General features: G+C 39.6%; 3 protein-coding genes across 7 annotated transcripts; 1 reads left to right on the plus strand and 2 right to left on the minus strand.

Moving 5' to 3' along the window:
• Window positions 1-12,754: 12,754 nt before the first annotated feature.
• Window positions 12,755-105,224, minus strand: ttc7a (tetratricopeptide repeat domain 7A). 4 transcript variants are annotated; one of them, XM_088933533.1, is made up of 20 exons: window positions 105,049-105,224; window positions 101,758-101,921; window positions 100,916-101,084; window positions 98,757-98,887; window positions 97,988-98,106; window positions 96,956-97,034; window positions 91,646-91,815; window positions 90,579-90,642; window positions 88,372-88,509; window positions 87,250-87,333; window positions 81,719-81,823; window positions 79,183-79,300; window positions 77,073-77,130; window positions 75,385-75,457; window positions 73,577-73,737; window positions 54,606-54,722; window positions 53,710-53,810; window positions 50,479-50,613; window positions 46,753-46,955; window positions 12,755-13,585 (listed from the first exon to the last, which is right to left on the minus strand). In XM_088933533.1, exons 1-20 carry the CDS (start codon window positions 105,176-105,178, stop codon window positions 13,367-13,369), a joined length of 2,538 nt encoding a protein of 845 aa, XP_088789659.1. In that variant the 5' UTR covers window positions 105,179-105,224; the 3' UTR covers window positions 12,755-13,366. The 4 variants fall into 4 exon arrangements, with proteins under 4 accessions (XP_088789659.1, XP_088789660.1, XP_088789664.1 ...); XM_088933535.1 differs by lacking the exon at window positions 12,755-13,585 and adding an exon at window positions 18,566-19,458; XM_088933534.1 differs by lacking the exon at window positions 81,719-81,823.
• Window positions 105,225-107,361: 2,137 nt separating this feature from the next.
• On the plus strand, window positions 107,362-113,110 carry mcfd2 (multiple coagulation factor deficiency 2, ER cargo receptor complex subunit). Of its 2 annotated transcripts, none has more exons than XM_088934055.1 (4): window positions 107,362-107,407; window positions 109,886-110,143; window positions 110,707-110,866; window positions 111,076-113,110. In XM_088934055.1, the coding sequence occupies exons 2-4, from the start codon at window positions 109,977-109,979 to the stop codon at window positions 111,205-111,207; spliced, it is 459 nt and encodes a 152-aa protein (XP_088790181.1). In that variant the 5' UTR covers window positions 107,362-107,407; window positions 109,886-109,976; the 3' UTR covers window positions 111,208-113,110. The 2 variants fall into 2 exon arrangements, with proteins under 2 accessions (XP_088790181.1, XP_088790180.1); XM_088934054.1 differs by lacking the exon at window positions 107,362-107,407 and adding an exon at window positions 108,082-108,181.
• A 636-nt stretch (window positions 113,111-113,746) lies between these two features.
• Window positions 113,747-117,745, minus strand: prop1 (PROP paired-like homeobox 1). The gene is made up of 3 exons (XM_088934199.1): window positions 117,649-117,745; window positions 114,860-115,086; window positions 113,747-114,139 (listed from the first exon to the last, which is right to left on the minus strand). Exons 1-3 carry the CDS (start codon window positions 117,743-117,745, stop codon window positions 113,747-113,749), a joined length of 717 nt encoding a protein of 238 aa, XP_088790325.1.
• Between the last annotated feature and the right edge of the window lie 26,434 nt (window positions 117,746-144,179).

Here is a 144,179-nt window from a genome sequence, read left to right on the forward strand (position 1 = left end):
GGATGCCCATACTGTAGCTTTAGAAAAGACGACAAGTACTAGTAAATGTGGTATAAGTGATGACAGTGGATTTATCCAAACAATATTCTAGTCTCTGAAACCCAGTTACTTTAGATCACTTCCTTCCTAGTCTGTCCCTCTTTCTTACTGAATATCCAAATTCATTCCCCTCCCATCAGATGGCCAATTTACATCCCGCAATGACTGGTTCAGAAAATTAGAGATTTTGCAAGAAAACACGGATTCAAACAAGAGCTTTTGAAAAGGACTTTTTGGTGCAAGACTGGAGGAAAAGCACAAGGAAGCTTTTCCACAGGTGCTTGCAAAAAAAAAAGCACAGGAAAAAAATCTACACATTACATCTTCAGCAATTAGAGACTTGCAAGAATGAAAGGAATAATGTTCTACATTATCAGCCTGCCAGGATCCCGGCTGACAGCTGCCACACCATTAACGATTCCTTTAGAGATGTGCTGCTCAGAACTGTTTGCTGAAACCACAGGAGCAGAACTTTCTCTCTTGCTTAATAAAAGCACAGGGAGCCTGTCAACAAGACATGCAGTCTAATGATACTCTCCTGTTCACACACACTGCTTACTTTAACCCATCAATGCAAGGAAAGAGGACATCAGGATCACAGCCAACATAGGCTGGGAAAGCTCTACACTCCGATTTCATTAGGCCAAGAAGTGGTGTGGATGTCAAAGACATCCCATAGTTCCCAGTGCAGAGGGTAGGCTTGCTTTATTAAGCAAAAGGTGAAATTCCCCGTTAATAACCATGGGCCTAACTCTGCAACCTTTGATGAGGGCTGTACACCACCATATCTTTTTCTTACTGTAAAGGCTTCTGCAGGAGTCCCATTGCAGAACCAAATTCATCAAATACTTCCACATTGCATAGTACAGTAAGACTGTGACTGGACTAATTTGAAATTACATATTAGACAATTGAATATGATCTCTATAGCTCAGGATAATTAATCCATCCACATAAGTTTTACATTTTAGTCTTTTGATAAGTATTTGTTGGGCCCTTTTTATGGTCATACAAGTTAACGATACACATCCGTGATTAACATAGCTCTTCAAAGAGAACAGCTCCAAAGAGTTACATGATTAATGTGAAATAACCCAGTATCCAACTGAAGAGCCAACAAATTATCCCCATTTTGTATAAACTGCTAAGAGTGGACAAGAAATAATGCCTATAACCAATGTGTTCACAACCTACTCTTACAGTTATGTGTACATGGTTTGCATGGAGAGCGGTCACTCTATTCCACACATTCGATCAGTTATGTTCAGAAAGAACCCACTGGATTATTATCTCTTAAAACAGTTGTACTAATAAGAAAGCACCTTACCGGCAAACAGTCCACTCAGGAACAGCAAGTTAAAAGAATTGACAGACTGAAGGCAAGAAAACAGTTTATGCATTGCAGCACAACATAACTTGTTAGTAAAGGCTGCAGTATTGTCTATAGACAGACAGCTTCCATAACTGATTCTAGAAAGCCCCCCATCCAACAGATTTTATAGGTTTCCATGAACTCATTAATAGACCTGTGATCAATTAAGCAGGTGATGTTAAATGAATCAATTTACAGTTCATTTAGAATAGGGTGCTTCCTCTTGTAGGGTTGGTGTGTCTACAGTATAGCAGGGATCTCTAATTCTGGTCCTGGAGAATCCTGATAGAACAGGTTTTGTAGGTGAATATTAAATCACTGATTTCTAAAGATATGGAACAATTCCAGTGTGATAAATAAAACAGGTGATTTGTTAAATTAAGTAATTAAGAGATCTAAATCATTTAGGAGTAAAAGCGAAGTAGTCTTCAGCATATCATTAGAAGCTCACAGATGTTAGTAGTCTTTAAAATCAGATGACTAGTAAAGCGAAATGTATTAGGGCCCTCCAGTACCAGGACTAGAGTCTCCTGATCTATAGGTTTTCACTTTAACCCTCTTACCTACTGAAATTAAACAGCTCATTATTGGGACCCATTTAAAAATGTCTTCCAGCTTTTCACATTTTCTGTTATAAAGATATATAAAAGACCTGCAGATACACTGTGCTCTAAGACTGAAGTTGAATCACCCTGAATTAGAGCAAGAACCTGAATAAACATCAGTCCTCAGGCACCTCAGTTCACAGATTAAGAAATAACTGGCTTAATTAATCAACAATTTACAAGTGTTCCTAATATTTAAGAGCATGTGATTTATGATGACATGAAACCCCAGACTAAACTTCAATCAGGCTCAGTGATAGATAAATAACTGATCAAAAAAGCATGAAGCATGCTGATGCAATCAAATGGCTGCATGGGTAATGAAAACTATATATTGCTGAAGATGTTCAGAACACATATACATTATATGTGCAGAACACGCATACGTTATATTACTATCGTAATTATATGCCCATGTACAGTATGCATTATGTACGTAAGGGCAATAACATCACAGGTCTCCACCAGAGGGCATGCAATGTGATCCTAGGGTGTAAAACTGCCAACACACCTACCAGAACTCTGGGTGTGCAATGGCAGGGCTTACATATACTGTATTGCTTGTTGTAATGGTGTGTATTCCTGTGCCGAGTCCTTTTTTTGGTTGAGTCCTTTCTTGCACCACATCTAGCTGTTCCACAGCGTGTTGCTTTCATGGTATAATTGTTTGCATTCTCCAGCTGCCTTTATAAATGCCCTGCATACAGAAACCTAAAAGTCTGATACGTACAGTATAAACATAACAAAATAATGTTTACACATACAGTACTGTATATGTATGAAAGGTAGGATTTCTACAATTTTGCAATTGATGGAATATTATTTTTTATTATTTTAATCTTTTTTTTCTTTGCTTCTTCACTGTGGGCATTGCACCCATGAGTGGGAAAAAAATATTCACACTTTTTAAATCAGGGCTAGATAGCTATGTAATGATGGCATGACCAAAAATAAAAAGTGTCTAATCAGCATAGAGAGCATACATGTGATACACTGTTTAAGCCAAAGAGCTGCTTAGCTGTGCTTGATTAGAAAGCCTGAACGCCCTGTCCATGCCCATTCTCCTGTAAGCACAAGGTCTGTATTTAGACATAAACATTTTATACTGTTGTAGTGACACTTGACCCAACAGAGGACTGCCTTTTCCTCAGGTTAGCCAATGAGTGAATTAGTAATGACCCCTCGTTGGAGCTAAATTGGGTGTCTTCTGGAAACCTAAACCAGGAATAGAAGATGTGTAATTGTTCCACAGACCACGTAATAACCTGGGTGATATTACAGTAAACAGCAACAATCTCTCTGTGTGTTTGTTTGGTAATAGTATGGAGCACTCAGAAAACCAGAACGCAGCTGATCTTTAAACCAATAGCCATTAGAAACTAGGAAGGGTCACTGCACATGAAGGACACAGCGATGGAGAGAAGAGTTACCATAGTTACTACTGAAGAAGACACATTTCTTTAATTTTGACTAGTTATGTAACAATGTGCTTTAAATAAATAAACAAACCAAGGTATTAGATTACACTCCTAAGCTTCTCTTCCCAGACCAATTTATTCATGTTTAATTACTATCTTCCAGTTTAAGACTGGCTGTCACACATTCCATTAAATATTATCATTTTTTTTTTTGCATGTGTAATAACCTAAGTTTACAAATGTGAAAATGTACTTTAGTACTTCCAGGTCACAGAATAAAAATAAACAACATGTGTTCAGTTTCTTTGTGTGTGCTTCCCTGAAGCATGTTTATCAGAAATTCTGTGCAATTATTTACAGTGTAGTTATATGGATGAATGTTTGCCAAATCCCAGTTTAACAAACATGATTTTTTTATAATTTCACACTGATGTATGTATAGATATAAACAGGGCTCACCTAGGTCATACTTTCATTGGTTCTCATCAAAACACAGACAGAAACCCAAAGCACACTATGGAGAGACCACCAACTTCACTGGTCTACTCTGTGTACAGTATGTGTCTGCAGCACAGCTCTTTACAGCAGGACACATTCTTGTCTTCCAAAGACCTGCAGAGAGAAGAATCCACACACAGCAGGGCAGCTGAGAGATAAACCCAGTCAAAGTCCTGGTGGAAGTCTGAAACCCTACTGGAGAGGCTTTGTGAAAAATACAGTTGTTGAACCCATAGCTTTATGTTTCTCCTGGGATTCTTTCTCCACAGTAAGGCTTATACCATTTTCTTGATATGACTTCTCTTTGATACATATGGATTTCAGAACTCCCAATGTACCCATAAGTACCCGAATGTACCCACATATGGATTCCAGCATGCACTCCACAGTGCATGTGTAAACAAGAACCAATCAAAGGACTTGCTGATAAGCTATGTGTGGGAAGCACACTGTCTACTGTCAATCAGCCCTCTGACAGAGTGCTGGGGACTTTATGATAAAATAGAGCTTATTCTGTGGCTGTATTAAGCCTCGTTCGTGCTCATTTATTCAAGTTGTGCCTTTAGCCAAGGAAAACTAGCACACAAAAAATCAGTGTGCTATAAAATATAAACAGTGCACAAATATGATGTTGTACATCAGAAGAAAACCCATTATGGCAATAATTCAAGTTAATACAATAAGTATGTGAAAAGGCATGTACATCGTTGTTGGAACAGCAAAACAAAAAGATAGATGTGGTTCTAAAGATATATTACACTTCGAGCACAGACCACAGACACATAGTGAGGCTGATTTAAACAGAAGAAACGGGACAGGAAGGCATATGATGAGGTGTGCCCTCCGTGTGCATTTCCTCATTATTCCATGAATGAACAGCACCGGTGATGACTCACACAAAACGCAGACAAAAATAGATTAGCTCTGTTTGAGAGGACCTTTGTTAGGAAGTGTCTCAGAAAGCAAGGAAATCTCCCACACTGCCCCACAGCCCTGAATCTCTGAACTCTGCTGGAGATGAGATGTTTTGAAATGAGAACTGCACAATATTATCCTTCTTCTGCAGCCACCAGTTTTAAAGTGCTAGTGACCTCTATCACAATCCCCTTCGTACCCTGGAGAAGGTGTCACAAACAGGCCACACATGAGGCTCGTTTTTGGTGACCCAAAGCAGTGGGTGAAATTATGTGCATACTGTATATGCACTTTCATGCAGTATCTCTCACTGATGAAAGTAAGAGGCTGTTTTCAACAGTATTAAGTGCTGATAAGGCTTGCCATCCTTCTAGACATTACCTTGGATTGCTATGGCTTTTAATTGAAAAATGAACCTTCTAACCAAATGTAAAGGAAAAAAGCTTATTTATAGATTTTACAGCTTTTGGGAACTGACGTCAGGAATAATTATGAGTTAGGGCAGCTGAGGTGAAAGTGAACTTTCGATGTAAATTCCATTAAATTACCCAATACTGACTGAGATCTTTCATTCATGTCCGTGTGACTAAAATGTTTCCAGACAAGCACAGTTTCCTCTTAGGTTTTCTAGCAGCTTAGGATTTTTCTACCAGCTGGGTATGATAAGTACCTTGTTTTATTTTTGGACAGAGATAATATGCTTATTTAATCATCAGCCATTCAATTCATTCCATTGAACAATACAAAGGACCTTTTATAGGCAATTTGATATTTCAGGCAGCTCATATTTGACAGAAATCATGCTTAACCACCACCATTTCATTACTTTTAAACACATTAAAGACATTTTAAGGGTAATAATCACTGCACTGTTGCGGAAACAAAGATTTAACAAGCTCTATTTTGGTCTACTTACAGAGCACTGTCTACTGGAAAATCGAACAGCTGCAAACACATCTGATGGCTCAGGGCTGTTTAAGACCATTCTCTTCTAACGTGACATTTGTATTTCATGTTGCTCTTGGTAACAATGGTTGATATATCCTCCAAATACCTAAGCTCCTAAACATGAGATGTGTATTAATCAATCAAAGTGTTTATATAAAATACATAACTATTCAGAAACTCTATATTTATACATTTTCAATATATTGGAAATACGAGGATGTACAGTAGGTATTGTACCCCCCCCCCCTTTACAGATTAATGATCAAATCTAAGCACAGATACATTATTGCTCAGAAATGTCAAACCCTTTACCTCAAATTTACAATCTGAGGCACCAGCTCTAAATATAATTCAATACAAAATAATGAAACTGATTAATTAATGAAAGCCATTCCAATGACAGAGAAAAAAATAGCATGCTGACACTAAAGGTTTCACTGTTACCAAACACTGCTGTGTAACTCAATAATTTTAGGTGCATTAATTTGATCCACCCCTATTCCAAATCCAGCCTTGAATCATTCCTTCAACCACACCCTAAAATTGACCATTTATTCACACATAAATGTATCAGTACATAGATTGGGTTCCAGTGCTGAAAATAACACTATTAGATACTGTAAATACAGAGCTCAGCAGTTAGCTCTAGAAAATCCCGTAGGCCTTCCTCTCTGCAGTTTTCCAGAAGACTGTTTTTTTTCTCACACAGAATACAAGAACACTGATTTTCAAATGCCGGTGTTAGAGCGCATAAGTAATACCTTACTCTGCACTAAGCCTAACAGAAGACAGCCATGGCAGCCTGAGTTTCCTATGTCAATAACTAAGACAGATTTCATCAAACATTGCTGGCAGAATGGTACACTGTTGGAAACAGGAAAGTTCTTTTGATTGCTCTTGACTTCAGCTCCTGAAATTGTGTCATTGCTCACTTCGAAGGCGTAATGCAATCATATCCATTGTTTTTTTTCCCAATTTTGTGTTCTAAATTCATTTGCCTTCTTTTAAAAGAACATCCTAAACCTGATATTCACGAACAACAAAAACACAGTGCTTATGTAACGTCTTTGCCTTGAGATTATATAATGAAGAATTTGTCACTGAACTTTAATGAGCGTTCAGACAGCTCGGAGGTGGACTGGACTGTAATGATTAGGATTTTGACAGTAGCAATGCAATCATGTTAAAAATTAGAACAACCCCCCCCCCCAAAAGCAGTCAGGGAAAGCATAAAATCCTGTTTCACTGGATACAGAAAAGAACATAGCAAAACAAGCGTGGTTGAGCATGTCTTTTTAGAGAGCATTGGAACAGATTACCATTTTCTCAGCTGTTTTGAAAGAGCTTGGGGCTTCATGTTATAGCATTGATTTGAATCAGTCAGTTCTTATTTGTTGCTCAGTGGTGCTCAACAGTGTTTGATTTTGTAGACTCATTTTCTGCCCACTGCATTTATTAGGTGTACAGTATAAATGAGTGTATCAGATGTACTAGCAAAGACTAGGGTATCACACATGCATTTTCCACAGTGAATAAATTACTTTACACAAAACTGAGGCCCAGATTAAACCAAAAAGTGTTCCTATCCATCCATCAATCACAAATTACAAACTGAACTCTCGATGGACAATTTTTCATTTGTTGGAAAGGGAAAGCCCAAACATAGTGCCAACATCAAGTACTGGGTTTGTAATTTGTCATCAGAGGTTAGGTCAAACTTTTTATTGAATCTGGGCTCATGCAGAAAAACATGTTGGCTAAATATTAGTGAAAGGTCTGAGATGTACAGTAAGGCATTAAAAATGCAACAAATGCTATTGGTTCCAAAACTTATTTGTTGCATTTTTAATGTCTCTCTATTTATATACAGTATTAATACACTAAAAGGATAAGTTACTGAGGCTCAGAAGGTCAGTAAAGTCAATAAGAGGAACTAATATTTTCAGACTTATTGATGTCTTGGCAATAAATGTTCACTTTTGTACCAAAGCTTTCTTTTCCAATTTCACAAATTTTCTTTTGATGGGAAAAATTGTAAAATTAATCTTTGAATAACCATAGACAAATCCTAAAAAACACTGACTTTTTTTTCTATTTTTTACAGTCTGGTGCATTCTTTGTGATTCAAACTCCTTTTTTAAACACACATTTTTTTTGTTCTCAATTACTTGTAAGACAATTATACTTGCTGTCTTGTCTGCAACTTCAGCCTTCCAATATGAAACAAGTTCCATCATCACTGTAACCAGCACAATGACTCTGGTCCCACTCCACCATCTGGTCTTCATTCTAGTTACCTTTAAATGCAGGAGTCTCTTTCTAAACCTGTCATACCAACACAGAACCACAATCGTCTGTGAAAAGGTGAAAAGGGTATTCTATAATAATTTAATGCTGGAAAATATGTGCTGTATGTTACTGTTCACACTGTGCACTCCTCTGCTCATGATTCCAACCTCATTGTAGAGTGCATGCATTTTCTCTTCTGTCTTCCAGCACAAACAACATTGAAACTGTTGTTGCACTTTCTTTACAGGAATCCCAGTAACCAGTGCTAGGCCGTCTTTCCTCATCTCCCTTCCATTAATCTAAGGACTTAAATGCAGTTCACTTCTTCATGCTTGAGATGAATTTTTTCTGGTCTTCTGAATCTTTTCTGTTGCTCTTCTAATAACCAAGCCATCGAGATGGAAAGAAGCCGATCTGTCAAATCAGTGCAGTGTGAGAAGGAGGTTAGCCACAATGCAATTATATTACTGTCTCTGAGGGACGTTTCAGAAAATCGGGACATCTCCACATGGCTGGGTGGGGCTTATTATATTATTGCAGGCAAAGAGATGGGAGATGACTTGCAATAGCTCATTTAATCGATGATAGAAAGCAAAAATAAGCACAGAAGCACAGTTGTTAGAATTGTTGTTACCACAATGGAAATCCGGCTGGTGAATTCAACACATCCATCATGAAACAGCAGTGAAACGGCATTAAATGACAACAATGACACAGTATTTTATAAGGAAACCAAAAAGCCTTTTCCTCAGCATTTATCCAGAAAACTCGACCAGGTCTTAAATAATTACAATTTCATGAAAAACAGAATATGTTATTCAAGGACAATAGTACAATATTTAGAATGCAATAAATTTCTTTAAACTCATCCATTTTTTCATCTTCCAACACAGTGTAATGGGGGGAGCCAAAGAACAAACTCCACACAGATACCACCGAGCTCCAGAACAGCTAACTACTGCACCACCGTGCCACCCCTTCAGATACACATCAATACATAAATCACCATAAAATGCAGTTTAGACTTCAGGAATACACAAACCCAATAGTTTTATTTAGTATCAAGTGGATTATTTATCAGATCCAAACCAAACTTGTATCTAATCCATTTTCACTAAAGTGTTGAAAGCACACCTGCTATGCTTGTTGATGTAATTATTGTACCATTTTACTCTTTCATCCCACATTGAAAAGAAATATTGTTTATTTGACAAATGTCTTGTTTTCAACAAGGTAGTGATCTATATACGTGGCAAATCACTGCTCCACCTTGCTTCCCACTCTTTAAACCAACACCTCTAAATCAAGATGCACTGCACAATATTTTACTGCAATTTTACTTCCAAAACAATACACGTTAGAACTTATAACGTACATAAATAAAAAAGTACAAGTTTAAAACATTCACCAAAAGGGCCTTGACATGTTTCTTCATGGCTCCTTCCAGTGAAATGCTTTCAAAGTGCATTGTAAAAATAACCACACCACAAAGAGAAAATGCAATGTTACATTGATGCTAAAGATATGTGAGTCACTCCATGAAATGTAGGCTCAGTAATACATGGTTTCTATCACTCCCTTCATTTTGACCTTCCAAGCAGTGAGGTCTAGACACCCGCTGTCATCCAGGAAGCTGCAAACAGATCCTCAGAGACTAAAAGAAAATGACTACTTGAGGAAAGGACCCTAGTGTGAAGCACAGGAGCCGTAAAGATCGCTTCTGTTGACTTTTGTTCTCATTAAAACTCGGTTTCTTGGTGTATAAGGGGAAAAGCATGAGTGATGGGACACTGCAGTGGTCACAGGGGATGAAGACAGTCATGGACTGCCATACAGAAAAGCTGATAAAAACCTTTTTACAGAAAGCTGCCCAGTTTCAATAACGAGGTTCCCTATTTCACGAAAGCACAATTCACTTGTGAAATCATGTTTTACAATTAGAAGCAGACATTTATAAGTTGTCCAATGGCATGTTTCCATTATTCATTCACTAATTGTCAGTCCTCTTATTCTGGTAGGGGTTGTGGCATATATCCCTCAAGGCACATTTTCAATAGGAGTTCAAATTCTAATTTAGCTGTTCCTTTAGAAAATACAGAATTCTATCATTCCTCAAGGAATGTTAAATCTTAGGCAGTAAAAAGTTGCTGGCATCATTATTCTGTGTAAACACACTGAATGCTTTCTCTTCAAAAGCCTTTTGAAAATCTACAAAGCACACTGACAAGGTGTGGTAAATTCACTCACAACACTCCTTCCACTATTAAAATGGACTTGTACATTATTGTGTTTTCAGCTTTAAACCTTACACCATTTTTTCCAGCCCATAAAATGTCAATGTAATCTTATGCAAACATTTCTTCATGAAGTCAGATAAGTACTATTAAGTAATCATTGAAGTTCATGGAGAGAGAGTTGAGCAAGAATTAACCATAACAAAGGCTACAAATGAATTCATATTTGAAGTTATATAACATTCCAGTAGATTGTACAATTATGGTACATTATATTTCAGGTATGAACTGCATGGGGCAACAACCAACAATCTGATTTGAAATTTGACCTATTCATCCTGAAACCACATTGTTCAAAACTCTAACCTGTAAGATTTCAAGAACAACGCAGACAAGAAACAACAAACTACCAGTAAGATGACAATAGAATAAAGGATAATAAGGCATAATAAAATGTGCTCTGCTATTGTTTCTTCATGATCACGGCAGCAATCTATTATGTTCCACCATAAAAATGGGACAAATATAGCTTAGTCTTGTATATAACCAGCAGGATGCACACCGATCTCTGATATTTTAATATGTCTCAATTTTATTCTTTTGAATTAAGTCAATAATCCATACTGAAACAACTCAATGAAAATAACATTGATGCCAGTCATTTCTGGGTACTCCAATTAGCCAGCGCTTCACTACAGAACTTCCAGCCCCCCCCCCCCAAAATTTGTAATGTAAGTTTTATTTATTGTAGCTGCCAGGTGGCCGCAGTGCTTTTATTTGGACTCCTGTCACAGCTCAGGGCTTGTCAGCAGGTAGCACACAGTACACAACAGCCTGGTGGACACATTATGATTCATGACCTTTGCTCAGTATACTCTTTCTGTTCGGCTACAGAAACAGGCATAACAAGTCCCTCCTGTTGCCCTGGTAACCAAAAACACTCGTTGCTATGGACCAGGTGATCTATCAGCTGAACGTCACGCCCTGTGATCAGCTCAAAGTTTATTTGTTAGTTTGTCCTTCTCACAGTAAGGAGCATATACTAGCCTGATAATCATTTGAAGTTGTACAGGCCCACAGTTATGTATACAATGCATCAAAAAATAACTGTGATTTTACAGAAGCTATGCATTTATCCTTGGATGAGCTGTTAGAGCAGTTTAAGAGAATGGCAGAATAAGATAAGATAAGGTTAAAATAAGAGAAGGTCATTTTCCTTGTTTGAATGAATCCACATATGGATTGAAGATCGCATCCAGATGTTTCCTAAAGGATGCCAGGGAATCAACTTTAAATGTACATGTGCTTTGATGCTAAACATACTTTGTCTTAATTTCCCATTTTGCCCTAAGGCTTTTAAATCTGGTTCGCTTTGACAAATTCTTTCAGTATTGTAAACATTTGTGTAGTCCCTTGCAATTTGAGAGAAAAGAGATTTAGTTCTTTCAAAGTATCTGTCTATCACAATGCTTTTCAACCAGGAATTATTCTGGTCACTCTTCTTTGAACTCTTTATAATGCAGCAGCATTCATTTTGTGACATGGCATCAAGAATTGTACAAATTATCCAAAACACCATCTCAAGTACTAGTAAACACTAGTACATTGCTTGTCTTTAACATTACATGCTGTGTGATTTTAAGTCCAGACTACAATATTACTTTTATATTGCTAAGCTTACCATGACTTTGCATTTTATGTGCAAGCAGTTATGGATGTTCTTTTCCAAAGCCAATGCTCCTACATGAGCCACCATCGCAGGTCCCTAGAAGGCAACAAAACACTGTTGACTCAAAGATACAAACATAAGAATAGCTATATGTAAGAGGAGGCCATTTGGCAGCAAAATCTAGCAAAATGTGGTAGTAGCTTATTGATTCAAAACTCTCATCCAGACAATTCTGGAAAGAGGCCAAGGTATCTGCTTCAACATGGCTGGGTGACTTGTTCTACATACCCACCACCACTTGAGTAAAGAAGTGCCTCCTGTTCTTGGTTTTAGTCACACTTCCATGTAGTTTCCACTTGTGATCTCTGGTTTGTGTTTCACTGTTTAATCTTCGCTGCTCAGAGATACGGGGGCTCTGCCCCTAGACGGACCTTGACAACCTTCTCTAACGTTTTCAGGTACAACGGTCAGGCAGCTCACGGTTTGGGTCTTCAAGCTGAAATCAAAGTCATGAAGGGAACCAGAATATTGCAGGTTAAAAACTCCACATCAGGTAAGTGAATATGCAGATGTCAACATGTTCATTGGTTGGATTAACTTGAGTTAATCAGTTTTTCAATAACCACCACTATATCTGTGCCTTGTGTGGCATGTCTGTGCTGCGTGAACTATTTGGGTCAAAGGACCCAAAGCCCAAAAATAAAATGAACAAAAAACAAATAAACTGTAATGAAACAATAAAGGCCACGTAACTTTACACTGTAATACATGTCATAATTAGCCATTTATTGTCTTTGGAATGATATATATGTACAGTATATATTTTACAATAGCATCAAACATCACTTATACTGGTACAAGATATTGTCCGGAAAATGACAATATATTTTTTTTGTAGCAGGGTCGCAGACATTTTATTGCACAGACATAACATATGTAACTCAATTACACTGAAGACATGACATTATTTATAACATTTGCCATTAACTGGTGGTTTACTGTACATCTGCACTGCATGCTAAAGTCTGGCATAACTGTCACACTCGCATCTCCTCACTCAAATATACCCCAACCAAGTCAAGGAATTAAAAAGATGCCCAAAACATTTATAACTCATTAAATTTAGTTATTTACAAAAATCTGCATATTGTATTTATGTAAAACACATATGCATAGAGTGATACGTTTTGATGTTCAGTACATCCTGTATAGTCTTTTGCCAGCAGGAGCTGCACAGGATCCAGGCCCGTCAGACCAAACAGTTTAGTGTCTGACAATGAAGAAGACGGCAGGGGAAACGGGCTGCGGGAGCGAGGAGAGTGTGTCCCGCAGGAGGGTTCATACGGCTCTGCGGGTGTGTCGGTGGGGGTGGGCAGCCTTCACAGCTGGCGGGGGATGACAGTGAAGGGCACGATGGGGCAGCTGGCCTCCAGCTCCAGGGCAGTGAGGAAGCACTCAGGAGCCTGGCTGCTGCCTTGGGCCTGCAGTGCCTCTCCCAGGCTGCTCCACGCCTCGTGGGATGTGCTCTGAGCCTGGACCGCATCCCTCAGCAGCTTCTCCCCGAGCCCAGGGCGGCCAGTCCGCACCAACAGCCGGCCCTGGGAGAAGAAGGAGGGGGCAGATAGAGAGAGAGAAAGGGAAAGAGGAAGGCCGATTACTGCACTGTTCCTTGTGTAGTCTTTTACTTCGTTTAGTTTATTGAACAGCACAGAGCTCTTTAAACTGCTCCAGAGTTAGCTCATTTACATGTGTAGTCTCTGGGTAGGACACAACCAATAAGATACAAGACAAAGACATATAAAATGCATTTTAAGACATATAGAATGATAAACAAAAATGTATATTACAATTGGTAAAGTGCACAAGAATAATGGCATGTAAAATCAATATATTAAGTGTTGCAAGAGCTACATTAGAAGACAATGGCTTATGAAGATCAATGACATGATGTTAGTCATTAAAAGACACGTGGTTACATGGTTACAAGACCGCTTTGCTTTAAGCCATGACTTCCCTTTAGTTTGAAAGGTTCTGCTAATAATGTATTTGGGAGAAAAGAGAAAGAGTGAAAAACAGAGAGTGAGGACTCGCTGACTCAGACTCTAATTGAACATGTGTAACAAGTGCATGTCTCCGTGTCTCAGCTGGGAATGGATCCCGGTCATTGGCGAACTCGGAACACACATCGTCAGTCCCTAGGCACAGGGTAACTCTGCCTCGCCAAAAGACCAGGTCCTCTGCCACGGCACTTTTACACTTGTTAGATTTCAGTGAGGGGGGAACGTCACTTCTGTAACTTGCTCCGTGCATGACTCCTGTTAGACCTGTCATTCCTTGCAGCACGAATCCTCCATTCTACACAGACATATCCACAATGTAGGATTCGAAGCAGTGAAAGTGGAACTAATCCATTTTTCATCCATCCACTTTTTTAACTGCTTCGTCCAATTCAGGGTCATGGGGGAACTGGAGCCTATCTCGGCAAGCAAGTACACCCAGGATGGGCACACAGACACAGACATGTACACACTCTCGCCAAGACCAGTTGATTTGTGGGATAACACAAAGCATCTAGGGCTCAGACCAACTTTCCTAGAAGCAGATTAACCTACAAGTATGGTTTTGGATTGTGGGAACACTCTGAAAACCTCCACACAAATACAGGAATAATTTACAAGATCCCCTAAGATTGTACCCCAGGTCTGGAATTGAACCCAGGCCCCCAGTGCTGTGAGGAGCAGATGCTAATCATCGTAGCATCATGCCGCCTGTGGCACCAGTCCATTTCTGGAAAAATATCACAGGATTGCTGTTTTGGGTAGACCTTTTGTCCACATTTCTGTTTAAGTACAATGACTGGATTAATTGTCACATGCTTGAGGTTTTCAAATTGGAGTGAGAAAGGAAAAACTTGCTTAACAAATCATACATACAAAAAGGTACATATGATCCCTTAAACAGCGTAGTTCATGGAGAAATATACAGACATTAATCTGATGCATATTTTTTAGTTAAAGTCGTTGTATCAGATGAGCTGTGCCATTAAAGCTATTTAAGCTGCAAAGCAGCATAAATACAGTTAATACTGCTGCCAGCATGCAATCCTTTTTGACAAATTTTAATTGTGCACATACTTTTTCACAGGTCAGCACCATGACTGCTGTGTATCTGACAGACACAGACAAAGTGAGATGGTTAGAGAGGAGAAGGAAATGATCAATGAATGACAGAGTTCATATTTGTGGCTGGAGAAGGCCTCCCACACATCCACTCCCCAAGGCAATGACTTAAATTCCTGAAATACAGCTGAGAAAAAGAGTTATTGTTAAAGAACAGTGCAGGATGTCTGTAAAAGTAGTGCAGCCACAGTATTGTTTAAAAAGCTATAAATACACAGGGATGACTTTGATGCCTGTGAGGTCAAGCTGCCAGACAGAACATTCTGTGTGATACTCTGTATTCTAAAACAGAGGCACCTGCTCTACCTTGGTAATTACTTAAAAAAAACAGCCAATCTGCAACACATGAAAGGCTGGTGGATGTAGAGGTCCAGTAAGGGCTGAGCTGCTGCCCAAACACATATCTGTCCAGTACCGGAGAAAATGGGTCTGGAGCCAGGCTGGACTGTGAGCAGGTGGTGTGGGTTAAGAGCTCAGAGCCTCAGGTCTTCCCAATATTCAGAAGATGTACCCCTGCAGAATAACGGCCTGAGTTCTTAGCAGCAGTGCATTGCATTGTCTGCCACCCCCAGGCCAGCTAGCATGCTTGCTTTGTTTAAAGACTGCCAAACAGAGCTGAAAGACCCCTCCCCCCTAAACATCTCAAAAGGCAGCAGAACATAAGGCTTATGTAACTGTAACATTTCAGTGAAACCCACGTGCACAGTACTGTGTGCACGGACATTGATATATATAACATGTTTAATTAGAATTAATCCAATCAGAGTTAAAAGGTGAAAGTCTGCCAGCTGCAATATGTCAAAAAATGTATACAGTATATATTACAGCAGAACTTGTTTTTAACTCCTACTTGCACCGACATTGAAATACATGTCAACATTATAGGTAGAACAAATACATCTGATAGTTCTTTTCACCCTGAGATAAGGAGTTCTGTTTTTCCACTTCAAATAATGCTTTCCTGATCACCCTCCCAGAGATGATATCTTTTTAGTAGTGATTTATTGTTTAAAATAATGTTTAGTTGTATTTTGTCTGCTGCTTATTTAAAATAAGAGGGTGAATCAAATAACATAAAATTGTGGATATAAAAATTATAATCTGATATATTTAGTGTCTAATCTTATTTATAGAAAGATAGCTACTTGTTGAAACTTCACTAGCCCACTTTACTTGCTCTGCTTTATAATCTGATTCTGTAATATGAAGAGAACGATCAGTAAATTAAACTACATACAAAACAAGACTACATCTTAAGCCTATACAGCTCACACAGCACACAACCAGAACGCAGATGATGGTATGATACTGGACATATTCTGAAGTTGTTCTCTATTTTGTTAATGTGTGTTTACAGGGTCTTTTAAGCACCACATAAATCTCTAGCACAAGAAACAGATAAGAAGCCTCCAGTGTTAAAGGCTTGGGAATTACATAAACTAATAACTGACAAGAAACACAGAGGGAGTGGCTGTTTATCGTATTCATCATTCACCCCTGATGCTTTATTGTGTTCTTCTATTACTGTTGATTAGGTGCACTGAAATAATCGCTTATTCACTCTGTCAGTCAGCAGAGAGTTGCCCATGGGCATGCTTTGTGAACAGAAGAGCATGTGGAAATGCTTGGATTGTGTTTGTTTAATGTTTTCTTTGAAGGGGGATCTGTGTCTTGTGTAGTACAGAGAGAATAAAGCTCTTGTAAGGCATAAAAACACAGAGCAGGGCTCATTAACACACGGGGGGGCCACAGCTCACAGTGCAAGTGAGTGCTAGCACCAACACAGACTATTACTTCACAGCCTGCATAATCTGAGGCCTCTCTGACAATACACTGACTGGCCATAGCTCATTATTACACAGTTTTTAGGCCCAAATTCTCAAGCAGCCCAGGGATGAGATGCACATTTTGTGAAAGAAACAAGCAACTAGCTTCAAAGTATGAAAGCAGTTTTTTAGCAATAGTTTTTCTTTGCTACTTGCTTCTTATACAATGCTACAAATCTGAGAATATTGTTTTATTTTAAAACTATAAATTTAAAGCAAAATTATATACATGTTTTTCATATTCAACATGACATATGAATATTAATTTGGCAAAATGAAATGACATGTCTGTAGACGGGCGAAAGGTAATTAACATTCATTCCCATAACTCATAGCGATTACTTACTCTCAAAACACACTGTAACCCTAAAAGGTGTTTCTTGTAAGACAAAATCTGTCTATCCATCTATTAGAAGGAACATCCTTGCAGACTGAAGTAGGATTTGAGAGCGACGGCCGCAATGAATTATGGGTGTGAATATTAAATAGCTTTTAGCTCTTGTATCAAAGTGGGAGATGTTATGTTCTAAGTACTAATAACTAATTAATATTCATGCCCATAATTAATATCTATCTGTGTCTGTTTTTAAATCTGTGTTCTAGTAAAAGGCTCATTATTTGATAGCAAAAGCTTTCAAATTATGGTTATTAGATAGCTGCCCACATTGAATGGCCTGGTGTACTCATTGAAAATGACTTCAGTGCAGATGCACCTTTTAATAAAAGATGACAAATGCTTTCATCCTTCAAAGAACTCCTTGAAGCTGACTGACTTTTCACATTTATGTTTACTTCCTCACCTCCTTGTCAATGATGAGTTAAAAGGGAATTTGATCGTGGGGATTTTTTTTGCATGTGTTTAATAACCTTTTACTTTGAAAAGCACAGAGTTTATTCATTGTGGAAATTAAAATTATTTATTTCTGTACCATCATAATTTTTCTGTGGTATTGCCACATACAATGGGATTCCCTGTATCTTCTGAGAACACTTTGTTCTAGAACTCGAAGACGCCTTGTCTCTCTGGGACAGACATAAGCAACCTTACCTTTTCTATCTATTCCATTGTCAATTCATGATTACTTAATTTACCTTTAGCATCAGGATCTACTGCTTAATTATCATAAATATGGAGTGAAGTCTTCCAATCAATGCATTGCATAAGTCAAAGTTGCTTACGGTTGATTTTCATGCTCCGGTCTAAATTAACATGATATGGTATAAGAAGGAAACTAGCTTACAGTGTTATATGGGATCACTCCAGCTAGGGCATCTTTTATGACTTTCACTAACCCTATACACGGACTGGACTGTAAATGTCTTCATCTGTCTGGGACCACAGGCTATCTACTGTACTTTCAGTTGGAGATTTTTTCTCTTACAAAGATGTCCTAGTTTCACACATTCCAGCTTCATGTGACTGAGTACCAGCGAGCAGCCAAGAGACCCCCACAGCTATACAGAAAGAAGATGCTCAGGCATGAGGCTTTCCAATAACAATCCATTCCACCACCAGGCAGGAGCCTGCACCAAAGATTTAGATTAAACCAAATAAAATACTGCGGAAAACACGAAAGATGTATTATAATTGTACAACTAGCATACAAATGAAATTCATATCATACAAATATGATACAAAATGAATTCATTTTTGGGATTTGGTTAGTGTCATAGTTCAAAATTCAAGTTACAAATTTGCACATGCCAACATTTTGTGATTTTGTGAAATGTTGGCACTGTTTTACAAATGCCCTGGTGAAGCAATTGGATTCAACAACTCAAAGACATGTCGGGCTGAACTAAAAGCAGACACAAGCTAAAGTTTGCCTCATCCGTACTTAAATGGGTCTTCCTTTAAGTGGCAAATCACTGTGACAAATTCTCACATTCTTTTCACCCACTCTATCAATAAAAAGGATTTTAGACTTCCTTCCTTTTGTCCCTACATTTCAGTATCTGTAAATGCACTGTAAGTGGAAGCAGTGAGACAGTGTGACCCCCAGTTACTGAACTACACTGAACATACAGCATAGAAATGCAATATATTATTCAGAGATACAGCATACAGTATAACTTGATTCTGAAAATATACCTTTCTACAGCATAGATCCACCAAAGCCATCAAACTCTATTATAGTATTTTGGACATGATGCTTCTCTAGGGTAAATGGCACAGAACAAATACAGAGAGCACAAGAAAAATCTCACAGCCTACTTCTACTTCTGTCCTTTTAAGTCTTTACAGTTACCTTCCCCTAAGAGATGAAGACTGTCTGTTAGACCAGCTTATAACAAAGACGTCTGCCACAGTCTGTATATTTTCTTATTAATTGGGTGGTAATTCAGAGTTTTGAGTATTTAGAGATGTTTCTTGACTTTTCAAACGTGTTAAAAATGATGTTGTACTGTGGAAAGTCAGGAAAGCAGAGGAAGAGATTCCACGGTCTTCATTAACCCCAAGACACACTGAAAAAAATAAAGAGAACTGTGAATGTTTTCTCTATGAGTACATCAAAGCAACACACAAAGTATTTATACAAAGAAAATAAATGACATATCCTCATTAGAGATTGTATTACTGTGATATTGGACAGTGTTTGCCTTGTGCCAATGTTCTTTTTGCTCTTGAAAAATTAAACTGTTAAGGACAAAATAGTGGAAGATATCTCAAAGACTTCATTATAATGATACAAACGTAATAAAACACATTACCAAAATGTAAAAGTGAATGTAAATGACCAAACTGTACAGTTAATGTAAACTACATAGCCAAATTAAACCCAGACAATGCTGTCTGTCCTTTTCTCCTTATGATGTGCAACATTTCAAAAGGAAGAATCAGGATAAACCTAAGACAGAGCAGGAGGATGGAATCATAGACATGTGCTGCTCAGGGTTAATCACACACAAGAAAAGCTCAGTCTGTGCAGAACAGTACTACATATTGCCTGCCTCTCAGGCTTCTCTCACCTCTTAATTGTGCCAAATTCAACTAATCTGCCTCCGAGCTCAACTTTACTGCTGACAGATACATAAAACAAAAGGCACTGCTAACAATTCCTCCACCAACACATAGCAGCTACCACTATGGACTATGCTATTTGCATAGCACTTGCTCATTGCACAGGCAGACCTATCAGGCAGCATCAGGGACTTGCAATGTGATCAGTATTAAAACCGATGACAGCAAAAGAGGTCAGCAGAAATCTCCTGCCTGACAGAAGCTGTCAGCAAATACCACTGCTTCATAGGATAGCTCCAGAAACCTTCCTAGAATTCACTATACAAGCACAAATAAGACAGAAAATACAATTATGTTGTAGAACTGGGCAGTTTTCATTGAATGTTCTCAATTTCAAACACCAACAAGAAATAAATGCATATCCAATTAGAGGAACGATGAGGATGATTTTGACTGTGGATGTCTTTAAATCACAAATTCACACCTGGCATCACAAGCCTCTTTCACAATGCCAAATATAAATATCCTCTTCCCAACATATTGTGAGTTTAGCAGAAATGCAAACTGGAAGAAATAGAAAAGGAAGAAAAATCTGTCTCCTTTCTCTCCCCGGTAAAAAAAAAAAAGAAATGCAACTCTGAATGCAAATGAGCATAAAGGAAAGAAACAGCCATCCTGCCATGAGGACAGCTAGCTTGTGCTGCTGATGCTGCTGTCTTTGTCGTTTCAGAGCTAATGAGTAAAATGGTCCTGAGATTGAAAGTGTGGCTGCAGCAACTGCCTATGACAGGACCTGCAAAAGCCAAGATACTTGTTATCACAGGATCTCTCACACATCAGTGGCTCAATCTAATGCAGGTTGGATTGGAAGATGGACAAGGGAATTTTGGTTGTGGCGTGCTAATCAAAGCACATTATTCACAAACTCATATACATGTCTCATTGGCTTGTGGAGCTGGTAAGCACAAAAACAATTGGATGAGGTGTGCTGTGTGACAGAAATACTAACACTTTGATTAGCTTGACACACACCATGCTTGACTGTGTTTACAATGCTGTTTTTAAGTACTATGTTTCATCCAGCTAAACCGATTTGTGCATGGAATTGCAGGAGCCATATTATGTCACTTCCAGAAATCAATCCATTCAGCAGTCCAAAAATACATTTACATGGACAATGCTGATGAAAATAATCTCAAAATAACCCATTTCAGAATCCTTAGTCATGAGAACACAAAAACAAACTGTTATTCATATTATGTTTGATATAACTTTATGTTTTCATATACAGTATCAGAAAGTCCCTTTTAGATACTTTGAAATTAAGGATTGCTTTTCACATGAAAATAAACAACTTGAAAACATTACCATCTCCATGAACCCAGGACATATTGGCTGTATTCATGACTTTTTAAAAACAAAACAATCTCACTAAAGCATTTCTTCAGCAGGAAACATACAAAATACTTTCAATAGATTGAAAATCAGTTCTCTGAAACAAAAGCCTTTCTTTTCATCTTTCCAGTCCATTAAAAACAAAGTGTTCAGCTGTGAACTGTGAATTTGCAAGGCTCTGTTGAAGCACTGCAAATGTTCAAGAATTGAAAAAAACAAACAACTAATTACATTAATTACAGTGTGCCCGTTGAATACAGAATACATTTTTAAACATCAAAAACACTTTGAAATTCTTCAAGGCAAGATTTTTTTAGGAATGCAAACCATACGTTAGTGTTCTGAAACCAACATCTGAGTCACAAGCAGTTTTTAAGAAACAGAAGCTGGTTTTGGCATACTAGATAATCCTCACAAGTACATTAAAGTACATTTTAATTAGCATATTTGACTGTAACTACCAGATTGATTGTACCAGATTTAAGAGTTTAAAGTTTTACATTTATCCACCATATGAAAGTAGTTAGTTCATTTTCATTTTCACATTTTCAAAGGACAGGATATGCTATTGAAATTCAGCACATGTCTGAAGTATGTCAGGCTGAAAAACACCTAGTATCTACAGTATGAGTTTAATTTACCTTGGATGTACACACCGATGTACAGATTAATAAGTAAATGATACTGGGTGTAGAGTGTTGCTGTAGAGGAATTATGTATTCACAAAGACTTTTTATTTTAAGACTAAGACAAGTAAAACAAACCTTTTTTATGTTCAATTCTGAAAAAAAAACTTTTCAGACTTTTACGTTTATTAAAAGACCATAACCAAAAGGGGTTATGGTTCATATGAAAATGGTGAAAAAAAAACTAGGTGCAGCATTCAATGCCCATTTGAATATGAAAAACGTATCCGTCCGACAAAGGCAGTAGACATGGAGATCCTGCGGAATGATTATGTTGTGAAATACAAAGTGACTGGCTGACTGTTGAGCAGTTATCATCTATGTGTCTTAGATTTGTTCTAAAAATTAAAAAAGGACTAAGAACAACAGAACAAATTATTTAAAAAATCACACTGCTTTTTGCAAAAAAGGGCTAAAAAGACTGTGCAATGTTTCAGAATACTTAGTTCTAAGGAACTGGAGGACAGTGTCTAAAAAAACATCAGGACTGCATTTTTCAAGAGGTAGGAAAAATGATGAGGTCAGCATTTCACTGGCACTGTTCAAAACTGAGGATAATATTTAAATGATGAAACTACAGTATGTGTCACACACACCGACTGAAATGTGCCGCCTTCATTTGCTTTTAAGCAAATATACAGGCTGCCTTCTCTAGGTCCGTCAGGGGATGGCCTGTTAAAAGGATCCACAATCAAAGGCCAGGGAAGTACCGTGTGAAATATGCAGAGAGCTACAATAATTAGACCTTGATGAATCCCTGATGAAACCTTTTTTTCTTAGCTGTTCATGTAATAAAATGAGTGCATTAATACAACAGAAACCTTAAACTTGTATCTTCATAGAAACTGTATAAAGAAAAAAACAGAAGATACAGTATGGAGTAAATCAATGATTATAAGATTATAAAGTTAGATCAATGATTTAGACTTACAGGAACTGTGTGTAACATAAATTATTTATACGGCAGAACATGCAAATGCATGCACTACACATACATTACAGGCGACCTTGTCAAATTTGACCATCTTGTTCTAGGCCTTCTCTTATTATTTATACCAGAGATACCCAACATTAGGTTTCCTAATGTCCCTACAGGGCTGATTCCTGTTGACTGCAATCATATTTCAACTTGAAACCATGAAGCAGGGTTAGGGAATGAGTATAATAGATATTTTCATTTTTAATAAAAACTCACCAAAGAAAGTATCTGTGAAAACATAGAGTACACTGGCTGTGTAAAAGTGTAGCATCTGTGCAGAGGTAGAGAGACGCACACATGGATGTCGTGTAGATTAGCTGTAATGGGTTAGGGGTATGAATATCACTTAGCTCACATCCAGTCACTACAATGCTATAGGAGATGCTGTCACATTGAACAGCTCTAATAAAGGTGAAACAGCTGTCCTTTTCTGCTAACACTGGCAATAGATGTGCTGAATGTGAAGCCAGGTAACAATTCCGTCTGCTCTAATATTGTGATTGGACGAAAAGTGATTGAAAGTGATTGGACGAAGATCTTGTTAATACTGATATACGTAAATCATAAAGACAGCATTCTCTTCTTAGCACACATCCTTAGTAGGGTGTTCCTTCTAATATATGTTACACTGTATACTCACACACTGTATATACTGAATATGACAATAATGTTTAAGGTATACTTGGAACACGGAGACAATATTTGTAACACTTAATCTAGAGATTCAGCCTCTGTTCCTAGTGTACATCTTAACACAATGTAATAACAAGAACAACAACACAAATTATAATAATGTCATAGATGTAACTAAAAATGTATTATACAGTATATATATTATTTACTTAGAGATATTAAAGCAGTATTGAAACCAATACACCTTGCTGAGTTTAGATACAGTATGCAGGTTTATTACAGATATCGAGCAGTGGCTTTGCTTGCAATGCAGAGACAGCAGAGCTCCTCACAAGAATGGCCTGATATGTTAAGAGTGCACAAGGAAGTGGGAATATCTGCCTTATTTCACACATGAGCAGGAAAAAATGGTAACACAATAAAACAGTGTCTTATCAGATAGTGCTAGGTCACACATCAGTCTTTCCTTCCTTGTCACATTCCTTCTGAGTGATTTTCAGTGTGGTTCTCCAGCGGAACACTATTTGAGGAATTTTCATTAGTCAGATCAGTTGTGTTTTGTAACCATGGCGAACCAGCCAGGGTAATGGTTTAATGAAGTAGACATTTGTCTGCAGCAGACTGTGCTCAGTAAACAAGGTCAAGGTCTGAAACTCGGATACACAGGAAGCCCTGTTGAGTTGTGGGAAAAGTGTAATCCTGACACTCCAGGAAGGAGTTTCTACAAGAACCCTAACTTCATAACAAGCTGCTTTTCTTCTGGACTATTAAAAAAAATGTTCTTACAATAATAATACTAATTTACAGACTCTGAATGTGAATTATTTTGAACTTCTTGTCCTACAATAATTCCAGACATATCACTGTACACGTGAAATCGTATATGCATATCTTTGAACTTGAAAAGGTTTATTTCATGTAGAAAAGAGAAGAAAAGAAACACAAAGTTTCGGCTGTGGAGCACACCCGAAGATGGCTCCACAGCCGAAACATTGTGTTTCTTTTTTCCTCTTTTCAGCATGGAATAAACCTTTTTTTCTTTGCAGCCTACGCATGCGGACGCAGCTACCTTCTTGAACTATCTTTGCACTTGTTAGGTTTGTGTTACATTATCTTCATTTATATTACAAATATTGCTGTGAATATTTGTGAATACACAGGTATGTTTTTACTTGAGGGTGTATCAGGAAAGGATGCTTCACCTCCAGCTCCAGGTAAAGGTCAATGGAGAATGACACATGTCTGACTACCCAAGCAGCCATCCATTGCTGTGAAATCTTTAAATACAGACTTTTAATAAAACAATCAACAGAAATCTAATTAATTGATCAATGGTTTTAACACATCAGTCAATCCATCTATCTATTCTGGGTTGGCATTCCAGAAACACTCCATAATCCCGTGGTGAGAGCACTCATGTGCTCTTTGCTGCCAGTCGGTGTGTGAGTATTTGTTGGCAGGCGGGAGGGCAGCTCGTTAGCAGCTCTTCCAGGGAACAGCTCGTCCCAACGCGGTGTGACAGGAGCCGAGAAAACCCCCCTCAGTCAGCATGGCGTCAGGAACTGCAATACAGCACTACAGCACTGCACCACTGCCTGTGTGAGGGAACAGCAGACACAGGAGACAGTGCTGCAAACTGCACAGCTCTCTTCATTAATCCTGATGGAGACGAGAGCCAGCTCTGCAGCTTCTCCACCCCCTCCCCAACCTGCTGCTGATGTATCCGCTGGTATTGAGGTAACGTTTAAGAGAACAAAATCAGAAAGTTCACTTTCACTGCAGACCACAGTTGGCTCCAGGAGGCACCTACTTTAGTCCCTGTTAAAAAAACAGTAACACTCTGGAAAGCAGGGGACAGCAACCCGTCTGCACACGGACCCACTCCTCTGATGGCACAGATTATCACTGCCCGTGGGGGAGCCGGAGCACACGGGGGTGGTCTGCATTTCTTTTTTTTTGCTTGTTGTTGTCGGTCGAAAAAAACTTTGAAAGCAGCCAGGTTTCCTCATGTGTCATGAGAGTGGCCTGCGGAAAGGCGAAGCTGCATCGAGGATGGGCACCCCTGGAAAGAAAAAAGGACCCCCCTCTCCCAAACGCGCTCCTGGGATGCTGCCTGAAAAAACGCTGTTTTTTTTTAAAAAAAAAAACGTCTGCTGTTGCTTGTAAAGGTGCCAACCCCTGCTGAGGCGGGCACCAAAGGGCTAAAGGGAGTGGACACACACGGTCGAAAATGAATGCGGCTGGTGGAAAACTGAACAAACCATGAGCTAATCTTTGTTGCTAACCTTGTCAAAAACAGATTAGCAGACTCGTTCTGCTCTCTACGGCCCTGTCGTGGGCATTACAAACTGCACTCCCATCTCTGGAGCCTCTGACACAAGCCCAAGCCCTTTCAATGCGTGTCTGACGATGCCAACTCAAAACAAGTCACTTCTGCTACTTGTATTTGTTCCTGATTTGTCCATCAGCTTTAAGTAATGTAGAATTTCATCACGTGAACACTTCAGTAGAATGACCGAAGCAGTTTGGAATTTATAGCTGTAAATGCTGGCAGTAATGGTAATTTACTAAAAGCAGCACTTTCATTAAATAGTGAAAGTCAAAACGCTCTTTTACAACCTAAATATTGGCAAAGAATTGCTCTGCAAAGTCCTACAGAAGCATTGCCTTGCTCTGACATAGTCCCAAATATGCAATCTTTCCCCTTGAGTGCATTTGTGTTATTTGATTTTCAAAAAGTTAACTATCTCTTGCTTATTATTCTCCACTTCAATGTGTGTGTACTCATGAGAAAGAGAGAAAAGGGATTTGAAAAACAGAGCTATTGTTGCTTTATTACTTCACGGTGTGCAGGAATATTAGTATTATTCTTCGTGCTAGTGGAGCCCAGGAGGATGTGAATGATCTAGATTTGTTTTCTAACCACACCTCTGGCTGCTTTCCTTTGTTATTGGCAAATAACGCTTCATACTGAGCAGTTTTTTGAGATTTTGTTTTCCTTTTTAGATCTTTACAGCTGGGTAATGGGGATTAACAATTAGTATGCGTTGAAAAGAGAAGAGTGAAGATGTTAAACTATTAAAGCTTTGAATATTAGATCAAAGCTGTATATATGAATATTATTTTTAATAAAAAGACTCATTCAGCTCTACACGTAAAAGACTGAGAATTTGCTATTAAATACGCTTTTGGCACAACTTGACTAGGAAGTGGAAAAAAAATGAATGAAGGCAAACATCTTGCCAATCTGACCAGATAAACTGGAGCTTTATAGCTGATCTACTGAGTGACCTTCTCCCTCAGTGATCTGATAAGCTGATCAGATATAATGTGATTCCCGAATTGCTCAGCTGTGTTGTGATTACTGAAGTTAATTGCATGGCACTGAGTTATTAATGCTTGCTGGACCATTAATTTCCCTGTGTATCATTGTGAGAAAAGTCGAATGTAAAAACAAATATCTGGAATCAATTTAAAATTCAGGCTCCAAGGCTGATTCTTGGATTTATATCAATGCCTTCTTATATAGTCAGATTAAAGTAATCTCTATAAATGTGCACAAAGAAAAATAATAGAAAGACACTTAATTCAATTGAACATATCATCAGGCATTAATAGAATGAACCAAATGGACCAAAAGTAACACAAATACCTGAGCACTCAATGCGGAAATTAGTAGGACTGACAACAGGAGGATTTCGAGAGTATGGAACAAGCTGTCCATCTATCTTGTTTAAGTATATTATTCAAAAAACAGTTAGTATATTGCTTGGATCCACACACTACTAGCAATCAAAAGAGGAACATTTTTGTGACCTTCCTAATAAAGTCTTTAGAGACAGAATCACACCATAATACAAAAAATAAATGGAGGAATACTAAAGGTTTACAATTCCTGTTTTCCTGGTCAACTTTTCTTCATTAATAAATGTGATTCTGCTTCTCTCCAGAGATCCCTCTGAACACACCTGGCAAAAGTGGAGAGAGCCTGGGGTCTATAAGTATCACTTTCACCCCCCGGCTCCGTGCCCCCTTTTGTTGTAGGGTAGAAGATATTTAACCCAAGATCTCACACAAGACACCCAAGAATGGTGGGACAGAAAAGCTGAATCCAATTTTCAAAACATTCTGATACAAAAAACCACACAAATAAAAGCACGGGTGTAATTCAGTAAAACCTAAGCAGAACACAATTCAGGATGATTCTGGCAAAAGGTTTGAGCAGAGAGGGGGACTGTGAGACCTGCGTGCTACTAGGAAAATTACCTTCCTGTATGTATCAGTGCAGCTGCATTTCTTTAACTAATGCTGTTCTAACAGCTGTCCTGTATAAACATTGTTTTCTCACCCTCAGTAACACGTATGCAGATAGAAGAGGTGGTTTATACAAGCGCTAAATTAGAGTTATAAATTTTTCGGATCCAGAAGTAGCACTGTTAACCGTGCTCCGGGGCACGATGAAGCACAAAGAAGAATGGCTGCCTCTCCTGGCACTGCCAACCCCCTTAGGGCGCAGCATGAAGCTTATTACATTTCCTGCACAGAGAAATCATCTTTAAAGATTGATGACGCAACCGGAGTGTTTTTTTTTAGCTGATTAACCACCTTAGGATCTTTGAAACTGTAGCTAAAATGTTGTTTTACAATGCAATAATGCATACAAGGCTGCCAAATGCCTCGTTTTATGTTGTACTCTAATAAATATAGATGCTGGCATTGCTAGTACCAGCCACCCACTTCACACATTGTGTTAGCAAATGTTTTTTTTTTTTCACGTGGAGCGATAGAAATATTTCTGGAAATCGATAGAGGTGCTGTGCCATCAGCACACAATGCTGTCCTTAGTTTCTGCTTTTTAAGTGTACAAAATTACCCAGGGAGGAGTCCTAAAATGTTTGCAACCCGATCATTTACTAAAACTATCCTTAGTGAGAGCGCACCTTCATGAACTGACCTGGTGAAAATGAGTTAAACCCTTTCCTGATTTACAGACCACAGCCCTTTATTCTGTCACTATTACAGATCAGTGGCATTAACAATCTTCCCCACCCACACCTCAGCCATCCAGTCTGGTCTTCTAAGGCAATTCAATATATCGAATCCCTGCTTGAAAAAGGCCCTTAAAACATCTGCAATGGAGGCACCATAGAACAACAGTTGGGGCTCTTCAGTTTATGGGTTCTAATCCCCTTTACAGATGTTCCTGCATTACTCTTGAGCAAGAATGCTTTGTCTGGATTCCTCCAGTCAGGGAAGCCATGGAAATAGGGGCTTAACTTCAAATGGATCACTGTGTCCAAGTCAGGGAAAGTCTCTTATACTGTGGAAGCCACAACAGGCTCCACACCTTACAGTGTAGCAGCGTGACCTGTCCAGAGTGTTTAGAAAGGGACAGACATGGATGTCAGAACCTTTCCTCAGATTTCTACAGATCTGTCCGGGACAAATGAAGGCAAGCTGTGTGAGAAGCATGACTGACAGATAAATTAATTTGCCACACAAAGGACTCTTAATTATGTGTTGAATTACAAAGCAATTTTTAATTCTCTGGAAAGGCAGATTTTAAGTGTATTTGTACACTTATGAGTCAGTACGGTGACATAATGCTTCAATAATGAGAAGCTGCCCAAGTGTGTCTTAGAGTATTCAGCCCTCTGTCAGGAAGTGTTTTGATTCACATAAACAATGTATCTCAAAGACATACCGCATAGAAAAAAAGTTGTTATTCTCAGCTGTTACCCAGATGTCTGTCCTCAATGTTAAATTAGAGTTCAGTTGAGTATGGCATGACCTGTGTAACGATTTCTCACTTCTCCACATGGTCACCTGTGTGGTGGGGCTGCTGTCGTACATCATCCAGGTGGGGGGCTGCACTACAGTGGTGCATGAAGCGAGTCCCTTCACCCCCCTCCTACATGTGAAGCATGCATGTTGGGATCCTCTTGGATGAAATGCACTGCACAAAATTATAATTGACTAATTAAATAGAGAAACACTAACAGCAATAGGTGTATTATGTTACACAGTCAAAATGCGTATTATTGAGATGAAGAGGGAAAATGTTTTATTGAATTTAAAAAGATATATAGGCTAGATTTAGTGGTTAATAATAAACCTGCTTGCATGTACTGCATGACTAAAATGTTATAAATGAAAGTTAAAGGCAATATATTATTTTGTCTACAGGGAAAGTATATTTAGTGACAGCAATGCCATGTTCTAAATGCTGCCCATAAGCCAGAGACAATGACTTCCCAAGCTGCCATGTCATGTCACTGCTTCATACAGACTCAAGAGTAATTCAAACCTGATCACTTCAAGTCTGTTCGGACCGGTGTCAACAGCCATACAAGAAACTGAATGCCTGAGTCCACTTATTGATTCACAGAGCCCGGCAGGCTTTAAAGTGCCCATTCTCCTTTAAAGAGTGAACCTGAAAAAACAGCACTATTATTAGAAACAATAGCATACGTCAGCCCCAGATTCACTGATCTCACTCTCACAGTACTGTATCTTTCTCCCTCTTTCTCTCTCTCTTCATAACGTGGGCAGGTAAATGGAGTGTAGCCATTAGTCATCTGTGAAGTGAGAACAAGCTATAATTGAATACTGCACATCATATCTGCATGCTTGACGGGTCTTCATTAACCAACGTTTGCCAGGAATAACAAAATAAATAGGTCCCCTTGTGCCATTTTCAGCATGCCAGCTGATTGCACGGTGTTCTGGGATAGATCATTGCCCACCCCAATCCTTTTTGTCCTGCTCTGTTGCATATACCATACCCATTCTGTTTTGGAAACACAGAGCAAGCACAGAACTGGCATGTGATCTGAACAGTCAGAGCAAGAGAATTGCTTGAGGTTTATTTGCCTTGCTGCACAGCTACTGACCTCTGCTTCACCCAATACTGGAGGATTAACAGTGGAATGGCAGACAGTGGCAAGTCATGACTTCACCTGCGTGTTTTTATCATATGCATCCTTAACTTAAAGGGGAAAAAGGACAGTTAGGAAACGTGTGGGTCTGTCAAGCAAAATTACTCTGGACTTTTCATCTGTTTTACTTTGCTGTGGAGATACTAACGCTCCATGCCAAAATTTTTGCATTCATGTCATCCAGTGCTCAAAAAACCCCACACACTTCAGATGGAACTTTCATGCCCAATTTCACTTCTGCTGCCACAAAATCCTGCTTTTCTTTTCTCCTGCCTCTTGGCACACTCAGTGCACAGAGCCCACCTTTAAAGAACATCACTGTCTTCTCAGCTGAATCACGGCCCCTTCAGACAACAGTTTTAATTGCTTTTCCTTTTTTACAAAACGTTTTCCATAAAAAAGATCATCGTAGCCTCTCCCTTTTTCTTCCATAAAGGTGTTCACACGAAAGCAGTCAGTGAGCCATTTTGTGAAAGGAGGGAAAGGATGACAGTTTAATAGGCCAGCCTGTTACCACTGTTACATACATTAAACTGCATATAATGAGAGAAAGGCATACAGTACATTGCAGCCTGTAATTCTCCTTAGGCAAGAGTAATCAATGCAGGCAGAATGAGGATTGAAGTCCGGCCCAGATTTTATTAAGGGTCCCTTAGAGCTATAGTACTGCTGCCGAAAGGAGGCACAAGTGAGAGATTATAAACCCACGTACTGTATCTTTTCTAAAGGAACTAAAGCATTTCTAACAGGTAAACACCAAGACATGTATGTGGCAATGTAGTTTAGTTGGCCACAAAGCATGTAAGAGCTCAGCAGGGACTCCAGTCATCTCTAATAAATAAAAGCCAAGGGAAGGCTGGCTGGGGTTATGTAGGACATTTCTAGGACCAGTGTTTGTAATCATTGCACATGTACTTTAATAATTAATATTGATTTGTTGATTGATTACTGATGATCTTTTTGCTATTATTATATCACTTTTATATCCTGCAGTACAATATATTCAGTATATATACTTGTATATTGCTCCTGCCTAAGCTTCAAATTATATGAAAGTTATATGAAAGCTGATATACTCCCATTGCATTATACCTAATCCCGGGAGAATGTTTAGAAGATGTTACTTAAATTGACCAGGAAGATACAAATTGGACTTGATGGAGGCAGCTGTATCTAATAATACAGATCAAGGCTGGAAGAAACTGGCCTCATTAACACCTCTTGGAAGGGGGACATTACCAGTTCAAGTAAGGGACACCCGATCATCATCCCTGATTCCAGGGTTGCCATAAACTTCCTTATATGGCCATAAATTCCTCTGATGAAGACGAGGAAGACTAAAGGAGAAGTATTATGGGATGTAATCTGATGTCATCTAAAATGGTATTGTATGAGATGAGATAGTTAAATGATCATCAATTACTAAAATTAATGAATCAATTAGGGATAGAAAGCTACAGTAGACATGGGTAATAGATAGCCACCCTCACTGAAAGTGTATTTAATGTCAGCTACTTGCTCCTGTTCTTTGAGACTTCTGTGGTTTATGGCACTCCCATTGTGCACATTGGGAATAAAGGAAGAGGATTCACCTCACTACTGTCTCTAGTCTGATTTGTCTCTGGGGCAGTCCTGACTGCTTGTCTCTAATCCTAGTATATATTATCGTAAGAAGCAAAACAGTAAAGATTTGGACGGGAAAGGCTGGTCAGTAAAATTCTGTCCAGTTCAAAATTAATTGTAGATTAAAACTAACATCAAGCATCCTAGATTTGGGTTACTGTAACAGTGAGTTCAGTAATCACTAAGAACTTATTATACTTAAGACTTTTTCATTAAGGTTTTGGTAAGATTTTAAAGGATTAAGAAAAATGTTCTGAACTGTCCATTCAATTCAGATTTGGTGTGGAAAGGCATTTAGGGGGGTCTAGGGTCTAACAAGATGTTAAGATAAAGGTTAAGGTTGGTAAATGATTAAGTTTTCTGAATATTATCAGGAAAAACTGTTTGTATTCAAGATTGTATTTAAAGTAAGCATTACCCTCCTTGTAAGTACTGTAACTTTTGCCTTTTGAGATACCAGGTTACTATTATGAATGAAAGAGTGACCAGCTTCATAGTTCATATTTACCCCATCAATATTCTGTCTTTGTTATTACACTGCTAAATAAAGGATTCTTCAAGATTCCCCTGTGAACCTGTTATTGGTTATCCTTATCTAACCCGCTCCTGCAAGCTTATTGATTTTATCTTGCAGGAGTCATATACTCTTGCTTGTGCTCTGATTCATTTTCTGCCTCTTCTTGTTATTACAACCACACAGCTGCCTGTGCATTTTAAGCACAAATATAAATATGTGCATGGGCAATCACTGGGCTTTGTTTCTACCAGCTTCTACGGCTAGGAAATTCAATGTAAGTTCAAGACAACTGATGAAAAACTCAGAAACAGAGAAGACGCCTGTCAGTATAGTTTGCTCAAACTCATTGATCAGGGTGAAGGCCACATGAGCTTGGTATACAAATGGAATACAGGATGAATACATCAACCACTCTACACTAGTTCTCTTGGCAATCAGAATTGTGAAAAATAAGAAAATAAAATCTGTGCACTGATCAGATTTTAGTTTAGAAGGGTAGTAAAAAGAGAGTCCATATCACAGCTACAGTGGTTCCTCGAGCCTGAGCTCATCCTAGTTTCTGTAGCATAAAGAGGACTAGAGAGCAAGTGACCTCTACCCTAAAGTCATTAACCCAGTATCCCAGTTTTAAGATGATACCTCAAATGTAACAGTATTCTTGCTGAAAAATGCTGTACTTTGTGGGGTGAAATGAGAATTGTTACTGTAGTAATGACTATACAAGCAAAGTACCTATCTATCCAAGAACATGTGTGGACATTTAATAATTTGACTGATGAATAGGAAACAAAGTAAGATGGTGGTATGACATTGTTCTGGGCAGACTACGTTGGGAGAGTTTTGTGTGCACTGTGCCATGACAGTCAGACCCCAGAGATAATGCCTTCAGGAAGATCATTCTCTCCTCGGTTGCTCTAATCTAATTATTACGGAAATGAGATTTCCTGGGTTGCTCTTCAGTCATGCCATCCACAGAGCTTAAAAGCTGCCTCTGATTTCTGCCTGGAAATAAATATTTAAATAGCTATTCACTTCAGTCTCCCCTGTAAACATGTATTAACCATCTTAAAAACACATTGCACTTAAGATGGCAAGCTGTGCACCACTATTTCTTACACAATTGAAGGATTTGCAATATTCTCTAAATCTGGCAATATAACCAAGGTCATATATGCTGTGCATAATTTTGTGTAAATTGCCACATTGCCCATATATTTACAATAGCGATATTGTTTACTTAGAGTGGATTATTAAGTATTATTTACTTTTAGTTACGTATTATTTACATACTTTAAATGGTTAGAGAATAGCGATCTAAAACTGCATCAACATTAATGACATTTAAGAACATAAGAAAGGGTTATAAAAGTCAACTATTTGGTCCATCTAACCTGTGTGGTTGCTTGTATCTCATTGATCCTAGGATCTCATCTTTTTCTTGAAAGAATATAGGGTAGTGGCTTCAACACTGTGGGGTAGTATGTTCCATACTCCCACAACCCTTTCTGGAATAAATCTTCTCCTCTGTCAGCTGGAAACAGCTAAAAAGCAGCCTCTGAATACAGTATTGCTCCCTGAGCACTCTTACAGGACAGCTGACTACAATACAGTACATTTCAAAGAGCTCATGGCCTTCCTCGGTCTCACTGAAGATTGAAAAAAGAAAAAATAACACCCTTATGTACTCATATTTGATTCAGCATTTCAATAGATAAACATTGTATTTTAACAACACTCTCACACATTCAAAAAGCAATTAATTTAGTACTATACTCCACTACCCCACCCCCATCCCACTCTTCTCTATGAAGTGATAATGTACTGTATGTAATGTATTTTTCCTACCGATCCCTACTCAATGGAATACATTTTCCTGGTTGCTAGGCAATCCCAAAATGTGAAGACAAGTACTACAGTATTATAAATAATGTATTTGCGTTATCTAATCAGTTGAAAATTTTTTCCAGGCCTGCAGCTATCAATATAGCATGAAACTGCTCCCTAGAGATCGCATATTCCACCACAGACAGGCTGAGGTAATGGCAGACAGGAAGTCTGAAAGCTGCTTTTTACGTACTGTCATGGCAGGGCTGTGCTCTCTGCTTCAGGAGGAGCCATACTGAAGCAGTAAGCCTTTGGTCATTCATTAACGCAAAGACTCTGGAAAGAGAAAGTGCCAGCAATGTTCGAAGCTCAGGGACTCACCAGCTGCTTCAACAACTAATGACTTATAAGACACCTTGTGACAAATGTAATGCTTATATTGTAATGAAAGTATTAAAATTATGATAATACAACACACTGCCGAGGATGAAGAATAATCCTTTAATCCCATGCTTAATATTTTTAAGAGCTGTATCTGAAAACTCTATGTCTATGTCATTGTTGTCCCTTGTGAAGAAGTACAAACCTGATGACTTACAAGGAGCAAAGGTTTGGAGAAGAATGTAAAGCATGTTCTGCCCTTGGGATCTAAATGTAGGAAGTTTAAATGCAGAACATCAGCATTTAACCTTAACCCTAATGCAACAAAGTGTATTTGTTTTCTATAGGTACATTGACATACATTATGAACTGGCAATACTGACCTTACATACAGTATACTGAAAACCACATCAGTGAGTGAAGTAAAATTCTCTGTCCTCTTTGTAAATGTATATGTTACGTGTTATTTGTTAGAGAGATTAGTAAGACATACTTGAGGCATTTTAGACTAAGATTTGATTAGGGCATAATGTCAGCGTGCGTTGCCTGCAAAGGAACAAGTTAAAGTTCCGAAGACACTGACACCTCAAGAAGGCTCGACGGCTGAGATGTGTTTCTTCTTTCTACTTTTCAGTGTGGAATTAACCTTTACTTTACTTGTACTAAGCTACACATACTGTAGGCCTGCTGCACCGATGTTGGCAAGACTATTAAGGACAAACTACAGTTCAAAAACTTAAAAAAACATGATATACAGCACAACTAAACTGAGCATAGCTTTCAGGCAGTTGTAATATAGATGTAAGGTTATCCATGAAGCAGCCATTAAAGTCTTCACTTTCAAGCACAGTGACATTTTGAAGAATTATGTACAGCACTTCATGAGAAGAAACTCCACACATGGACTGCTAATTGCAGCTCACAGCAATGCAATCAGATGTACCATAAAACAATTATGTTTCAATAACTACGGCCTGTCGGCGCTGCACTTCCACAGTGTGAGGCAATAACCATATCCCTGACAAGACAGATTGTCATTGGAAGAGAAACCCAATGCCAGAGAACCCTGGAACCCACACCCTGCTGTGAAAGAGAGTGTGAGGCAGTGAATGCAACACATCCCCTGATCAGGCCCATTAAGGGTGGAGTGACAGATTCCATCTGGATTACACAAATTCCTCCCCGTTACTATTGGTGCCCAGTCACAACAGAAGAATGGCTGGAGGCCCATATTAGGCCCTATGTGCTACACTGTCTGTTTATAAAATATCCTACTGCTCCCCCTCTTGGTGCTTCTTCCTCTAAATGTTTAATGAGTGATGACGTCACCTCTGATGATCTCACTCCTGTTCCTGGATATGTTGCCCGCAGCGTGCCGTCATCATGATGCAGATTTTCATGCTGATGCAGTGTTCCACATGGTATTGCATTATAAACCAGCCGAAGCTCCAAGGTATTGTAGGCCAAATTAACTGGCAAACCATTCAGAACATCTATCCACTGAAAACTGTATTTACAAAAGTTGATTTGAGACTACTTTCTCAAAAAGAAATCAAAATGGATTTGATTAATGCAATGCTCTAAATACCTTAATTAATGCAGGAGTGGCTGTAAAAAACTAAGGAACTGCTAAGCCAAAAGGCTTCTAGTCAAGGAAGAATTCAAGGCTATCAAGCTTCCTAGGTGATTTCATCACTGGATTGGGCTCAAAGACCAAATGTACCCAGTTACCACGCTACATGTCTTGACAGATTCATTTGTTAAAATAATCCTTTTACATGTCTAAACAAAAAGACATGGCAAGACTGCTCTCAACTAGAAGCTACAACTACATTTATTTAAACTGTGCAAAATCCACCCGTCTGACAGTATATTTCTGAAAATATCCTGTGAGCCTCCGAACACTTTTCCACTTGGCTGCTTCTGCACAAAATAAAACAAAGTGACAAGGGCAGGAATGAGATGTAGGGGTGGTGGTAAGGCATTTTCCAGATGGGTGGCTCAGGACAGGCAATGATACTACCAGGTACAGTCCATGGTGAGGATTAAGAAGCATCTGCAATTAGGCAGCCAGCAAATGTGTTGTCAAATGCAATGAAGCTGAGGAGAACAGAAGCAAATGACATCTTGAGGAACTTCTCAGGTGTAAAGGTAGAAATGAGACAGTACAGACTGGGAAGTTAAACATCAATATTCCAAGATATTTCCATTTCCAATGAAGTGGAAAAAAACAAAGAGTCTGAAAATGAGTGGAAATTTAGGAAACAGTGGGTATTGCTGACTAATAAAGAAAATAATCGAATACATTCCCTCACATCTACTGTGCTAAGTATAAATTAAAATAAAAGGTTGATGTGCTATTTATAAATTAAAATAAAAGATTGAGGGTTTCGACTGAAATAGAGACACCAGGCAGGAAAAGGGTGTGCTCTACAAACGAGACTTTGAGAAATCAACTTCTTGTTCAAGTTCTTGTCTAATAAGTGAAAGATCTAAGTGTTCAGAGGGGTGAAGTTTGCTTTGACATCCTACAATTACATGTATGTTTATACTAGCTTCTAGATAAAATGCTTTACAGATGCAAAGAGAAGCGCTTTGTTATGAAAGCATCCTTTGAGACATTTAATTGTACCTTAGCACTCATTACAAAGTCATTATTTGCAAGTTGATATGTCCACCTTATCAATTAGCCTTTGACACAACCTAATAGCTGACTGTTCTGTACTGCAATTGAGTTTTATGCTCAGGATTATTCAAAAGGTAATTTGGACCTGGAATAATTAACAAGAGTTAAAGCCTACCAGTAATATCTGTTGCTTCTGACATGTTAATTAAATGGATTGTGAGGACACTTAATGTGAAGTGTTATCACAATGCTTATATTTAACATTTCTGCCAAACAAATTTTAACAAATGACAGTAATTTAGAACACAGTGACTGCCAGTGCCTTTGAATACAATGTGACAAGTGAACCATGATTACTGGAAGGTAAGCACAACATGATGTATATTTATAGTAAAACAGGAATATATAAAAACCCAAAGTTGTCAAACTGCAGAATGACTGCTGATTCACTGAGCTTCCACCCAGCAATTGGTAAACCTCCTCTTTGTCATTTTCACTTTCACTCTGACAGGATGACAAATGTTGTTTTTTTATACAGTGTACTGAAACCGTTTCCAAATAATGGATGTTTGGAGGTTACAAAAAAATACATGGAGATTAGAAATTCCAAACTTTTGCAATACAAATTTTCACCATTGTTTAAACAGTGCTGTCTGAATGAGTGTGTTCAAGCAAATGCTGTGCCAGATACACACTAGATAGACCTACTTGACGTGAATACAACGTATAACCAACAGCATATTTGAACTTTGAACCTGTTATCATATAATGAATTGACACCAATGGCAAAAGCAGAAAAACTTAACTTTGTCTCTTTAAATATGCATCTTTAAATCTGGAGTTGCATAAGAGGAGTGAACCTGGCTCTACAGTATTGTCATGTTTCATGGTTCATTCTCTCACTCAATGGTCAATAAACGGGAACCTCTCATTCTTTCTTACGGACCTGAATGTGTTTAATAGCAGAAAACATTTACTTGGTTTTCTACCAGAACATGCTTATTTGGCCCTGGGTGAATGAGCACCTTCTGCTCTGTTGGTACTCAAGTATAGGACACAGGACTGAGGTTTTTTTAAAAATAAAATTTTATTTCCTCTGTAGTTTCTTATTGATAGTCAATAGAAGAATCGTAATTTTTTTCTTCTTAATAATCAGTTTTTATTATATACCCACACAATTCAAAATGTTTTAAGAGATGTGGCAGTAACTCCTGCACTGCTTGGGAGAGAATGAATGTCTCCTCTGACACACTCATCTTCAGGGCACCTGACAGGAGTGTGAGCTCTAATAGAAAGAACAGCAGCGTGAGCTCTCACTCATGTCACTGCAAGATCCTGGCACATGGCTGCTGCAGTTGTTTGATGGAGATCCAAGACGACGCACCACAGCAGTAACACGCCAATGGTGAGCTACTGCTGGAGTTACATGTAACATGACCCGAGTTTGAGCTACAGCAGCAATGTTGGGCTTGTGCAGTTCGACCTGTACACTGCGCTGAGCAACTTGGAAACTTACCGGACTCCTAATCTAAGAACCAAGATCGTATATTTTTCTAAAACATAGAAATATCAGGATTTTAAAACGAACTCTAAAAAGCCAGAGAATTGATCAACAATTTAAAAGTGTTGCAAGTCTTCAGCAATAGGTGATTTAGGGTGAGCCATAAAACTACTATAAATCCCAAAGGACCCCAGGGTACTGGCTGGAGAGGTACTGCTGCAGAGAGCCCATACTGGTAATCAATAGGTTAATAACTTGTTTTCAATAACAGACTTAAAACAATCAATAACTCTTAGCTCGGCTGCCCTCTTGAGCAGCAAGCCAAAGAAATGGATGTCTCCAGATTGGGAATCTTGGTAGACTAAACTAGTGAAACTACATCCATCCCTTTGATACTCCCAAACACCTTAATCTTTATATTGATTATTTAATCATTAATTAAACAATAAAAGCATGTGGTTGGATTTCTGCAATGGAATGAACTGATGGGGTGAGATTGAAAGCAATGTTAATTGCGCCAATGTCTTGGCTTAAAAGTATCCATTCTTCTTATTTCAAAGAAGACCTGGGTGAGGTCATGTCTTCAAAACTGCACTCCTGCCATGCCCCTGCATAGAAGCAAGGGATCTGTGACATGGAAGGGGTGTTAGTGGGGCCAGCAGGGGGCGCTCACCCTGCAGTCCACGTGGGTCCTAAAGCCACAGCATAGTGAGGGGGACACTATACTGTAAAAAGGCACCGTCCTTCGGATGAGACTTAAACCGAGGTCCTGACTCTCTGTGGTCATTAAAAATCCCAGGGCATTTCTTGTAAAGAGTAGGGGTGTAACCCCGGCATCCTGGCCAAATTTCCCATTGGCCCTTACCAATCATGGCCTCCTAATAATCCCCATCTATGAATTGGCTTCATTACTCTGCTCTTCTCCCCATTGATAGCTGATGTGTGGTAAGCGTTCTGGCGCACTATGGCTGCCGTCGCATCATCCAGGTGGATGCTGCACATTGGTGGTGGTGGAGGGGAGTCCCCATTACATGTAAAGCGCTTTGAGTGGAGTGTCCAGAAAAGCGCTATATAAATGTAAGTAATTATTATTATTATGAGCCCATAAGAAACTCCTGCCTGTAATTTACAAAGAGTCAGATGCAAGAGAGCACTCACCCCTCTTTCCTTCCATAACCTGCTGGCAGAACCCAATTAAGATCCAGGAAATCCACAGAATAACACTACAAGTTATTTGAATTCTCTGCGCCTACTCTCATTGATGTCAAAGGAGCTATTCTTAGACACCGCTTGCTCCCCACTCCTTGGATCTCTGCCATTTTGTCATTTTTTAATCTTGCTTAAAAAAGCCACTTTACATTTTTTCTAATGATTTTAATCTTTCCAAGGCTTCTTGGTGTGTGCTGCCGGGAATCATCATTAGGATTTCTGCACTCTGTGTACCAAAAGCCTTATAAAGCAGTTGCTCATCTACTGCCAGGGCGTTGATAGAGTGGCATTCAATAACATATTGTGTGTGGATCTTAACAATTTCACTGAAAAAACATAACTTGCGAAAGGTGCATGACTTTACTGTGGATGCCCCTCTCATTGAGAAAGGCATATGCTGTCCTATTCGAAAAGGGGTCGTCATCCTACTCCCTGCCTTACAGTAACATTTTATGAATTGTGCAACAAATTGAAAGATTGCTAAATAAAAGAGAAAACATATACAGAAACTAAAACAATCCCATTAAGAAGAGATTTAGAGTCATCTATCCAATCATTTTCCACAGCTGTTTCAACCAATAGAAGGTGCTGACAACTCAGAGCCTAACCTGGCAGATACAGGGCACAAGGTAGGATTACAGTACAGTATATCTCAAATAAGACTAAGACACCTGTCCATCACAAGACACACACATGGAGACAATTACAGACTCTAGTTAACTTAGCCAGCAAGTCATAGGAAGGCGGATGGAAACAGGAATGTCTGAAGAAAACCCACATGATCACAAGGAGAAAATGCAAACTCCATATGGAATGTGTTCCAGCATTAAATTGAACCCAAGACCCAAGTGCTGTGAGGCTGCGGCCTTAACTGCCATGCTTCTGGTCCATCGAGCTTCTAAAGATCAACTGGAGCAGAAAAAATATCATTTAGCTGCCTAGATCACACAATCATCTAAAACTACTAATGTATGTCTTGCCTAATTTTAGCAATTACAGCCCAGATCCAGATAAACCAGTCTTATGGTGCTCCACAAAATGTAGATTTTTAAAATACAATTCTGGTAGACCTCTAAAAGATGGATGGCATTTATAAATAAAACGTTAATGGCCATTTATTTCTACTTTGAATATTAGCACACCAAGTGCCTGTAAAGATTAAGAAGAAACATACCACTGAGGTAACGTCTGTCTTGCAGGTACATTTACAGGTGAACAAGTTAGCCTTAGAATATCAGGAATGCATACCTTGATCAACAAATCAGCCAGCCTCAGACAGACAGCTGGTACAGACCTTGGGTGAAAAATATTGATCTCTCCCTGCTCTGCTTACAGAATGAAGCACACTATGCATTCTGGAGTGCCAGAGAAACCACTTGTGTTCCTTTCATGGGTGATGAAAGCTAATAGGTTATAATCTGTTTTGGGGAGCCATGCAGTGTCTTTTTAATTTATTTTCCATTTGTTTCCTGGCTTAAAGAGACAGTGAGATTTTTTTTTATTCATTTGATTAATTAAATTAAGTTCTACTGTAAGTCTTCTAACATCCTGGTCAGTTCTTCTCTCTTGTCCTTTACTTATTTCAATGCACAAAACAAGGTTGCAGACTTCAAGCAAAGTAAAGCATATTTCCTTTTTTCCTTTTGAAAAGGGATGTTTTAGTGACAGCCTATGTTTCTTTAAAGTAAAGCAGACAGCTGGATGGTAATCTACCTGAAGAGTTTTGATTTCTGAAGCAGAACAGCAGAGAGCAGATGTAACTGGAAGATATGATCTACAGTAGTAACATGAGCCAATTCTTTCACCACCTCAGCAAAGAACGTATGCAAATGACAGGAGGCCATTCCGCCCATGTAGCTTATTTGGTTGTAAATAGCTAATTGAATCTTATCGAGAAGTGTTTTGGAAAAAAAATAGAATAGCCCTGAAAAAAATGTCTGGGTGACTTCCTCCAGACTGCCACATCCCGCTGTGTTAAGATGTACTTTTCTCAGTTTTAAAAGCACTTGATCTTAGTTTCCAATTGAATCAATGATGAATGATGTATTACTATTATTAGCCATGTTTTAGTGACGGCAATTATTTCATAATTACTTACTAACATAGTAGCTTCTGTTTCTTGTTTTTTTGTTCTTAATACTCCTGGCATTTAAGTATAAGCACTTAATTTCATGTTCCTTTAATACTGTGGTTCCTTTGAATTCACTTTTCGGATCCATTCCATGTATCTCCCTTGAAGATATTCTCTGGATTCTCCCGCTTTTCTTTCTGGTCTAATTTCACATGACAAAAGTACAATGAGACTGGTATTTTTTACTACATGCAGTCCCAGATAAAAAATGCTGGCAATCTTCAGTTGAAAAACTGAATATTCGCCACTTCACTCAGCTTTAATAAGTTTTTTTTATTAAACTGTACTTTTAAACCATTGTCATATTTTCAGTTTATTTTAAGGTGAACAGTGAAGATTCATGCTACAGGGAACCAGTATCTATGTCAGTAACTCCATAGCCAAGTTTCTATGGTGTCATGTGTTTAAAAAAAAATATTATTGATAAGTATGGTTGAACAAACATATACATCAAGCTAAAACACATACACCTAGCCTGATCCTGTCAGATCTCAGATCACAAGCCTGCAAGGGTTTTGTCAGCACTGTGATAGGAAGCCTCCAAGAAAAACAGGTTACTGCTTTAAGTTTTTTGAACTTCGTCTTTTGAACTGGAATTCCATGATAAAACAATACCCCTGTGTGATGACGGGGGGTACTATGCTATCTGAGGTGCCATCCTTTGGAATGTACATTAAATCAGGGTACTGACTTCTTGATTATGAAAGATCCATTGTAAGAGTAGGGCTGTTAACCCTGGTGTCCAGATGAGCTCTGCACTTCAGAGATGGAAGAAGTGGATCCTTCTCCTAAAGCGATTTGAGTTCCTTAGAGAAGAGAAGCATTATGTAAAAGCAAAAATGATTAAAAAAGCTAGCTAATTACATAGTTTCAAATGAAGGGCGTTGACATTTTTTTCTATATCCGTACGTTAACAGAAACGCGGCACAATTTTCTGTATCTACATCTGAATCTGTATTCACAAGGGACTTAAAAAAAAACCCAGCCGGATTCTTTTCCAAGATGTGCAATAGGCGCTCAGTAACATCCCTAAAGAAACTGCTGCTGTGGTATTTTCCCAGCTGCTGAGAGGCCTCTGCAGATTGTTCAGTGAAGAACAGATGGCAGTCTTTTCGTTATTTAATGACATTCTCCCTTTTTGACACTGAGAAAAATCTAAATCCATGTCCTTTTTTTTTCAAGGTTGTTCTTGGAATAAAGTGCACTTTGGGGGCACTGGATCTCCCCTGAGTTGTAGCACACACACACACTCCCTCACTAGAAACCTGAGCTACACCGAGCATGGCAGCTCCTTGAGCCACCTCTTTTGCTTAAGCATTTAGAAGAGACATGCACATATTCTGAGAACACATGATTGAAAAACAAAATTAATGCAAGTCCTGCTGCTTTTGGAATGTGGAGGATTTGAGTGACGCAAAGCCGGCTACCCAAGAGGCTAACAGAATTCCAAACATCAGTGTGAGGCAGTGAGTTGTAGCATTAACTGACCAGTCTGCTAACTCATGGATTCAGTCCAAGTTTTAGAGTCCACCCCCCTTCAAGATTGCAGGCTCATTTTTATCAATAAACTCTCCCTCTCTCCTCAGCACTATGTTCCCAGCTAATTATTTTGCAGCAGGCATACCGTGTTCAATTTTGCCTCTCTCAGCTGTGGGACATGAGTGGATTATAGAGATCTCTCCTGGCCTGTTTGCCTAATTCAGTCTCAGTGGATTGTTCCCCATAAAAGAAGAAGAGAACCATTCTGCTGGACAGTAGTTCACTGTAATCTGATAGGATTAGAGCTCCCTTTAACAAGATTAAGTGGGTAAACAGCAGGAGGAATGTTTGTTAGTTGTAAATAAGGATTCCATTTCTAATCAACCAAAGCACTTGCACCACACAAGAGTTATGAAGTCTTTGCTGAGCTCTTTCCCAGGGTTTTAAATGGCCCAGTGACCCCTGGAATCTAGATTAGCCAGCAGAGATGGGCTCTCACTACTGTGCCAAACACTGCGTTGATGCACTGCCAGTAAAGCTGAACACATTGCCTTCACTGTGATTCCAGGGAGATAAAGCAAAAGGGCATTAAGGGGACAAAGTGAGATGTTTAAAGAGAAACAAAATCTCTATAAAATGACATTATTATAATTGTGAATCCTAACACACCACCACATAAAAATGTTAAAAACTGTGTGACATTTTTTGAAAATTTGGTTTGTGGACGACTGCATTTGTTATTATTGACATACTATTCATTGCCATGAGAAATGATGGTACCTTGACCTTTCTGCTTTCATAATGTAAATGCCAAATTCCACAGTCTACCTCATTTGCTGGAACCGGAGGACTTCCTAATAATGTCAATTGCCAACCTTCAGCTGCAACAGACATATGTTGCAGTCACATACTGTATTTGGGCATCTTTGTAATGGTATTTTTTGTTATCTTTATCTTGAGTGGCATGCAGTTTTAATACCATAAAAATAAAAAGTAAAGCAGTGTTTATGAAATTGCAGTGGATTGTATGAGAGAAACACGGAGGCCTAGCTGTGCCTGGACTGAGCAGTAATTTGCTGCTTTTATATATATATAATCAGACGATTAAGGCATCTGACAATAACAGTTCTGCTGCTGCATTCTGTAAAGCAAAGTTTAGACAGGAGTATTACCAGATTACATATGCACTGATAGGAAATGAAGTACGATAAAGAAACCCTATATGACCCAAGATTCTGGTAGTCCTTCTCCATTGGCCCCTCAGTAAGTCTCCCAGTTGAGCTTAACATAACAACGTGGAAACCGATAAAACCATTATCAAAGCCTCCCCCAGGATGTCAGTATGACAATTATACTGCGAAGTTGCCAACACATATTTATAGCTGAATGCATCACTTCTAGACAAAGCTTCTGAAGTCTGCTACCTAACACTTCCTGAGGTCTATTCCTGATTCAATAAGTACTGAGTCAAAGGGAGAAAAAAACAAGACTTCAAAAGCATGTAACATCTGACCTACAGAATTTGCACCTCCACTAAAGTAAAGGGGTACACAAATCCCAGGATGGAAACAGAAATTCACTTTATCTGATCAACATGTCATGCACTTCTTTATCTTCTTCATGGGTCATGCTCTGCTCTGGAATGGACTACCTTGCTGTGTGTTTGAAGCTTACCAGAAGTCTGTGGTAACAACTTTGAGATTCTAGGATCAATTAGGTATCAGTTTCTTTCTCTCATTTTGCAAACTTTCTTATGATTGTGCAAAGAGGCACCAGAAGTGCAGGGCAGTCAGTTGTAACTTTGTATTATTACTGAGAGATCTATTCTTTAGCAGATTAGTGGGTGAGGACAAGGAAAGCTCATTGTTTATCTAATGGTGAAGAAAAAAAAAGAATAAAAATGTAAGTGCCTGGCCCTCTCTCAGCAGAGTTTATCCACACATTTTGATAAGCCACTGCTTATCTCCATGACAACAGTTGATAACTTCAACCCCATCACTTGTCACCCCGTTGCCTCTGTCAGCTGGTGAAAGCAGACTGCTCTACTTTCTCTGGAGGACAGGGAAGGGGTATGGTAACAGAGGATTAAGTGCTCAAAAACTGTTTCCACAGCAGCCCCACGCCCATCCCCATACCCTGTTGACATTCTGCTGAAGCACATATGAAGTGACAAGAAAAGTTTCAATAACCCTCTTCAGGCACTCGATGGCATTAAAGAAAGTTGGCTTTGGAAAACCTACTGTTTTGAGAACATAGCATTTTTAGTGTTTCCACAGTGAAGCTTTAATCAAAATGTTGCTGCAGAAATGGGTTCAATGCAGGTGTGTGTGTGTACCATCACCTCAAAGCCAAGCCAGGTGAAGGGTAAGTTTAAAAACATGCTTTCCCTGTATAGAAGTGTGAGGTTCTGCACTGCAGTAAACAGAAATAGTGTTGAAATGTGTGGGATGCAAATGCAATACAATTCCTTTTGCATCACTTGCCTTGTTTCCCTCAGACCTTATGTAACTGAAATACCTTTAAAGGAGATCTAATTGTGAACTATATCAGAAACAGCCATTTACTTTGTGTTGGTTACAATTCAGGCAGACCAAGCCTCTCATCACATGGCAGTGTGATCCATTTCCAGTTTAAGGCTGACTGTTACTTTAAGATTCCAAAAAGGAGATGCATGCTTTAAGTTTGTTGCACTACCTGAATAAGGTCAGAGATGTGGAGATTAAATAATATTGGATATTGGGCTTCTAGTGTTTTGGTACTTTTTGAATGAAAACCTGCACTTCCTAACCTCTGAAACAGATCCAATTGCAATGCAATGGCAGGCCTGGCTCCTGGGCAGCGCGTTCCGGGCGGTACAGGGGTGCAGCAGGTCTCACCAGGTGCAGCAGGATGCGGGCTCCCTGCGGGTGGATGGTCAGGGCCTCGTCGTACAACGTCTTGGCCTCGCCGGCGTTGCCCTGCAGCTCTGCCAGCCTCCCGCGCAGCAGCAGCACGTTGTAGGAGGCTGGGTACAGGGCCCCGGCCTCCTGCACGCAGAACGACGCTTCCTTCACCCGGCCCTGCGCCACGAACAGCTCCCCTGCAAGGACAGGTCAGTGAAAGTCCAGACGTTCGAGAGTTTCACCCAGTTCTCAACAAAGGGAAACACTACCCTAGAACAACTACAGTAGCAAAGTGATTTCCAACAAGCGAGAGAAAAAAAAGAAAGAAATGAGATAAAGGTAAAAATAGGCGAGATGCTCGGTATGAAAATAAATGTAGAGTAAAACCTGAATTTTAAAGTATGTCATGTTATAAATACTTCTAATTTTTGTTTGTAGTGGAGAGACATGAATGTCATACATTCAGTGATCCAGACCAAGCTTCTGAAATCACTTTTTGTGACTTAGCTCTTATTTTGTCCTAGTGATAATCTCAAGAAAAGATCAAATATTAAATGTTCACCTTAGGTGTTGCAGGAAGAAAAGAAAAATTGTGATCCATTTAAAAAGGAATGCAGTTTCCTCAATATTCAAAATAATATTCATTCTGATTCTGCTGAATTATCTATATTCTACTTAGAGTACTGAACACAAAATTTGGCTTTACCTCTTCTCGTGCTTTTATTAATTTCTCACATATTAGTTCATGTTCTTCTGCTCAACTGACTAAATAATAAGAGGCCAATTCAGAGTCCTGCACTGCATTTCATTCTTTCAATTTGTTGGACATTGCATCTAGCAGTAAAGTAGCACTTTAATACTACAACACAAACCTGTTCTTTATCATTTTGGTGCAACAGTAGTATATATACACTGTCATACTACACATCCATATTCACATACAAACTAACCCACAAATTCAACTTTTTACAACTTTTTTTTTAAAGGAAGTCACCAGTACACCAAAAATAAATGCTGACATGCTCCTAAACGTTTTATCTTCTGCCAAGTCTGGTCTAACCATGCCAGTAAAACAAGATAAGATACAGTGAACAGATCCAACAAAGAGTCAAGAAATATTCAGAAAAAAAGGCATGTGGGAGCACCAGATTGCTGGTCAAAATTTGACCCTTTTCTGCTGGGAGAAAAGAGAAAAGCCAAGGTGACAGATTCAATCCAGCGACAGGAAGGCTTGGCTGCTCCAGATTCTCTGCTGGTACACAGTTTTGGCATTAAAGAATGGATTTGCTTTACTCCTCTTTGCAGTCAAGCTGAAGGAAGGATGTGATATTTGTGCAGTGAAGGACAAGCTACGAGAACACCTGAAGAATATGAGTTATTTCACACTGAAAGACAAACTGATCCCCCCAAAAGTGAGAAACTTAATAATCAAAGGGATAATTTCACTCTAGGACTGTATGTAGTTGTGTAACTTGTGTATCTGGTATCCTCCCAGAGATAAGTACATTGTCAGTTATAGTTTATTCTATGAAATGAGTTGTGATTCTTGTGGGTATGGGACAAATAAACTCTCAGAAGGCTTATACTGGCATGTAATACCTCACAAAAATGTTATAGTTTGGAAAAATAAAGGCACAATGATTACACCTTAGTCCACACTGGAAATATACCTTATGCAGGACTGGCCTTCTGCTGAAATGTTTGGACCATAGGCATACTACAGTTTAGTCCAGAAAGAAAATGTCAAGGACAAACACCTCACGCAAAATAAACCCCCTTATCCTCTGGCTAATAAAACACACACACCCTCAAAATGACGAATTCATATGCACACTCACCAGCACTCATAGCTTGTAGTAGGCTATGCCTCTGAACTAATCACACTCTTTACTAAATAAGGGCATTCCTAAGACCGCTGTCTGCCAAGGCAATGCCCTGGGCTGGGTTCAGGAGTTCTCCCCAGCAGCCTAGTCCTTCTGCCAATGACAGCGGACAGAGAGGACAGTACAGTCAGCAGCACAGCCCTCTTCACACAGCATGTCTTGGCTGGAGCACTCAGCAACCATTCCAGGACCTGTGTGATAGGCATGCAATGCAATGTGTATTCATTACATTCCTCTGAAAGAAAGTGTTTTTTTAAGAGGAAAGCAAGGGTGCACACAAAATGTCTTCCAAGCAAGACCGCAGGATTTGTTGTATACCTGTTTCCGACTTTTAAAATAGATGATTCCATTTTCTTGTGGTTGTCTCACTGGGGACTTAGCAAGCTACAAGTTGGTGCGTACTGTTTAATCTTTTATATGGACCACATTCAGTAATTCAGATTACCTCTTGGTAAACAGGGAGCACGCTGTGTACTGGTTTCTGATGTGACTTCCTGGGACAGGAAGAAGGCAATTACAGTGGAATGCTGTGGAATAAGCCTATGTGATTGGCTGTGTAAGGAGTGGTGATGAGTGCTACTCTGATGTAAAAGAGCAACAGGGGGCAGTACAGGTCACCGGTCTGGGTGAAGGACACGTGATGGATACAGTTCGGCTTTGAAAAGAAGTTCCGATTCTCCTGGGATTCCACTGACTCCTTCTGACTCTTACCCAATCTGTGCCAAGATCCCTTTTTACTGCCTATAAACCTATCATCCTGTCATCATAAATGACCTGAGGAAGAGCTAGCAGCTGCAAAGACACATTCTCAGTTTGGGAGTTTTATGTTTCTTATTGCAATTCACTTTATGTCCGCATACAGGCTGTCGTGAGAAAGGTCACATGGAACAATGACACTGGCTATGGCCAAAAAAGCTCTTGCTGGTAGCGATTCTCACAATACCTCAGTTTTCCTCCCTCAGATACACACTGACTTCTGTGCTTCTTGGTGTCTTCTTCTTTTTCATTTTATTTGATGTGGAAGGCAAGGGAGTACATTTGACTTGTAACCCGAGACAGATAAGGACAGTGGTTTTGTGGAGGTGAGAGGCGAATTCTAGCAGCTTAATCTGTATCACCATCTCATCGCATTTGTTATTGTGAGTATTAATGTGTCACAATTCACAGGATCGCTTTCACTGCAGCACCCTGCACCCTTATCGTCTTATGACTCCTGCTTAGTACATTACATAACATACCCAAATGACTGATTCCTATCCAGCATGTGAGTTAGTCACATTTCAAGTGCTGCAAAATGACTAGTAAATAAAGACCTGAGCACTTGCTTGGTCACTGTAAGACAAATGAACTACAAATCCAGGGCTGGGAAAGTCAAGTAAAAGGTCACAAGGAACTGACTGAGATCCAGTGATACACATAGGAATCCCGACAAAATTCAAGATATAGAATATTTCACAGAAACATGCAATTTTGCCACAGACACAAGAACAGGTTATGAATACTCTTCTTCAAGGATAAAGCTTTACAGCCAGCCTTTGTGAAAGAAGCCACTGTACTGCACATGACCTATAAAGCTTACTTTGGAGAACTATATTTTCAATTCCACCGCAGGGCAATGGAATCAGCCAGCACTCACCAAGCTGGTCATGCAGGTTGGTAAATTAGACATAGCAAAGGATTGAACCCAGTAGAACTGTTAGTACAATGGACACCCACTTAAGAAAATATATATACTGTATACCAAAACAGGTATACTCTAGATGTTGATTTACACAAATCAGTTTCTATATGAAATATATGGGCAGTTCATTGCTGGCCTTCTGTAATAGACACATACCAGCCTGTAGCCAGATGTGCTCCAGAGTGGTCCAGACCTGGGCAGGACCCTGTTTCTGTGAGGAGCTGGGGACGGACATCTCAGACATGGCCTGCTCCAGGCGAGAGGCGGCGATGGACGGCGCGCGCTGGGACCCTGCACAGACAGAGGGCTGCCGTTAATCTCTCCGCACTGGGACACGGCAGCACACCAAGCACACAGGGCCACTTCCAAACTCAGAAGGCACGGGAGGCCTCTGCAGAATGGGAGGGAAAGGGAATCTAAAACAGTATCTCTTCCCCTGACTGCTCTGGTACTTGTGACCTGAATTCCTGTTATCACAAACACCCATGCAGACTCACATGATCTCCCACGGCAGTACAAGGGTGGCAGGGGTGGTAAGACAGACTTGGCAGCAGTTACCTTGTTTCCAAATCCATGGGGCCAAGTAAAAATGTGAAGAAATTTCTTTTCCAAAAATATTATTTTGTCTTCAGTTTGGAATAGTAGACAAGGCCTCTGCCCAGATTTGGTTCATACAAGGGTTTATTATTTTTTTTCAGAACCTGATCTCGCTTCCCATCGAATAAAGCATCCATCACAAGGCATGAGAGCAATGATAAAACACATGCTCTCTGTTTGAAAAAGTTCCGAGTGAACAAGTATTTAAAGCCAGTTTTGAGTGCTGTGTGCCCTGGCGTGATCTCTACACAGGTTTGAAAGCCAAGAGACCTTGAGGCTGAGTTTCATCTTAGCAGGTGGTAATTCCAGGACAAGTATCTGCAGTTAGTGATAGCAGCCTTGCACATTCAGTGAGAGGCCTGGGTGCTAACAGAGCTGCTGTGAGTTATGGACCCAGGCCAAGGAAAGGCAAAGTCATGCAGAAGACAGGATTACTGTGATTATTTTCTGTGTATTTCACCCCTTTGGAAAGCAGGTCCAGGCTCAGTGAAGAAATCTCTTGTCCTTTCATAGAACTTAAAATTGTGAGCCCACTGCTTAAACCATTCTTATCGTAATTGTTCAAATAACATTTTTTCTATGCTTTGATGTGGTTTTCCCACTGTATCATGCATTAACAGACTACCCAAAGCTTCAGTACATTCATGGTTTCTCAGCATTATTCCTGCTTTATTGTGATTCAAAACAGAAAAACTTCCTAAGGGACCCTTTCTCAGAATCATACTGAGTTGGAAAATAATACTCTGAAACGTGAGATCTTTTCTACCATGATGTAAATAAGCTAGCAAAAAAACATCATTTGTTGCTTGAAAGAATTGAACGAATTCTTTAAAAACACAGGCTTGACCAGGATTCCCCAAACTGTGGCACACAGCTGTTGGTGTGCCACAGGGGTTTTCGCTAGCTGGCTGACAGCAACTCCAGGGACCTGTCAGAAGCGGGTAACTTGCTGTGCCAACACAGGGAGAGATGTGCCACTTCTCCATTATCTGCATGCTCCCCTGTTTGACACTGTGGAGCTTGCAGTACAAAACATAATTAATGTCTCTACCATACACAGGTGCTTACTTTCCTCATACAGTGCATGGATTGTTGTGTGAAGATGCATTAACTGATAACAGGTTATCCCAAATTAATGTACTAACCAGTTCAGAATTCACTTCAAATATAACTACAGTTAATATAGGGGATACAATTTCCATTATTACCAACATTCTGCACGTGTTCGTTTCCCAGATTGCTTATATGGATAAGCTTTCTTAGATTCTTTCCTTCTGCTGAACTTTCCGTATTGCCTAGCAACCAGCCACGATCAAGAAAAAGAGCAGCACAATAACACTCAAGAAAAAAAAAATTAAATATAGGTGTCTGAAACAGACATGTTTCATTTCCAGTGTTACCTGTACCTCCACAACTCCTGATTTTTGAGATGTAAATATAGAGACTGATCACACTCGAACAACTGTTCTGATCAGCTCTTAATTAGAATGGAAGTAAAACTGTGCAGACCATAAGGTAACAAAACCTTGATCTGTAATATACACCAGCGCAATGAGTCTGTCTTTAATAAGAATAATCCTGTTACAGCACAATTGTACTGGTTTCCCTCCAAGCACAGCTCATGGTTCAGCAGTGTATATCTGTACAGGCGTATTCTACTCTAAACTTAACAGACCATTTTTCTATGGAAATAGGACAATTTAAATAGAGGGTAGGGAAAGATCCAGTGAGTTATGCAACACAATGCCATAATGAGTTTTTTGTCAAACATTCCAATGACCATTAGCACAGATCCCTGAATATACAGCCTTCAATGAGCATTCCTGCTGAACCACACACCCCTGTAGATCTTTGGAAATGGCCAGAATGATTTAAAACCTTTACAAAAATGAGGCTGCTACATTAGGCTTCCAAACATGTGGCCAACATATCTGGACACATCTAACCCACAGTTGTCCAGATCTCTCAGGGAGCAGAAAGGCACACGGCAATTCTTGAGATTGTGTGCGAGTTTCGGTGCAGCTGCAATGTAACAAGTGACCCTGAATGGGAATGTCGGAAAGAGGGGGGGGCTGGGGATGATTTAAAGAAGAAGCTGTAAGGCTGCGAGGATGCAACTGGGTCAGGGTTCTGAAATGTCACGAGTTTAATGCTTTATCATCCTGCCAATCTGATAACACTAGAGGCAACTGCTAAAAATGCCCATGCCTGGCAGCACAGCTGTTGGGGAATGTTAGAAACGTTCTGGAGAGTTCGGGGTGGGGGCTGGGGATCCTGGGAGTGTGAAGGCTGACAGCCTGGGTCCACATTCCTTGCATGATGTCACATTACAGCAGACACACTCCCACAGACTGGGACTGGACTGCCTATGCTCTTGAAACTCTAATCCGTACAACTTCTGCTATACTACACAGGGCTAAAGTGGCATGGACACCTAGAGTTAGGACATACTTTCAGAGTCTTATTCGGACCAGATTAATTCAGATCTATAAGATTTATCAGGACACACTGCCACAGATCTGTGAAGAAGTAGTGCCAACTTCTGAGTTGTTATATATACTGTAGAGTATTTAGTATTGTCACCCCAGCAGATCTGCTTATTTCTATAATATTTGAGGTTAACTTTATATTACTAATGTTATGGTAGGTAAAATAATCACCCATATTTAAAGAACACAAGAAAAGTAAAACCCTGAATAGGACAGAAAATGGGCTGACATATCCCTGCAGGTCTGCACTGCTAGTGTGTAGTCAGCTGGTGTTGGCAGTAGCAGGGAACCACAGGCTCACCAGTCTCTGGGTCCTGGAAGTCTGGCAGGGCGAGATGAAGCGCGCTAGTTGCCCTGCTGGGGGGCACGAGCTCTGGGACACTGCTGCCCTCATCTGCTTCACTGTAATACAGACAACGGCAGCCATCATCATCAACACTCAACACTGCGCTGCAATCATCAGGAAAACAAGTATTCTCCACTCTGTCAGAAGGTAGCTCTGTCTCTGTCTCTTCAGGCAGCAAGTTTTCATTAATATTTTCACAAAAAATTTATATATATAGTAGAAACCAGTTCATGTCAGAACATAACCAGCAACAGTCTATTTGTGATAATAACCCACTAAAAGAAGATTAAATCGCTTTTAGGAGGGTTGCTGCTCAGAGTGTTTCTCTTTAAGAGAAACTCATACTTACATCATGACAATGATTGATTTTGAAGATAATGAATATTTTGCCGCATCATCATTATTCTGAGAGCTAGTAAATTAGCACAAATAATACGTGGCAAATAGTTTACTAACAATAACAAAAGGAAAGGAGGAAGAGAAATCAGATGCCTTTCAAGAGGTTTTCTATTTCACATAGTACATCTCTTTATGACCTTGACCTTGTTTTAGCCAGCCTGTGCAGGAGACTACAGCCTAGTTACCATTTTATCTTCTGGCTTTTCCGTTCTTAGCCTGTGCCCTAATAACCCAAGTATGGGACATTTATTAATGCCAAGTTAGGATCCCAAAGCCTCTGTCAAGTTCAAACAGCATTGCACACACTGTATACATACATTCACAGATGGACACCCCAAACCATTCTGCTCAAACAAAAGTACTCTCCAATAATAAACACACACACATGCACACAAACACACCTGGCAGACACACACCTCTGTCCCACCCGAGAGCTGCCCGAGACCCTTTACCTGTTGCACGTGCTTTCGAAAGAGCTCTGCCACAGGCGCAGCATGTGCTGGCAGGTCTCCAGCGCCACCTCTGGTCCTAGCAGCACCTCCTCCAGCTTCACTTTGGTGAACAGCAAGCTGTGAGTCAGAGGATAGGGGTCACTCCCTGACACCTTCATTGCTCGAACAGATCCTACAAAAGGCTCCTGTGTTTCCACTTCCCCACGTTGGGAGAAGTGGAAAATGTGGAAAAGCACAGTGAAGTGATGAAGCAGAGTGATGTGGTGAAGGCTCACCGTAGCAAAGGGTAGGCTTGGTACTGTATAGCCATGGTCAAAGAATAGCAAAACTGCAAGAAGACTGTGCACATTCACAATGCTAAACTTCATAAGGAAGGTCTTGGTGCATATCACCATTTATAATGAAGGAGAATGACCTCATTCCTGACTTCAAACAATCCCTCATTAAGAACAGTGGAAAATTTAAAGTGGAAAAGTACAGTTTTAGATTCTATCTTCTTAAGTTTAAATATGACAGGGGACATTTTTCTCTCTTAACGTTCTATTTAGGCTGTAGACAGTCCAATAAATATTAAAATATCTACTGGCAGAGTGTATTTTCTTTCTTCTGGTTCTTTCCTGTGGTTCTTGCCATTTTAACACCGAGGGCATCATGATCTCTTTAGCTATAAAGTAAAATTTAAATTTTATGCACAGTATGCAAAATGTAATGACATTTATAAAAACTAAATTCATATACAATTGAAGTTTTCCTGTTTATCAGTGTTTTGTATTCCATTTTACAAACCAAAATCCACATGAATATGACAGGAGAGCAGATTGTTTATTGCTGAAGTGCCTCTCTGTATAACGTCAAGTGGATTTCCAGCATCCATTATAAATCCTATGCAATCCTTATACATATAAGACTTGCCTTAGGTAGGGCATCTGCTTGTGCAGATACCAGCTCCTCTGCCCTGCAGGGCGACTTTTATCTGGGATTACTTTAGCCTAGACTCAAAAAATTCAGATCAGGACTTAGGGAAAGGGAGGTATTAATACTGCACTCAAGAACAGAGATGTGCCTCATGATCATGCACAATAAAAAAAAACATTAATAAAATTCTGAACAGTCATTCACCCCTCTGTGCTTAGACACTGACACTGCAGCAGCCGTACGAGCACCGGTAGCCGTGCGCTGCAGGAAGCATCTGCAATGCTGTGTGATTTACAGGGAGAGAGGCAGCTGGCTCTGGATGGAATAGTGCCATTGGGCCCAGCATCACTGCAGTGTAATTAGAGTGGGGTTCAGAAAAATGCCATGGAGAGTACAGAGACCTGAGACACTCTTGCTCATTAGGCAAGAGTGCATCCTGCCCATTGTTATACCTAGCAAGATCTCTAGAACTTCAGGTTTGCAGCTCCATGATAAGGGCAAAAGAGAGCATAATTAGAGAAGATTAAATTCTCCTATATACTCTATCTCTTCTTGAAAATTCTGTGTTCTTCCTATAGTTCTTCCCCACTGATAGCTGATCAGGAAAGTGCATAATAAGTGTAAGGAATAATAATAATAATAATAATAATAATAATAATACATCATGACAGATTCTCTGTACAACACTTCATGTTTAGTTACCATTGTGCAAGGGGATCAGTGCCATCCTGATAACACAGCGCCAGCCTTGTGTCTCTTTAAATAGATTCCCCAAGTCAGGCGTCGCCACGGTAGCTCAGCTGTTGCCATGGCAGGCTGCATCTAACTTCACTACATCAGACAGCAGTTTAAGTTGCTTAATAGTGATTGTCGCCCTCAATAAAGAGCACAAATTTGCTTACATGGCTAATTTGCTAAAGGAAATGATGTTTCATAACTGAAAAGGTGAAACTCTCATTTGCAGAGAACGGCTGGCACTTATAGACTTAATCTCTATGATTTGCAATGAACTGTTAATTTAATTACACTACCTTATAGGACATGATGTATAGGCACATTTATACTGCACATGGCTCACCAATCAAGAGACCGTCTACTCTACTGAGAAAAAACACAGTATGGAGCTTTTTAGCAGTGCACAGTCAGGGAAATTTTAAATCATTCATTTCATCGGATGTATGTGGACCTTGTAGATAACAAGATTGCTGAAAGTGATAGCACTATCAGTCATTTTAGCAGAAACTGAAAAGCATGATTCTCTTCAGTTTCTGTGTGAGAAGTTTCTCCTTGGAAACTAAACAGATGATCCCAGATCCCTTCCAAAACAAGCATCCATTTTATTCCAGCTAAAGCCTTTTGTATCTGTGGTCATTTATGTACAGTACTATACCTTGTACAGTGTGTTTCAGTGATTATTGATTTCTCTCTTATAACACAGCAAAAGTGTTTATGATTTAATCCTGGTTTATATTTGAAGATTTTTAAAAGTACTCACTCTCCACAACACACACATACTGATTATATTTATTATATTATAGTAGATTAAATTTAGAAATGAAAATTACACATCTATTCCTTTTTATCAAACCTAAGGCAATTCATAATTATCAGTCTCTCACATCGGCTTTCAGGGAATTTGACCTATCCTTCCTTACGGCTTCAAGTGGGTGACATTTGAGGGTTTCTATGCAAGAACAGCTTGCTTCAGGTCCTGCTGTAACATTTCAATGGGGTATAATGGTGGATGGATTTTGACATGGCCAATACATTTTTTCTATGGACATTCTGTTGTAGATCTGCTTGTGTGTTTTGGATCATCGTCTTGCTGCATGACCCTCTTTTGGCTTAGTTTCAGTTTTTTGATGGATGGCCTGACATGCACCTCCATAATTTGCTAATTTAGTGCCACATTAATAACATGACGATTTGATCCCAAGGCAGTAAAGCAGCCAAAACTATGATACTTGCACCACGATGCTTGATAGCTGGAAGCAGTGGTTGGACAAATCTGTCCAGAGAACATTTTTCCAGTAGTCATGTGGATCATTCAAGCGCTCTTTGGTGAAATTCAGACATGGGGCAATCTTCTTTTTACTGAGCAACAATGGTGTCTGCAGAAACTATTCCACAGATGTTCCTCCGTGGTTCTTTGTGACTTCCTGGATGTTTTTTGGGCTGCTCTTGGGGTGATCCTAGCAGAACAACTGCTCCTGGGTAGAGTCACCATGGTCTTGAATAGTAACTGTCTGACAGGCAATGGATGGACCCCCTTATGTTTAGAAATAGTTTTGTAGCATCAACTAGTCTTTTGTGAGACCCTCTGAACTCTCTTGACTGTGACATGACATGACAGTCCTTGTTTACTTGTCACCCAATTAGTTAACCACCTATTTCTAAACACCCCCTAAATTATGCTAAATAAATTAGGGGTTCACTTATTATTTTAAATTTTACACTGATTCTTAATTATATACTTTTTTCTATATTATACACCATAGCATCTCAAAAACATCAAACTGATAATAAGAAGCCCATTTGATTATTTAAGAAAACACCAGGTCCAGGTAAACAAGGGTATCATGGTAGGAAACTGTATTTCCATTAATTATATTGTGACAAACCTTTTCACAGCACCATATACATGTTTCTGTAAGTTTCTCTTAAGGAAGAGACACAACCCAGTCCCAAAACTGCATGCGAAAGGAACCTCTGTAAGGAGTCAAAAAGATCCAAAGGATAGCTAAAACAGTGTGGTATGTCTGGAGGCTTTTAAGGATAGATCTTCAAGGATGTGAGCCTTAGCAAGGGCATTATGTCAATAAACTACAGGGAGAAAGACAGAAAAATATTTCCCATTCACATAAGCCTCAAGGCTTTCTCTTGAGCATTGGGTTAATGGGAAATATTTCCCAATACAAGATAAAGGAAAGCATATAAACAAAAGTACAATCGTTGGACGTCCAGACAGCTCTGCACTCTGCAACTGAACCACCACTGATCTGTATTATATTCATACCAAAATTCCCTTCAAAACAGGTTGGACAGGACAAGAGTAATTAATGTTACAACCTACTGCCAGACTGGATATGCTGATTTCAGCAGCACAACTCAAAAAAGACTCTGAAGTAGTCAAAAATGAAAAATAAATCCCCTTCATTCAACAGAATATGTTACGAATTCAGAGAACTCAGAACAGAAGTAGAAGAGGCAGATGGCTGTGAATGACTACAGCAGGGTCAATATGAGCAGACAGGGGGACTGTCAAAGGTGTCAACAGTGGTGCCTGACTGATTGTCTCAGAGAGCTATTGATCTTGGCTGAGCCTAGATGACAAAACAGCTCAAACTATGAGAATGAGCCCATTTTACAACTTTTTCCTGTGCAGCTGAAAAGTGAAAGGCATTAGACAGAACTCCATGTGCAATCTGGGAGTGTCATCTACACCGGAATCATCTCCAGTCTAAATAAACAATCATTCACAAGCTATCTTACAAGACAGCCACACATTCCATATTAGATTTCAGGACTTTCTTAACAGAAATAATTAATGTATAATCTTATTTTAGGAGCGACTGCTTGACCTATATTGTAAATCAATGTTTTCTTTTCCCTTGAAATTCATGTTATAACTTTAGTTATTATTGTGCCAAAGTGTAAGTTTATAAATGTTGTGACCTATGAGGATATTTAACCAAGAGCTTAATTTGGGGCAGAGATCATGCATACAGGTGCTTCACAAGAGGGAAGGAAGTAGATATCTCAGCCAATATAGGAAATGATTTATTGCCCTTGTTTTTAACACAGTGTGAGTCATTATCAATGTTATTTATTTGTAATGACTGTCAACAAAAATCAAATGCAATGTGCAAAGAATATTTTCCTCAACTCTTATCTAGTATAAGCACTTCATAGTTCACCTCACTCGTGTGGCCTGCTCCTGTTCACCTCTTGATTGATGGCCTCCACACAATGCTAGCCTTGCTTTATATAGTATACACTAATTACGGAGTAATTACAGTTTTATGAAAGCAACCTGCAATTTTGTCAGGTTCCTGCTAATATCTATCAATGGAATAGACTGCTATGGTAATGAAACATGGCACTTTGATGTTACTTCATGAAGCAAAACCACTGCTTTCAACTCTCTGGATAATGTTGAACCACCACATGAGTCATCCTATTTGTTAATAAATCTATATATTTAACTTGTTAAGTCCTGGAGATGGGCAATTCAGGAGAATTTAGCTATCCTGTATTCTTGGTCTACTGTTCCCATTCAAAGTGCAGCTTCTTGCTAAAAAATGAGGTCTAAAAAATAATCAGTGTGAAAGTTAAACAGCCTGATCAATAGCCACTTGATGCTACAAGGAAAGGGGCAGAAACTTCAACATTATGTAAAACAACGTTATCACATGTGAAACCCAGCAGGCAAAGCATGTCTGAATCTCTCTTTCTGAGGTGGATTTCAAGTTTCCAGGAAATGCAAGACCCTTATTTATTCAGCGAGATACAACTGACTGAGCAACAGATCAATTTTTACCAGCTGTGAAAAACTGACATGTTCAATGACTGACTGAATGACACCTGACTAAAGGACAGAGAAGACCCCACAGACCGATTGAAGGATTGACAGCCTGGCTGACTAATTGACTGGTGTGTTGCCAACCAAACTGACACCCTGTCTGTTAGTAAAAGAGATGCAGACTGACAACAGCTGTGCAATCTCCACTGGTCAGCACTTCCACATCTTGTGACCTCTACAAAGCTCTGGAACCTTTTGAATCAGCTTTTCTAGTTTCTATGATAACGATTGTTAATGATCAGCAGAAAAGTAAAACGCTGAATTTGGTTTTAAAAAGAGCAGCCCCCTAGTTAACATAAAGGGTCACAATATGAACCTTTGGTCAAATATAATAACTCCAAGACCAAAGCATAGCAATATGTTTTATTCTCAAAAAGATCCTATGTAACAATAAGTTACTTTGTTAATGGTTTTCTGGTTAAATGCCAAGTAGTGAATACATACTGTTATCAAATTGAAACAAGCAATTTTTCTTATGATATCTAATGTGGGTTTCAATGAAGCAACTGGTTTCTGAAGCAGATTCTTGCTGTGATAAATGATCCTTTAACAATTGTCCATAGACAAGTGATATACAGTACATCCAAAAGACAGACATTGTCTCATAGGTTGAAGGGACATCCAATAATTTTCACCTGTGTGCTTCAATTGGATAAATGGTATCAGTGGACTACTTAGGTCAATGGTACAGTGAGCATGCTCTGACATACTGGACTGTTTGAGAACAACTGCAAACAAGAGGAAACCAACAAGCACATCTTTTATAATTTTTAGTTTGGTAAATCACAGATCTAAGAATCTACTTCAGCTGTTTCCTGAAGGATACAATGGTGTCCATTTCAAACAGATGACTGCATAGCACTAGATAAATTAGTTGCATTTTAAGGTAAAGTGTATCTTGAAATAATTCTGTTCACTGCAATTACAATCTCTGCACTATAGCAGAAAGAAGAGCAATCTTGCAAACACTGAATAAATCATCAAAGACCATAATCCTGTGTGTTATATTAGACAATATAAAACTTTAAAAAATTAAGTTTTTTTCTCTTATCACTTTAACACCGATAGGGTGACAAGTCCAGCAATTTATTAACAACTTTATAACCTTGTAACCTTATATCACCAGATCTCATAAGCTAAACAAGTATGGACCTGGTCAATACTGGGATGGGAGACCTCAAAGGAAAATCAGACTGAGGCTGAAAATAGTGTTTGCAGACCAGTACATGGAACTCTTCCCTCTAGATCAACCTTGTGCCCCAGTATGGTGACTGTGAAAACTGTGAAAGGAGCTGCTATCCTTCAAATTAAACTTTAGACTGAGGTCCAGATTACCAGGTCAGGAAAGATCCCATGAGACCATGTAAGAGTATGGGTGTTAACTCTAGTGTCTTGGCTTCATTTCACCCTGGACTTCCATAGTTTGGCCTACTCAAACTTTCCTTTTTTATGCAACTAGCCAAGAACTTTCTAATTTTCTGGAAGTAAACTGTTTAGTTTACACGCACAGTGCTGGAGGTGTACATCACTAAAACCTGCATACTGTATGTGCATTTCGATAATTATCAACATGCTGCAGTTTGTAGCTGCATTTAAATGAAGAAAATCTCATTTTCCTTGTTCTCTTTTTGCCTCTATGTATAGTACAGCAGCCAGGCTGCATGCTGAGCTTTCACTGCACACAAAAATCACATATTCTGCACAAGCATATCAGGAAGTCAACAATATCTCAATTTTTCAAGCATGAATGACCTTGTAAATAAACCAAGGCTTATAGCAGGTTGCGAAACTGTGTGAAGCCTATTGCATTTTTTTATATGGCAATAATCTATCCATTACACCTCCTCACATTCCTCGCATACTCAGCTTCATAGCAGGCAAGCTGCTCCCAGGATGAGTGCTCTACAAATCGACATCCCTTTCTGCATGGTGCAAACCACAATCTAATAAAAGATAATGTTTCCCTTATAAAGTTTAACAACTCAAAATGTCTTGAACAAATTTCACAACAGGTACATTGCTTTTAATCCTACAGGTCCCCTCGTTGTGCCTGAGGATTGCATTTCGCAAATTAGATGTGAAGTTGAACACACGTTTATTTTTTTAATTATTAGCCTGAGGGAATATTATTTTGTAATCAATACTTTTTTGACTGCAAATATACTTCAGTCTATAGTTACCATTCTAGGCAGGCAGAGTGGTGGTAGCAAGTCAGCGCACAGAGAGTCCTGTGTCAGACATGAAGCTCTTCTTACATCAGGCTGGCTCGTTCCTGTGCTCTGACCTAATTGAGCTGAAACTCAGAGCTGACAAGCACATCAGAGCCTGGTGTGGAGGGGTACCTGCTTGCTCATCGTTAAGAGTGGTGCACTGCAGTCCTAAATGGCAAATAAATTAGCAGAGCTTTACTGAGCAACTCACTTTTATCTGGGCTAGTACAGTATGGTCCAGCCCTTGAAAAAGAATGCATCTTTTGTCAGATACAACTTTTAAGCAAATAAATGATCCCTTAATATTATACAGTAGTTTCCTCCCCCAAGCCACAACACTCACACTCTCTAGATGTAGTTTGTGTGTGATCATTTTTTCAGTAATCCCTTGTTTCTCTCTGTCTAGCAAAATGGGCAAAATTCATCTTTTATGTCTTTCATTCACATAAAAATACACATATTTCTATTACAGTACTGAAGCACTGACAGACTGAAAGGATTTTGTCTACATTGATTTATTCATTCTACTATATAAAGTTAAGCAAACAATTAAATATAAAAAATTCCAAAAATAGGTGCAAATGACAGAGAGTATCTGTCCAGAGTCACAGTTTTTGCTGTAGCAAAATATAATCTAGCTGGACTTTATTATTATTAGATATTATTATAACTGAATTAATTTAACAAAAAGCATGAATGAGTTTTCATAAATAAATCCTGTTATGCTTGGTTCATTTTCTGTTTAATTTAAGTAATTAATTCTTCCTTCAATCACAAACATGAAATTATTGATGTCTTTTTGCTTGACTTGAACTATTAAAAGACTGGAGGAGCCTAAAAAACATAAGGAATGAGGAAGGGACACAGAAGAACACAAAAAAGTATAATACATTGCTTTTAACAAATCTTTACTATAGACAAATCTGACGAAGCCTGACTGTACTCTGCTCAGATGTTATACTACTGTATATGAGCTCACTGTGACAAAGCTCCATGAGCTCCGAGTTCTAGAACAGCCCCCTGACAGGCAGCTGTCTTGCCCTGGTGAAGAGGGGCACATTTCTTGTCGCAAATGTGGCTGGTCCGGCCACAGCTGCCATGCACAATGCCATCTGTTCACCCCTCCACGCAACATCTGGAGCCAAGGTTGCTGGGGGTTGTGGAGGGGGCTTGACACTGAAAAACTAAATACCCCCTAGAAACCCTGTCCTGGGCAATCACCTGAGTAGTACGGGACACATACTGTACCCTCATCTGTAGCCATGAGGAGAGTGCTGGGCACCCCTCCCTGCTGCATGGAGTCAGGTGGGGCGGACCTCTACAGCAGCTGATCATGCCAATATATTCATTCGTTAGGAACAGCACAGTGCTATTCTGCGTCTGTGTTTAACAAAGTCTTTCTTCAATCCATGACTGTTGTATTGCCTGTGATCATACTATTTTTATTTCATCTTTATAATTTATTAGATAATAAATATAAGGTTTAGATATTATTTATCTCTAAACTGTATAAGAATATGGGGAAAGATTCAAAAATTAAAAGTCAAGGGAATTTTAATTACTTTTTTGCTTATTTTCTAGCTAGAGAAGGTAATAAAAACAAGAAATGGACATTAGGACACCTTGTTCAAGATTTTCTGTACTTCTGTATTATAAGTACTGCTTGTGGAGAAGAGACATGTCTCACAGCTAAATAGAGCAAGATGCTTCTTGCATGCAAGGGTCTAACATTAGCCATTAGTATGTACTGTATTTACTGTAGCTAAGACCAAGGAATTCAAACAGCCCCAGTCAATTGAAAAACTACAGAAAGCCACCTGCCTTACTCTTCTTTCTTCCAGGATTCAGGGTACTACTGTATACATCACTTCATAATGTACACTTATTCAAATTAAAGTGTTGTTTAAATGCTGGAAAGCATCAGAAACCACAGGAGAGAAAATTGTGGTACAGGATGATAAACCACAGAGCTGGTAAGGCACGATGCAAATTATGAAAAACCGTTACATCCATCTATCCATTTCCTAAACACTTTATCCAATACAGGGTTGCAGGGGATCCGGAGCCTATCCTAGCAGCAGTGGGCGCAAGGCAGGATATACCCTGGACAGAATGCCAATCCATCACAGGGCACACAAAGAAACAAACACACACTCACTCGCACCTGGGCCAATTTATCCAGAAGCCAATTACCCTTCCAGTTTATCTTTGGGAAGCTGGAGTACCGCATTGCTAACCACTGCCCCACCATGCCACCAAAACAGTTACAGTACAAAATAAAGTGTAGATAAGTAGGGTAAAGCCTGGGTAAAACAGATAATACCATGCAAATTTAACAGCGCTGTATCTTCATCGGCATTTCTCACAATGGGTTTTTCAACAATACATCATGTAAAGGAGGGGGGTAAGTGTGCAACATCAATAATCCCAAAACCAACAATCAAGACAGACTGCAGATACAGTGTAGTGCGATTCAATGTTTGATAAAGACAGAGACGAGCTCACGGGCTCTCAGTTTCTCTCTGTACCATCTGCTTCTCCGTTCCATCTCGATCTGCCCCCCTCCCCCACCCCCTTCCACATACTAATAAATGCAAGCTGGCCTGCTTTAATCATCTTTGTGCAGAGAGAGTAGAGATCAGAGATCGCTGTTTAAAACGAGGGGAGTCAGGCTGGGAAGGTCACAAGGTCGAAAAGGGTTTTAATGCACAGAGCACAGAGCTGTTCAAGACCTGATAGGAAAAAAATATAAATACAAAAGCTGTTGTCTCCTCTCTTTCACACTCCCCTCAATGACTAAATAATACCCATCTGGTAAAGCAGCATGGCAACATCACACAGCCCACTTCTCCAGAGGAAAAGAGATGCATTCAGAAGTACCTTCTTCACAATCGATGAAAGCTCCTGGTGACCGTGATTTCAGAGAAGAGGGAGAGAGAGGGATAAACACAGAGTGAAGAAAAGATTGGGAGATACGGACCAAGAGAGAGACAAGGGAGGAGAGATGGAAAGAGAGAGAAATTAGTTAAAAATCAAGAAATCTAATGATTGATGAACTGGCAAAAAGCTGTACAAAGCGGTGATTGATAGGTTTTCAGAAAAAGACAACAGAACGTGAGAAGGAGCAATAATTTAGACAGTCCTACAAATTTCTTGAATACCTTGCAAATGCTGTGTACTCTTTCTAGGGTTACTGTACAAATGAGGCAATAGCAGAATGAGGCTCTGCTGTAGCAGAGATGAGGCTGACTATCAGAAGATTGGCGACTCCACAGGATAGAGGCCCAGCCAGACAGGGCAGGGAGCACTGTATCTCCCTTTCCACAGGCTAACCTTTCACTGGAACCATAGTAAACCAGCACATCTTAGCTGCTACTGGTTCAACTGCACTGTAACATACAACTCAACATTAGACAAAATGACACTGAGCGCCACATTCTGATACCAGCTGTATTTTCACCTCTGTGCCTCTCTGTGAAATCCTACTATCAGTAGCTTTACATCCCACACAGACAACATATTTACATTCTGAGTCTGCGTTTGGGAAGCATCTCTGTATACCTGCAGTTTATGGTTGATTGTTAAAATCTAGTCCTGCAACATGGCTGGAGTTAGAGAGAACCGCACAGTGACACAAATCCCACACCTGCTTTACTTCACTTAGGGGTAACTGTAGATGAAATTAACATTTCGGTGCGGGAAGTTACCTGAAAAAGCCTGAAAGCATACAGAAGGAGCGTACGGCTGAGTTGCACGTACTGCAGTCTGTCCCAGTGGGGAGAATGTACTGTACAGTTACAATACAGGCAAAAGGCGCATGCGCACAAAATGCCATCCCCAACTTCCCCAACTGCTGCTGCTTTTAAGGAGAAAAAAAAACAAACCCCTGAAGGATAAGCGCTATTAAAAACATAAATATTGATTCTTTACATCTTTTTTTCTGATGAAGCACGGGACCTTGGGATAACCCTGGGATTTTCTGTCTTTAATTTTTAAGATCTTCAGCATCTTTTTTGTGTCCTTTGTGTAAGCGTGCTGCAGTATAATGCGGGCACTTGATTTGCTTTCGTCTTTTCTCATGCATTTTAAATTGCGGGGCGTGTTCTTTCCAATGACCCATTTTAATCCGAGATGCCTTCCCTCTTTTCAGCCTGATTAAAATTTTACTTTAAAAAAAAATCTGTAAGAAGATGAAGTGACAGCTTGGAACGCCCACACGCACTCCGCAGCTGAAATCAGAGAGAGGTCTCGGCAAAGGAAAATGCAGAATGCAGGAGAAAATTCAGTTAACAAGCAGATCTGCCTTCTTCATTGCCAGCTGATAATTCTCTCAATAAATCTCCTTAAACCAAAACAGCATGCAGCATTGCACTTGAAGCAACCAAATGATTAGTTGCTTTATTTATGTACATGCAAGACATGAAAAAAGTACTACGAAAGGTTGGGCAGAAAAAATAAAAATGAGGAGAGAAGACCAGCTGAAAGGTCCAGTTGAGTCTTCCATTGTCATCTTCACAGAGATGAACGATGAAAAAATGTCTTATTAATTTTCAGCCCAATCAGATTGGTTGTAAGTGTGTTCTCCTTCTCAGTCTAGTAAACTTCCAGGCAGAAAATGAGAAATGCAACAAAAAAGCAAGAGAGACAACTAAATCTTTGCACGTATTTTTTTAATGTCAGAGCTATTAACTAAAAAATAATCTAAAAAATCTATTCTTTCTATCACCATTTACACCCACACAATGAAGTAAACACACTTATATGCATGTAATGTAAGAGAACATTAAATATTGAAAAGTTTGCACGTTCCTTATTGCTATGTTTTAATACAAACCCCAGCATCCCATCTCATCCATACACAGAGCGGAGTGAGAAATGCCTCGATTGTCATTCACACAAAGAATTACATCCATCTCTAGCTACCCCACCACCCCCCCAGGCACACTGTTCTCCGCAAGGATGACCTCACAGTTGCCAGGGTGATGGGGATTCCTAGCAATCTGAAGCCTGTGATTGGCTGAGTGCTGAGGACTGCCCTTAATGGGGTCAAAGCAGTCAGGGTCTTCAGGGAACTGAGGGGGAGCATGCATGTCTGTGTGTGTTTAACATAGGGAAAGGAGGGGAAAGAAACACACCACATACAGAAAGGGACTGTCAGCAACAGTCTCTGTTCTTCCATTTGTGCAATCCAGTGCAAAAATGCACTGATTCCCCTACGGCAGAACAGCATAAGCTCAGCTCTTCTCGTGTTAAAACAACCCTGTAGTGAAACAACACCAATGTACAACAGCTCCATCCACGCATTTCTAACAGGCAGGGAATAGAGACCTTGTCATTGCCACACTACGAATGCGAATGCAGGCCAGCCCTTATAAAATTTGAATGGTAACATAGTAATGCATGGCAGTTCCGAGTTTTCCTTGCCGTGAGATTTTCCCATTGGAAGTATGATGCTGAAACAAACGTCTCTGGGGTTTTATATGCTTTCACAACTGAAAAGTACATAACAGTAGACTATACTGTGGTGAACCTCAGTAAATATTTAAATAGTAAATTAAAAGACAAATTGATGATAATAATTAAGGCTGAAAATAGGAAACAGTTCGGTTTTGAGAAAAACATTTTATTCGTTCACTTAGTCCCTTTCCCTACTTTGCGTCTCTTAAGCTTATTTCAAATGCAAAACAGGTTGAGGTTGAGGGCTGTAGTCCAAATGTCTGCCGTTCGAGTGAGCTGTGTCATTAGCAAACAGTGGCTTAAAGCAATCACCCTTCCAATCACTGCTCTCTCTCCTGTGAGCAACTGGAGGACGGTTTGTACTGTAGCAAACGCAGTCCTCTTCGCTCTTGGGCACAACATGTTGGGGAGCTGGCACAGTGCCTCCAATTGAAGGCAACATTTAGTTTTAGGCACAAATACTTCACTGACTGCCTTGTCTGCCTTTCTTTACTGTTTCCTATGATGTCATAGATGAGAACCAATTGCAAGCACTGCCTAGGTAGGCAAAATACCAGCCAAACTACATTACAAAAACAAACAACTCTTCCCAAATTCAGGCCTCAGCTTTAACTAAAAGCTCTCTTCAAATTCAAGCTTAAAACTCACTGCTTTCTAAAAAGATGTATAGATGGCATTCCTTAAAGATATACTACCCTGTAAAAACTAGGGACTCTATGACATTTCTCCCGGTTTCTAGGTGTTTCTCAGCAGTTTACTGTCTCAACCTTTAGCTGACTGCTCCTGATTCCCTCCAATAAATATCTCCCTACAGCCTGCTTACATTAACGCTTGCTCCAGCACAAGTACTTTACACTGAGTTCTCCTGAGGAAGATCCTAAAGATCTGGATATATTAACTCACTAATCATGCAAGAGGATTGCAGTGAAACACAACATAGAGAAGAATGGCTAACACACTGACTACGGAGTAAGCAGAACAATTAAGAGCTTTTTCTTTCGATAAACTTGTCTTTACAGATCCCTGAAAACTAACAATGGTAGGATTGAAAGTCACACCAAATGATTGTCTACATGTTTCTTAATGTCAAATAATCTGACAAAGATGGTCTTTTTTATTACTTAGTATTTTGTATTTATTATAAAGTGAGAGCGGATTCCAGCAGTGTTGCAGTTTCCATTTATCGGAAACCTTTTCCATTACTGTGACTGAAACACATAGTGGCATCCCTCTGTATCTTGATGCATGTCTTTTTCCTAGTTTGGACACCATCTTAATGACATCCTGTTGGAGTTCCCCCAGCATGCAATGTTCATGTTATGACATACTGTACACAGAAGCACACCACTCAGCCTTAAGGACTGTCTGCAGTAGTTTAAATATCCAACCATGATCCTTCCTTTTGTTCAAATAAACATGGTGCATGCTGAAGAGAGCATAGTTTGATTGTTACCAAACAGAAGAGCACACAGCATAGTACGAGCCACAGTGTTATAGCACAGCTATCATTACAGGACTGAGTTGAGAGAGCTCTTCATCCCACTTCCAAACTGCTAGAGCACTTTGTCTGTACATACATGCACACATGCTCTGTTCACACACATACAAAACCCTGCCACTCAGTCTGGATTTTATTTCCTAGTTATTAGTTCAAGCCTTTTTCTCCCCTGGGTGCTTTGACATTGGTCAGGCTCATTATGGTAAACAAATGGAAGGCCAATTTAGATATCCCTTAATGCAGTTGTGTAATCAAAAGCCATGATGATACATTTGTTAAATACCAGGAAACTGCAGAATGGTGTCCAGCCTTTTTACTGGTGAACCGAAGACATAACTATTTCACCCAACCTATCATGTATCAATACAAAGGCTTACATTTCCAAGAACAGAAAGGCAGTTCAGGATAAAAAATAGCTTTAATAAAGCTTAAATCTCTTGGTGAAAAATGCCGATGTGCTGTTTCTGAGGGGAAACATCGTTCACATGAGTACCATGCTACACCAATGGAAATGGTACAAGTAAAGGGTGCTGCTGTACCAGTTAGTAAAAGACTGGTGCCTACCTGAATGGCCATGGATTTGGGCTTTGTTTAGTTTACTATGGCAGCTGATACTGCGCAGTTTAACACATGCTTCAGGCAGAGCATCAGTAAGTCTTATTTAGGCAAGGTATGTGAGTAAACTCCTTGACATGCGAGTTAAAACGGATTAGAATGAGGCTTTGGATACTGTCCTGCATTTTTCTAATGGCCGGAGTGAAAGAGGAAAAAAAAAAGATATTTCATTTTTAAAAAACATTTGAAAGGTTGGATGGACTGGCCATAAAATCATAGTGCAAGGAGGAGTAAATCAAGGCTAAAATGAAGATCTATTATCCTGTGCTGCTGTAACCTAGTAAACATACACATGGCATTAAGCCTGGATGTACAAACAGCAGCCTCCTCTGGCACTCAAGTGGGGCTGTGTTTGCTCAGCTACGTTACTGCCGCACTGCCCCGGTGTCCAGGGAGAGTTAGTCAGGGTCAAGCTCATGACAACTTCTCAAAATCAGCGCAGAGTTAAGGGAGAGCGGACCTTTCCTCCTTAGTCGCATGAGAAGCTTCCAGGCTGCCACGGGTCTGAACAGTCAGCAAGTCAGGCGGCGAGCTCCGGGCTGGGGTCAGCCGTGCTGCTGACAGCTCCTGTTCCAGCCCTCGGCCCTCTGCCAATGCTGCATGCGGCCCCAAGCAGCCTCTCTTTCCCATTCCTGCTCGATTTTTTTCTATGCGGTCTGCGGCTGGGAGGCAATGAGGTGCAGAGGGAAGAGACAAATCTACCACCCCCTCCAATACGCACACACCCTCCCCAGCTGCCAGCTTGCCCATTCCCACTACAGAGCTCAACACTGGCCTCCTGTGGCCGTTGCCTGAATAGCAGAACTGCAGCACAACAGCTGCTCTGAATTCTTCGCAAACAGCAAAGCTCTTATGCAGAATTCAAAGACACATGGAATGGCTTCAAATCTTCAAGCTATACTGCATACACATAAAGACCATGCTGACTGCATCGGTACAGTTTGCTCTAAATGCAGTAATTTTTGTTTGTGGACAATGGCATCTACAATACTTTGATTATGATAATAGAAAATGGAAAGATAAAAACAGAAAAAGCTAAGCAACATGAGCAGCAGAGATCCGGCATAGCAGAGTACAAGAACAACTGCCTGATTAAACTAAAGGCCAAGTAAGGTTTCTAATATCTCCGAAGCTCAGGAAGTCCCCTAAAGAGAAATGCTGTCACAACTTAAAGAGATATGACATGTCCTCCTTTGACACTGCAACCAGGAATTCATAAAGTCATCCTCCAAAGCCATCCTGGAGCTATTGTCCAGTAGGATTTATTTGTCTTTTGATCATTTTACAATCATCATCCTTTTAGGATTTTTGGCTGTTGAGGTGGCAGCTGTGTGGAAGTCTGCCACCCTTCCCTGTGCAAAGTCAAGCTTTTTCTCAGAAAAAGACTCATCGGAACATGCTGGAAGACGTCAGACACATGTCAGCTACTGTGTATACGAAGAAAACGCCGCTGTGCGAGGTGTTAAGTGACCACCCCTGCCTCCTGCCCTGATCCAGGGGGCCATCTGGGTGTCGTCTGCAATCTTGCTGAGCAAGCGACAGGACAGGATGAGGCTGCCGGAGGTCGTCGGTGGGATTTCAGCCCACCTAATAGCCAGCAGAGCTGGAGATTTAAATAAAGAGCTGGAGTTTACATTCCTGCAAAGATCCCTCAGCAAGCCTAGAATTACGTCACCTCATATCAAACCGTGGAAACGGTACCGGGGGGACAGATCACTTTATGCTCCATTTATGCACCCTCAGGTATTTTATTAACAAGCATGAAATAACATTTTCAAGACACTGTCATCCGCAATGCCCAGCTATTAGGGTCCACTGCTCTTCATTGCAATTTGGACACAGGAGACCTGTTTAGATTTGCTCAGCTGTCAGAGCGTTTTTTTTTCTCCTTATTTTCTAAAAAAAAAATATTGTGCTCAGCTCAGAAACCATTGTGATCCTAGTGTCCATAGAATCCAGCTGTCTAGACAAAGAAAAAAGTCCCACTCCCTTAGTTTTTACAGGTGCTGAGTGATTAATGTTACCAGGCTTATATTTTGAATTATTTCCAACATAACAGATAACACAGTAACAGCTTTTAAACACCTATGACCTAATTGTAAATATAAATCAATTTAGTAAGAAGGATGAAAAATACATTTTTACATTCCTAGGCTAGGGTTACATTAGATATTCAAGAGATTCCTCAAAAGACAGCAGACAGATTGAAGACACATTTTATTTAGATCTATTTCTGCTGGAAATACCACTATTCTACATTATATTTTGAAAAAAAAACACAGATGTAATATTTTTCCTACTTCAGATGCAAAGAAAACCTTGTTGTTATGGTTCCATAGAAAAAATCCACAGACAAGAGAAATAGCATCTTTTCTAATTGAAGTGACTGAGTTTTTACCTAACATGGCACTAAGCCAATCAGTCTATAAACAGCATCACTGTCACTCTACTCACAGTGACAACCAGTGACACTGCATACCTACTTTAGACAGCAGCACACTACATTACTGAATGCTGCAGGATATCCTGTGTCCACCCACCAGGATCATGTACCACTGGTAAGGGGCTACATGTGAGTCTGCATTCTGCTTTTTTTGGTAATTTTGTCCAACACACTGCCAGCTGCGATACTGAGCACTGACGAGGGCAGGGAAAATTTAAACAGGGCAAAATAAAAATGTGTAAAGAGCACCTGCCTCACAACCCAAATGCCAATATTTAAATTGTAATATGATGAAGTAGAAAAAGGTTAAAGATGATTTAATTATGCTGTGGTTTATTGCAACGCTTCATTATTTTTAACTAGTGTTCCTACCTGGAGGGAATCTCTCCCCATGTTGCTCTTCAAAAAGATCACGATTAATAATGACAAAGGGCTGAACACAGGCAGCCTTACTAATAGATAATAGAGCCCTGCTTACAGGACATCAGTATCTATCCTTTAATTAACCGCCTACTCTTGATTTTGCTTAATTGCAAGCCTTTAAAGCAAAGAAACATTGTGTGCTGCTGTTGATATTTTTACGTTTTAAAACTTGCTTAAATATGTTTGCATATTAAAGAACTTGACTGCACTGCTAACTGGCTGAAACCACGAGAGTGCTATATTTAACTGCTACACACCTCTGTGCTGCTTCTACCATTACTCATACTACTGAACTTAAAGTCACAATCATCCAAGGCCCTGTACGGTATATATTAAGCTTTAGGAGTGAAAAAAGGAGTGAAAAAGCCAGAGCAGGGAGGGATATTGTGCAATTAATAGAACAAAAAATTAATTGTAAATAAAACCTTATGTGCTGGTACAATACATTGCCAATACAATATGTGCATGAGAAATTTTCACCAAAGACACTCCAGCCAAAGTGGTCCCATGGCTCAGGGAACTGAGATTGCTGGAAACAATTCAAGAGTCTAAGTGTGTGACCAGCCTGGATCTACACACACAGCACTGCTGAAGAAAGCAGCAGGTGATAGAAGTGTTTCCAGACTGCAAGAGTGTACGCCTTCCAATACCTCCATGAGAGAATAAAGGAGGGGAGCAGGCAGCAAATCAGCTGATTGATTTTGTCCCTGTCTAGATTCCTGATACTCCGCCAGAGGTTTGGGGTGGTTTTGTTATGTACTGTAAGTAAGTACCTGCACGGAGTTGAGCACTGAGCAGTCCAGTGTGCTCTATGGGGATGTGCCATACCTGAAGCTATCCGGGTGCTGGCTGAGAGCCAGGTTGACTGTGTCTAGAGCAAACTGGTAGTGCTTCTGGGCGCTGAAGAGCAGACACAGGAGATGCAGCGAGTGCAAGTCATCATTGCGTAGGTTCAAAGCTCTCTGGAGGGGCTCCATGGCTGCTGACACCTATCAGCAAAAACAGATCTAAGATGGAAGGACTCGCATTCTATTTTAGATGAGCCATTTCAGATTGTACAAACTGGACACATTTCTGTATAAGGCAACATTGAGTGCTATATGTGTTGAGCTTGTTACCTTGAGAAGACCTGCACAGATACTATATGTATGCAGAAAATGCATTACATACTATTCTACATATTTATCAATAGAGTTTGCAGAAGAGATTGTATCATACAACCTGCCAATAAGAATTCCACTGTCATCTGTGAGTACAAGTAAGAATAATCACACAAAAACTGCATGTCAAAATATTCATTTCATTTGGCAGAATTTTCTATTACTATTGCTAAGAAAACACTACAGTGTATCAGTGTCAGAACTGCTCCTGGGACAAGCTTCTACAATGAATCTGATTCCTTTCATGTTACAGTAACATGAACACTACCCCCAGGGGAAAGAGAAACTTCAAATCATCTTTAGCTTACAAAAGCACAGCTAAGGTGGTGAATGACAGAAATGTAAATGTGTTGCTGTGATAATGAACTTTGTTTTTTCTCTGATGCTTTATGGATCCATCCTAAGAAAGGAGACACCTATTCAATGCTATAAGAGAAAAAAAAACTCAAAGTGCCCATGACTGTGGGAAAGTGCATTACTAGTGATTGTCCAGAGGCATTTAAATCCATCTTGTAAAGTTAACAACATGACCCTGGCTCAGCATTGCAACCAGGCACCAGGCACCATTTAAATCAGATGATGAAATTATTTATGTATTTATGTGATGCATGGATACTTCTGGTCAACTGGTTAATTTAATAGGATACCTGATTCCTAATGCACTTAGTTCTTAAGTATGTGAACCTGCTACCTTCCTTTCAGCCAGGAGCCAGAGCAGCTGGCAAGAATGTGGTGACAGATGCTGCGGTCAGTCACAACCAGGGCCACAGTAACCTGAGACAGAGTGGCTAGATCTTCCGCTGGAGACCCTATGAGAGCGCGTACGTTGCTGCCTAGCATGGTTAGGCCGCTCTGAGATTAGCAACAATCCTCTCTCTGCTTGGTTTCCAAGCATATCAGCACATGGAAGAACGTTGAATCTATCTCCGCACTGTTTCCCCCTTCAGGCGGCTGTGTGTGCTTCTGAGAGGAGCCAAGACTAAGCTGCTAAGCCCTGAGCAGGTTTTCCAAATCCTAGTGGGTTTTTCCAAACACACCACAACTGTTCTCTACAGCATTAACCATGCAATGGATGAATCACATCAGCCCCACAACCCCCCTTCGATTTCAAAGCCACCCCTCTTCTTTTCAGGAGTTTTGGTCTTCAGAGGACAATTGCCTAATACTGTACAAACAAATATACGTGATCCCAATGTTATTAATCAAGTCTCTTTTTCACCACCAGCTCAAGGTTTTCACTTGTGAAAACAATTCTCTCTTAGCAAGGATAGGCATGGTGGCATGACAGTTCCAGAGTCCTGCGTTCACTTGTGGCCTGGAGCCTCTGTCTGTGTGGAGTTTGCATGTTCACCCTGTGCTCTTGTGGATTTTTGCTTGGCACTCTGCTTTCCTCTCACCTCCCAGAAAGATGCTTACAAGGATTAATTCTCTATTATGTTCATCTGGACTATGATGAGCACAGAGAGCTTAGCTCACCTGTCGGACCAATGCAAGCTGCAGCGAGAGATACAGGGCAATCTGTGGGTCATCTGGGTCCAAGGAATGGGCTCTGAAATGATAAAGAAAGGCTGCAACATCCTTGTATCTGAGATTTAGCCCACCAACACAAAACAGCAAATCAGACAGTTATACAAAGGCAGACGTAGTCATCAGATTTGAAAGACGGCATAAATTCATGATTTAGGTGACCTAAAAATTGGTTATTGTTACACAGAAATCCTAGAATCTTTTATATACTGTATATACAGCTCACCATTTAGTAATTACTAATCTGCAAACATGAGAGTGCTCCCATTACACATTACATTTCTGCATATTGCCTAAGCTATACAGTTATCAAACTTTCAAAGCTTTCTTATTTATTGAAACATAAACATATCTTTATTTAAAAGCAATTCACAATTCACGTAGATGAATCCAAAAATCTATGAATAAGCCATGATCTCTCTTATAAAAAAAACTAAAGAAAAATAAAAACATATGCTCCAAAGGACCAGGATACCAGCTCAGGAAAACCTGCCTTGGCAGCACAATTTCATATCTGAGCTCCATGGCAAACAGTAGCACAACAGAAGAAACACTGCTCTGACAGCTGCAGGCCTTTAATCCAGAGCTCAGGGCAAAGAGGAGAGCTCAGCCTAGCATACTTCCACACCAGACATATTCAGCTTAACATGCAGAGTTACATATGAATGACAAATTATTAATATAAATATGCTACAGTAATTAAATCTACCTGGACTCCTCTAGTGATAAGAATGACACAGAACCTCAAGAAGCAGAATGGAATGTTTGGGTAGATTGGTAGATACATTAAGATAAGACAGTGAGCCACATGTATTTTTGTGCTCAACAACTGTTCATGTATATTTCTCTTTATCTGTGTTTGGTCATATCTTCCTTCCTTTCTTTTTATTGTTTTGTACTAACATCTTTGTACTGGGATTTCACAAGAAAAAGCTAGGCCCAGTTAGTTCTGGGATGGGAAAACCAGGTCATTGATGGACCAGTAGGTGGCACTCTTTCTTGTTGACCAGAATTCCAACAGTGCCCAATTACGCCAACTGTGAGCACTGTGGTGTAAAAGGTGCCTTCGGATATGAAATTAATCTGAGGTTTTGAATGTCTAGTCATTAAAGGTCTCATGTCGCTGTGCCTAGGAGTAAGGATGTTAATCTTGTTGTCCTGGCTGAATTCTACCTGGACAGTTTGGCCTTCTTAAAGGTCTCTTTCTCTGGGGGATATCTATTGATTCTTCATTTTGAACATTCCCACTTGTACTGCATTAAACTTTAATAATTTCTTCTTACTACCTGTTTGTCCTTTTCTGGGGCAAACACAGTTCATACTCACATTTTAAAGGAAAAAGGCCATGATCACCACATCATAGATAAAATGAAGCATGGGGAGAAATAGCTCTAATATGCTAAGGGAAAGCTTTTGTGTAGGTGTAATAAAACAAATCATAATCCTATCCACCCTCCAGAAGTCTTCAATGAATATCAAAAGCTACGTTCGAGGCAATGGAAACAGGTAATGAAAAACTTCTCTTCTATGTCTCGATTCAGCAAAACACTGCCAGTGCTGTCCCTATAATAAGCAAGTCATGTACCAGAAGAATACGTGTAGATGGACTATTTAGACACAGACATAATGACACTCACATTTTTAAGGATTCCAGGGCTTTCCTGTTGAACTCATCCTGACTTCCTTTTAAAGAAGCTGTGAAATAAAAGAAATATAACAATCCTAATTCAAAGACATACTGTTCTCTTATTTCAAATCGGCAAACCTCAAATCAAGATAATACAAGATTGCTTCAGATATTCAGAATTAGTTGTCAACACATTGCAAACAATTGTATATTGCCATCTTTTCAACACGTAATTAGGATTTACATCATACTTATGGCAAATGACAGTTGAAACAGTCACATTAAAAGAAAGCACTCCAAACCGATCCCATTGATTGGGTGTTGGAAGGACAAATTATATCACTTGTATTAGCAATATTAGCACAGGTTACCCAGGACTTTCAAGAATTTCAAAACAAAAAAAATGAAAAGGAACACAACCCCTTCTCTTTAGCTCCTTTTAATCCATGGATCCCTGCTGTAAAAAGCATACTGACAGCCTGGCCCATCAGGATTTCTGATATTTTCAATGCTGTTCAATCACTTAGCTAGACTGACGTGTGCAAACCTGTAGTGAACTGCTAGGACATTTAATAGTGTGGCAAGTCCAGGGTGTCCTTCAGTAAACCCGGTAAAGGTTAACCCTTGATGTTTTCAGACACCTCCAGTGACAAAACTCCCCAGAACTGCAAAGACAGTTTTATTAAGAGCAAGTCGTGTCAATCTCAGTTTGTAATCTGTCAAAGTATTTGATGAATGGGGAAAAAATGAACACCTATGTATTGGATTAAAAAAAGATTTAGTGCTACTTTAAATCAAGTATTGGAAAGCTTTGAAAAATATTCAACATAATCAAGTAAGGTAATAATTAGATTAGGTTAGTTAAGAGCTCAGATTCAGGATAAAAAGGAGATAACCCTGTAGCCCCTTTGGTAGCTTAATCTGACCAGCCTTTAATCCTGCCTTGTAAAAGACGTAAAGGTCACAGAAGCCTTCCACAGAGGCTCTCCATCCGCTGGAGGTAGAGAAGTCAGTAGCCACACCTCAGCAGTACCTGTAGCACACGTTCCCTCTGCACCTAACCCACAGCCACCACATTCAGCAGCAATGTGCCCTGTACTCCTAACCCACAGCCACCACATTCAGCAGCTTCCTCCAAGATGCAATGTGACAGATACTCTGGAGAGAGAAAGCTTCATTTATCAAAAGTCATTGAAGGCTCTTGAGAGAGAGAGAGTGCTCTTCATTGGTGATAATGCTTTTACTGATGCTGCTGTATCAACACACCTACACAAGGGAATCTTGAAGATACATTTAGATGCAATTTTAGGATCTGCATTATGGATTTGAGTATCTGTGAGCTAAATTAGGAATTAAATCACGGCAGTCTGACGATGTTTTGTCTGCTAAAAGGTGATAAAGCAAGTCAACATAAACCATACAAAAGCACACCTAAATTGCACTGTACTTCACGAAGGCATCCATATCACAAACACTTTGTAACATGAATAAAAAGGAAATACATTTATTTAGGTCTGTGTAATTTTGGGTATTAGGGAAGAAGAGGGTCAGGTCAGTAAAAACATGCTTCACATTCTCTGTAAAATTTATACTATGAGAGATTGTCCTCAGCTGCACCAGAACTTTTTTCCTGATTTGAAATGGCTGAGCTGTGCCTCAGGGGTGCATGCATAAAGCATTTTCTTCCATGAAAAGTTTATAAAATGCAATTTTAAAAATACATAAACCTGTAATGTTAAAAAGTCAAAAAGAGATGCTGAGACTGCTTATAGCATCTCTTAAATTGGGATCCTGGAAGATTTATGTCACACTGTTGAACTGTGTCATGTTTTTATGTCATTAAGAATAAACAGATATACAGTAAATGTACCATATATTGTATGTTTTATACCTATAGACTACAAAAGTGACGTTCACTCTTGGTCCTTAAGTGGCACATGCATGGAACTAGGAACTTAAATTATTCCCTAGCTAAAGACTAGAAAACACTGGTAAATAATCTAATTAAGTGATAATCAGTTTAAATTAATAATTACAAACTCAGGGTGGAGCTAGAAACAGAGGGCCATGTGGTCTCCAGACCCAGGAGGTAATGGTTTGTGCCATAGAAGTCCCCTCACCATCAGTGGCTTGCAGGCTGTAGCACAGGCCCACAGCCAGGTGAGCTCTGGGCAGGAACTCCGCTGCCTGCTCCCCCATGTCCAGCACCTTTCGTGCGAAGGCCTCACCCTCCACCAGCTGTGACAGACAAGACACAACATCTGGATTAACTGCAGCTTCCAGGAGAGCTGAGAGGAGCCGGGAAGTCAGAAGAAAGGACTGAAATCAGCAGAGTTTTGTGTATTGAAATACAGTATCACTTTCACTTGTACAATATCTTGGTCAATGAATATCGATAACCATTTATGTGGCAAATAATAGTTTATTCTGTGTGTTTTATATTCCTTTATTACCAGGTAATAAATTCGCATTTCAATAGTGACCTTGAGTTCACAGAGTGGAATATTTACTGTAGAAAAAACCTTGCATGGTACAACAACAGCTTGCCACCAGGACTTCAAGCCACAGTCTTCTGGTCTGGAGTCCAAGGCCTCTTAGTACTACTCCATGCTTCTGCCAGTAATCGATTAATAAAACTACTGTCCTTACATATACTGAATTTCTTTACATTGCGTCATGAAGAATCTTTAGACTCTGTGAATTGCTGAGCAGACAGCAAAGTAGCAAAAAAGAGAGGCTTGTTTCTCTTTTAGTGCTCCAGACACAACACCAAACATTTTGGACTCCACTCCTTGAAGAAGGAACTAAGGGAATTTGTCAATATACTATATGGGAGCCAGTCTGGTAAGAGACATTTGGACTTTTTTCTTTTTTCATTATAGATGTGAGGGAGATTTGGTGCCAGGCAGGACCATGTCTCATATCATTACTCAAAATAATGAATGTGCAGTTTGTTGATTGTTGAGCTCTTAGACATTTTCCTTCATTCTGCAGATTTCTTGGACTGTCACAAATATGTAAAAGCATTAAAGCAGGTAGCAGGAGTGGCACCTACTGTAGATCGCCTATGCACCCAGTTTGACTGATGGCCTCCTAATCCTGTTCACTTCACATTGTCTCTCTCTGTCTTCCTCCTGCTGCTGTTCGCCAGCAGTCCTGCCATTCCAGCTTCCTGATCACACAGTCAGTCTAATCTCCCATTATATTCTGCATAATCACACCGACCTGGAGCAGGTGCCCCCGTTTCGCAGCCCGCCTCGCCACTCTCAAAGTAAATTACTATCTTACACCTAAGGCTTGCAGATTCACACTCAATTAATTCTACCTCTAAGACTCCCCACCCAAGGACACTGAGTACACACTACCTAATTTGCGAGTGTCAGTAGCTGTAATTGAAAAGCGTTTCCTTACAGATGAAACAATTTGGAATTTGCAGAAAGAATGAATCTCTCTATTATAGGTTCAGCAAGATCAGAGATGAAAAGAAACGTGGCTTTGAAACCCTGTATCTGAATGAGGGTTTATTTTGTAGATGTGCAACCACAAGCAAATGATACTGAGGGTTTGCTCTGTCAAGGAGCTGCGACTGACTCACAGTGTTTCCTCCAGATCTTGGAGAACAAACCCAAAACCAAATGAAACATTCTAGGAGTATGGGAAGGGGAATGGGGCTTCTAAAACCAGAAGGGAGCACATGTGCCTGGCCTGGAATAGGTTTCTCTCATTGCAGCAGGATGGACTCAGTTCTGCATGTTTGGAAAATACACACATATAGGATATACTGTAAATGTGAAAGATCATTTAAAAGGTGGGAAAGAGCTGCACATGGCACACAGACTGCAGCTTTTGTTCATCACAGGAAGTGGCAAACAAAATGGATAGATAAGTAATTAAATGTGTAAAATCTGCTCGAAAGGATTTTAACTTTAAAACTGTAAAATGCACCAGAAAAGATTTTAGACACAAAACCCTCCTGCTCTTGAAGTAGTCTAGGGAAGGGCAACTAGGTACATTCTCTCTCTTAATGGAAAGTCCTATTTTAAACAAAACTGAACCATCAAAGTTATTGCCAAAACTAGCCCAGAAGACTTCTACAGGATCAACAGTGAAATACAAAACAAAGGACATAATTGGAAACAATGACAAATGCATTAAAGACTGAGAATAGAAGGTATGAGAGTCTGGCACAAGCTATCCAGACATATTGATTAATCTGATACTTTAGCTTCCTTTAAGAAATGACTGCATGAGATCTTCACCAGATCTTTACCTGTTCCTAAAGACATAAACTATATATTAATCTGTCACTGTAAGACATTTACTTAAGCCTCAGAATATATCTGGTTGCTATTCTCTGGAATGATCCCAGAGCAGCTATACTGTACTTTTCTGTATAACAAAGGACCACAAGTGTACACAACAGTCTAAATGGGGCCTTGCAGGTGTAATATACAACTTTAACATAACACCCATGAGTGGAGATCTTTGAAGGTTAAGGGGGGTGTGTTCAGTTGAGGAGAGGGCACATCACTATCACTGTCCACTGCGCCCATGCTGTCCACTCTTACACTCCAGTACACTGCTACTCCATCTGCTGTGAGAGCTGCTGCAGCAATGTGCTGCTCGGTCTGTAACACAAGACTTGAATCCACTCACCCAGTGAAGCTGCCCAATGGAGACCTTGGCAGCCAGCAAGGGGATGGTTGGGTCATTGGGTCTCATCTTGGCACACTCCCGCAGCACAGACACTGCACTGGCACCCTGAAGGGTCAGAGCACAAGAGGTGCTTACTGGGGTGTGAGGCACAGACAAGCCCACTCTCTGCTGTACAATGACCCAACGAGTTAATTACACTGGTTACACTGACATGCTTCACACTCTACCCTTCCCACATGCAGCACTTCTAAACAAAAATGCATTCCTGGATGAGTTGTTCTGGGCCCAGCATGCAGCTCACTTTAAAATGCAGCGGACCATCCCAATTACATGAATCACAAACAAATAAATCCAAGACACGCTTGCAAACTTAATCAAAAATGTCTTTGTAATCTAATAAAAGTCTATAGGAAATAATAATAGAAATAACATCTCTTTCATTTACACACAGAGCATACACAGTATACATATGCATGAAGTGTTCTGACATACAATATATGCTTATTGACATGACACAGTTAAGAGCTATGTGTCATTCATTTGTCCCCCACATACTGGCCCTTTTATTATTGCTAATTATACTCAGAAGTAGGCCACTGTCCTATTTAAGTATGACGCTCCTCCTAAGTGGGTGCCCTGGTTCAAGAAACCGCTGTAGATGCCCACAAAGCAACCGCAGAGACAGAGTGCAGGACAGTCAAATGAATCATTCACATAAAGGCTTCTTAACCCTTCCTCTCCTGATCAGTAGAAACCTTTTGCATGTAGTTTTACACAGGAAGTGCAATTTCCAGTCGTGTTTTTATTTAGTTCATTAAGACTCGGTCAGGCTCAAAGCGACAGGTAAAACTGAAGCCTACCAGGAGGTAGGAAGTGTACTGGGATCGCCCTCATTTCCAAAATTGCCAGGCGCCCCAGCTGGAATAAGGCATTTCCACACTTCATTTACATTAAATTGGATCTCATTCAAACAACAGTGAAAATACTGGTAGTGAGCTGAAATATGCAGAGCAAGTCATTTTAGGTTAAGTCTTTTTCTGTCCTTTGTAATAACATTACTTATTACCTTCAGACTTAACCTTATATTACTTTAAAAACTGTGAACATTTAAACTGAATCCAGTCATTCTGTGGCTTCTACCCACCATTTTTACCTCTTTATTTGTGGTTCACCCTGGGTATTTAAATTGTCCATTATTTAGAATTATCTGCTTGTGTCTATAGCTGACTTTTATCCCTCTGTCTCTCTCCTCCTTGTAAGTAAACAGTGTGGCAGGCCACTCAAGCTGGGATGGACATTCAATGCTCCACAGTGTGACAGGACAATATGTGTCACCAAGTATAAAACACTCGGCTGGCGACAAAGAAGGCCAGAATAATAGGACAAGTTAGAAAGGTCAAGCGTGATGAGACAGTTCGGTGTGACCATGAATTAGTGTGCCTCTCTGAGTCTACTGTCACATGGTGGTATCACTTCCTCGAAAAGGACACTGTGTTAATTTCATCACACAGCTGAAGAAACCTCCAGCCAGATGACCTTTGTATGATAAATATACAACAACCTGAGAAATGGACCAATATTGCTTTCTGTTCTCTATCTACTGATATCTGTGTGCACAGACTGGAGTTTTTAAATACCACATAGGGACAGCTAGACAGCTGCTATGGAAATCAATTAATCTGAACTCCAGCTTCTGGATTCACACTATGGTTGTTGCAGAAGTACAATCTCACGTGCATGTTCTGTGATTAGCATTCACACTTTTGAAACAGTGATATCAGATTTAATATTTATCTTTTATTATGTTATTCTTCCTTATAAAGCTTTGTAAACTTGACATTTTAATTTCTGTATAGTATAAACACAAGACCTTTGAAGTCCTTTACCCCTGCTTTGTTAAATTCATATGCTATGTTTTTGAAAAATACATTTAAGCGGAAACTATGTAGGAGTGCATTTACAATCAAGAGCTGGAGATTTTTTTACCCAATTGGATGTAAACCATTTGTTACAGTTAGTGCAGTTAGAAAGCTTTCTTTTTGTAGAGGACAACTTATAGAGCCGTCCTATTCTGTACACAAACAGCTGTAATAGCAAGTACCAAATCTTGACACAGGTTTAGGGCTGTGTCCTTTTCTCCTTTTTTCCTTACTTCTCCCTATGAAACCCAGAGATAAATGTGTTTTCATTGCCAGTTGCTTAGCAACCAGACAATGTTTTACCTAGGAAACCAGCAGACAGTATAACCTTAATCAATTCTCTGTGCAAAACCATCACCACTGAGCCTCTCCTGTTAACCCACCACAGCACAGTGTCTGTGCTTTCTTCTTGTCTCAAGGAAAGCAGTGACCTCAGCTGTGATAGAGAGACAAATGGACAGAGACAGTAAACAGCTAAACCAGAGATGTCCAAGGCATCTGAAGAAACTGCTACATACAAACTTCATCCAATGGCATCCAATGACATGAAGACCAAGACGACTGGAAGTCTTACTCTGTTGCAGCTCTGTTCTGAGGATGCAAGAATCATAAGCCTTCATGGTAACCAAAACAGCCTGAGGGTTGAAGCAGCCCTTCTGTACATCAGCCTGTCAGCGTTGATGCTACATTATTCATTGCTTAGATTCCACAGTGAAGATTAGGGGGTCAGTGCACCATTTATATGTATAAATACCTAGGGATATTTCCACATATCTGGTTCAGTACTTTTCCTGCAATGTCTGTCCAGTGATATGGCCTCTCCAGGGTCTAAACTAAAAGAACAGCACCATGCTTCAATGAGACAAGTGAAAAGAATTATCTGGTATCAGTCTAACTCTCGATAGCTGACTCAAATCAACTGTCGAGGAACAGATGTTTGCGATGGCTGGTCTAATTTAGGTGGAGAAACTCAATTCTGACACATACACCAACATTGTAGTATTCACCTTCTATCTTTCTTGAGTGGAGCCCAACCATCATTGCACCGCATCTGCATTTTGGTATGCATTAAAAAAAACAGTATCTTATGAAAGCTTAATCTGTGCTGTTCCTCGTGTGAAGCTTTAAATCGGACAAAGCCAGCAGCTCCCTGTGTGAAATGGCTGTCAGCACACAGTCTGGACACATACACAGTGCTGCTCTCCAACATGATCAGGCTTTCTCTCCACATCTGCAGCAACAGTAACATGATTAAATATAACACAGGTAGGACTTGCATTTCATCTCTAACTTCCTTGACACAGTGTGTGACAGAATGCGCTGCTTTAAATCATAAACAAAAAATAAAATAAAAACAATCAGGGCTAGATACAGCACCCACTGAGCAAACCTCTTGAAAGGAAATTAACAAATACTGTATGTGTAAAAATAAATTAAGGGTTCATCTGTGAAGCAGAGGTGGTAGCTTATACTGTGTGCTCAAAGTGGGCATTCCTAGCAACAGCACTCCAGACTGTGATCAGCAGGAACACAGTGTTTACAGTTCATGCAGCACAGGTACATTTTGAAAGCCTTTTGAAATCCACTGCAGGATGCTATGGCTCAAGACTGGCCTCGCAGAGTGCAGTTAAAATGACTTACTCCTATCTGTACCCACAGAGCAGCATGGCTCATTAGACTCTTTCACCAACACCTGCCTCCCTCCACTGGCAGCTCTCCTTACTACAGTGCCTTCTCTGAAAGAGGGGCCCCTGGAGAAGCCCCAGCCCTGGGGACACAGGGGAGTCCAGCAATACTCTCTTCCCCAGCTGGGTGCCCTGCAGTCAGGTGCCTGGCACTAACACTGCAGCTCCACACAGAGAGGTTTACAGGGGCGTATACTACGCCTCAGCACTCTAGCAGCATTTGAAAAACTCTCCACACTGCAGACAGGCAATATGGGGGATCTCCTCTATTACCATGCTTGTGGGTTAAAAAAAATATCACTGTATATCATTTGTCCCAAAATGGATTTGGTCAACATTTCAAATACCATTTGTGCATCCTTGCATTGTTGTAATATAATGTTAAGAGATCCCGTTCAAAAGAAGGTCAGTGTGTAAACTGAGATCTTCAAATTGGTGGACAACAGAAAATTTCTTCATAAGAGAATAAAAAAACACCACCTGGCAACAACGACTCAGTTCTGGATTAGTTGGGTGGATTTCTTCCAAATCATGCAACTTTTGGGGCACCTGAAGGTTTGCGCTTTTGTGTGTGAAGGACATGGCACACCCCCAGTCAGATCCGAACCTGCAGTAAGACACTGAGGGACTTCTCCCATGTCAAAAGGTGAATGCCTTGATGGATGGCTGAGTCTCTGCCCTTTATCATTTTCCCCATGTGGGTCCACGAGGTACTGCCGTGAGCTGAGATGTAATAATTGGTTACGTCATAAAATTGATTGGTAACAAAGTTTTATAATATATATTTTTAAAAGAATTTGTAGGGTCCCATTTTAGACGGAATCTGGTAAGAACACAACAATCAGTCTACAATAATAAATTATTCATGAGCACATCCGCACGCATGCCTACAGACACAATGTCAGATTTTTCTTCCATAGCCACTGCAGTGGCCAATTTGCTCTCTTGTTTCCTGTCTGCGGGGAATGGAAAAGGACTCACCAGGAACACTGACTTCCTCTCCTAGAATAGACTCAATAAGCCCAAACAGATGGGTTTGTCCACAGAAGGGATACCCCACAGTACCCATATAAGGGCCAAGCTATTTCGATCGAACAGCAATATCATGTAGCCTGACTACATGACAGAATCGATTCACTTCACTCCTCTCGGGTCCCCCAGCTACCATTCACAGCCCTGTTTTTTTTTTCCCCACTGGAAATCTAAAACGTCTTTATTTACTGCATGTTAGCTCAATCTGAAATATCTGAATGTAATATTTAGTCTAATAATTTATAATGAAGCAAATCACCCTACCTGGAAAACTACCTGAGGAAAAGAGAGCACATTCTTTTTGACATCCAACGTCTGACCTTCAAATGTTAATATAATTAATGTATCTCCATTAATTGTCTAATTCAGTGATAGGAAACCTTAAAACTATTTCCCCTTTAGGGTGGCACAGTCAGTCAGTGGTTAGCAGGGCCTGTGAGGCACTGGGGCCCTGGGTCCAATTGTTGGGGTGCTGACTGCAGGAAGTTTGTATGTTTTCCCTGTGTATGTGTGGGTTTCCTCCCACAGTCCAAAGACATACTGGTGGGTTAACTGACTTCTGTAAAACTTGGCCTTTTGTGAGTGTGTGTATGTTTGTGCCTGTATTTGTCCTGCAATGGACTGGCGTCCTTTTCAGGGTATACCCTGCCTTGCACCAATTGCCTGCCGTTTGAGGCTCCTGTGTCCCCCACTACATTGTACTGGAGAAAGCAGTAAGAAAATAGATGCATGGATGTTTTCCCTTAGTCATGGGTCTTGCTAGGGAAAAAACAATTACTAGACAATACAACAATAAGGGAAATTTCAGCAGTTTTCTCATTGTCATATGAAATGCCTGACATATGTCAGGACACGATGCATTTAATGATTCTTATGACAGATATTTTCACCTTACCTTTCCACAAGCCATGAGAGACAAACCCAGCTGGTACCAGAGGTGGAATTCATTAAAAGAGAATTTCATAGCACGTTCTAGACACTGCAGGAAAAAAAAGACAGGAAATGCTCTTAGGTCTGTCAGGAGCTCCTTGCATCTACACCTTTAGCTTTTAATCACATATCACAACACCTCAAGCAGATTTACTTTGATATTATGTTTTATCAAATTCTGCCACAGTTTCTCCTGTTCCACTTGATGACTGGAATACCCACTGCAAACATCAAATCAATAGATAATCAACATTCAGACCAAATGGACAGGTGAACTAGTGATGAAGGAGACAGTAATGGCCACAAGACTACATTTAGACAGGGCACAGAGCAAGCCTGACAAAGACAGACCTGAAGACCACTGGTAATGACCCTTTAGTCTAGAGATGTGTGACTCTGTGTTAGTGACTGGGAGGACATTGGATTTAGTAGGTTATATACTGTATGCAACCAATGTTAAGGAGAAAAATGAGTTAATGTTTCTTTTCTGTCTTCATGCACCTCCATTCACCTTGGTCCACTCAGGGACTGCCAGCCCCACTGGTACACTCAGGACATGAAGAGTGAGCCTGAGAAGCTGGGGAAACAGCAGCAGCGTCTTGGAAGAACCCCTCGGTGGAGAGGAGGCAGAGAGCCTGAGAGTACTGAAGAAACTGGAGCCCTGTTTTTAAAGACTGGGGGCAATTTCATTATATTACATTTCACAGACAGAAGGAATACTTCTGTAAATTAATGTACGTAAAATTGAGAATAGGAATTATATTACAATCATTTATTATAATTAAGAATACTTCAATACAGGTCCAAAAAGTGCAATCAAAACTAATGTGACACATACATTGCTCTCAGTATAAAGGTCTGAGACGTTCTGTCAGCACGGACATATTCAACCAGAAAATCTGTGCCATGAACAACCATGCTTCAGTAAGCAAAGCGTACCATTGGGGAAAAAAGATATCTGGCTAATCTATTTTTATTTTGTGATGAAAAGCCCACTATAACCTTGTCTTCTAACTGCTTTCGGTTCATTATCCTGCTCTCGTTTGCTGGGCCAGCCATTCTCCTGCCCCAGGATGTGCAGTCTTACCTCTGAGAGCATGATGTACTGCCCCCTTCTGGCCATGGCGATGCTCAGCAGGTCATACACAGAAGTAGCGTCCTGCAAGCTGTTAGACCTAGCCTCCTGCTGCTCTGGGGCGCGGCTGATTACTGCATCTCTGTTTGCCTATGGGGGGAGGAGCACAGACAATTAGGATACTAATGTCTATACTGTATAACCCACATTCACAGGAATGTGTATTAACACTGTTCTGCTATCAGAGATCAAGGCAAGCAACCCTCGCATTTCCATTTCATTAATTTTGTAAGGCACAACAATCTAAAAAAATACGGACTCAATTGACTTCACTTAATTGACCCCGTTCCTGAATATCAATTACATAATTACATAATTCAACATGAGGCGTAAATATCAGGAAATTATTGAAGATATGACTTTTGAACTATTAAAAAAAATACTTTGAGAAAGTTCATGGCGTTTGAATTTCAGATCACATTTGTCACCTTCCTGGATTTTTATCAAAATACAAGCCTACAGGGCTGGGAGTAGCAATGGCGAGAGCAATGACCTAAGCCATCATCTAGCACAGAAACACTGCAATCAGTCCAATAGAGTAATTGGGCAGGATGAGAAAACAGGCCATGCTTTATTAACAGGTGACTACCATAGCCGAATAAAAGTATATAGCTGATGATTTAATTGCCTGGGCTTTGGTACTTCACTACAGTAATTAATAAATAATCTAAGAATAATATTAAGATATTGACACCAAATGTGTATGCACTGATGTTGCTCCTTGAATTATTTACCCTGTTCTTAATACTCCCAGTCACCATTTGTACAATTGTTAATAGCTGTGTGAAGTGCATGAGGTAATGTGAGAGAGAAATGTTATGAGAAATTAATCAGACTGATGACACAGTTTTCCATGGTTACATAATACATCCATCAAGCATGCAACTCAAAAAAACATTTTGTGACGCACATTATTAGAGGAAGAGAAAAATTAATATGCTGAAACAAATAAAGATATAAAAGTCCAATAAATATGCATGGTACGGATATACCCAACTGTAGCGAGCAGGAAAGCATCTGTGTGAGAAAGAAGAGCTGCCCTGCATTCCTGCAGCACATGCCTGTGACTGACAACAGTGCAGCACAGACAGCGGCTGTGGGCAGCGGGAACAATGTACAGCATTCAGCAAAAAAGAAGCTGCTTTCCAGAATAAGCTTTCACACATCAATCCTTAAGCATTTTATTTGTTCTAATTGGGAACACCTTTCCAAGCAGTTCTTTATTGGCAAAAAACAGACTTGAAACTGAAAAAAGAAACGAAAAAGGGCAGAATGGTAAAGCAAACTGAGTCAATAAAGCAACTGCTGAGGCAACTTCTACCTAGACAATTTCATGTAGTCAATTATATTGATATCAATAAAACGACCATATGACAGTATAATATATCAATTATATTTTACTATTTGTGCAAGACATATAATATGTGTGCAGGTGTTTTTCTAAGCTACATTGTAAAAAAAGTAGGCAGTATACATTCAATTAGTATACCTTCATTCTACAGTCCCTTCAGTCAACAGCAGACAGTGATCAAACGGACAGATCTAGTTATTGGAAGCTTCCTAATTTTAATATCTACCATTCACAGTGAAACAGTGGACAGAAATTAAACGAGAAACAAAAAAGTGAGAAGCTGTTTTCCTGTTCTGAGTGCAATCTGTTTTGCTGGGATTGCAATATCAATAGCTAAAACACATGTAGTCTGGACATGCAGGCACGCCATACAAAATGTTGAGGATAGCTTACTCTAGCAGACATACCTGTTCTCCATTAATGATATACACTAAGCTCAATCTGCGTTATATGACTGGCTACAGTGAAAATACCTCTCGATACCTGTGCTCATCTCAAGTATGCAGCAAACTGCAGGTGATATAGTTAGACACTTCACTGTTATCTTCAACCAAATGTTGTAAAATAAATATGAACAAATATTTTTAAAGGGGTTACACCTGTTTATTATGCATAAATATATAAGCAACATTTCAAAATGAAAATAATCACTTAAGTGATTTCAGCACATGAAAAAGAGCTTCTGCTTCTAATAAGATATCAATGCTGCAAACCTCCACCGAATGCAAGTAGTGAGGCTGAAGTAAGAACAGCTCCTATCACTGCATGTATTAGTTCACCAGCGTTGCCATGAAAAAAAGAGTCTTACCATGGACTCACTGATAAGGAGCAGCAGGACAGCCTCCTCCACAGTGTCCTGTGGGCAGAACAAACTGCCAGCAAGAAAAACAAGCCAATGAGGTTCTGACTATGCTGGAAGTCATACCTTTCACCTCTGTCTGTAACACAAGCCTGCTAACACTAATGTATCTGCTACACAATCCCTCCTTTCTCAGTCTTTCACAGCGTGTGCTCCGATTTCACAGGCCTGACCTTTGGGCTCCCCGTCAGCTAGCAAAGTCCTCATTGACCTGCCACGGTACATGATACAGTTACTGCCCCCTGAGACCTGGGGAAAATATTCATGGAAACCCACGCAGGCACACAAGCTTATTAATAAGAGAAAGAGCGTTTTGCTGATTGTCTGTGTTTTTTGTTTTGGGAATCAGGTAACAATGTCAGACTAAGTGGAGTATTTTTGCATTTTAACATTCTTGTTTTTTTAGCACAGAACACTGCATAATTTCATTATATCTGAGTAGTCAGCCACCAGAACCTATTACTATTGTGATTCACTTAACTCTCATTATTATAATTTTATTGACAATATAGCTGGCAGTGGCAGCATATCATGGGCTTGTGCGTGCTTGATAATCAACAATGTAACACACAAAGAACATGTAATTACTGAGCCTGTGAAACTTTTACTTGTATGGGAGCAGCTGCTCAAATAGAACAGCTCACCCCTGTTTGGACTCTATTGTCTGTATTACTATGTAGGACAACAGCTGTACTGCTTTAATCTTGCCATTCTGTGCTTGTATTTATGTAATGAATTGCATTTTAAAGGGTAATTCATTCTACATGCAATTCTTCAGCATGCATGCCTAGATATGCAATAATCTTTTAGGAACTGATACATGGCTTAGATTCGTGATATTTTGTATCATGAATAATTGCATCCTTATGTGACATTTTATCAAACTTATTTTATTTAATATATAAATATAAACGTATGATATATAACCTTATTATATGTTTATCCTTTAAATAAAAGGATACCTTATCTGAAATACCCTTAAAAAGAAGACAAAAGGGCAAACGTTTTGAGCATACCTGTCTCCACTGTACTGGTGAGGAGCTCTGAGAGGGTAGTGGAATGAGTCTTTGAGGGAGACGATCCTCTCTCTGTCCAGCCAGTCGGGGGGCAGGGGTGTCAGGGGACTCCAGTAGCTGTCCTCACTCACCATGCTCAGTAGTGCCCCTGCCAGTTTCCTTGCTGCTGCCTGCATAGCACACACAATCCAAACACAAATTACACACCTCCCCCATTCTCTCTAATTCTAAATGCCCAGCAGACAGCCTTGAAGGTAAAGTGATTCCTGATAGATCTGCTTTGCACAAGAAATGTTTAAAAACTATTTACAACAATAAAAAGAACAAATAAAAATAAAAATGATTTGTGTGTTTAAGTATGTATAAGAAGAGGTGGTGTTCACATTTTACTTCATATAAATTGTATGGCCACTATTTAAGTAAGAAAAACCTATCTCTTATAAGGAACAGGTAAAGATGTATGCCATGCTGAAAGGAAAAGTAAAGAAACACACTGTTTCAGCTGTTGAGCGTTCTTCAGGTGTGAAACTATCTCCTTTTAGGGACAAATGGAATTTGTCACGGGAAAATCGAGTCAGAGAGAACACAGAGTGACTTTGCTGATGTGTTTGTTGTAGAGTGGCTGCAGTCCTGTTCTGCAGTGGCCTTCTTTCAAAATCCACTCAGACACAGGCCAGCTTCAGTGCTGCATGGAGTCAGCACTTACAGAAAGGTAGCTCACTCACCCCACCTCCTGGCTAACACAAAAACACACATCCTCACATTGAAAACAACCACTCGGAGATTTTCCACACCACTCAATGTGATTTACAGAGCCTATAACTCCCCCAGATGAAAGAATTTTAGAATATTAAGAATATCAGTTACTAGCCTGCTTTTTCTCATATCCTGCAAACTTAAATCTTTGCTTTTTTAGCAGAATAGATTATTTCCTTTAATAATCACAGCGTGCAGATGTCAAAATAACCCAGTGGGGGGGGGTGGGGGGTGCCACATTTTTCATAGCATTAATATAATGTAGTTATAAAGTATATAGCAATCAGTAAAATGTTATTATTTCCAAGTGATATTTTGTTATTAATACATTCTGAAACAAATGCATGAAGCACAGATATGTGATAAACCTGTCATTTCACTTTTTGCACCTTTAAATAAGCAACTATGTGTACATGCTCATTAGCTCAATTTAATAGTGGACCTGGAATGCGTTACAAGTATACAACAACCACTAAATGTTTTTAAAACACTGATATCATACTCCAAAAGTTTTAAACATGTCAAATACAATCAGGAGTTACGATATATGCATGTTAGAAACATCAACAATTTACTCAGACTACTTGTCCAGAAAATATTTGAGAATTAATAATACTGCTGACTTTGGAAGAACCAAATTTGTCAGTGAGCAATCTTTAACTTGCACGGATGATAAACTTCATAAACTTAATCACAACAATTCAAAGAACAGCATACTGTACACAAGCAGCCAATATGAAGTATTGTCTTTGCTAATCCATCCCATTTACCAAAAAAATCTGACTCATGGTCAAGTGTTCCTCTTTATACAGTCATTAACCTGAAATTATATGTTTTGTATCACAATATAAAGATCTTGTAGTTTAAAACAAAATACCAACAGTTTTAATAAGAAATTACCATGTATTTCTGCACATGAAACATGTAGTACAATGCAAGATTGTAGAGCTATGTATATAATGCCATATTATACCAAACAATTCACTACATGGGATTTAACAATTTCATTAGTGTTTAGCTCTAATTTATTAACTTGTTTTTTATGAGTGACTGCTAGTATTGAACTGTCCCTAAATGACTATACCACCTTCCCACATCTCTAAAGTTAGGTCATTGTTAAGCTGTTATAAATACAGCAACCATCTATTATCACTGTCTGTGACTCAGGGTAGGCTTTGCTTTCAGAGAAAAGAATGGATTGCTGATCTGCAAAGAAAGGGAGGAATCTTGACCTCAATTTAGGCTGCAGCTTCTCTCAGATCATTCTACAATTTGTGTAGAAGCTCTATTGTAATGAAACTCTACAGTGTATCCTAGGTGAACAGAACAACAAGAAAAAAACAGATACAGGACACTGATTGGACAGCACAACTTTAACAGCAACAGACAGAACAAGCATGTTCTTAAAATATCTTCAATTATAGGAAATCTCATCATTGGATAAGACTGAGAAACAGTGCTTCTGGTGGTGTTTAAGCTGTATCTCTGCAGGCATATCTGCCAAGCTAAAAACCATAAGCATGCTATTAAATGAAGACTTCAGTACTTAAAATATGATTTTTACATACAGTAACCTTCCCACTTTCTCTTTAAACTAGTCATGTCTCCTTCATATTGTATTCATAGGTAGCAGCAACTCAGTTATTGTCCCCCAATTCCTAGAGACAGTGTTGATTTTAAGTTCACGGGAAACATACTATAGGGGTCTCCATAAATGAAACCAAGGTTTGACAGGAAGATGCTTTGATTTTATTAAAATTTAAATAAATACAAAATTAAAACTAGGCAATAGACAATAAAACAAATTCAACTGGTTTACTATACATATTTCAGGCCCTTGGTAAATTGCATATCAAGCAAATTTAATAGTAATATCCCTTTCTGCTGTGGCGTAATTGCTCTGTGGAAGCAGTCATTAGGGAGGGCACTGAACCCTGTACCCAGGAGAACTGTATCACCCTTCAGTGCTCTCACCCTGCTCCTGGGGGTGGGTTACTCTGGTCCTGGAGGAATACAAGGTCTTTAATTTTCCATCCCCCATGAAGTGTGTGCTAATTAATTGAACCAATTACTTAATGCCTGGTTTTAATTTTCAAGCAGGTGGTGACTAAAAGAGGTCTACAAAACCTGCAGAACTTAGTCTCCCCGCTGTGCACACCAACATAACAAAAGATACATAGTGAGCGAGGCATCACATCTCACCCCAGCTGGGGAATACATGCTTCTAAATAATGTATATGAATAATTAAATATGCAAAACTGTTCTGTATCCCTAGAGTAGTCTTCATAATGAGAACACTTAAAGAAATAAATAACAATCAAAAGCACTGAATGATATTCTGCTGTGGAATAAAGAAAAGGAACAAAACATTATTGTTTAATAAGAGGGATCTGTCTGTCTTTGCAAAGGTATAAGGGGGAGGTTAATGAGTGACAGAGAGAAAAAGCATTTTCATATCTGTTCTGAGCCCACATGAGTATCACACAAACTTAGAGTGGGCAAGGAGTGCAAAAATATGTGCTCTTTCAGAGCCATAAAGTCAATTGGTCAACTCAGATGTCAGCCTCTCTAAAGGTAAAGACCTTTGTTCTTTGCAGGCTTTCAATGGTTTGATAGCAAATGCCCTCCACAAACACCAGCTTTGTCAAACCGTAGGGTTCAAACTAATCTGAGATCACTGCACTCATAGCTTGCCTGCAGGGCACCAGTGATGTCTCCTACTTCTCTCCACATGAGATTCACCTACTTACACAACACTGACCTCTTTCCATCTATTTCAGGCACACAACTACAGGCACATCGAGGGACAATCAAGCCCTTTTGCGAAACTCTCCTCAGATCACATAGAGACAGGTGAATAAAGTTCCGTTTTGAACCAGTGCTCTCCTATCAGACGTTGCAGGGCTCAGGCAGACAAAGCCTTGTGCTTTAACACAGCAGTGAAACATCCAATTTTTGAGAGTGCTGCAGCTTCAATCAATGAGGGGACTTGCATAACCATAAGCTGCTCAAGCTAAAGCTGTGTTGCTAGGCTACAGGATCCCAGCAGGAACTGCATTGCGACATGCAGTTGAGTAACTAGCTCTTAAATTATAATTTCATTTCGTTGTCACACTTGGATGGGATTTGGCACAGCGTTTTAGTTTTTTTGAAGGAGTTGCTGCATGTCTTAGTGTGTGTGGATGTGAAGCACATGGGTGTTTAGATGTGAGTCTCATCAACACAACCAGCTGCACTCTATGCAGCTGGTTGTGTTGATGAGAAAGGATTGCTGTGTAAGAGGAGGGTTTCCACAAAGTGGCTGAGCTCTGCAAGAAAGTTCTCTGGAAGTATGGGTCTCTGGATAACACCTTCCCACTGATCAAAACACAGAACACATTCTTCCGCAGATCTGCCAGCCTTTCAGAAACAATGAGCTTTACAGTAATTCTATTACAATGTAAGAACTTTACAAATGTTGATTTAATTTGATTAATGATTTCAACATGACCCACAAATTCCCATTGCTTGAGATCTTAAAACATTAGCGCTGATACCAGCTTCAGAAATGGAAAAAGGTTTTGGAAAACAAACAAAGATAACAGCAGTGCTGTCCTGCCTTCCCCATATGTGTCAAATGCACCACTTCCACACACAGCACCTTCTTCTGTGACAGCTGAAACTTTATATTTCAAAACAGTTTTTTTAAGCCTGCTGTGAATCATTTTTGTTTTGAAATGCCTGAGCTTTCAGTAATAAAATCGGCCCTGCAGGTTATTATACTGTATAATTGCTTCAATCAATCAGTTTTTATTTTATAACCTCTCTCATCATCTCAAAGAGCTGTACCAAGTCACATGATTGTGTATTGAGCCACATAATCCTGCCAGTCTGTAAGTCTATCAACTATTAATAATAAATACCAGTCCTTTTTATTTACCTAAAGATGAATATCTCTCTCACCAACTGCACCAACTGAGAAATGACATCAATGCATCATGAGTCTGCTTCCCATCTAGAATGCTAATATGACATTTTTAGCAGCATCACATTAATCTCTCAGTTCTGTTCTCACTACAATATAGCACAGGTGAAAAAGGTGACCTGTGCAAAAATGTTCAGAACAACTCACATAATCTTAACAAGTTATAATAATCCCAATAAAGCCTTAACCATTTAAATGGAAGATTTAATCTACAGTTTAGTTTAGTTTAAAGTTTCTAAAGTTTTCACCTTAAAGAGAAGACACTTGCCAGATGGATGGTGTGCTCGAAAGCAAGCAACAGATAGTTCATCCTGCAGCCGTTTCAAAATAATGACTCAAATCAGTTTCAGTACAGTGTAAATCTCCCCAGCAAGTACACATCTGATGCATACGATCATACATTTCCACTTTACACCACACCACAGAAAGTACCGCGGAACTCATTTTTTCAAAGATTTCGCAGACTACCACAGAAGAAAGGGAACCGTCAATTTTTTTTTCAAACACAGGGCAATGCCATCTTTCTTTACTGCAGGAGCCCCTGTGGAGAGTGTGGTCACAATTAACGCTCAGAAGACTGGCTGCTCACCTTTCTGAAGCTCTGAGAGCCCCGAGTGTCCACTGCTCTCAGGACCTGCCGCAGCTGCTGGACGCCCTGGGCCACATTACTGAGGAGAGATCAGGAGATCTGCCACACAATGTACTAAGACCCCATTTTTGAATAAATTTCCAGCCTGTGAAGGGAACACTAGGAGTACCGGACTGGAAAGTGGACTCCTCCTGCTCTGTCAACAAGCAGGTCTCAGTTCTGTATGTAAGGAAGATGTTTCTGTGTCTCTGAGAAATTGTATCAATCAATCATGGAATGCTGGAAAACACTATTTTTATGGTGTTTCCAATTTTTGGCGCCCCTTGAAGCTTGTGCTTAAAAGGTTAAAAATGAACTTACAATAAAAATTATCTAGAGGTTTCATTTGTTTTGCCAACCAAAAGCAATGCAAGCCTTGCCATACAGTATCTGTAAGGAGAGACTGCCACCTTCTGGAAGCAAAGACTATCACATCGTAACCTATTTGGAAAGATGCATATTAATCTGAGAGGAAAAAAATGCATCAGATGTAATAATACTAATAGTAAAGTGTATAAATCTGTGCAACTGTAGTAAAACTATACTGTTTTCAGTATAGTAGATCAAAATCATGAGGAAGAAGTTTTATTTTTTCAATTAAATCAAAACCAAGAACAAATATTTAATATTTGTACTTCACCAATGATGTACCTCAGTCTTAGCTCAGCTGTGTAGTTAGGCCAATCTGGGGTGGGAAGAGGTGAAAGCTCTCCTTCTGGGAGAGGTAACCAGTGACATATATGTAAATGGGGTCCATTAAAGGAAAAACTGCAACATTTATTAAGGGGACAGCTCCCTACTTAAGTGACCCTATCTTCACAGTTAGCAGTATTTTTCCAATGACCTGCTTGAGCTCTTTAATATAATTACTGCTCAAATAGAATAAAACATTTCATTCTGCGCCTGAATTACACTGATTCAGTTAGAAACACGCCCTTTTTGGTAGTGTGGGGGGCTAAGTCAGCTGCAGGATGGTAATCTATACAGACTCACCCCTTCCGGAGCATAGACAGGTATGCGCTCTGTAGCGCCGCCTGCTGGAAGAAGCTGAGTTCAAACTCCATTGAGGGCACACTGCTCTTCACACTCTTACTGTGGGAGGTGCTCAGAGTCTGCCAACACAAGGCCAAAGAGAGTCTCATAAGACCATCATCATCATTATTACTAGCAGTAACAGTAGCAGTAATAGCAGTTATAAGTAGTAAGAGATTGACTGCTGTACAGTGCAGTAATAGCATGGCTCATGAGTATGTTTATGGATCCCGACATCTAACCCTACCATTATTTCTAACCCACCGCTAACTCTAATACACACCTAAAGCTAGCCATGGAGAAGAGAAGAAAAGAAACACAGTAAATAAGGTTGCTGGAAGTACAAGATGTCATCTGAGTGATCCGGAATTGTTCTCCTATGATATATCAGCAGCTGACTTCTCTCTCTTTCTCACACGCGAAGAAGGCTCCACAGCCAAAACCTTGTGTGTCTTTTCTTCTCTTTTCAGCATGGAATAAACCTTTACTTGTTCCTTTGCAGCCTACACATGCTGACGCAGCAACCTACTGGAACGACTTAAAACTAACCGTGCATTTTTTTCTACATGGTTCCTTCACAAGGATGATACCAGGAACAGCAGTGATATCAGTATTGAAAGCCAGATTCCTGACTTGTATGCCCCATCCCTGCACCTGCAGGGTCACCATCCCTGACCCTGACCCTGTCCCTGTCCCTCGTCTCCACCCCTCACCCCTTCACAGCACTGACCTTGTCAAGTTCCTGCAGGTACAGCAGCTCAGAGTTACAGGCCTTCAAGTAGCAGGACAGACTCTCCTCCTCCCTCTCAGACAGACGAACGCGGGAGGCGGCCGACACCTCCTGGCGCTCCAGGGACAGTCCTTGGTTAGGGGAGGGTGACAGATGAGCAATCCACATGGTCAAACCTTTGGCAGTGGAGTGGAACCACCAGACCACTATATGTGAACAGACTACACTGTTTAAATGTGAGAAAGACATATTTTTTTCCTGTGTACAATTTTTACACAATCGTTTGTCTACTCACAATTCCCTTCAACTCAGACTGCCACTTAAAATCCCTGTGAACACTCATGGAGAAAATGTAGCTATTTCAATGGCCCCTTGGTGCTCCTACATTTGTCTATTATTGGATTTCTTTCCCATGTGACATCTGGAACAATAACACACTACGTTATTATAAGGCGTCATTAATGAATGCTTAAGCAGTGTCCTCCTGTCTCAATTTATAACTAAGTGTCAGCAGAAGAGATCTTATAAAGCCTCCTAATTTCATAACACAAAAATCCTAGTTAATAATTTATTATTTAATTACTTTAATTCCAAAGACCACATACATCATTAATAATAATGACAAGGAGATCTGAACATCTATTGATCAAAACACAGACACAAATACCAAAATGATAAAATGTAAATGGATTGGTAATAACATCCCTGATAGCATGTGCACCTTATTATTGTCAAAGGCCACATCTTGCAGTGAAACGCAATTAATTTTAAGTCAAGCCTCACCCCTTATTTTACAACTGATATTTAAATTATAGTAAAAATCTGGGAACTCAAAGAGCAACAGGGTTAGGATCAGTAACAGATCATTAGGTCCATTAGAAACTGGCTGGCTGATTTTTAAGACTTTTTTCTGTTTTTGTGCCTGTTTGAACAACTGTAATTGTATTCATGGATAATATTCAACAATCCATTAGAAATTCTTCAATTTTTTTCCATTTCTCTCTTAGTACAGTACTCCAGCAGACCAGACTGGGAAAGGGCTTAGATACACACTCCCATCAGTGATCAAACTCACTGTGGAAAGTTTTACCAGTCTCAGGGGATAAGAGGCACTCTTGGCTGAAGAATAAAGCTAGAAAAGCTAACAGTCCTTATATGGTGATTGTAACAAACACAGCAACTTGGACATTCCAGCCAGTAATTTCTTCCATTTCCTACATTTGATAACTCGTTTATCTCAACAGACAATTCTCAACAACAAAATTTATAATGTTAACAGGATACCTCATTTTTTAACAGTTTCCAAATGAATTAGACCTTTGTGACAAGGTGCTAGGTATGCACAGCACTGAAAGATTCATTTTCTGTAAAGCAACAGAAAATTAGAATGTTCTGCTCACCAGAGAGCTCAAATTGACAACGTTTCCTTAATAGCATTCACTTTCAGCACTCTCTAGGCCAGTCTAATCAGTGATTAAATAGGAACTTCCTACGCTGGGAGTTGAGGATTTAATGAAAGGGTGTTGATGGCTGACCACATGACGTCACAGAGCTGCTCTGACCTCAATGTGCCTTAGCCAATCAGCTCTGCCCTCTGACTATTTCACCAAGACTTGACATGGCCAGTTTAGAGCCATGGGAGGGCATCCATCCCAGAAATGGTTCCAGACTCTAAATCTGTATTTTAATAATATAATCATGGGATCTACTGCATTATTTTGTGGGGGGAAAAGTAAAGGAAGACTCAATACCAGCTACTGAACTGGGATACTAGAATACTAGAATACTAGACCTAGAATGGGTGGAGCAGTGGCTCTGTGGCTAAGGATCTGTGCCTGTGACTAGAAGGTTGCCGGTTCAAATCCTGCAGCTGGTAGAGGAGTCCTACTCTGTTGGGCCCCTGAGCAAGGCCCTTAACCCAAACTACTCCAAGGGGGCTGTACAATAGCTGACCCTGCGCCCTGACCCCAGGCTCTCTCCCAGTCTGTGTGTCTCATGGAGAGCAAGCTGGGGTATGTGAAAAGACAAATTCCTAATGCAAGAAATTGTATAGGGCTAATAAAGCAACATTATTTCTACTATTTTTGGACTTCCAAAAACTATTTTTGGATGTTTCACTCCATTCAGTCCTATGGAAAACATTTAGACAGGGGTCCTACCTTTGATGACAAAAGCTTCTGCCAGCAGTCTGATGTGGTAGAGTGGCTGTTCCTCCATTGCCATGTCCTCAAAGCCCACTCTGTCACACATGCCCTGGGCATCCCTGTAGCAGCCCTGGACATAGTACAGTTTGGCCAGCAGCAGCAATGCTTCAGTCAAGTACCTGGGCTGCAAGCAGAGAGGAAACCACAGGCTGCCATGAGACCTGGTCCTGTCACTCACTTGTCAGGACGCAACACTGGGACGTCTCAAAGGCAACTAAACAAGACATGCTTAGGACTCCCTTCTTATAGATATATATATAACGTGTGCTCATGAATTGATGGGTGTACTGTAGGTATGTATTAAGAAAGATGTAAATATGAATATATATATAAGTGGATATAAAACAATTATGGATTAATTAGAAAAATAAATATGTCGGAGCCTTCTCAAATGAAGAAACTTTCCTTGAAGGAAACCTATTGGGGACTTTGAAAGGTATTTAATCTGAATGAGATGCTGGCAAGTAAATAACATTGGAAATCTCTTTTTTTTTGCATTTGATGAATCTTTCATTCTTCAGTTTGTAGGGTGGACTAGACTATACTAGTCTGTGATCTCCTCAGTCTTGCTTTATTCCTTTGAATGCCATTCTTAGCCCTTGATGATGGCTGTGAGATGCACACTGGCTGTGGCTGATAAGGAAAATGGATGCACCCACTGAAGGTCAATGCTTTCTCAGAGACATTACAGTATTACACGCCCACGTGGAAGCCCAGACTGAAGGCCCATCCAGAGCCATCGGTCAGAGACACAATCAAAGGACCCTTCATGAGACATGCAGGAGATGTGTACTCACTTGCAGCTTGCCTCTGTTCAGGATAGAGCTAAGGAGCTCCTTGGCTTTCCTGAGCTTCGGCTGATGTGTCTCCTCTAAGGCAGTTGAGCTCTCCAGCTGGGACGTGTTTTCCAACAGACATTCCTCAAGCAGGGCTTCAGCCAGGAGCAGGTTCCCATAGTCATCTGGAGGAGGTGACACACAAAAGGGTGGGAAGTCAGCCAAAGTAAAACAGCACAGAAGAGCAAAGAGCAGAATCCCACCATGACAAGCCGGCATCTGACTTTGGCTTTCAAAAGCAGCAATTGTTTATTTCTTGGAGCATCTTAACTCAGTTGTATGACACGATTTCAGCATATTGTTGTCACAGCATGATTGAATCTACCTTTCTCTGTCTTTGGCCCCATGAGAACGCTGACCTTGTTTTGCATGCTGCTTTGTTTAGATTTCTGTGAAGCCATTTGAACCTCCATAACACAAACACAGTGTTTCTCCCAGACCCACATGCTAAAGTGTCTCTTCAGAACATTCCTGACATGTTGTTTCAGACAGTGGAACAATATCAACATCATAGTTAGGATAAACTAGTGGATCACAAAACAAAAAGAAAAATTGCTCAACTTCCCTCTCTCAGGATAAACATAGCGTAACACTTCCCATTTCAATTCATGAACAATTCCCTCTGGCTACTAAAATAACTGCTATGAAGTGTTTTTATGAGCACATTTGAGATCTGTTTACCTGGGTTTACTTCAGTACACATACAGTATAGTTCTGTGCCTAGTACCAAGAGTAACGTGCACGAGACAGAGACAAGCAGCGAACCGTGTTTGCAAAAGAACAGTTTTAAATCTGGGCTATTACCTTTCTGTTCTAAATTATAAAGGTAGAACGGAAAAGAGAAATTTATAGTGCAATGCTGATTTCATATAAGTCCTAGCATGTACTGTACACAATCTTAGGATCTGTCTGGTACTCACATTCCTCAAAGTCAGTATCCATTAGAAAGCTATAAAACCACACCAATCTCTGTTTATTCACGCTTAAACAAACACACGTGCTTATAGAGCAGATGTTCTGCCCAGGCCATTGAAAGGAATGCTACTCTTTCAGTTTTTAAAGGGGAAGAACACTCCTCTCGTACTGTTTCTAACAGTGCAGTGAGCAGATGGACAAAGCCGCATCATGCAAACAGGCTAAAGAAATCCAAAAGCTTGATCGCAGTGAAGTCTCTGAAAATGACGAGAGGAGATGGAGTTAGCCGAAGCAGTTCGGAGAGCGAAGGCAGGTGGAAATAGTTGAAAAGGACAGGCATTAGTGGATGGGCTGCTCAGAGTCTGAGGGAGAGCACAGAGCTATCAGAGCTGCTCAGGGCTGGGTTGTAAGACCCAAGGATTGGTTCTGTAATTCTGGGGTGCTGACGGGCAGACTGGAATTGAGAGAGACGGAGAAGGCAGGCCTGTTGGACTTTGAGCTCTAGACTGGTCAGAGGGTAGCTCTACGACAGAGCACTGGTCAGTGGCAGATCAGGGTTTAAATATCCTGGACTGATGAAATAAGCGCCCATTAATTGGAGGCAGGTAGTCGGGACAACCAACCCAAGCAAGTCTGCACAGCCCCAGAAGGTGTTCAACTGTTCCTGCAATGTGCGCCGTTTCCGTGGAAACCAAGGGCTGCTAGCTCTGGCTCGTCTGGGCATAATACTGTTTAAAGTACTCTGCTGAAATGGGCATGTTACTCTTTCTTGACAGAACATGTTAATAATATTTATGGTAGACATTCTTTATAATATAAACAGCAAGAACCTTGGTTTTAGCTACTGAAATGTAGATGCTTCCCATTAATAATACTTTATGAGCACCAGAACCTACAGTATTAATAGATATATATATATGCTACCAACTTATTAAAGAGTAAATAGGTTACAGTATATTTACAAAGCCATATTTAAAGCAGATGTATTTGTATCATGCTTGAATTTATCCCACAAAACCAAAGATCTTTTTCTGCATGGAGAGGCTACAGAAAACAGATATTTTCCAAAGAAAACCTGGTATGTTGTCTAAGCTCTTAAAAATATTTTTAAAATGAAATTTCTCATTGTTTTGTTTTCTATATGAAAATATTAACTTCTCCCTCTCTTAAAAGTTCAGGTGACCGTCCTTGTGTTACGTATTAACTTAACGACCAGAAACAACACTGTCAAGCAGGTGGATAGGTGGATACGAGTCACCTCAGATTTATTTACTTTACACACATGTATGCAGGCTGCATTCTGCATATACTGTATGAGACAACTCTGTAGGGTGGTTCTTGTGGTTCACAATTACAGTATGTACAGTAAGCAGGGAGACAGCCTTATTGGAAGGAATTTCTCCTCAAGTTCTATTTTAGAGTTACATGTGGAAAAACTGGCTTCCTCATGTGACTTACCAGACAGCTGTATAAAACTGCTATCTAGTCAAGAGACTAACAAACCTTCAGGAAATATCCACCACTATAGGCTATATCTGTAAACCTACTGTGCATCACCTTATAATATTGTGTAAATCCTATTTGGCACATTATATAACACAACATTTCCATGTAAACGTCCATGTACTCTTTTTTTCTGACATATTCCTTGAATGGTAATCTGTAGAAAGCTCTTTCAGTTTTAAAGTCTAAGGTGTTTTTGAATTTTTAATGTTTGTTAAAAGGAAATCTGACAGGACTTATAAACAAGGTTGAGGGAACATGTTCATTCAAAAAAACATTAAAAATGCAAGTCCAGGGCGACAGAATGAAACACTCTGAATACAAAAACGATTACTTTGTAAGTACATTTCCTGCTTACCACAAATTAAGCAAAACTACTAGATCTAGAAATAGCACAGGACTGCGTTGTAACATAAAAATCAGAATAGCAATAACCTATTTAATCTAAAATTAGAAGATGAAAAGGTGTTCCTATCAGTTAGGTATTGGTATCATGCAGCAATGTAAACTTCTGTACGTAATGTGTAAACTCTAAGCTGTGTTTTAATTCAATCTATCACTCAATATAAACTCTAATTCTTCACTTTAAGCACTCGCAGCACAGTGCTTGCACAACTCTGCAAGATGAACGTGGCTGCTTCCCTAACTTTGGTCAGTGAATCGAGTCACACGTCTTGCATTTGAAGTTACTGGAACAAATGACTGAGTTTGTAAGTACAAAGTTCAGCCCTGACTGTAAAGGCGGAACCACTACTGTATTCTTTTGCCTGTGTATTTTTTTTGCGGTTGTTTTTTTATCATTGAGAGAGCGACAAATTCCTCCTAATCACTCACCATCTTCGTGTATTCGAGTCGAAATGAGTTGCTCTACCAGACCGGGTATCTTGTCCCACTGGCATTCGCCGCGACACCTCTCTATCTCAGCCTCCAAACGGTACTGAGAGAACGATATCCTAGCTGCCATGCTCCTTGATAACGATAATCGTAGTCCACAGTCACTGAGCCCGCTGGTGACTGACAGGCAATCAAAAAGTAAACTTTCTCACTGAGCATGTGCGACTGGAAAGTGACTTGTGTTTAAGTACTATACAGTGAGTGGGATTTACAATCTTCCTGGATGTAACGCAGCTACAGTGAAGATACAGAATAACGACATAATTTGCTGTTGTTACAACATCATCAGCTTTCTTTCCTGTTGTGATTTTTTTACAAATACAATAACAAACCAAAGAATGACATTGTGTATGTTGTGTATGTTTGTAAGGAACATTCGTCATCGTAGACTTGCTTATGTTTGTTTTTTGCTTTTAAGTGTAATAATATCTATATCTTATTTTTCATAACATTATGCGTTGTCTTAAGAAAAACTCTTACATCCACAATAACCTTTCCTCTACCCATACTGCTCTGCTTTTTGTTAGGAAGTGTTGAAACAAACAGGGCCTCTGTTTACACAGTTGATTAATAACAACCTTTAAACGACAAAGCTGATAATGATCACCTACTGCTCCGTATTCAAAAACACTAGTTTCTGGTAGATCTGCCGAAACACTGACTTCCACATACAGCTTTAAATGGAGCACATTACAATGAAATGCTTGAATATCAAATCACCTAATATTTCATCGTGAAAATGCAATAAACCCAGCGTCTGACGTTATTGTCTAAACAGTAATTGAGCCTTTTGAGGTTGTTAAATTTTAAGTGCTCTGAAACTGAAAATAATGTGCTTCTAAATTACACAATAGTGCCTCCTCGTGGATACAACGAACTTTGATTATGGTAAAGATTAGTTTTTTCTCCCCGAAAATAAAAACTGGCGGGGTGATAGACGCAATTATTGCTTTCATTGACTAACAGTTATTTTGCATTTCGTTGCCACTGCAAGTTTCCTACAACAATAATAGTATTGTCGTGCTTAAAAATTGTAAAATCACGCAGAAAACAGTATACTGTATATTGTGCTTTATAATACATTTACATCATTATGTAAACCCCATAATGACTATCAAAGTGCATGTTAGCGATCTGGAAAAATTATTTTAACACAGAGATATTGATATAAATAACGGTAACATTAGTTTAAGATAACAATAGCTGTGTTGTCCTACAAGTAGAAACTACAGCTGTTGTTTTGGTTATATCGTTTTACAGATGTCTGATACTGTGATAAATAAACAAGTATTTTAACCCCGCCGTTACAAACTAAAAGACAACTACTTACACTACTCTTTTGAGTTATTGAGGCTGGGGGGATTACGTCACCGAAAGCTCATTCGGCGTCATTTAGCTCTTACATGAACAGAAAGTTCTCCTCTCGTTTTGAATGTTTTGGAGAATTAGAAAAGGAATCTGGATTCACGAACTAAGACACTAAACATGCGATACACAGTGTTTAGATGTTGGTGACAGCCTCTTTCATGTTCAATCTTACATGGGCCGAGTTAAACATCTCTGTACAAAATTCATCATAATTCCTTACATTCGTGTTGCATTTTCACCCCCAAATGATTCTAAATCTAAGATCTGCTTCATCCACCACCTTAGTTTGTCATCCACTGGACCGCAGGTTAGACAAGACAAGTGAGATACCGATTTTAGACCGAAATAAGGAGGAGATCGTGTAAACCCAGAGTGAAATACTGGCAGGACGACGGGCTAACATCCTTATTCTTACGAACAATGCTATGGGGTGTACAGGTACTCAGGATCGTGTTTGAAGATCTGGAATTAACATCTTATCCGGAGGGCGGCACCTTTTATTTATTAGTACAGTGTCCCCGGTCACCACTGTACTCCCTGGCGGTGTGGTGGCTCTGTGGCTAAGGATCTGCGCCTGTGGCTGGAAGGTTACCGGTTCAAATCCCGCAGCCGGCAGAGGAGTCCTACTCCGTTGGGCCCCTACGCAACGCCCTTCACCCCCAACTGCTCCAGGGGTGCCGTACAATAGCTGACCCTACGCTCTGACCCCAGGCTTCTCTCCCTGTCTGTGTGTCTCATGGAGAGCAAGCTGGGGGATGCGAAAAGACTAATTCCTAATGCAAGAAATTGTATAGGGCTAATAAAGTTATGTTATGAGACACTGGATTAGAAATGGTAGTCTGGGGGGATGTGCCACCTTCTATCAAATAGACCTTGCCGTCTACCATCACAGCTTCCAACTTGCTGCTATCCTGAGTTTGACGAATTCAAGGTAATTGCCTGTAGGTCTGCTGATGCATAGTATACGATTTGTAAAGTACTAAACTTTACAGTTACTGGACGTTTAAAGTGTTTTAAGTAATCAGACTTTTTCTGGATAGATGGAGATTTTTCTCTTGTTCTAGAAGCACTTAGATGCATATATTTAAAATAAGGCAATGTATGTTCTTGAGCATGTCTGCTATAGGACGCGAAGAAGCAATCACTTGGTTTACGTTTCAAAGAATCCTTGACATTTTTCAATCAGCCTCTACTCATTCATAAAACCAGAGTTTCACTAACATGTACAAACGTCTTGTCACACGATACAGTAGCCTTAAGTGATACCGAAAATGTGTCGTAACGACAGAAAATCAATGCGTCGTCAGAGAAACGGGTCAATTCAGATCTAGCAGACTACATAATTCAAGAACTGTGTATACCTTCGTGCTTAGTTCTTGGTGCTTTTTTCCGACCTAATAATACTGCCGTGGTCATAAAGGTTAGACTACACTTTCAAATAAACCATAACCGTAACACCTTATCTCCATGATCCATTAAGTGTTCTGCTTTTACTAGTGGTACGTGTAAAAACCTCAGGAGGAGGCGGAATCGTACTTTTGGACAATTTTAGCCAATCACAGAGAGACGTCGTGTCCTTAGGTGAAAGGTCACTACGGCGAAGCATAAGGACCAAAATACAGTGAAAAAAATTGCACAGACGAAAGTATCGCTCCAAGTGAGTCACAGTATTTGTACAGAAAAGGAAAGAAAACAAAGGAAATTGGTGAGTGTGGAAGTGATTTAATTGGGCCATGAAGGTGTGTAAAATAGGCTTAATAAGAATAGAAATTTTTATTGAACTAATTTCAGACTGACGTGCACCAACTCGTGTCGAATTGCAGCTGCTCTGCTGGGATCCTCTCGATTACACTGTTCAATTAAACACTGTTTATGATAAGTTTATTTACAGCTAAACTAACACTAAATAGTAAATCGACAAAATTAAAGACATTTAGGCTGTATTTAGTTTATACCTGTGTGGAATCATTAGAACACGCTTTTTATTAAGTAATCTAGAATGTCCGACTGTCTATAGCTAATGTATGATCAGTGTTATTAGCATCAACAGCGGTAAATTGTTACCGTTATAACGTATCATTTGAGATAAAGAAGACTTATGTGATGAGGGGGTGTGAAGCACTCGAAAATAACAAAAAAATATTTCTCTTGTTTTTGCTGAATTGCGTATTGATCAACTAAGAAATGGCATTCGTCAGCGTTCAAATTAATGTTGTCTGATCATACATCGAACATATACACCTTTCAATAGCCATTTATTTGACTATATAAACTCATTTTGCTTTTCTGTATTAGCTTATATTTGTAGGTGCAGAAGATACGATAGTAATGACGTCGTATGTTTCTGATAACTAATCCGTTACACACGTACATCAGTTTACAAATATATACACAGTATCTATTGTCAACGTAGGCGTGTTTTGTTCATAAACGAGAAGGTTTTAGAAACTGCATTTCGATCTGTACAGCAGATAAAATTATTTTTTCACATGTACAATGAATACCAAGATCTGCCCTGAGGTGGGGACTAACTACACACAGTGAGTTATGGAAAGATATAAGATAATGGTTTTCAGAACCAGAAGCCTGAGATATTTGCAGTTGTGCTACAGGTTGATATTTCTTTATAACAGCGTTAGTTAGAATAGAGAATTGGATTCGGCAGACTGTTCTGCTGATGAAATTAGGTCATGACTAAAGAAAGACCTTGGTAAATGGGATTTTAACCAAGACAAAAAGGTTGCAACAGTATCTGTCTTCCAAGAGTCTTTAACTGCAGATGAATTCATGGGATATTCTTATTCCCTCAGGAGAAAAAACACTATGTCTGAAGATCTAACTTTTTATTCAAAAAGTATCCATGCTAGGCAGGATATCTCCAATGACAGTAAGGATATGTCACAATGCTTTCGAATAATGTACTTTCTTTACCAGATTAGGCTAAGTGTCGTTAGTGCTTTTTACAGTAGGTTCTGGATTTAAAGCTCAGGTGGGTCATTGTGGTTGACCTCCTGTGAAAGGTTCCTGTATAGATTGGTACAGTTGTAAGTCCCTTTGGATCAAAGTGTCAAACATGTGACTAATAAATGGCACAATTAAAATTATATTTACCTAAAATGGTTTTGTACAAATGTTTGGCTGTGTCTTTGCAAGCTTCAAGATGGTCCTCATGTGTCATGGGTTGATAATTGACCTTTTATGTTCACACACCTCTTAAATTTCTTCCAAAATATTTTATTGCTCATAAAATCTGAACATCCGATGAAAATGCAGTCTTGTCTTTAAAATGTAATGGTAGGGAAGTCTTCAAAAGCATTTCTGAAATGTTTGCAATCTTAAATACTATGAACAACGCAGAGTCTAAAAATGGAGTCTGTTGACAGTGGATGTTTACCCACTATTTCCACAGGAATCTTCTCCAACACAGGCCGGCTGTAGAGTGCGTTGAGTACAGCATCTGAGGAGTGCGTCGGTGTCCTGCACAGTTGGTTGGTGTGAGAATGCTGTGGAGAGGCCGAGCCGGCTGGAGCAGCATGTTCAGCTCAGCGCTATTGCTCAGCTGCTTGTTGTCAGCCAGAGCACAAGATCACGGGCAGCCTGATGTAGAGGTTGCTGAGGGGCACCGGCCCAACCTCAGACTTGACAAAAATATTGTCCAGGATAAAGAGTAAGTACAGAATTATGCTGTTGGCTTCCCCAACTTTGATGGATTAGCAAACCATAGATTCTTATTAAAAAGCTAAATACTTGTGTTTTTTTCCATTTGCATGATATTTCCCCAACATTACCATTTTTGGGCTTCAGACTGCGTACTATCAGGACCTCCAAGGATTATAAATGTATAAATCTGACACATTCTATCACTACATCATTCATCATACAATGTGAGAAGCTTTACACGAAAGGTTCAGGTGAAGGTGGCAAAGCTTTTACATAAATTCACTCAATTTGGGATGTGCTCTGGAGTCTACTGTAAATGTTTTTAGTTGAGGACCTGTACATTAATGATAGTAATGCAAGGAATTTCAGGCATCTCTCTTCGTTGTGTCAAAAATTACTTTCTACCAAGTACATGTACAATGCCCCGTGGAGGATTAAATTTAAATTTTACAATTGAAAAATAAGTCAAGCACAGCTGTCCAGGTTCAGTCAAATAAAACTTGGCAAGGATACGATTTTTGTTTTTTCAAAACTATTTTCCAAACAAACTGTTTTGTCTTTTTTCTGCAGCCACATTATGGAACATCTAGAAGGGGTGATTGAGAAGCCAGAGTCGGACATGACTCCTCAAGAGCTGCAGCTCCACTACTTCAAAATGCACGACTATGATGGGAACAACCTGCTGGATGGCTTAGAGCTTGCAACTGCCATCACTCACGTTCACAAAGAGGTTGGCCAAATCTCACGGCGCTCTGCTAGTCAAAGATTAATTTAGCAGCTCAGCATCAAACCCAACTATCCTGAGAGGCTTTTCATCCTGCGATTTTGCTAAACATCTTTTGAAATTAGATTGCTTTAGACTTAAACGTATTTTTGCATTGTAATTACCAATGGGCCTTATGTAGTATTTTACATACTGTATATAATTTTGTTTTCCAGGAAAGAGGAGAAACCAGCCAACCCATGAAAGAAGAAGACCTCATTAGCTTAATAGACGATGTGCTTCGAGATGATGACAAGAACAATGATGGATACATTGACTATGCTGAGTTTGCAAAATCACTAGAGTAATCAAAACACTGTGTTGACAATTGTGTATGTTGATAATTTAAGAGCTGAAATCCACATTTAACGCACATCCCTCCTTAAAGTATTTCAAGCAGTAGACCAATTACTGAAGCTTCTTGGTATTTTTTCAAATCACAGTTGAATTCTAAATTTTTTGATATTACCAGCATCTACATTTGAAAAAACTAGATTTAAAAAGATAACTGTCATAATAGTGTTCATATTGAAGAGCTACATTAATTTACTGTAATTTAATCATAGGGTGTTGAATATTAGTCAACACTGTATTTTCATCAAAACATTTTGAAATGAGCCATCTTTTGTAGTTACATTAATATGCTGCCATGTGTTGTAACAGAGGGCTTTAAAATTGTAACATAGAAAAGATCATGTGAATGGTTTGGAGACAAAAATCATTAAAACAGTTCATAGAAAGACTTTTTAATATACTGAGAGGTATTAAAAATGCAGTAAATACTATTGGCTCCAATACTTATTTGTTGAATTTTTAATGCCTACCAGTATATGTGCAGTGAACGATTCAACGATACAAATCGTAATGAAGAGAGCAATGATTTTCAACAAAGGGTTTTGTGCTTCAAGTTAACCTACTGTAATTCTGTGTTTGTAAAAAGAAAATGCATCCATTCGATGAAAGTGTTTTGCCCAAAACTGCAGTGGTTTTATTGCAGCCTTTGAATTCATTATAAAATTTTATTTTTACGTGGACAATAGTTACATCTGTGAAGGATGGGAAACAGAAACCACAAAGGAACAGAAGGTTTCTTAATAAATATTTTTAAAAGCAAAGCATGATCCATAGTGATCTTCACACCTGAAGAAGGCTTCACAGATGAAACGTTGTGTTTTCTCTCTTCTCTTTTCAGTAGGGAATAAACCTACAGTATTACTTGTTCCTTTGCAGACTACACATGCTGATGCAGCTACCTACCTGAACTGCGTGTCTGTTTAACTTGATGCCTTTGTGCAAAACAACAGCAAATTATTTTTTAAATCTGCAAACTCTGAAAATCTTTTAAGTATAATCCCAGAAATTGGTAGATAAACATCTTAACTGTCATAGATTTTCATATATCTGAGAAGGATATGAAGTACTGCTTTTTACCATAATCAAAAATATTTTGCAAAATGTCCTAAAGAATACAAAAAGGTTTGCTTCTCCTTAATTATACACATGACAGTCACAGAGCGAAAGCATGTTCTTTTCCTGGTTCTGCAGTGCCGTACTTGCAGAAGAAGCATTGCTGATGTGGAGTCGATGATTGTACTGAGCGGAGAAGGTCTTGAATTGTGAGTGTTTGGACAGGTTGTGCAGCAGACTGGAGTAGTGATTGCCTGTACAGTATACAGAAAAGTACTGTTAAGTGCACCATTGAAGGTGCTGTGACTCAGTAAAGATGTAAAGTAAGAAACTTATTGCATTAGTGAGTGACTCTGTACAATTAAAATGTCAGGACCATGGTGGAATATTGTCTTGTCTCCAGAAATGTTGATTTCTGGCATAATGCAAACATTGCTGCTTGTGCACGCTTAAACCTGTTTATTGCACATTTTACAACCAAGTTTAAAAAACTACATATTCATCTGTATTGTACACATTACATTAATGTTTTACTGGTGCAAGAAGACTATAAATGTGTTGATTTCATTTCAACATCATTTTCTACAGGAAATCCAAAAACAGCTTTATTGTTACATTTTTTGTTTTCAAAAACCATTTTCTAAACATTTAATTCTGAATTTTGTAAATTCAGTGAATTATTGAAAGGTAATCTAAGATGCACAAGAATGTCTACACCTTGCAGTTTTATTATATAGTGACAGATTATAAACTTTATCAAAGTTTTGTTGATGTACCTTTAATAAAAGGAATCATGTAAATCCATATTGATCTGGGCTTAGTTCCTTACTTGAGATGCCAGTGTTGAACATTTAAAGACTCGCAGTCAAATGCAAATGATCTTGTGGTTTTACATGAATAATGAGTTGCAAACAATGACAGATGACATTGTTAAAAGCCTGCATTAAAATTGGTCAGTGTCTACTAGAATAAATCAAAATGGCAAAACTGGTTGCTAACCACTTTGCAGCTCCCTTAGATCCTGTTTTGATTTGTGCTTCTAAGAGGTTTTCTTTTTAAATTTCAGGTATGTCTGTACACACAGCTGTACAAACTGCATGCATTACACTGTAGAAGCTATGCGTTCAGCACTCCACGTGAAGCAGCTGTGTTGTTTGTATGGAGACACTACTGCACTACAGTTGAAGTCATGATTACATTGAAACTTCATCGTATCTACCACCTGTGAATTTCAAAACCGAACCCTTGCTTGCAACTTCCCATTGAATAGGAGCAAGAAGCAAATGAAACTTTCCATTGTGTATCGAGTGTGTAAATTAAGAAAGGGATCGCGTTTGCTCTAACCCAGGCCTAAGGCTCTGGATTACATTGCAACGTTTAATACTTTACGCGCTAGTCTACACGTGAAAGGATAGCGAAGAAGAAAGATGCGTGGCACCTTTAGCTCCAGTGTGGTGGGGGCTCCAGTCCAGGCATGGAGGCAAGGGAAAGCATGGGTGGGGGCAGGCTGGGTGCTGGTCCACCGATGGCACGCAGCGGGCTGTACCAGTCTTCGTGCTGCAGCGGGGGGGTCGGCCCTGACGAAAGGTGAGGGTGGCTGCTGGCGCAGGAGAATTGGCTGACGGCCGGAGGGGGGACGTAGCTGCTGGGGATGACCGAAGAGAAGCGGGGGATGTGGCTGATGGTGTGGCTGTACTGGTACTGCCGCCCCGCGGAGCTCACTGCACACACGCCCCCCATAAACCCGCTGCAGCCGGGGATCACCGCGGGCAGTGGCTTCTGCGCCGCCCGTTCTTGCTTCCGGTGCTTCGCTCTCCTGTTCTGAAACCACACCTGTGGGCAGAGGCGGTCAGAGCTGGAGTTCAGGCAGTGAGAAAGCGGTGAAGAGAACTAGCTATTTGAACTTGTATAACAAAAAAGCACGGCCGTTTCATCACCGGACGGGGCACAATTCACAAGCTCTGTTCTTCTACCTTTCAGGCTCCTGCAATTTAAGATGCTGGAGAGCTAGAATGCAAATAATGTATACTGAGAATCTAATCACCATTCCTATCTTAAATTTTAAAATCACAAATTCCTTAAGGAAGCGAACAGCCCTGCGGTCTGTGTGGGTCCTAATATGCCAGTATAGTAGTGGTATCCCAGTATATGATGGGGACACTATACTGTAACAAAAAAGCGCTGTCCTTCAGGTGAGACGTAAAAGGTCCAGTGAGGTCCTGACTCTCCGGCGTTATTAAAAATTCCAGGGCGTTTCTCGGTAAGCGTCGGAGTGTTACCCCCAAAATTTCCCCGGGTCTTTACTAATCATGGCCTCTTAATAATCCTCATCTATGACTTGGCTTCATTAATCTGTTCTCCTCCCCACTGAGAGCTGATGTGTGGTGAGCGCACGGGCGCACTCTGGCTGCCGTCACGTCATCCAGATGGGTGCGACGCCTTGGTGGTGGTAAAGCGCTTTGAGCGGAGTGTCCATTGAAGCGCTATATACTGTAAGTGTAAGGAATTATTATTATTTAAGCAAAGGAAAACCCACCTTGCAGTTTCCCTCACCTGTATGCGCGCCTCGTTAAGTTTCGTCACCCTGGCGAGGTCCTCTCTACAGTAGATGTCCGGGTAGTGGTTCTTATTGAAAGCCGCCTCCAGGTGTTCCAGCTGCTCCTGGCTGAAGGTGGTTCGATGCCGCCTGCGAGCGGGAGTCGGGTAGTGACCCGATTGGTGTGAGGAGAACTGTATCCCAGCGCTGCTGACCTGGGCCTTTTTGAAAGTGCTGTCGACATCTAGATCAGAGAAAAGTAACATCAGGAACGATTGAAATAATGAATCCCTTCCTTTTTGAGGAGGCTTAGAAATTTTCCCAGCGGACCTTTTGTTGCCACACAATTTAGTTTTAAAAAAAACAACGTATTTATGTGTGTATTTAATGAGAATAAAAATCCAACAAAGTTGCTTTCTATACTCATTTGTTAAGTTTTTAATGCCTCTCACTATACGTTATATACTGTACAGTACGTGCATGTAAAAAACCCCCACAAAACGTTGCCAAATTAGTCACTTCTGCCGACTTTGAAATAGACTAAGGAATAAATTGCATCGCAATACTTCAAAAGGAGCTTTTGTTTTCAAAAAGGTTACCGTAAATGTTCTACTTTACTGATGAAAAGTGACAGTCGAATTATTGTTATATGCTTGTTGAGTGCAGGTTTTAAATTTTATTTTTTCATTTTACGAACCACATCTCCTCTCACAATACCGACTCACAACTAGGATCGGATTCACAGAATGTTGTGTAGAAATAGGTTTGTGGTTATTAGGGAGGTCAGACTTGCCGGACTTTAGGCTTGGACCGCACAATGAGAAACTGCTTTAAAACGATAGTTTAATATTATTTTTATTTTTTAGTTCCCGTTTGAAAACCGCAAACGAGTCTCTTTTCTGTTCTGGGAGAAACCAGGATGCTTTTTATTTCCCATGTCTTAGTTCAGATAGCTTATGTTACCTGTAGCCTGACAGGTATTAAAAAGGAATCTGAAGTTGCTCACCGAACTGAAGTTCAACACTCGGACTACTCCATTCTCCTGTCTCCGCCAACAGACTCCCGGCGTTGCTGGTGTTTAAAAGTTTTTCATTCATGCCTTAGATCCTGGGATTAAAATGTACTTACTTACCCCACCAAACTAAGGGAACCTAAGTACCACCTGGCCCTGTCCCCACAATTCAATATCGTGAGAAAGGGAGAACAGAGACACGAGGATGTTGTTCAGATTAGCCGAACAAAAGCCAAAACAGCGACTCAATTTGTCCAAAGTGGACTATAGTTCTACAAGCTGAAGCCATCAGTCGACAAAATCAGCACAATACTGGGAAGTGACGGCCAGTAGAATGACATTTTAATACCTTCGGCTTTGGGATTTTTTTTTAAAGTCAATCAACAAAAAAGTCTCACATATCGAAAAATGGATGTTCGTGGCGTCATCCTGAAAAAGCGAGCCCGTGAGCTCGCTATCGAATTCAGCAATGATAGATTTGACGCAATCCTTATTCCTCCACATCTCTAACGACTATTTGTTTGCACATCACGCCTGTCATTTTCAGATTACTCTTGGCTACACAAAAACATTTGAACTCCGGTTATTCAATTTATGTGCTGTTTTTTTTAAACATTGTAGACTACCGGAAAAAATCAGGCAAATCAGTGAAAAAAAAACATGCCTACTGTATGTTTACATGCTATAAAGAATATTTAACATAGGCTTCGTTATACACAGTAGATATGAATATTTCAAGATATGAACATGTCCTATTAAATGTTAAAAATAATGTATATTAAAATTATACTTTAAAACCTTAAGACATTTAGAGATAATAAGCTATTATATTATAATGGCACAGAATTCTATTTTATAAAATGTTATATGATCTTCCCGACAAATACAACCATTTTAATTGACGTTTTTTGATTTAAGGTACCAAAGCAGTTTTCAGTTTATGAAGCAGTACCTAATTCATTAGCAATACACGACTTTAAAATTGCATGTCATGATATCAGACAGCATTATAAACGGAAACTTTAAATATGTGACTCACTGGCTAAAGCTCTTTCAAATGACAGCTACTTGTAAATTAATATTTTTATACCAAAGTATATTTTCTAGCTAAGTTAAATAGCAATTAGTCTGTTTTGCAAAGGACCTATTTTGGGCCTTTCATTGGCTGGATATAGTTTAGATTTTGCCGCTTCTGAGATTTATGGAAAGTTGGTGTTACATAATTTCCAAGAGAGCAAACATCTAAGGATGATCAATGGCCTTTTACCAATGGCCTTTTAATAACGACAGCGTCGTTTTGTACATATCACAGAGGTAGCAAAATATATTTTATACTTAGAGTAAACTCAAGCTAACAAACTGTTATGATTTGTCTTGTTTTACTAAGAAAGACCTGCTCCTGCCATCCGGATGGATATGTACTGTACAGTATATACTGGATAAGCTTTCTGCAGTATTAACTAGCTAGAAACAATCACGCGATATCATTCGTTTGCTTGTTTCGAACATATTAATTAACTAAATGTGTTTCGCAACAACATACCAAATTCGATTTAAATATGTTGTAGAATACGATAGCTAGAAGTCAAATAGTTCGCAATAAAGAATCTAAAACAACCCATTCTGGGTGATTTTTAAGTTAGTCTAACAACAATAGTAATATGAAGAAAAAAGAAGTTGAACAGCATAGATCACATTCACTGTTACAGCCTATGGATAAATAACTGTTGAAAAATAACATCTTCACTGTGCCAGTGGAGGGTTTGTGTGTACAGGTGAGGAACGGTAACTCGCCTGCAGTGGAGCTCACGGAAGCGATGTCTGAGTAGTGGTCAGGGTATTCCTCACACTTCCTCGTGCTGTCCCCTGGCACTGACGCCCTCTCTGCCATGGCTCGGCTCCGGGTGCCACTGTAGCGCCTTCAACGGGCCTGTCCTGCGGCTACCTTTTACTATGGGGCACCGTGACATCACCGCTGCTCTCCAGGACCACGCAAGCCAATCACACTTCTCGGAGTATTCGTCCTTCTTGGACATTATGTCGCTTTCTTTCCACAACACTCAAATGCACTGGAGAAGAAGAAAAGAGAACAATAACATTAGTTTCACCTCATGTGCATATACAGTACTGTAGTACATTTCAAATATTGCATTTGGACAGTAGATTGGAAAATAAATATTTAAAAAGGCAAAACTTATAGACCATTTGAACTTGCAATCTAAATGCGCATCGAGATGCACAAGTCACGGAACGCCATAACATTTTATTAGATCTTAATTTATTGCATAAAATAATCATTGATTGTGCGGCCTGCTCAATGCTGTTGTCTGTGGCACCTTTTCATGAGAAACAGGAAATATTTGAAATTAAAAATGATGAAAGAAAACGAAATTATATTAAATTATATGTAGTGAATTAAAAATACACTACAGTTCTAAGGGGCTACTAAGCCTGCCGCCAGCGTTGAAATAGAATGAAGTATAAACAGCGTTATCTCGTTTACCCTTACATAAAATCGAAAGCCAGAGGTAACTGAAGCAGGATAAGCAATTGCTTACAAATAATAAGTTGCAGTTAAAAATAAAGAATATTTACACATTCGTGTGGCAATTCATGACTCCCAAATACAGATTCACTTCAAAAGATAAAAGTATCCTAAAAAACACATTTTTTAAAAAATAAGAATCTTATATATTTAATGGTTCTGCTTGCAGCTAGTTTTCAATCAAGGTCAGAAAAAAATAATTACACCAGTCCTGAAACGTGTCCCCTGTTGTTAAATTGTCTGTGTGTGAAGGTATGTTTTGTAATCAATGTGCAGATAAAATTCGAGAAAACATCACTACCGATGTATTAGTTATTGACAAAGTGGGAAGCCCGTCCTATTGTAAAAGACTTTATTACAAATTTAAATTTGAAAGTGGCAAAATATTGTTTCGTGGGTATGTTCGCACCCTGTTTAGGTTAATTACAGTGGAATTGGAATAGTAAATACAAATAGAATGAGATTAACGGGGACATCCCCTGGTACCTGTATATAGAAATAGTTGAGACTCGTAATTATGCTCTTGTATTCTTTGCAGTGTCATATATTCTCTCGCTTTTCAGCTATTTTGTACGGAAGCGCATTGCCGCCACCAAGAAAAATAAATCTCGCCCTTATCCAGTAATTTCTCGTAATTACGAGACATACGCGATTTCTTTTCACTTGGTGGCAGCAATGCGCTTCCGACGTTTTGGTATCACCTTTCTTAATTTATATTTTGATTCTGAGTTATGAATTTAATTAAATCCATATTTAATTATGGATTTAAAAATCGAAAATTACATTGCCATTTCCAAGATTTTAATGTGCACGACAAAAGTAACGTTTCGGAGAAAAAAATATTCAATTCCAAAAAAAAAAGCAAACATTTAGTTGTTTTGGCACCGAACTGTTTAAATGTAAGATTTTCGTTTGTATTAGGTTATACAATTGTCATTTCCCTCTTTAGTTTTAATGTAGTATACGCCCAACTGAAATTAAACATTAATCGAGCTAGTACGTAAAAACACAAATCAAAATTAAAGGATATTCTTAAAAGCTAGTCTTAGGATGAATATTAGCAAAACGGCAGTGTCCGTGAAGTTAAAACTCCCCGTTGTGTATTTTAAGAATAAAAGAGAAAAATCAATGTGTGTGGATGTTTTATAGGTGTAAAAGCTTTAAATGAAAATTATAATTGCATGGCATACATCTGGGAAAAGTAAATTAGCCAATTACAAAGGAATCAACGGGGGAAAACAGCACTAATTGCATCTTTAGCGACTTGTTGATGGACATTTTAGAAAGACTGCAATGTTAGATCAATTATGTTAATTCAATTCTAGAACTGGAAGACCGACAACATTTTGGAAATGCGCTTCTGCTTTGAGTTCAGAGGAATGCCCGAGGGCGTGGTACGAGGTACAGATGGGGCACACAGTTGTAAGTCATTACAAGTCATTGTAACTCGACTGGTTTAACGAGGTGGGTCGATTTTCCAATTAACTTCGCTGTTCAGACTTAATGAAAAGGTTAACATTATTAAGGGAGCTATGAGGGAGGCGTTTTACAAAATAAAAGAGAATAAAGTCTTCCCGGAGCACACGAACGAGGGGTATACTCCAGTCTGGAGAGGGGATATACACCCCATAATTGTTACAAATACAAAGAGATGTAGGAAAAATCAAACGATTTGTGCCTTATTCACTTCTCAAAATGTTACATCACACACTGATGTTTTATTACTAAATAAAACGACTATTTAGGTCTCCCAACCACTTTTAGTGTTTGAAGACAAATGGGCATACTATTTTGTGCTCCAAAGCATGTCACAAAATAAGACTGCAGATGTCTCCAGACAAGAAGAAATCAAATATACAGGCCTACACAGAATGCCAAGTACTGTACTTGGTAAGACGAAAAACAAGAAAATTTGCTCAGGGCCGGATACAAATTGATCTACCAGCAGACTGATTTTTCCCAAGGTAGCTTTCCTCTACAGGCACTCGATACGAGCTTCTCTCCCAGCCCATTTCTGTGGTTAACATTAAAAGGCTTTAAAGGTCAAGGGGGGTGGTTTTTGAAACAACAGCAGCCGTGTCAGCCTGCATATCACAACTGACAGCCGACGGAAGCTAAACTGGAAGTGAGCCTGGTCAGTACCTGGATGGGAGACCTCCTGGGAAAGCTAAGGTTGCTGCTGGAAGAGGTGTTAGTGGAACCAGTAGGAGGTGCTCTCCCTGTGGTCTGCGTGGGTCCTAATGCCCCACAGTCTTACATTCAGATGAGCTGCAAAACTGAGGTCCTGACTCTCTGTGGTCGTTAAAAATCCCAGGGCTTTTCTCAAAAAGAGTAGGGATGTTACTTGAGTGTCCTGACCAAATTTCACTCTAGTCTTTACCAATCATGGGCTCCTAATGTTCCCCATCTATGAATTGGCTTCATCACTCTGTTCTCCCCACAAAGTACTGGCACGCTATGGCTGCTGTTGCATCATCCAGGTGGAGCTGCACATTGGTGGTGGTGGAGGGGAGTCCCCATTACCTGTAAAGCGCTTTGAGTTATACAGCAGAAAAGTACTATATAAGTGTAAGGAATTATTATTAAATCCACGGAAAACAGCTTAGCGTCAAGTGGCATAGATGAGGTTTGGTCTTAAAATCAAATGTTTTTCATGATAGGGCGGCACCTTGGCACACTGTGGTTAGCCTTGCTGTCTCGCGCTGGGGCCCTGGGTTCAACACTGCACCTGGGGTGCTGCATGGAGTTTGAACACTCTGCTCGTTTGCCAGGGCTGTCGCTGAGCACTTTGGTTTCCAAAATCATACTGGTACTGTAAGTTAATTGGCTTCTGAGAAAACTAGCCTTGGTTTGTTTGGGTCTGTGTCTGAGTGCCCTGTGACTGCCCCGGTCCCATCCAGTCCCATCCAATTGGATGAAGCAGTTAAAAAATGGATGGATGGACTTTTCACTATGTAGCTGAGTGAGAAAATTAATTACTCTCCTGCCTCTCTGATCCTCTTGCCAAAAGAGCACATGGCAGCTCCATATATTCCTTCCACCAGTCCTTAGACGTCTTTAGAGCTTGCCCATTTTACTGTAATTTAATTTCTCCATTCCACTTTTCTCACAATTGTCACGATTGTTCATATTGTGCTCTCCTCACATGAGTCTTTAGTTTACTTCTCTTCCTTTGCACTGATGTGTAAGTGATGTGAACATTGTTTTCTACAGGAAAGACACTTAGAATTTGTGCTCCCATAGCATTTTTTAGTGGTGCAGTATTATAACTTGTTTGAAAGTGGCCTGAAGGCATGTGTGGTACTAGAGTCTCTAGGCTGTGGGGTAAAAGAAAAAAACAACAACATTACAATCACATTTGGAGTTTAAGAAATAGTTTTTTAAACTTCTTTAGCCCCAGGTTTTTGCTTTTGCTTAGGCTACTAATGGCAATAGACTCAGGACAAAATAAAAGTGCTCATAAGCACACATAAGAAAAGTATAACTATGATCAAAATAAACCTCATACACTTCACCCACGCCTGAGTGGAACTTAGCAACTTGGTTGCTGAGGGCATAACTTTAATCATTTGCTCGAGAGAGGCAGAGTAAGCAGTCTGTCTGGCAATGGGTCTGGGGGTTTGGGAATCATTAGATGTACAGTAGATCCCGAGAGCAACATCAAGGAATCTGTATCTTGCAATTCCACAGTGAATTATCCTTCATTCACATTAGGTTACCTGTTATTACGCCTACACTCCAGAAGGTTATGACAGTTTTCTCAATAACAGTAAACAGGAGAACTGTTTACTCTCCTGGTATCACAACCAAATTGAATTTCAAACGGTCACTTTATATATCTTAATCTCCATTAAGAGGAACGACGTACAGCTGTTCTCAACATGTAAATGAAGGACAGCATCTTTCAATCAAAATAAGAACTTTTTATTCTCTTTCTTCTCAAGTGTCTAATGATTTCAGATCTGGGTAGACTTTGCACGTGGACTCTAGTGCTCATTACTTTCAAAACAGCTTCTCCCAGGGGTCCTCCAGTACGGGTGTCTGTAGGTTTTAGAGGTACTTTTTTAATTAGCACCTCATTAAGACCTGGGAAACACAGCTGATCTGAATTCTTATTCACTTAACTGGCTCAGTTAAATCATTCAAATCTGAGAGTGAAAACCAAAAACAAGCACACCATTCAAGAATTAGGGTTGCCTCCCCCTGTCTTACACTGTGATCTAATGGAAATGAAAAAAAAAGCCATTTATACATTTTAGTCAAACAAAATTTTGCAACAAAGAAAAAACATTTTAAAAACAAGAACTAATAATCAATTCATTCCACCATCTATGCTTGATTTACATAATACATGCTGGTATCCTCCCACAGTCTGAAAACATGCGTGTAGGTTAATTGGCTTCTGTAAAAACAATAGTCCCGGTGTGAGTTTGTGTGTGCTTTGTGAGTGTGTGTGCACTGCTGGACAGGTGTCCCCTCCGCGGTGTATCTCACCTAGTGGGCAATGCTTCCCAGGACAGGCTCTGGGCCACCCTGACCCTTGATATTTGGTTCAGAGTGATCTGCTGTGGTTCAATAAAAAGTTAAATTGTGTCAATACTACACAAAGCCAGCGGGTGGCAGCAGAACTCCCTCTGAGTGGAAGCCATCTATTGAGATACTGCAAGTAACAGAGTCATTGAAGATCTGCACAAAAGGTTCCCAAATCAATGTCCAATGTGCATGTCCTGTAGTTGTACTGACCCTGCCCGTAGAGGTGACACTTGCTGAGAGACTGTGCTTTGATCTATATTTCACAGTTATATTTCTCTCAAAGGGCACTGGCCCACAGAGCACACTGACCCCTCATTGGAATTCTTAAAACATACATTATCTCCAAGCTGTGTATAAGACTTTGTTCAGATAGTCTCTAATAAATTGCAAATTGCATGGGGGCTGTTTTGGGTAATAGAGCCCACTATGTACCTGCATTGCTTTGGCAGTGCCTGTTTTGCCTTTTGACATTCAGTACGAAACTTGCAATGTTACTGTGTCCAATACATGTATATCTCAGTGGAGAATGGCCTCTCCCAGCCAGATTGTGCTTTGTGTGAGTCACGACTAGCACTGTGCAGAACAGGGAGTGCTGTATGTGTGGATTGTTAGCAACTGGAGTGTGCAGCAGGCTGAAAATAGCCAACCCCACTGAGGGGTTATCAAATTAATTAGGACAAATCTCTCACTGACATCAGCAGACGTGTGAGAATATACAGATTCATCCCCTGGGAAGATAATATTTAAGAAGGCAATTAGAAGATTACACTGTCCCCACTACACCCAATAGAATAGCCAATACCATAAGTTTCCTTCATGCAATGAAACACTGAGCTGTGTTCCTGTTGGGTTTTCCACAGAGTTTGTAGTTGTGTGATTCACCACAATTCCTTCTCTTAAGACTCTCCTAAGAAATGTGTTTCTAAAGCAAAACAATTTATTTACTAATTAACAGGCAATTGAAAGGTGTATAACTATATATTACAATATCTACAGTAAAAAAACTCACATTCACATACAGTACAATAAGCAAAACTAAATTAGCTTACATCAAAATTTTAAGGCTGTTCTCAGTGTTAGCTTTTAGAATTTTAAAGTCTGAACAGCTGTAGTCTTAAATCTTCATTCACAAGCTACACTGCAAAACTGCCAGGTTTTATTGTCAGATTGCAGAGTGCCTCATTTTCTTTAACTGAGAACCTCTGCTTCTAGATTCCAATTTATTGCCATATGGTAATAATTGTGTCACCTATCAACGTCTTTTTACAAAATTTTATCATGTAAAATGCAGGATCCTGTTGTTCTATAAATGGTATATTTTTTCACATTTGTAGTTTCCATGTTTACAAGTTGAAATGTCTCAAATGTTTTGACAAAAATATTGCTACTGTTACATTAAAAGTTACATTTTTTTATATACTTCAAGACAGCTGGATGAGCTCCTCAGACCACTTGTCTGCTAGCATTCATATGAACTGGTTGGGATTCGTTTGTTACTTATTATATTTTTAAGTCACACGATTTATACCAAAAGGTCAATTACAGTATCATGACCATGACCAGTATCACGACTGGAATTAATCAATTCTTTCCTTTAGACAGTTGGGAAGATTTACTACTTTGGGGACAAGTCATTTTTTCAAGAGCTTCAAACTTGTTTAGGATCCAATTACATACCAAGATCTACAGTACCATCACAGGGATCATGGTGATGATGACAAAAACTCAGAAAATAAGGAATTACCAGTCAACCAGGAGAAAACACCACCAATGAAATTTCAACACACTTGTCTTCAAATATATTATATTAAAGAGTTATGCAGCAATAGTAACAACTGCAAACCTAGTCAGAGGTGCAGTACCAAACACAAGTCTAATTAAGTATTGTCAGTAATAATTGTCGGGCACTACAATTATGATGTCTTTAGGAGACAAAGTCTGTATCCCTTGTATTGAAATTAGATTTAATTAGGGAATATATAGTGATAAGTTCAATTTCCTTAAAAAGTGTCCTTCTTCAATATTTTGTTTTTGTAGAAAGAATAATTTATTTCCTTGTGAAACCAGGATATAGGTCCCCTGCTGCACCCCCTTTCTCTTCCAAGTTAGTCAGAGATTTAACAAATCCCAATGCTTTTCTCACATGTAACTTTTAACAAGTGTTGAAAATCCTTAATTTTCTCATGATCCCCTCCAGACAGTTGTTGCCTGTTTTTTATACATGTGATCAACTTTGTCTGTAGACACATTTCATAAAAGCATTACACACTTTATAATATATGACCATGGTTAATTTATTAAAGAAGACCTCTTCCTGACCACATGCTCTAGTTTTTCTAAAAAAATGGTATCTAATCTAATTTTTCGTCTTACTTTCTTGAAATCCACTTTGTTGTCTTAGGAACATGAAGGAAAGAGAAAGCCTGCCCTTGTTCAACTTAAAGACCAACAATATTCCTCAACCCAGAACTGCTTAAAAAGTACTTCAATACCTAGGCCTTCAAACCTAAAAACTGTAAAGCCTAATAAAATTGTAATAAAGTGTTTCAGTGCATGTGATCCTCACTAAGATAATTAGCTTGAAAATGGATGATAAATGTTTTTTTTCTAGATTGGGTTACCTTTGATGATATCTGAGCATGAAATTCCTCCATTTATTTCTGTTTCAGTATTTCCAGAGCTTCACTGCACATTCCTGTTTCGTGTCATGTATATCTTGTTCAAGTGAGCCTGAAACAAGCTACCCAGCCATGTTGTTGGCACTGATACCCTGGCTTCCTCCGAGAAACGACTAGACAAGATCCTCAGATCAATTACTTGCTAGCAACCAAATAAGCTTGATGGGTTGAATGGCTTCTCCTCATTCGTAACCTCACTTAATGTGCTTATGTTATACCACTGAGTTCAGTGAAGTGAGTAAACTATTGGTATGACAGTTTTTGTTGTATTTTCATTCAAATGTTTTTCAACTTATGTTAAATGCTCTTGAAGTTTATAGGTTTCTGCAACTGTTTTTCTTTTTGGTGATTGTCATTATAGCACTATTTTTATGTGCAGTGCAGTTAAACAAAGCACTGTCGACTGACAAACTTTTCTGTAGTCCTCATTCTTCAATTAGGAAGTCATTGCTCACTCCTTTAACATACCCTAGTTGTTGCAAGTTAAGGGTTAATCGATAAAACCTGAAGTCTGTAAGACATCCAGTACTTCTGGTTATCCACTACTGCTCCAACCCGTCCAAGACTGTCTTCATGTATGTATAAAAGGTGTGATTACATTATTGCTTCCTTCTTGACTAGGTCTGCATTGAAATGGACATCTTGATCTTAAGGAGACCTTCTGGTTAATTGAAGGTTAAATAAAAAAATAAAAAAGTCTCTCATTTTTTTGGCTTTGGTGGGGGTAGGGACATTTAATTAAAACCTCAACATCCCTTGTTCTTGTAGAGTTGTAATGACCTAATGTACCGTACAAACTTGAAGCTTGAAACCATTTTAAAGCATACACAAATTAGGAAATGTTTGGGCTCCAGACACCGTTTTATAACACATGAGTCACAACTGGTAATGATAATGAGTAACATTTGCTAATCCTTTAGTTTTCATGTTGGAGCCTTTCATTAAATGCATCAAAATGAAAAAGCATACTCTGTAAAACTCTTTTTTAGAACTGGCTAATCGTTGTTGTTGTTAACTGCCAAAACTATGCAACAGCTTCTGTAATACAGGAATGCTTGAATCTTCCTATTTTCTCTACTTAAGAAGAACTGTTCTCTTGCTCATCAGAGGTGGAAAATGATTACCCCTCTGTAGTGTGGAGATCTCCAGAGATGTAAAACAGCCCACACCAACTTACAGTGTCTCACATGTGGCCCTTAATTTCCATTTCATCCTGCAGCAGAAACATGTGGACTAACACCATGTTTCCTTACACAACACTGGTGAAATTTCAAAAGCAGGGCTAGCCTCAGGTTTGCCTTTGTTTTTTTAAATCGGGGTTTTTTTCTCCTGGAAATGGGGGTATGCCCTCTTGCCATGCTTCAGGACAGATTTAGGCCTCTACAGGCTGTTAGGATATTGCACTGAGTATGTCATAGCAATAAATCCTTAATTATCCTGAATAAAGCGCAATTCAGCTATCATTTCAAGAAAAAACAACTTTATGGGAGTAGTCATTTGCAGAGCATGGGAGCTAAGAGATTACTGCCAAATTTTAATTTTAAAGGAGCATCAATCTCAGGTTTTGCTGGCAGAGCATTTTCAGATTTTTCCACATTTTCTCATAACTTTCCAACAGTTCAAAAAATACCTATAATATATGGAATGAATAATATATACCCAGCAGCCATATCACCCTGCAACTCACAACTAACAACCCCCTGAAGCTAAGCAGGTGTGAGCCTGGCCAGTACCTGGATGGGAGACTTCCTGGGAAAAACTAAGGTTGCTGCTGGAAGCAGTGTTACTGGGGTCAGTAGGGGGTGCTCACCCTGCAGTCTGTGTGGGTCCTAGTGACGAGGACATTATAGTGTGAAAAGGCTTCACCCTTTGGATGAGACATAAAACTGAGGCCATGACCCTCTGTGGTCATTAAAAATCCCAGGGTGTAGGAGTGTTACTCCAGTGTCCTGGCCAAATTTCCCATTGGCCTTTACCAATCAAGGCCTCCTAATATTACCCATCTATGAACTTGTTCAGCCTGCTCTCCTCCCCCTGAGAGCTGGTGTGTGGTGAGTATACTGGTGCACTATGACTGCCATTGCTTCATCCAGGTGGGGCTGCACATTGGTGGTGGTGAAGGAGAGTCCTCATTACCTGTAAAACACTTTGAGTGGAGTGTCCATAAAAGCGCTATGTACTGTAAGTGTAAGAAAAGCCAGCGCTGTATTAAGTGCCTCTGTCTGGGCTTACATTTTTTTTCCAACACACCATGAGGGTTGATTTAAAGCACCATGGAGCCTCTTTGTTGTACCTGCTGAAGCCCTGTTTTTGTTGGCTCTCCTTTCAAAGCCCTTCACATGTGCTCCTTTTGAATTTTGGGGTTGGCGTGCAGCCATTACCAAATGCTAAATGAGAAAAAAAAACAAAAGAATAAATAAAAAATATATTAAAATTACTGGAGTGTGATCAAGCACCATCTCTCAGGTGTAGCCAGTGGGTAAGTTTTAATTCTTGGCTATAGCTTGTGCCAGCACCAGTCCCGTTGTGCTCTAGATAGAGTTTTACTCTGTCCACTCACACAAGTCTGGGCCCTTCTGCCAAAGAGTGCTGGCTCCTGACTCTGCCTGACCACGTCTGCCGATTCCTGCCTAAATATGCTGAAAATTAATGACAGGCCTCTGGGCTTCCTACCTCCCTCAAAAAGCCTACTCTGAGGGTGCCAATCATCTTGACATTCACTGGCTCAGGTGGGTCTTACACCAAGCCCACAATAGATGCTGCAGACCATAGGGAATGTTATACAGTATTTGTTCAAGCATGTCTGATTAGCATGACCTCTCACACCATTACAGGTCCCAGTAGATCAGGGAGAGACCGAGCAAGCAGTGCTGTGCCTTACTCTTACAGAGCCCAGAATAGGGTATCCTGGAGAAAGACACACTGGCAGTGCCACACGGCTGGCAACTTAGAATAACACTATACACTGCTAAAGGTAAGTAAGCCTCTAATTGTTGGGAGCAGCCAAAGTACAGCAGCCAGCCTCAGATCCAGGGTGACTGAGCTTCTGGCAACAGCACAGTCTAAGCCATCCTCTGAGGAGAGCCTGTCAGTGACACAGAAGGAAGCACATGAATTCATTTTTTTTTCTGTGCCCCTGAAATCTTTGCAGATGGTTTTGGACAGAGGTTAGTGGTGCAGGAGTTGTGAGTTCTACTTGCAGCTCACTTCTCCCTTGTCCCGTTCCTTTAAGAAGATTTAACTAAACAGATGTGGGCTGAGGATCTTGAGGGTACACTGGTGAACGCCTAGCACTTGGGAAACATAGTTGAGTTACATCACAAACTGTGCCAGACTTTTTTTTCTTTCTCTCCTTTTCTGCATTTATACCTCCAGAGTTGACTAAGAGCCTTGCCTAATACAGTTAAACATAATAACCTGGATGTGTGTGTGTGCTTTTTTTTCCAAGGGCGTAGCATATGGACAAAATGTACTTTCTAATAAACAGTACAAAGCTGCAGTTGAATGTATTCCATCTGAACTCTTAAAGCCTCGTGGTTACTTTGCAACAAATTCTCCTGGAATTTTCAATATTGTCAGGAATTCTGAGTCTTCAAACTGCTGCCAGAATTTAGGAAGGCATTGTCTCTGAAGAAAGAGCCAAGATCATAGAGGTCCCTTGGCTTCTCTTTTAATCTCTTAGTTTAATGGTGTCTTTACATTAATAAAAGAGAAAGACACCCGACACCTTTCAAGGCGATGAAAAATATAAATACAATATAAAAAATGAAAAAAGACATGAGGATCTCAGATGTGTTTTCTTTGATTGGTTGCCAATTTGTGCACAGGCTCGTCCAATATAACGAAAATTCCTCCTCTCACTTTGTCAGGAGTGAACTGGGAGTGACCCGTCTGGCAACTGAGACGTTCTGTCGGGAAGAATGTGGTCTGACTCCTCACATTCATTCCAGTTAAAGAAGACCCAGTCCATTTGGTGCAGTAATCCTTTGAAAAACAGCAAAAGGAAGTTTTGGGTCAGGTATCAGTTATTTTTAAGCAGTCCTTCCTGCTCGCTGCTCTCCTTCTGTAGTACCAGGTGTCTTTAAGATCTTCACAGTGAGCTACATACAGTAAACCCCAGGGGAGGTGTTGATAGACTAGGGCTCAATTGCATTTGCAAAAACGTTTCATCTACATATGTTGTATTTGTCACTATCAAACATCACTTTGTTAAACATGTTTCATAGGTTTCAGTTATCATCATTAAATGTCAAAGCACAAGCTATTTCTTGCATTTTGTTTGTACTCCTGGCATTTACTGTACAAGCATTTCATTTACCCAGTCCATTGATGTCTTTTTTCCTTAGGTTCATTTCTTGACTTCTTGACTCTAAAACTGCAAAGAGTGTCTTTGAATTCTCCCAATCTCCATTCTAGTTTATACGTTTTGGAACTTCTCTGCAGATGCCCGTCCCTAGGTCAGCTGCGTCCCACCCCATTCAGTGTCTGCTCCTGTGGCCGTGAAAGCTGAAGGCTGTTTCAGAATGAGATGTCCTCAGCCACATGTTGTGTTTATTGATGAGCACTTGCAGTTGTCCACCTTTGCACTGTTCAAACTGTAACAGTAATCCAGTAAGAGAATAGATCCCTCAGTTAATAATACAAGATTGTTCGGCAATTTCTTAGAAGGCAAGAGATTTCACAATAAACTCTAAGGACCTACCAACAGTATCTCTAAGGGTCTGGAGACAAATAAATGTTCTTCTGGAGAGACGCATTTCACAAGTGCGGCTGTGACAGAATGGTCAGTTGTTCTTATCTTTTAAACATGTTTAATCAGCCTCTTTGTACCTTTTTGTTGTCTGTTTTTGTGTTTGTTTGATATTGGAAAATAATGTTAACTAATGGGTCTAAGATTGTATTCACCCCTATTCATCGACATTGATTCTGATAACAGCATGTTATTTCGTAGATAAAAGTGTTTATATTGTACACTGTTGTGCAAACGTCCCAGGCAATTAGTTTTGTTGTGCTCTTTTCACTCACTATCTATTCTTCTTTATACAGAAACAGAGCTTTGGTAATCTTCTAAAATATAAGCCATTTTTTTTAAAGTTCATAGTTAATCATGATGCCACATTTCACAGTGCAAAAGCAACATTTTCATCTTATGGATGTGTATAGAGGGAAAAAATTATATTAAGGACGAGCAAAATCTGATAATGCATCAGTTAAATTTGACTGGTAAACATAGGACATGATATTGGCTGCTCAGGTACAGTTCACCTTGAGCTGTACTGATCATGCGTTTGAAGATTGTAGTTAAAGTCAATTAAAAGCTGCTAAATCACAAGCTTGGTTTCTTCTCACCTAATCTAAGCTGTATTAATGCAAGTTAGTTTTTATGACAGTGGAAAACAGAAAACAATAATGGATGATATGGGTTTGGTGGAGCTCATAACACATTTTACCCCCTGTCTAAAATGATTGTAAGATGACACACACAGGCATGTGCAATACTAATACACTTCCATATTACTTCCTCTCCAATCTACTTTATTTTGGCTTTGGTAGTGAACATAAACCACCCTGTCAAAGTTAAAGAGAAAAGACACTGCAGAGAAAGTTCCACTGGAAAGCATTTACACGAGTTACCAAGATTGCATTGAAGAGGAGATGTGAATGCTGAGCTATGCTGTCATTTCTTTCAGAAACCATTTCTAATGAACTAGTTAAAGTGTTAAAAGCTTTCAGATCACATGTCCCTGCAGAAGCAGAGAGACAAGGCAGCAAAAGAGCACAGAGAGGCATTTTGCATGTCACACAGCAGGAATTGTAGTGAACTGTGGGCTCAGTACCAGAGGAATGAAGAGTAGGAAATGGTGAATAAGAAAGGTGCAGGCCAGAGGTGAGGAGTTTGATTTCCCTGTTGAAGCAATGCAGCTGTTCAGAGAAGTACTGCTTTCCTTGAAATGTCAGGAATGCAACACAAAATTGAATATTGGAGGCGGGCTCTTGATCAGGAACACCCTCAAATTGATAATAACACCAATTAAAGATAAAACACGAATCCTAACTAACAGAATAGTTAATGGGGCATGCAAAAACATGGTGGCAGAAAGGAGGTTATGTGCTAATGACCCCTTTGTCAGCTTAACCAGAACTTCATGGACGCATTGTGTTTAACACAAGGAATTTCAACACTTCTCTTTGAAGGCCCCCATCCAGATGAATTGTAGAATCAACTACCTAATTGAAACAGTAATCTTCTTAACCCGATATAATCTATAATTAAATTTGAGGTAAAAACAGATAATTCAAGTGATATTGCTTTTAACAAAATATCTTTATGGACTGATCAAGTACAATGTTAAAAAAATAAAGATTGAATTAGATGATTGAGAGTTAATTTGAAAAATGAGAACACACATACTGTAAGACCCCTTTCCAGGAGACTCACTGAAAACCTCTGGCTGAGGTAATGTCTACAACCACACAGTCTATACAGGATGTTGTCCATCTTGTTGAAGACTAGTAGTACAGTAAAGCAGCTACACATTATTCAGTGTTGTTGCATAGCCAAATAGTCTGAAAATGGCTACTACTTTTTATTTACCAGAGTGAATCAAATAATTAAGAGCTGCCTCTAGGAGAAACTGCCTAATTGGTATTGCACAGATTAATGTTTTATACTTTAGCATACCTTACTTTATACTTTATATTTGGGCAGACTTGCAAGCTGTCAGTACTGAATGTAAGACTTCAGTTTTTTCCCCATCTCTGCCTGTGAAAACTTGGGCTGGCATACATGCTTGCTTGCTTTTCAAACAGTGACACTGATAAAGTGTGGCAGTATTATTAAATAATGCAGAAAGGGCAGTGTTTCAGGGGGCAATCAGTGAAGCACTTTGTTGTGTAGAGAAATGATACATTGGCTAGCAATTAGTCTGAAGACTAAACAAACCAGAGATTAGGAAAGGTGATACTGCCAGGGGGACTGCACTATAGCCAGATGGCTTTCAGGGGGAAAGGTGTCGAGACACTGGCTTCTCGAACCCTGGCTCAGTAACAGCTGAAAGTGAAAATAAATACCAAGGCACGCAGCTACTTGCGTCTCTCTCGCACTCCCTCCTACCCCAGTTCTTTGTGGAAAACTAATCTGAACTCCCTTGAACTGTGAAATGATTCAGCATTAAATGTCCCGACTTCATGGCAGCCTGAACAGAAGAGCTCTTTTCTGTGCAATGTGACAGAGATTCACATGGCTGTAAATACAGGCCACCTTGACACTCTGAACAACTTTCAGTGCAGCATGTGAAAGACTCACTAATGTGAATCTTTGCATAGGAAAAACTGTAATAGACAGAATCATTAAAGGCATAATTTAAAACTGTGTACAAAAATTGTCATTTTTGTGCAATGATCTGTAATTTTTGATATTTTATAACAGTAAAATTACAATACTAGACATTCTGCTACTTTTTAAATTCCTACATCATTCTTACATTCTCTACATGATAAAGGCAAGTTTCTAGCTGCAATGCAGATATGGAGCTAGTGAGTTATTTATGGTAATTCATTCTGTTGGGAGTACTTCAGATACATCACTGTCCAATAGAGAACGCACGGTGTCCATCTCTGGAGTGGCATCACTAAGCTTTAGCCAATCAGAGAACCACTATCAGCAGGAAGTCCATTAATATCAGGGACACCATCTGTCTCATACACCTTCCCTATGAAAGCCATCTGGTTCTAGCATAGAGTACCTTTGGTAATGAAAAGGAAATGCCCAGGGCAGGGATTTCAGCTCTTGTATAATTCAGCAGAGTTGGGGTCTATAATTCCTGTCGATCCTTAAGAAGCTTGGTCTTGGAAAACCATCGTTCAGCAAGTTTTATAGACAGACATAAATGGTCATTAATACATATCGGGAAAGAATTTTAGCTTCTTCTAATATCATCTAAGACAAAAAGTAGAAGATACTAATGTTCTCCAGAACCATGGAGAGGCATCTGTGACCGTCACGGTTCCACCTGTTTCATCCCACAACACCTGGGCGCGAACCCAGGTCTCCAGCATACCACAACAGGGAACCAGCCGCATGAGCTAAAAGAGACCTCCCCCAGCCCAGGCAGCCGAGGTCCCTGCTACGCACAGGGAGGGTGATGACATCACCGTATCCAAACTAGCTCCTCTACACATCCATACTTTAGATGTAACGGTGACTTCAGTTAGTGATTTACATTCCCATTAATTAATCACATAACATAAAATTAAGCTCATAACTAGTTCACTTAAGTACCTAACCCTCAGGAGAAATAAAAGTCAAAAGATCCTACATTTCAGGAAGTGGGATTAGGAAACTCCTAACCCACACTGCTGTGGTCCAAGGACACTTGCTTACTGCAGAGACTGACCCTCTGGCGCAGGGATTAGAACTTTGTCTATAGAACAATCCCTTTCCTGAAGAGGAAAAAATCTCCAGACCAAATGTTTTTATGAATTTAACTGTTAAAAAAAATCTTCATATCACATTCTTTGACAATACGTCCATACTGGCTTTCACAATCAAGTATCTTTGGCCTCCTCCATTTGACTTCAATCAGAGCTCCAGCTTACCTCCCGGAATTTCACTACATGGAAAAACTTGCATACATCTGATACACATGTAAACAAATAGAGCTGGTTTTGTCTCTCTGGGGCCAATGCAGATCTAGTTTCCCAGCTGTCCTGCAGGAATCTCACAGCTGTGGCTATCAAACAGAAAAATCAGACATTGAAGACAGCTCATCAGACGTGCCCTTGTTTCTGTGTGGAGTTGCTGTTGGTCTCCTGCACAGCTCCCCCACATCTAGTGTTGCCTGCTGAGGTTCTCAGTAAAACAAGGCTTATTGTTTGTGTTTATGTCCTTTTTTTAAAAAAAAGCCAAACACTCTTTATTTTAAAAAAAAATGTTTCCAGATTTTCTCATGACTGCAGCCTGAAAATGTGCCTTTCCAAATTTCCAGAGATTGAGATTGGCACATGAGAGGAGGAATCACATCCTCTGTTTTGCCATTCTTAGCCCATGTAAAACATTCTAAACGTTTCTTTCAGAGATACAAAATCAACACAGTATGTGTGGCCAGTATGTCAGGGATTTGACTGATTTATAGTTTGATGCTTCTTCACTTGCATTTATCATCAGGCAACTGATTCATAATGGAAAAGCCACTCTCTCGTAAGCTATGTATCCCTTACAAGTCCCAAAACTATTTTGGTAAGAAGAAGGAAATGGCATCCACATCCAGTGAAATTGAACCAGCCTCTTCCACACAGGCATTTAACACACTCTTTGACCTGTTTTCAAATGGCAGTCCTTCACAAATGAAGAACCTTCATTACACTTGGCAATTCCCAAAGGGCAAAAATGCCTGAACAAATTCCTTGCCTCCTAAACAGTTATTTTTTTTTATTTCTGGCTTTTCTGCAATGTCACTGTTCTGCACCTCCTTACACTATCCTATCAAGACGCCACTAGCTGCTTTCTGTGACGGGAAAGTTTAGGATATACAATGCCCATAGCTAATCTTTCTTTAGCTGGAAATACTTGTCCATCTAAACACAGCCTAAATGGACTGAGAATGAAACTATCATGAGTCAGAACACAACTCATGATCAATACGAAACTACTGGGGAGTAAGCCTTAAAAGTTATCTGAGAATATTTAATTTGATAATCCTGAGTCTGCAGCTGTTGCAGAAGCCACACTGTAGATGTTATTGGAAAACCACTCATAGCGTTTGCACTGTTTTTAATGTCAGTTCAATGAAATACATGTTGAATAACTATTGTGACAAAGGGCTGTTGCATGCTCTGTTGAAGTGTCTCATTATTTACTTAACTTATTTTAAAATAAATTGTTTCAATAAATTGGTATATTTTGCTCGTGTTGCTATATTGTTAATCCCATATGCACATTAGCTATTTATAGTGTTACCTGTTGTGGGTCCACATTATTGTCCTTATCTGTTTGTTCCACCATTTTGAGTCAGGTTACAGAGCCTAATCACTTCTGGTTTAAATGGAGGCTTAACTGTCCATCAAGAGGAAACAGGGCTGGAGTTTAGGATATTTAAACTGGCACTCATTGTGGAGCAGTTAGTCTTGACTTGATCTTCATGGTGTAATCTTGTCTGTGTGTTGTTACAATGCCTGGGTAATTGTGGCCCTGTTTTTGAAACTGCTAATAGGAAAATTCCTGGGAGAAGCTGCAGGTGGCTTTTTTGCTGAATGTTTTTCTCTTTTGTATTTTTGTCTTTTACCAGATCACTTTAAACACAGACTTTATACAAACATTTTTGGTCTGGCCTATATGTTTATGATTTCTGTGACCACCCCTGGACTTGCTGCCTGATGGTTTAACCACAATTACAATTTATATTTCTATAAAATAGAAATATGAACATTGGAGCATGCTTGGCCTTGAAAATGATTTGGCTGAGATTATCTGTGGTGTGTACAGCACACTAGACTGATCCAAACACACTTTAGTTTTTTTAGGTGTCAGAACTACCGCTGCAGGGTCAGGTGTCAGGTACTACCACTGCAGGGTTAACACAAATTTTGGGGAGTTATTTCAGAGCTGCCAGAGCTGCTGAAAACTATGCAGGTGCTTCAAGATTTAGTCCATTTTCAATATTGCACATTTTATATAGTCGACGACAAAAAAATCAAATAGTGACAAATGCAATAAAAAATGAAAACTAATAATTTCATTCTCAATAATACTCAATCTACCTCATAAAGCAAGCCATCATGTTATGATCAGGGTTGATTCCAGATTTGAGTTTGAACATCCAGGCATAATTAGTGCCATTTGTATTTTTATATTCTTTTCCTATCTTTCTGTACAGACCAGCCCCCAGGACATCTCCACTACTCTGGGTGTAGAAATATAAAAAGTAAGAAGAATTTTCTCTTTCAGAAAAATAAAATGAAAACCTACTGTGGGAAGTATAGGTGTTTGTGTACTTTTGCTTAAATGTAAATTTCAGACCAGATCCTAAGTGTATTTTAAAAAATGTATGTTTGGAGGATTTGCCTTATCTCAAATGTTGGTAAACATGGTGAATCAGAAACACCCAGTGTCTTGAAATCTCCAAACCAAGGGCGTTCTCCAGTGGGTGGTCAATGAATACCTTTTTGTTGATAAAAAAAAATACAGATCTTTTCTAAAAAATAAAATGGGGAAACTATAAATAAGATAAAATTCAAAAGCACTTTGTGATCCTGTCCCATACTGCATTAATGAGTTACACCTCCAAAAGCCTGACAAATAGCGAATGCATAATTATCCAGGGAATCACAATGTGAGTCAGTAAAATTTTACCTCACAAACCAAACTTTCTGTGCAACACATATATGTCACAATAGGAATCCAAATCAGGCTGGGCTTTGTGCTTTTACTTTTCACTGCCTGTTCCCTTTAAATCTGGTGGAGTATTTTATTGCCTTTTTTCAGCAGTCAACACAGCAACAGGCAGATAGCCAGGTTGGCTTTATACAAATTTAATGAAAGAGGAGAAGCAGAGCAGGATTAAAGCTATGCATTCACAGAGGCCAGTAAAGTACAGAAACAAAAATCATCACAATACATGTACAGCCTGGGTTACTTTCCTGACTGCCCAGTGCACAGGCAGAGTTGTAAGGTGCCTGGTGTGACAGAGGCCATCTGTCCCCCTACAACAAGGCCACAACTACTGCTTCTTACAAGGTATTAACTGTATTGGAAAACATATATCAATCAAAATGAGCTAATACTCATAATCATTTTTTTTTCTTGTTACTGTTACCTATCATACTGATGTTTTTCAAATATAGTTCCTGTACCTGCTGGTATTACTTTCCAGAACGCAGTCTCACCTAACTGCCCAAAAAAATGAACTATAAATACAAGCCAAACAAGTGCTCTCTGAACTAAAAACTCCCTGAATTACTGTCTGCAATTTGACGACAAGGCTCACAGCTTTGCGAGAGAGTGGAAGTAGGCTGCTCTCCTTTAGGGCCTCGCAGTCTTAATCTGCTGATGAACTTTTCACTGAGGCAGGAGATGAAACAGCAGCAGCTCTGGAGAAAATGTAGGAGCTTAAAGTACATGAAGCTTGGTAAAGTCCAAACCTGGAGACAAGAAAAGCGTTCTTGAGAGCAACACTCTCAAAGTGCTGCGAAAAATGAAGTTTATGCTCAGATCAGTTTATAAATACAAATGTGACAAGTTAATCAAAAAGTGTTTGATACAATGTCTGGGTAGTAAGGTAATTATTACATTATAACTACACATTAACAAATGCCTAACTACCAATATCCTAATATGTGGTCATATTGAATACAATAAGAGCATTTTTACTGGGACTAGCTCTCCTCATGTCACTGTAATTACCTTCAATGTTCATTCGATAAGCTCCATTACCCATATTACTGCAACAGTAGAATGGAAGCCTTAATTATTCTCGACAAAATTATTTTTTCCAGTGCCTGATTTACAGCACCTTGATTTGATTAAATATTCCATTAAAGTGGCTTCATTAGCAAACTTACCAAAAATACTTAATCAATAAATACTTTTACTGGAAACAATCTTCTTTAAAACACAGAATGATTACACACAGACCTATGAAGTACTGAGGAAGAAATGTACATTGACATTGTGTTCACCAGCCTGCTGAATTGACTGAAACATGTAAAAACACCACGAGTCTCCCTTTCACCATTCAGAAAAGGCCAAACTACACAGACAATTAAAATGACAGAGATTTCCAAGAAGACCCAGAGAGAATGAACAAAATGCCGACTGACCACGTGAACAGTGTTGTATAAATGTATCAGAAACACACTAGTCTGAGATACTGTACAGTATGATTATGGAGTCCAGCATTTTTACGCTTTTAGTATTTGAGCTTATACCTGTTTGTGTCATGATGTATCTTTTCAATATTATATAATTCTAATAGCTCCCTGATTTATTAAGTTCAAAGGTGAGATGATTATTAGGATTACCTGTACAATGAATATAAAACCTTAATTTCAAACTACCTACCGAAAGAGAGAGGCTAGTTCTTTCCACTACCTGTTACTGGACAATAAATTGCAGTTGTGAGGATTTTGATAATGTTTCCTCCAGAAGGAGAAGTGGGGGAGCGATGTCCTGTCTATTCCACAGCTATTTAATTACAACTCATGCTGAATTGGCAGTTAGTATTTTTTGCCTGCTCCCTTAGCTATAATTGATGTTCTGCCAGTCTTTGAGTTTTAATATTCTTCCCCCTTTCATTTAATCATAAGAGCCTGTATGTCCCCTTCATTGGTATCACTGTACTCTGTGCATTGCATGTCTGTGTTAGATTGAGTCTCAGGAATGTAACTAAAATTATGAAAGCTGTCAGGTATGTCTAGATTTTTGGTATGAGATAGGCCACCACATACTTTGAACTTTCTTGAAAAAAAGATCCCTTGAACTCTTGATCACTGCCTACATGGAACAAAAAACATGATTTTCCTTTTCTTTTTATTTTCTTGATTTTGCTAACCTTTATCAAATAACTGTCCTAAAACTCTAACAGCTATTTCTTGGAAGAGAATTACACCCATTCATGGAATTTCATTTTACACCATTTAGGACTGTCAGCTACTTCAGTGTCCTGTCGTTTATCAAATAAGCAGATTCATATAATCTGAGCAGACACATGAGTGTTACCACCAATTAATTTATTACCTGGCCTGGTCTTATTTTTAGTTTTTTGTGGCTGAAATGAAAATATCTGTCTCTCAGGCTTAGCCATGCATGCATTGAATTTCCTCAGCTCTGACCTTGCAGTGTAGTTCACTGCCGGAGAAAGGTTTATGTTATGTAATGAACTGAGATCTTGCCAGGTTTGATCAATAACTTTGGAAAACGTTCTTGGCGGTGCATTTAGAGGTCGTAAGGGTGCTTCAAGAAAGAGTATCGACCACGAGGCTTGTCTTTATCTAGCTGATGGCTCTAGGGTTATTCCACGTGAAGCAAACTATAGACCTTGCACTCTCAGACAGGCTGCTGAGGAGAGAACCACAAAATGCATTATTCACTCAGTCACAGCTTTGCAGATGTTGAGAAGCCCAGATTCTCATTCCTTCTGTAATGCAGAGTGGGAATTGAGAATTGAGACCTGCATTTAGAAAAGTAAAAATGTTTAAAGCACACTATAATAAAAGGGTGTAAGAGGTACATGTAAAGCCATAAAATGGCTAAATAAACTGGACCTAATAATAAGCCAATTAAGTCTAGCATGCACGGTTATGGAAACAACAATTAGCAAAAACTAGGAGATAGTTGATGTGCCAAAGTGTGACAAAGTGCGGGCCTTCTATATCAGAAACAGCCGTGTTTGAGTCTTGCATCTTCATTCCAGCACATCGAATCTATCCCATGACACACTGCAGACAAAAAGAGAATCTTATGGGAATCTGGCCCAGAGGACAGATTTATTTTATGCTCACCGTTCCTGCAACATTTCTCTCTTAACCTGGTCGTGGTGCCAGCAACATAAATTAGGTAAGTGGGTAAAATCCAAGGCATTAGCAGAGGTGAAGACAATGGAAAAATAAAGGTCCCATCTGTGGTGTGTGTGCGTACAGCCAAGACTATAATACCTTGATGAGGTGCAGACTCTGCTGAATACCTAAAAAAAGAAACAGCGCAATAAATAGATGAAACAATGACACAAACATGAAGCTTTCCAATGTCTGGTTTCTGTTGGAAGTACAGTACATTCTTTTTTAGAAAAGGAACAGCATAAGGTAATCCAAACTCAGATAGTTTAGAATTTATACAAATGAGATTTAGCACTGATGTGTTTTGAAAAAAAAATGAAAACTCGGTTTTAGACAGAAAACACTGTCATATATTACGGACACAACAATGATTTGTAATGAATGAGATTGAAGAAACAATCTGGATACTGACAGCACGTCATGGGCAAACTTGTGTCCTGGCTTTGGAAGAACTGTTCATGTTGTACCTGCTTCCCCATAGGTTTTCAACACTGAACCACTTTTACAGGTCTGGTCATACAGACCTATTAAATTAGAGATATTTATTGTGATATAAGAGCAAGCCTGCCCTATGAATAACTAAAATGTGCTTGATCAGTTGAGTCCAACATTTTGTTTTATTTGCTCAGTAAAATGTGCACAGACTTTCTCTGTGAAGCATTTTTTACTGTATTATATTGGAAGGACTCAATATTTTATTAATGAGGGGCTTTTTTCTATTTTGATTTTACATCATCTCCATTTTATCACTGACATAATTAAAGACTCTGACAGCTTTCAGGTACCCAGGGATATCAGAGTATTTAAATGAGAGCGGAAAAGAGTAGGAATGCAGTACTATAAATAAGTGTGAAAAGAGCATCTTTATTTATTAAGAGTACTATTTGCCTTGCACATGCAAATATAGCACTTGGCAAATGATAAAAATACATAGATGATAATTATAATTATTGTATGAAAATGTATGATATAATTCTGAACAACAGAGTATTTTGTACTGCCCAAACAACAGACAGAAAAAATCAAACCTTAATATATAACTGACTGTATGTGTACTAATGCAGATATGGTAAACACCATTACCAACTCACTTTAACAGATTATACCTGTAATAAAAAACATTTCCCATAACAAACCCCATTACACCTTGTGGGGTTAATTATCTCTACTGCACCTTATAGAGTTGAAAGAATTCTGGTTGGACACTGTTTCAGCTGGCTAAACAAGAATAAGGAGAGAGAAAAAGTAAATGGAAACTGTAAGACTGGACGGACTTTTGAAGAAAGCTGTTCAGTTTTATCCAAAATGGTGACCAAAGAAAAACACATTACACAGAGCAGGGAGTTTTAAAGGTTTCAGGGACTTTTGCTGCTCGTATTATTATACAGCTTCTTCCTAGTTATATTCTCGAAGCAAAACTTAATAATGGGTCTCACAATTGCTGTTGACCTGGACGCCGGCCAACGACAACACTTCTTCCCTGGTTCTTGGCAGGCTGTACTCTCTCAGGCTGCACCTACACTGTTATTGAGGTCCTCACACAGGAAGACAGCTGCAGATTTGGCCTCTTTTCACTCAGGCGTCAGCAATCCTCAGCCCACAATCCCACAAGCAGAAGGTGCTCTATTCTACTGCAGCCCTTTGACTTCCCTTTCGTTCTGCTGCTGCTTTCACAGTAACACCAGGACTTTCCAGGCAATCACTGGTAAGGAAAGAAAGATGCACAAGGCAGGACAGAGTCAGACCTCATGGCATTGCTCTTCAGTGTCAGTAAGAATTGCTTTTGTAACTGTGCGTGAACCAAAACCCATGACTTTATACTCAGGAATTCATTCTGCCTCCATGTGAAATACAGCAAAAGTTCACACATTCCAATCTTTAATTTCCCATTTCCTGTCACGGTTTGTTACTTTTCTTTGTGCCTCAGAGCCCTCACACTTTAGCACAGTAATACCAACAGTTACTTATTTCATAGCACCTAAAATAATCAGGGATAAGTGGTTAGCTCTGTAAGTTCTTTAGCAACCAGCCCCGGTCTCCCCTCATGAGTTGTTCCATACTTCACCAAACATTACTGAGTTTGATGGACAAACATCTTGTCTCCTCCCAGACATGGAATACCATAATCACCATGGATCACCTAGAGTCATATGAAAATAAATATGGCCCCACAATTTCAATAGCAAAATCTGCTTAAAAGAATTATTTAATATGATTAAATACAGTATGTATATTACACAAACATGTAGTGCAATTTAGTTTTATATTAACAGTAGTTTTCAGGATTATTCGTACCTACCAAAATTACATTTTTTTAATCACAAATGTTGTATGTTTTTAAAAAAAAGATTTAGACCTGTTGCTGATAAATCAGACATTGTTGTATGAAGAGGATGTCAGCAAAATCTGCAAAGAAGACATTCAAAGATACAGTACATTTACTGATTGCAGTAAAGTATTCAGTCTCCTAGGGCAGTGCTTAACGGAAGCCTCTTTTGTCAGCATTTACTGCTGTCAGTCTCTTTGGATATTTCTTCTTTCCACAGTGCGATGGCCTACTTCTGATACATCTTCTTAATGATAAATTGTTCTGAGAGGGATAATCAGTGCCTTTGGCATTTATTTTCGCTTTCTCCTGTTCTGTCCCTCAGTCTCTATGGTTTCTTCTCTATGTGAGTTGTAGCTTGAAATTTGTTGTATACCTGAAGGAAATGATCTACAATTATGACAGATTGATTAGCTACAGGAAGAAACCATTTCACTAATTATGGGACTCTTCAAACAATTCATTTCCACCTGATCAGTTATAGGTGGGCGGTAGCAAAGGTGTAAAATACTTACTGAAAATAATCAGGGAGGTGAATAATTCTGCAAAGAAATCTATAAATACAGTGTATGTGTGTATATATATACTGTATATGAAATCTTGCAGAGAGGAAACTACGAAAAAATCCCTTTTTAAAAATGACTAACAAGCTCTCTCGGCAGAGCTCTCACACTGGAGAGGATGGTGTCCTCCCTGTGAGGCTGCCTGGCCAGTGCCCTCAGATGGTGTCAGCTGGAAGCAGCTATACTACAGTTACAATGAGGCCCTGGACATCTCTGCATGTGGGCTTTCAATGGAGATAGCCAGGAAAGGAGATCAATTCTGAGTGAATGGGACTGTGTTCTCTGCACACAGGACTTTGTTCACTGAGTTCTGCTTTGTTAAGGTGACAGCAGCAGAAAGGTTCTTCTGAGCAGCCCTTTCACAGGTCCATGTAAACAAGCCAAAGTCTGCTGCTGGTTCCACTGGGTCAGTGTCATATACTGTAGGTCCACTTATACGTTAATGGAATAAACAGAATGATTGGCCTAGTAGATCAGATGCAAATACATAAGAGGGACTTGGAAAAGTAGCTTTTAAAAGAAGATATTTGAAGCAATGCAAAAACAAAAATTGAAATTTTGTCCTCCAACCATGAAGCAAATAAGGTTGAAAATCTTCTCTTTTGACAATTCACCATGCTTAAGTAGCATGGCACATTTCCATTTATTCACTGGATTTGCATATTTTTGCATTTGCTTTGCCTCAGTATTCCACAGTGTGTATCATGATTATATTAAAACTCTTCATGCTTTGCTCTGATTCTATCGTGCTTCACTGCACTTTGCTCTGCTTTTAACATGGCATACCACAGTAAACTCTGGCAAGAACGTTTTCTCTCCTGTTTTGTTTTAGTAGTGCAATGTGCAAATCATATTTAGCTTTTGACATTTCTGTTTCACCTAAGGCAGTGCTACTGAACGCTAATAAAAGTACGTTGGAGGAACATCTTGTGCTCACAGAGGTCTTCGCCTCCTGCTGTTCAGCAGAGTGAAGGAGGGGGCGGGCTGACTTGAGGTTTGTGTGGAGCTTGTTGGGAGCAGTCCACTCTGACCCTCAACCCCTATTTCTGAATCCCAGCCATGAAACACTGCACTTGAGTGCTTCTCCAGAGAACCGATGATGTCATCTTAAAACAAAAACATGCAATGCT

The sequence above is a fragment of the Atractosteus spatula genome, chromosome 15 (assembly GCF_055471065.1).
Source record: "Atractosteus spatula isolate fAtrSpa1 chromosome 15, fAtrSpa1.hap1, whole genome shotgun sequence".
NCBI lineage: Eukaryota > Metazoa > Chordata > Actinopteri > Semionotiformes > Lepisosteidae > Atractosteus > Atractosteus spatula.

Coding starts and splice junctions, on each gene's coding strand:
- mcfd2 (XM_088934055.1), top strand. CDS start 109,977: ATGCTGTGGAGAGGCCGAGCCGGCTGGAGCAGCATGTTCAGCTCAGCG. Junction 110,144..110,706: donor AATATTGTCCAGGATAAAGA/GTAAGTACAGAA, acceptor TTTTTTCTGCAG/CCACATTATGGAACATCTAG. Junction 110,867..111,075: donor TCACTCACGTTCACAAAGAG/GTTGGCCAAATC, acceptor TTTGTTTTCCAG/GAAAGAGGAGAAACCAGCCA.
- prop1 (XM_088934199.1), bottom strand. CDS start 117,745: ATGGCAGAGAGGGCGTCAGTGCCAGGGGACAGCACGAGGAAGTGTGAG. Junction 115,087..117,648: donor TTCCGTGAGCTCCACTGCAG/GCGAGTTACCGT, acceptor TCTCTGATCTAG/ATGTCGACAGCACTTTCAAA. Junction 114,140..114,859: donor TTAACGAGGCGCGCATACAG/GTGAGGGAAACT, acceptor CTCTGCCCACAG/GTGTGGTTTCAGAACAGGAG.
- ttc7a (XM_088933533.1), bottom strand. CDS start 105,178: ATGGCAGCTAGGATATCGTTCTCTCAGTACCGTTTGGAGGCTGAGATA. Junction 75,458..77,072: donor GCCCTGGAATCCTTAAAAAT/GTGAGTGTCATT, acceptor TTATCATTTCAG/AGCCCATTCCTTGGACCCAG. Junction 13,586..46,752: donor CCCGCATCCTGCTGCACCTG/GTGAGACCTGCT, acceptor TTCTTCTCCCAG/GGCCGGCTGTTGGTGCGGAC.